At 38.1% G+C, this 144,179-nt stretch overlaps 1 protein-coding gene across 1 annotated transcript; it reads left to right on the top strand.

Moving 5' to 3' along the window:
• Positions 1–37,971: 37,971 nt before the first annotated feature.
• TRPC6 (transient receptor potential cation channel subfamily C member 6) lies at positions 37,972–142,719 on the top strand. Its single transcript, XM_032991171.2, has 12 exons — positions 37,972–38,381; positions 102,642–103,416; positions 110,979–111,164; positions 113,278–113,442; positions 118,091–118,304; positions 120,204–120,431; positions 125,109–125,373; positions 128,370–128,565; positions 129,889–130,092; positions 138,627–138,710; positions 140,578–140,653; positions 142,178–142,719. The coding sequence occupies exons 1-12, from the start codon at positions 38,239–38,241 to the stop codon at positions 142,327–142,329; spliced, it is 2,688 nt and encodes an 895-aa protein (XP_032847062.2). The 5' UTR covers positions 37,972–38,238; the 3' UTR covers positions 142,330–142,719.
• Positions 142,720–144,179: the final 1,460 nt, after the last annotated feature.

Here is a 144,179-nt window from a genome sequence, read left to right as displayed (position 1 = left end):
AGAGGTGTCTTTCCACCTCAGCCAGTCTGTGATTGTGTGGTTCTGTAATTCTGTCAAGTTTTCTAGACCAAGAGAAAGCAGTCAAAAGTGATGCAATATATGGGATGTTTTAATGCATAATATAATGAAAACAGTCCATATGTTATATCATCAAGCAAAAGAAAAAACTGGGGCCTTATTTTCTTCACATGACAAATGCATGGACTTTTATATTGTAATGCATCTGTGTTTCTTATTTACCTAGTGTTTATTATCCTTTTTTTTTAATTTATTGTTGTCAACTTGTATTTTTGTAGGTGGAATTAGCTGTCTAGTTTAGATACCAGAGCACTTAATCTGAGAACAGTGTCCTTACTTAAGCCTTTGTTACTGAAACGAGTGAAGAAGTATAATTATGGGTGTAGGAGAAAAAGAAAGAATATTTTTTCAGTGATGTGGACCTAAATATTGGAGTCAGAAATGTACCAATTTAGATTATTCAAATCATTTGTATTAAAATATTTTCTGGTTCCCAGTTTAGCAAGATCATACTTGTTCAAGAGAACCATTTCCATAAATTGAAATATTTTTGTATGATCTTAATAATTTACACACTCAAAAAGTAATACATGATTTTAAAATAAGAAAAGAAGAAATATTAAGAAGTGTACCGAAGAGTTCTCATAATTTTGGTATATTTTCATGGATGCCATCTGAGCCTGTGTCCTTTCAAGAGGACACCAGCGTAAACCTGAATCTTTACCAGCACTGTCTTTTCTTTCTCCTTCTCTTGCAATGTTTGTGATGGAGCTGAACATCCCTTAAGAAGTTTAATGACTGAGCTCCCTATACAATTGGTACAACTTTTAGGCTATGTCAGGTTAATTTTCCCACAGCAGAGAAGTAGTCAGTGGCTGTGTCCAATAAATAGAACCAAGAACCATATCTTTGCTCAAAATATGCAATTCAGATCCAAAGATGATGCATAAAATATATGTGAAAGTTAATAATGTGTTCTCATTTATGCAGGCTTGAGGTCTGAGACTAAATTATCTGGGAAAGATGTCTATCGTTATCCAGGCCTGTTAATACTCCATTAAGAGAATTATTTAATATGATAACTTTTAAAAATATTTAAATGAGATCTAACATTTGAAAGATACAGAAAGTGGCAGCCTTTCTTGTAATTAGCTTGTAGCCCAAAAGAACAGTTTATAACCCCAAAGATTATAGTAATACCCACTTCCAAGTACTGTAAATTGATGCATAACTCAAACTTAGAAGCACTATGATGAAAACAATTGAAGTTGCTAAGAGACAAAAATACCATGAAAAGTAAATCACTACTTTCATCATCTGTTTATTCAAGCAATAAAGTCATATGCATTGTTGTATCACTATCTTATATATGCATACCAAACTCTGAGATTATACCCTGAGAACTTACAATTTAAGCACATGTATTCATAATAATAATGGTCTTTCATATAAGCATTTCACAGCTTGAGAAAAGGCTAAGGTTTCAATCACAGGAATTCATGTCCTCCATAGATCTCCAGTATATCTCCAATTATGCATTGAAATGACTGACACTTTAACTCCAATGAAAAAGTTAATAGGTCTATGTGCCTTATGCCTGAGGAGTAATTGTCAGTCATGCAATATTATTTTTTCCTAACCAGGGAAAATTTTGCTTTCAGTCTGTAACACTGCTACGATATAGTACCATATTTAGAAAGCCATAATTGAAACTAAGACCTAGTGAAAAACAATTGATGAATAATAATTAAAAAAAATATGTTATTGGTTAAAATGCACAATTAAAAATTATTAAACATCTAGGAGAGGAAAACTGGCACAGTATTCTTTGTTCATTTAACTTTAATCTGAATTCTTGTGTGCTAAGCATTGACACAGAAGACCGCTGCTGCAGTAACTTTAGCAATAGGCCAGTTCAGATGATTCTAAATCAAATGAGTTACAACTGAGCATGCCTTGGTGCTCCTCTACAGCCCCTAATCATTATGGTTTCTGAGCACATCACAGTGTTTAATGCTCTGGCTCTCACACTGGTGTTCATGAGATGGGAAAATAGCAGGACTTTTAATTTTTTTTGGTGCTGGAACAATCAAACTTTCAGGCTCTTCACTGTTGCAGTGGAATCCTCCATACCTGCCTATATGCTTAATGTCCCCATAAAGTGCCTGGGAGGGAAAAGCAGTGCCAAAACAGAGAGCAGCTAAAACACTGACTGGGAAGCTGCCTACTGTCAGCCTGTGGGGAGATACTGAGAATAGGATAGTCATTATATGTAATTTCTCCCCAGGGCTTAGATGCCTTGTGCAGGGTGGCAGACAAGTGCTTCTCTCCACTTGATGGAGAGAAGGGATGGCACCTCTTATTTCTTTTTAAAGCAGAAGCAGGAACAGTTACTTCTTTTAGAACTGAGTCTTCAATATTATGCTGCTGCTCTTGTGCAGTATCTTAGCACTTGCTCTGAATGTGGCATCCTCACATTTAATTCCCTCTTGTACACAAGTGAATTCAGGCCTCTTTTGTCCCAGGGAACATCTTAGCTTTAAGTTATTCTCGGGTTATGACATTCTCTACCTCTCCATGTTTTGTGCTTGCTGAGCAGCAACAGTTCCCAACTGGAGATGGAGTAAGATTCAATCTCTGCCCCACTCAGTGGGGCGCAAGGAGTGGAGCTGCAGCTACTTCATGGCTCTGTTCCTACAAAATCAAATGACAGAAAGAACAGGCCCTATAATTCTAGAAACTGTAATTCACCTACACGGTTTCCCAGCTTTCCTTTATCGCTAATTACAGTCCTCCACAAATGCAATTATAGGTCATTATATTTTTCCAAGGCAGCAGAATTTTCCATGAGCAATAGGCTATGTGCCACTGATGGCTGCAGCTCTGAGCACCTTTGTGTGGTGTGGCTCTGAGCACAATGTCGCACACAGCCTGACATTATGAAGTGCAGAAAAATTGGATATACCTGGACTAGGAGATAATTTTAGACCTTTGACTTGGATGCCTGTATTGGGACCCCAGAGTCCCTTTGTAGTAAAGGTAGCCTTTAGAAAGTAATTGAGAACAGCCACGTTGGGAACCACCCTCGCTTCCCTGCTCCACACAGTCCACAGGCTCCCACTTTAAATGCCTCAAGTGAGGAGGGTTAATGTTGCCATTTTCATTAAGCTTAGTAGAAATTACAAAAAGGCCAAATTATCATGTGCTGATGCCCTAGCAACCTTTTGATGTAGTGCCCTTGCTGTAACAGCAGAGAATTTTGTCCTATAAGATTACTACTGCTGTTTGCCAAGAGAAAGGTTAGGAATAGATGAGAACAAATATTCTGAGATAACAAAATCTTTAGGATTTTGCATTGGATTATTCCTCAAATAGTGCAAAGTTACATGGAAGGCCTGAAGCTAATGTTTCAAATCTCCATTTTGCTGGTGGAAATTAACCCCTTCGTAACCCAGGATCCATAATATCTCTTGATGTGTGTGCCTCAGCCACAGGACTCGGCATTTTGAAACACAATGCATGTTTATGAAAAGGCGGGTAGATGCTGGTGCCATTTATAGTCCCAGGGCTTCTGCTCCCAATATCTGGAGCTGTAGTGCTTCAACTACGTTGAAACTTGCAATGGCTGTAAACAAAGGAGCACACAAAAAAATTTTTAATTCTGCAGTTTCGTGTTAATGCAACTGAATTAAAAAATGCATAGCTCTTTACTGAGGCTTTAGAGTGGTTTTTTGGAAACTTTGTGTTTGATAATACTGCAGGGAAACTTGAGCTAATGCTAAGTGGGTTAGTGGGATAATGGAAGATACATGTCCATCCTGGCAGGGTACACCAGCTCATGAGAAGCTCAGAGACTCCTTTTGAGACCAGAACTCGTTCAAGTTATTTCAGTTGATAGGTAGGTGATTATCCTATGGAAATCCCAAATGGCATTTGGGATCCTCATTCACACTGCTGTCCTAAAAAATCTTACCCTTATGGGATACTTATGCTATGCAGTTTCTGTTAAAGGTGCCATGACATTATGTTTTATCATCAAGATTTCTCGTTGTTCTTGTGGAAAATTTTTGAAACAGAGCTGTGGAAATGCACAGGATTGTTCAGAACACTTTACCTGATATGCCATAACTCTTCTTTAGTTTATAGTAACGATTTTAGTAAATATTCTTGTTTTGAGGATAGTAAGGCTACAGCAAGTATGCAACCAGCATAGAAAAAGCATGCATAGGTAAGAAATCAAGAGTAACACTGCCCATCTATTGTTGAAATGGGTAAAATGTATGTAATATTTTTCTTCACACAGAAATAAAAAATATAATATTAAATTAATGAGTGAACAAGAAGGAAGGAGTAGCATTGTAATATAGTCACAATTACTTCAGAAAAACATTTTCATGGCTTGCAGAGTTACATTTGGCCTTACAATATTGCACTTAGTGTTTCTAGTGTCTTGTAAGTATGTAGCTACTAGGTACATATTACTATATTGTATGATATATACATATATAACAGAATATATTTCAAAATACAGTATTATTTAGATGATTTAATGCTGAAAGAACTAACTAGAACTGGTGATCACTGAGCTAATATAAGTGTGAGAAAATCTGTGTTTTCCTTTCTCTTAAGGAAACATTGGAGCTATGTTATACATATGACCTTACAACCAAGAACTCAGATTGGATTTGGGATATCACCAAAACGCAGAAATATCATGAACTTTTCAGAGTTATCTGAAATATGTTTTGGCCTTTCTCTAATTTAAGGATTTTTTGGAATGTTCCAAAATCAAGAAAATTTAAATGGAAAAAAAATTTAAATAATTGTCCACTGTGTTGTTGTTTGTGGTTTTGTTGTTGTTTTTAAATCAAGCTGAGAGAAAATAGACAAAATAAAGCAGATAAAAACTGTTGACCTGATGTAGTCTTGGTGTTAGTCCTAGTGCAAATAGAAGACTGGACTAGATGACCTTCAGACATTCCTTCCAACCAACATTTCTGTGAGTAAATGAAAATACATTTAACAAAACTACACTACGTAATTTCCACTTAAATACGCTTAGAGCAAGAATGCTTGCCTCAGTGGTGAGCATGCCTGGGACTTCATTGGCCTGGATTCAGATTTGTGCTCTGTTACAGACTTCCTATGAGAAGCTTTCTGGGATTTGGAATGTCCTTTAGTTCATTTCAGAGCATGTCTCTACAGACATGTAAAGACATTACTAGATGTGATCCCTCCTTAGTCCAGAAGCCTGTAACAGCATTGCCCCTGTATTGAGCTCAAGATAAAGCAGAATCATACCCCTCCTTTGTTATAACACTTCTGTAATAGCACAAAAGAAGCATATCAGCATATCAGGTGTGATCTGCATAAAACTTTAATATTGTAAAATAGTCATGACATGAAATTGGTGTGTTGTGGATTGACAAAACAGGAGTTCGGAAAAGCCTGCAAAAGTGAGCTCTGCAAAAGAGATCCCTATTTGCGGATTGCCACAGCAACACATACCAGCTTGTAGCAATCAAGACTGAAGTGTTTCTAGTCATACTTAAGAAATCTCAGCTTTGATAAACGTATTCAGGTTTTCAGGGTAATTCTCTTGTAAAATAGAAGAGGAAAAAAAATTACCATGGCCAATACTAATTTACATATGCTAAATATATTTAAATTAGAAAATGTTTATAATCTTACAAAGTACTTGTGAGATACAGTGTCTAGCAATTTAAGTCAGAAAAGGTTGAGCAATGGAAAGATTGGCACATAACTATTTTACAACAGATTGCCAAGAATGTCATCAATTCTTCTTCACTTGGGATCTTTAAATTGAGATTAAATGTATTTGAAGACATGCTTAATTTGACCATGAACTGGTAAGGTGGGTGCAAAACTTGTTGAGTGAAACAGTGTCCTAAACAACCTAGAAGGTCAAATTAAATTTCCATCATATATGGCTTTAAAATCTATGAAATGGCACAACTGACACTAATAAGAAAGAAGTGATTCAAAAGCACTGGAGCGAGTGAAACGTGAGCAACTCTAGGACTTAATTTTAATGTTTTCAGTAGAAAATAAGGAAGGTTATGTTACTGACATGCAAATCTTTGTAGGCAATTTTTGCAGATATACAAAGATACAAAGATGTGATGTATCACGTGTTACAGCTCAATTCCTACTTACTTAAATGAGTGTCTTAATATCTGATCTGTAAAGAAGAGAAATGTTCCCATTCTCGCAGAAAGCAAAATTTGCCATTTCTCATTTCAGGCAGTTTAAATATTGTTGACAAGAGGAATTAAGCAAAAAAAAAAAAAAGAAAAAGTTAGAAACTATAATCCTGATTGAAAAATACTGTTTAAAATCTACTGAGTGATTTTGAAAGATGTGGCAATATAGTAATATTTTTTGTTTGTTCTCTGTGTTTCAATGGGGTTAGTAATGATCAGTCTCATGGGACAGACACATATTATCTGTATATATAATGCTTACTGCCTTGATGTGGTTCAGAACTTCACCATTCATTCCAGCAATGTTAAACAGTAACATTCAGTCAGTACAGTCAATATTGAAGAAAAGTAGTTTTTGTGACCCATTACTGGATTATGAAACTCTTTTAAGTAAACAGGCCTGCCATGATCAGGAATGTATTAATTGTTGTTCATTTGTTCGGAGACTAACACAGAGGACAATTTACAGAAAGTCTCACTGATGTTTCTTTTAAAAATCTTCTTAATGATTCTAAGTTTTCTTGTCATGAACGTACTTTTGTTGCTAATTTTTCTCAGTATTAGATATTAATAACACTCAAAATTCCATCCATCCATCCATCTCTCTCTCTCTCTCTGTCTGTCTACATCTATATCTATAGATACATATAGAAAGATAGATAGATAGATGTACTTTATTTCCAAAGCACTGCAATGACAGAAACACATACATTACCTTAAGATAATTGCACACACCATGAGATCAGATAATTGTGTAGCTAACTGCATTTGCAGCTACTGTGACTTTTCGAGTGACTCCACGAGCACTCCAAGTGAAGTCACTTCAGTCCTATAATTGCACACGAATCAAAGCACAGAATTTGTAAGAAGGTGCACACACACAGAGACATTGTAAAATGGGAAATGTGTTCCCTGGCACTGAGCAGAGTGCTGAGTAAGGGCTGGCCTCCATGTAGGTAAGTGCTGCTCGGAACCACTGTTGGAAGGGAATGGAAATAGGGATTGAGACAAGTGTGTGTGGCTTTAACCCTCTGCAAAAATGTATAGAGTTTATTAAGAGGTTAGTTAAAGATGGTAGATACTTTGTTCAAGTGTACCTTAAGAATTATTTAGATCATGATCTCTGTTAAAATGTAGAGGCCAGTGCCTTGCAGTGAACAGGTGCACCCTCAATAACAAGAGCCAGTCCTACGGGTTGTTATTAAACACTGTGTGAACAGAGAAGTCACTTGGCTGAGCCAGGGGCTGACTGCAAAATATGCATATTGTGGGGACACATATATCAAGAACTTATAATTGGTTTTAATTCTGTATCAGAATGGAATTAATCTATTCTATCACTTTTTAATGAAAAATCCAAGGAAAGCCTAACATAGCTAAAAATCCTTAGTATTTCTTTGCAGTACAGGAGAATTAGGATCTGGCAGATGTTTTAGACTGGTGGTTTGAACCTAGGTTTTGTTTCTGTAGTGGAAAAACATTGGATCATTGACTCTTAGAAACATGTAACATCAGTATGCCTTTGCCATTCTTTCTCAATTCTATTTTTTCTCTTTCTTTCATTCTCTTATTTTGACCATAAATTTCATCCAAGTTGTAATAAACATTTTCTAAACAGAAAATTATGTGTTTCTGTGGAACATTTTGGTTTAATTAAAGAAGAAGTTTTCTTCAGTTCTAGTAGACATTACAAGAATACATTCACCCCCGATCTTCTGGAAAAAAAAAAAAAAAAAAGAAAAATCTAGTTTTAGACAAATAGAGCAGAAGAATTAATCTCTTTCTGCTCTTAACTCACCTAATGATGGTTATCTTCAGGATACTCTGCTTCTGCTTTTGTTAATGTCACTGATTGCACTGGGAATTGTCAAACAAATAATTTTGCTTTGTTGAGGTAATGCTGAAATAATTTTATTTTATTTTTAAATTGGTACAAAATATATGTTTAGGAGCTCTTCACTACATCAAGAAGTAACATTTCGGCTAAAGTTTTTCATTGCTGTCCAGTTTTTCATGGTGGAAAATGTAAAAATTTTGATCATGCATTCCAATTTGAAATTTACTTTTAAATGTAATTTTATCTTGAACTTTTTTCATACACTTGTCCCACCAGGGGCAAGTTAGATCAATTTAATCCTGCTGTGAGAGGCACAACATCTGAGAAGAATTTACCCACAAATATATATAAGCAGTTTTAGTAGAGTCCTTCCTCTAGAGACTTCAAGGCTTTAGCTTACTCCCCAAGATCATTTTAGGTTCCTAAAAAGAGGAATAGACAAGTTGAGGAATTTTTATAATCCTCTAAAAGCCTTTAAATACTGAAACTACTTTTGAAAATTCCATGGCATTGTTGTTTTACATCGTTAGATATATACATGCTTTTGAAAGCCTTTCCATTACCAGTTAATAGTATGACTGCTTTTTTTTAAGCTCACATTACCCCACATGTATTTATAATAATGATACATATAATTTAGGAATTCTGTATTTGTAAATTATGTTATTAATCATAGTTCATACATGTTCAGCTCAGAAGAATGGCTGAGCATATATGGTAGGGGTTTTTTGAAATGATTCTGTTTGAGGCTTCAAATATATTTTGTTTCCTAGAAGACGTACTTATGAATATTACCATGATGAAAACAGATGTCCTTTTTCATTTTAACAGCTCAAATCCCTTGAGCATCAGAACTGCTCTTTTAGGCGTTTGGCTGACAGCAGAATCATTACTTACGGTGGTTAATTCTTTCTCTTTTAAAAGATACCAAGTAGATGAAAATTGCTATTTTTTGAAGGTTTTAAGAGGTACTCTTTTACTGATGAGGATAAATTTATATAGTAAAACCAAAAAAATCACCTTATCTTTCAGGACCCCTTAAATATTGGCTTAAACTGGATGTGTAGAGTAATTATTTGGCATGTTTCATTTTTTAAACTGAGTAAAGATCAGACTGAATATTTTGTTAGAATATATTTTCTGTTAAGCACCAATATTTTGACATATCCATCTCTGACAATGGATTTCTTTGGAATCAGAATTTTAAAACTGAAATAATAGCATAAAAGTTTGTAGAATTATTATAGGTATGGAAAATCAGATCTGTGTGATCATTTCATATTTCAGTTTTTCAGCAAAATTTAAAACAAAGTGTAATATTTGATTCATTTAATATAAATTGCCTTACTACAAAAAAAAAAAAAAAAAAAAAAACAGCCACCAAAACCATCTATGTTCCTGTTTCATCCAGTTGCTCATAATAATCAGTCAGGAAATTAAAAATGTAGGATCAATTTTAACTCATTTACAAAGGTATTCTTAAAAATATCTTCCTTCTCCAATGAAAGTGGTCATAGAATCAAAGTTATTATGAAACTATCACATTTGTGTGTTTTTTGTCAATATTATTCCACTGTCTGAGAACAGTTAAGCATTCGCTGGAACATAAATAGGCATTGAGATCCAAGTATCTCACTTCTGTAAGGTCTGAACTAGTGGGGTAAAGTATCATTCGTCTTTTATTCCCCCTATACTCACTGAACATTTTATAAAAAATCTGAATCATTCCAGCAGAGAAATTGAAATTAATACCCAGCTGGCTGCCGATGAGATGTACATAAGTGACAGAAGACATAAACTTTCTTAAACACAGAAGAGGAATTGAACCTAGGTGTTCCACATTCTGAATGTGTGCTAAAACCTTTATTTGTTGGATAATAAAAGGGCAGCATCACACAGAGGTGAGTCTGACACCTTAATTTATATGCTGACATGTGACCTAGGTGTTTAGGTTCGTATCAGTGGGATGTTTAGCCAACAGGGAGCCAATGAAGCCTGCAGAGTAATTAATTTTTTTTTTTACAGAGGAATTCAGCACTACATCCTTCATATTAATAGGAGAGTGGCCGACAGAACACAGGTCTAACAAGAGAGCTGTATCCTTCCGGAGTGACAGCTGAAGGCCAGGCATGACATAATGAACTATTTCAAATGGCCCTAGGTAGTGCTGAGTGGACAACCTTGAGAAAGATGTCAGAGCTCCCCAAGTCTCTTGCGAGCACAATGATCATATTGCAGCTGATTGCAATGGGAGCAATCCTCAGATATGTAGCTCAAAATTAGACACCTACATATACACACTTAATTTTAGATGTTTTAAATTAGGACTAGATCCCACTATCTTTGTGTGGGAGCTCTGTCAATTTGGACACTAATTGTATATGAATCAAAACTATTTGAGGGATAAGAGACACAAATTTATGGTGATAATAGGAACTGAAATCTGATGAACAGTAAATTCAGCTACAACATTTTGTCAGGCTTGTGAAAAGTGAATGAAAGCCTGACAATAAACTGTTATAAAAAGCAAAAATTAAAAAAGTTATTAGGAAGTGCTTTAGAAGGAGTGAGAATTATCTAAGTTAAGAATAATTTTTAATCTGAAAGATGTAGTCAATAACACTTCAATAAAATTCAGAGATGATGCTAAACCACAAGGTGTTGCTAACAGTAGTTAGGACAGGAAACCAAATACAGAGGAGGCACTTCATAAAGGGATGTAGCAGAATATCAGGAAACATGCCAAAGACACTGGACTACAGAAGTAAGTGAAAGCCATCTCTCCTGGATCGAGGTGAACATTAAGAATTAACAATAGGAGCATTCTGCCATGCAGGGATTGAGTGAACAAAGGAGTCTTCTTTGTTCTGAAATGTCACTTGTGCTCCACAGTAAGAACTGAATATTTTAGGAAAATTACAGAGATTTGCTTTCATTCTAAGATTTATGAACAAGTTCTGAAAAATAGAGTCATAACTGGTTTTTTACTCAGCTTGACTGAAGAGTAAAGAAGTGGAAAGGTCTTCCCTGTTCTGCTAAAGTAATTTGTGATGTAGAGTGTGTTTTCTTCTATTGCACATGACAAGATGCAAGACTCAGTTCATTCACCCAACAGAAATCTATCCATGAGTTAGCTTTCTGCCAGGCTGTTGAACTGAATCGGACACAGAGGGATCTGCACAAGTTGCCAGACCCAGAAATAGGCAAGTAGAAGGTCAAGGGGATGGAGGAGTGTGGAGCTAAGATGAAGGACAGAAACTCTTCTGTTCAGAGGCAGTAAGTAGTTTGGTTAGCTCATCCCTTTTCATGAAACAACATCTAGAGCTAGGTGACACAAATGTTTCATGCCCAGAACTGCATTTGTAACTTTGGTTGTCTATATCTAAACAAGAAAGTTCAGATGTGGCAAAACTGCTGTAAATAATCAACAGTGTTCAGTTACCTGACAGCTGCTGTGAAACAGACTTCCTGGCTCAGCTCTGAAGAAGGGCAGAAATGATAATCATTTTAGCTCAATTTTGCTAAAAATCAAGAAAGCATTACTTCTGAAAGCATTCAAAATACAAATTTTGAATAGTCACATATAGGTGTGTGCTATCACTTTTAAGGTACCCCATAATGATCAAATTAGATTCCACAGAGACTTTTTAAGAAGTAATTTTTGTGCAGAGATCATGAAGCGTTTTTCATCTGAGAGTATTGGAAAAAAATTTATACATGTATGTACATGACTCTTCACACCTAAGGATGAATCACTGAACTTCAAGACAGACACAGATTTGTAATAGGTGCTCAGTTTCACTAAACTATAACAACATTAATATTATAAATATTATTATTAATATTAATATTAATATTAATATTACTACTTTTAAAGCTTCATTAGGCATTTGCTGATTTATGTAGTGTTGGGGAGTTTCAGTAAGGCTGTCTTGGAAATGTGCTCAGCAGAAATCCAAGAAAATTCATCACAAAAGTGGCTGGTAATGACATGTGATGCAGATATGAAATGAAATAGCTTTGGCCTCATCCATCCAGGTGGATTTACATAAAACAGAACAAAGGTAGGAATTGCTGAATTGCTGGCCCTGAAGTAGACTGGGGTGGAGGGATGGGACTTGTCCTGTCCCTTGGTTCAGGTTAAAGGCTCCACAAACATAAAAAATTGGTGTAGTGGAGATTGGACAAGTGGTGCCCAGTGAGGGAACTGTAGACAGGCAAGGCAGGAGAACTGATAATGCTTCTAAAGAGTTTTTATTGCCAGCTAGCAGAGTTTCAGAATATGCTTTGGTATTGGGGGCTGTGTAGTTATACAGAGCTGCATTTTCCCTAGGGAAGTTAATCCCCAGTTTTCAACTGTCATTGCAGACTTGAGCACTTTCATGTCAATTTGCCTCTTCTCTTAAAGGCAAACTCTGCTTCTGCAAATGGAGAACAAAATAATAACTGTACTGTGATGTACCTGATAAAGTTCTGATGGATAAACATTGTCCTGTTTCGGGCCTGAAGAAGTTCATTTCTGCGTGCAACTATTTCCTTAGCTCTTTACCAAAATGCTTTAATGAAATATTTCTCTGTCAGAACTGCCAGAGGCATGAGGTGGGCATTCAGAGCCCTCTCTGAGTGGGGTGAGATGTGGCATACTGTCTGTAGAACATGGTGACATCTTCACATAAACTGAACAAGAATCAGGCATTCCCAGAAGAATTAAATGTTTTGAGTTAATCTGAAATGAACTTTTCTGGAGTTTTATAAAAGTGCTAAAATATTCCCATTTCATATCAACTTTGTTTCAGATGTTGTTTTTCTTTTCTCTTCATTTGGGCACTGAACTAAAGAGCCATTATTCATACAGCTGTACATTTTAAGTCACTTGTATATTTTACAGTGGACATACCATCATTGAGGATAAAGGCTTTTGTCTCTAAACTTTTCTAAACATTATATCATACTGTGTTTATAAAATCCAAGCCAAGGAAAATAATCCAGAATTTGAGTATTATGATATTTCCAGGATAGATGACTATTACTATCTCTGGGTTAGTAGGTGGAATGCCTGAAGTCCCCAGAGAATACGAGACTCACTCTGGGTCACACAAACAACCCAGATGGGATTCTGTGTGATTTCTCTGGCTTTTGGCATAGCACATAGTCATCTATGTTTCCTCCTCTGTAGGAAGTGCAATTACTGAAGTTTATGCAAATAAAACTTCAAGTGCACTTTATCAGATTACTTTTCTTTCCTGAGGTGTGACTCTGGGAAATCAACCTAAACAAGCAACAAATACTAGTTGATTTACATGGAGTTATTACTAATGTCCTCCATATTTTTTTATATTATACATTTTCTTTATTTTATGGCACTCTGCAACTTCATCATTTGGATGAGAGTACATGTATTTGGCTCAAAAAATGCACAAAGCAACAGCATTTCCACTTACTCTATGAAAAGAGTGTATGGTTTCCAAGCAAACAGAGGCTGGTGATGCATAGAAGCAGCCCCCTACATTTCTTTATTCTTGGTAGTTTTACTTTTCACTATAGTATTTCCATGATCAACAATTTGATTTATATCTCTCAGTTGCTGTTCTTTTCCTTTACAGGCAAAAATATTGTTTAAAGGCTCTGTTCACTTTATGTATATTATGGCCTTCACATTTCTATCTGTGGGATACATTTTAAGTTGTCAGATGAAAAAGTACTTCATGAAGTACTAGAAAAAACAAATTCAAACATAATGAAGCTTCTGTCAGCTTGTGAAACATTTCATTTTGGGAATGTTTGTATAAAAAGGAAATATTGTGTTTGAATTTTCCAAAATACCACATGATCAACTGAAATGTAAGTGTAGCCTGCTACTCTTTCAAGGCACCACTACAACCAGAAGGAGGAAGGATGGGTGTGCCAGAGCAGTTCTCGATTAATCATGGGTAAATCACGGCACTTTGCTCTTTCTCCATTCTTGTTTATAGACTGTAGATAGTCTGGACCTCATAAATACCTGACATGCTTAGAAATACTTCCTTGTAAAGCTTTCTTAAAAGTGAATATAGAATAAAGCTCAGATGGTCAGATGATTTTTTCACATTAATTTTTCATGTAAAGAGTATTGTTTTTTAAAAAAGTCAAGGCTTCATTTTTTTTTTATTCTTGTCATAGTAATACCTGCAATGTTGTACAAAATTTTACTGTAACTTTACCAGAAATCTTTACTGCCCCAAAATGCTGAACTGTACACAAGCTAAAATAAGGTTTGTATGGATTTCATGTTTTGTATCTCAATAGTTATATAATGACCTGTGAGTCTCACCTAATTTTGAAAGATGGTTTGCTTGTGTAAAATAATATAAAAAATAGAAACAAATGACAAAGATGAAATTTCTGATTTTTTTTTTCAATAAAAGATTTTAACAACACCAAAAATGCTCATCCACATCATAGAACTATAAACATTTCAGGCCAGTAGCAGATCTGCAAAACAGTACATAGCATGCAATAGTTTCAATAAATCTGCTGAAAATTATTCTAAGGCACTGAATGCTTCATCAAGTTGGCAAAATGAGCAAAAATAAGGAATAGTTATTTAAATCAGACTATTGTAAAATATTGTCATCAGAAAGCTGAGTTGTTGCATAAAATCAACAGAAACAAGTGTGTTCTTATCACTCAGTGCTTGAGTTGATGCTGTTGTGTTGGTGCATCATCCATGAGTCCGTATGCTAAAAAAAACAGGGCTGAGCTTTCACATCAGCCAAGTAAGGGAGTTCTCTGTTCCTGCTGCTGTAAAGACCATGTGCAGCTCTGACCAGTGCAGACAGAGACAGGGGGAAGATGACAAGGGAGCATTAAGGTATATCCTATTAGAGGACAAATAAGTCTGTCTGGAAGTGGGATTCCCTTCGTAAGTAGTTTTACACTGGATAGTGGATATCCAGCCAGGGAACAATTGCTATTATCTGTCTTGAGTTGAAAATCACTTCATCCAGCCTCAACTATCTGGCCTGTGCAAGTTATCTTGTGTCAGCAGAATCAATATAGGAGAGGAAAGGAACTATGAAAAAGCCATAGAAACAGAGATCATAATCCTTGTGTGCCTGACTGCAGCTCTTAGGCCACCCAAAGGAGAAAACAGAAATACTTTAATGAAGTTTTATTTACTATTTAAAGGTTCTTAGCAAAATCAACTTCTAAAGTTCCTTTAATTAAACATAAATATACGGTGTCCTATTAAGCACTGAGGAATTGGCAGTGGTTAGCTAAGTCTGCACATGTCCATGGGCTTGTGTGCAGAGACACTCATATAAACACATGGACAAAGCTCAGAGGTTCCTCCTCAGTCTTTTCACACCCAGAACTGAGAAATCTCTGAAATGTGTATCTTGCGCTTGAAGACCTGTTTTCAATGCTGCTAATGTACAGGGCATCTAGTGCACTGCCTTCAAATTGTCTTCCATGTGACAGAAAAGGGACATTGCTGTTCCGTATAGAAGAAATTTCTCAACACGCTGATTGCTTAAAAAAAGGCACTGTGCTAGAAGTACTTGAGTAGTGGCAATGTTTTTGTATACATTGAATAGGAAATGAGAATCTTTCTCAAGAAAATTAATTTAATGAGCAAAAGCATTACTGACTTGAGGAACTTTAATGAGATCAGACCTCTGCTTTCAAGTTTGAAATTACTTTTAATTATTGCATTTTGAAAGACTACAATAGGATAAAAAATGGTGGTGTTCAAAATAAGGTGGTCAACTCCCATGAAAGGGGATTGGCTATACCTTTTATTGAACAATCCATTGCATTAAGAATTTGGAGAGATCTTTATATCTGAGTCCACCTGCACATTTTTTTCTGCAAAGTGCTCATAGCCTGATCTGTTCAAGCAGATACTCCAGCATACTTCAGAAAGAAGCAGGGTGGGGGAGAAGGATGTGAGCAGACCCCACAGGATTACTTTCTATAACTCAGTAATACGCAACATTTATAACCCGCTGCTTTCTCGGCTTATTGACTAAAAGTTAATTGTCACCAATGTTTACTTTTCTTTCAGCAGATCAATGCAGTGCTTCTTGATAAAATGCATTAATTCTTTATTGCTATTATGACTTTGTTATTCTGATCTATGAATTATTAAATTTCATATGTCTTGCTATTATTTAATCTTAATACTTGGTTTTATGTTTCAGGTTCTGTTCATATATAGTCATACCTTTAGACTACACAGAGAAGATAGGTTGACATTTTGATTGTTTGTTATATGTCAGTTATTTTTTTCCTATCTTTTATCCTCAGGAATGGGTTGGATTTGTCTGTAGCAGTGTGAGATTCTGATAACGTGATGGTGTGTGTGGGGTTCACCCTGGCCAGCAGCTAAGGTCCACCCAGACACTCACTCACTTCCTACCCTTAGCCTGACAGAGGAGAGAATAGGAAGAGCAAAAGCAAAAAACCTCATGGCTTGAGATAAAGACAGTTTAATAAGCGATAGAAAGAGGAAAAAGGGAAACAAACAAACCCCATGTAATGTAAAGGCTGACCCAGTCAGTCTCAAAGCAATAGCTGTCTGCCACAAAGCCCCCTCCCCTCAGTTTTTATTGCTGAGCAGGTTATGTAGCATGGAATATCCCTTTGGTCAGCTGGGCTCAGCTGTGCCCCTTCCCAGCTTCTTGCCCACCACCAGCCTACTTGTTGCTGGGGCAGAGTGGGAGAAATAGAAAGTCTTGACACTCTGCAAGTACTTCTCAGCAATAGCCAAAACACTGGTGTGCTATCCAAAATACAGCACCATATGGATTGCTGTGAAGAAAATTAACTCCATCTCAGTCAGATTCAGTACACAGTGTTAGTATTATCTGATGATGGTCTGAATTTTTGAAACAAAATATCTATAACATACTCTGTAATGTACTTTAACCCTCTGCCCCATATGACTGCAACAAAAAAGTAGTACCTTCACATTTACATCTCCAAATAAAAACAATTTTGTATACAGAACATTGAAGTTAACTGATGTTTGTTCTTCTTTCAGCAGCTACACATTAGATAATTTATTTATTTTTCTCGTGGTTTGAGCTCAGAGGGCACCTGAGCACCACGCAGCCACTCACACATCCCTTCACTCCCAGTGATGAGAAGGGATAAATAAGCCAGGCTTGGGATTCAAGATAGGACTGGGAGGGGAAAAACACCCATTATGGTCACAGGCAAAAGGAAGACTCGTTAGGGGAAGAAAAAAAGAACATACATTTATTACAGACACTAACAACACTTAACAGAGTAGGACAGTGAGAAGCATTGCCACATCTTAAGAACACCTTCCCCCCACCCCTCCCTTCTTCCCAGACTCAGTTCTACTCCCAATATCTCTACCTCCTCCCCCAGCAGTGCAGGGGCAGGGAATGGGGGGTGCAGTCAGTGCTGCCACTTCTTCCATCTTTGGTGGAGGGAGCTTCTGGAACTTCTTCCCCCTGCTCCATCGTGGTCCCCCACTCGCAGGAGACAGTCCTCCACAAACCTTCTCCAACTGGATTCTCTCCCACGGCTGCAGCCTTCCCCAAGCTGCTCTAGCGTGGGACACCTGCATGCTGCAATCCTCCCAATGCCAATCTACAACAGCAGGGGCTGCTTCTTCCCACAGGATCCCAGCCTCCTTCAGGCGCAGCTACCTTCAGTATCCATCCGAGGCCCCTCACAGGCCATATATCTGTGTCTACTCCACTGTAGACCTTCACGGCTGGCACTGGGGACTGTCCTACCATCTCACCACAGGATACAAGGGGGGGTCTCTGCTCCAGCATGCCTCCCCCTCATTTTTCCCTCCACTCTGACCTTGGTGTTCACGAAGCTGCTGCCACTCCTCCTCACAAGTCCGACTCCTCCTCACCATGTCACTTCTTAAATATGTTGTTGCAGAGGTGCAGCTGATTGGCTCGGCCTTGGTGCAGAGGTGGGGCCGACTTGGAGCTGGGGGAGCTTCAAGAAGCTTCTCAGAGGGGGCCACCTCTGTAGTCCCCTCTCCTGCTACCAAAAAACCCCACCACTCACTCAAACCCAGGACAATTTTAAAAATGGATGTTGTGAATCAGAATTCTTTAGTTGGCATGAAAATCAAGTCCACACTGAAATTGCCTGCTATCTTGCTCAGGACAGTCTGAGGAGAAATTTAGATATCTAGATTTAAGATTTGAATCATTATTCAAGTCAACCTCTATACAGGCATCTTAAACAGGACAGCCATAAAGTTTAGTGACGTGTTCTGAACAGCAAATCTTCCAGGCATGCTCAGCAGCATCCTAAACAGGCAGACCTCTGAAGCCTATTAGCATTAAGAGACTCACCTAGGACTTTTTTAAAATTTTTATAAAACATATCAGCCCCCCTCAGACTGCTAACTGCTCCTCATTGTGCAGCATTTGAACATAATTTGGCTTCAGAAATGCCAGTTGCATCCTGGGCTGCATCAAAAGAAGCATGACCAGCAGGTCAAGGCGGGTGAATCTCTTCCTCTACTCCACTCTTGTGAGACACCACCTGCAGTGCTGTGTCCAGCTCTGGGGCCGCCAGCATGAGAAGGACCATGAAGATGATCACAGTGCTGGAGCACCTGCCTTATGAGGACAGGCTGAGAGAGTTGGGGTTGTTCAGCCTGTGAAGAAGAGAAGGTTCCAGGGAGACCTTATAGTGGCCTTCCAGTACTTAAAGAGGGCTTATAAGAAAAATGGAGACAGACTTTTTAGTAAGGCCTGTAGAGATAGCACAGGTGGTAATGGTTTTAAACTGAAAGAGGGTAGATTTAGATTAGATATAAGGAAGAAATTCTTTCTTGTGAGGGTGGTGAGGCCCTGGCACAGGTTGCCCAGAGAAGCTGTGGCTGCCCCCTCCCTGGAAGGGTTCAAGGCCAGGCTGGACGGGGCTTTGAGCAGCCTGGTCTAGTGGAAGATGTCCCTGCTCATGGCAGGGGGTTGGGAGTAGATGATGTTTAAGGTCCCTTCCAACACAAACCATTACATGATTCTATGATTTTTGTTAATATATTAGACTCAGATGGGGTGGACAGTTGTTAACAGCAACACTTCAAGATCACAAAGAGAAATCTGGAAGAGTTTGTGTGCAAGAGCCTTTAGAAAGATAAGATTTAAAAATTCTAATTACACTGTATTATTGTGAATTAGTATGAAATTTGATAAACCATTCTTCTTACAATCTCATACAGCCCAATTGGAAAATTTACCTTTTCTCTGTATCAGGTGCTTGGTTGGTGCAAATCACATACAGAATCCGATGAGCAGTGTTTCTGTTTTTAAAAAGCTATTTCCTGAATACACTGATGACTATTTGGAAGAAAGTTTTGAAAGAGTAATGGTCTAAATCTGATGTTTTTCTGCTATTTATTCCTTTGTAGTACCCCAGAAGAGAAACAAATGGAACATATAGTTCTGTTTAGATGAATTCCCTAAGGGTTTTCCCTGCACCTCTGGGGTCTGTGATGATGCTCTGGAATCCTACCAGGCCCTGCATGCACAGTGACTAAGCATCTCTTTATTAGCCCCTCATCCAAACTGATGGCAGTTTGAATGCTAGATTTTTCCTGGAAAACTTTCAGAGGAATCAGAAAAATTGATTCACAAAGAAGTAGCTTAACTCTTCTGTTGTTTGTTTTTGTTTTTTTTTGTTTTGTTTTGTTTTGCTTTGTTTTGTTTTTTTTCTGTGATTCTGATGAGGAAGCAGAAATGATGAATTGTCTCCAGGCTCTCTGCATATGAGTGACTTTAAGACACCCAGAGCCCTGGATTTGTAGTGTATTTGTATGTCTTCACAGGACTATGGAAAGGTCAAAATGATGCAAAAAGCAAAATTCAGGAGACCTATTCTGGTTAGCAAATAAGTGCTTATTATTTTAATTAGCATAACTGAAAACATGGTAGCAAGTACCCATATCCTCTGTTTGCAGACTTTCTATGGGCATTTATCACTACACTGGTAAAGGAAGCATCTCTCAAATCAGTTTCAACCTTCCACCGTGGAAACTTCAGAGAGAGCAGGGAGGTGGATTCACATGAAAAATAGCTCAGAAATAATATAGTCTCTTAGGTAAACTCCAGATAGCATCCACAGTCTGAAATGTGTAAAAGCCATCAATTGTACTGCCAAAGGGTTGCTAAATAGGCATGAAGCATAAGCTAGTTAAAGAAATGAAATCCAGACCTGCATAGAATACTTTTAGAAAACTTGTCATTTCCACCATGGTCAGTCAAAGTGTTACCCTTGCTCTTAAAGCAGTTATCTTGTCAGAGTCCAATTAAAAGTGTATTTTTATTCCATACGTATTTAACCTTACTCTCATTTGACCCACTAACTGGTCTTTGGCAATGCAAAGGCAGGATGTAAAAGGCATTTGCATTCCCTTTCAAAGAGTTTTATATTACTGAAGTGGTGGGAAGGGCTCTTTGTAGGAGAATCTGTCCTGGCATGTCTGTTAATATTTTGTTATGAAATTATAATGAAAGAGTTTATAACTGAGATGAGTTTTAGGAAGCCCAGAAGGAATGTGCTTACATACAATTGAGAAGTGCTGCCTTTGAGATGCGTTTAAGGCAAAGTCTCATATTTTACAGAAGAGATTGTAATACTGCGTGGACAGTAGTGGTAAGTCCTGAAATGGAAGGAACAGGGAAAGAGTTAGTATTCATAATAGAAACAGAGAAAATGTATTTGGGTGAATTGCAAAGACAGCTAGGAGTCTTGATGCAGACAGCGCCGTTCATTCTGCTCCTCATTTGCTATTGAAATTTAGCAAATCAAAATTCTTCTGTGATTTATTTATCCATAATTAATTCCTGTCTCCTAAAGTTGCTTCAAGGATTCATTAATTAATTGGTGTTCATGTAGTAATTAAAGTCCTTAGATGAAGTAACTAGCAAGTGCTGTCATGAAAGGAAAGATACGTATTAGATCCTGTAGAAACCCAGGGGGCAAATTCAGCAATAGTGCATTTCATCAGATATCAAAAGAAGGAGTATAGTACTGTGGGCAATTTTATTATTTTGGTTGTGTGAGATTGGGACTGGAAAGTACAAAACCACAGATATAGAATCAAGCGGGTAATTGTATGTGATGAAATATAAACGTAATAGCACACTAGATTTGAAAATTTTTTATAGAAGACATCTCTGAAATGTTAGTTCCTCCAAATTAATTATTTAACACAGGATAATTTTCATAATTTTATCCTTTTTATTGCATTTTGAACAAATTCTAATTTCCAGTCAAAAAGCTAATTTAGTTTCAATGGGTAAGCCTCTCCTTTTTCACCAAAAAATTCTCTGCCAGTTGCACAACCGATTTTTAACACTGTTTTTTCTAGTCTTTTCTTTGGAGTTAGCCAGGAAATGGTCTGGGGTATAGTAAGCATAGGTGTGGTACTGAGCAGCCAATTCAAACCTACTGCAAATTGAATAGATCTATCCAGAAACACAATATGTTTCCAAATGAAGATCAAGAATGTTGACAGGTATGTAAGAAACAGGACTGTGTGCTGAATCACCTAGAGAGGATTTTGATCAACAGATGAGCCTGATCACTTAAAAGATAAAAACTCTAACCTGGCTTTCTGTGGTATGAAATACTTTTTGCAAGACAGTACTGCTTGCTGGTTGCAAGACAAATAAGACAGCAGACAGGGTTTGAGATCTGGACATCCATCCAGATGCCAAAGAGTAATTTTCAGTGATGGGAACACAGAGGCAACAAATTGTATAAATTTTTTAAATGGTTTTCACCAGGTCTTACGGCGTTTAAAAGAATCAATAGCTGTGTTAGAAATATTTGATGTGAAGAGATTTAGCTAGTACCTTTCCTTAGGGATATCTTTAAGCTACTACAAAGCCATCAGGTACCCGTCCTTGCCACTGGAGCCCAGAGCAGATGGGCTGTGAGTGGGGACTGGACACAGAATCATCCCAGAAACACAAAGAAGGCGTGTCAGCTTGAAATGCAAGTTTAGCCTGGACACTCACAATAAGTGGCACGAGCATTGGTGACACTGGCCAGTGTTAGAGAGGCTGCTGCCCCCTCAGTGCCCCTAGAAAGTAGTTCTGGATCATATTATGTTCTGTTTTAATTGGGATGAAAGTCAACAGTGTAGGAAAAAATATTTACTAGTGTTGCTAACAGCAGAATCTGGAACATATGAATTGTGGACTACCCAGTTCTCAGAGTTATAAAACATTCCAAACACAGTATTACACTATGTTTTGTTCTTCCATTTCCTACTTGCACCCTATGCAATGTAGTAATATATCTGTGTTTGGAAATTTATACTTTCCTCTGTCCTTTAGCAGCCACTACCTGTTCTCAGCAGGATGGCATTGTATGTTGCTTAACATACAATTTTAAACATAACTGTATAATTGTATTTACTACTGATAAATGGTACAGATCTTCTAAATCTATTATGACCAATTGTCAAAGACTAATTTAAAGATTTTTCAGTTCCACAACTGGAGATACAGATCTGATTTAAATCCTAAAACCTGTCAGAAGAGCATCTCAGCTCTTCTCGGTTGCAAGATATGGTTTTGAAGAAGCATTCTCACTTTGAACACAACACTTTATAACTGAGTGCAATTTAGTGCTACTTTTAACCTGGAGTATTGATGAAAGGGCTTAGAAAGGCCCTTTCATTGCTGCATCCGTGGGTAAGAACGGAGGACACACACACAGGGGACTTCCCAGAACAGTTGTCTCCAAACTGGTAGTCTACTGCATTTATTTTCCCCTTATAACTGGAACTAATACATTCTCTTCTTGAAGTCAAAATTAATTTTAACATTAAAACCTGAAAACTATTTTTAAAATGAATCCCAAGTGAATGTGAAGTGGATTGTTATTTTCAAGTCTGCCTTTGCCACCCAGAGGACTAGAAGCTTTTTTCAGTGAGAACCCTCATGCAAGTAACATGATCTCAAGAGGTGATGAGCGAAGAAGGCGGATTCTTTAAGACTCAAGTTTCTAAATAGCAATTTGCAATAAGCAACACTTTACTCAGAGACAAATAACAGCAGTCTTGTGGTTCAGAAAGCAGTGCCATGAGAGTTTTATCCAAGAATTTATTAATTATATCAGTTAAACTACAACAATTTATTGTCTCCAGCGAAAACAAACTTCTGAAGCAAACTGTTTTCTGAAAAACCCTCTCTAGAATGCTATTGTGGTCTTGGCAACCCTAGCACTTCTTAGAAATCTGTGTTTCAGAAAAAACTGAAAGGGACAGAACCTGAGGATTCATTTTTTGCAGAGATTTCCTATTGCCAGCCTGATAGCTTGTATGTTTGTTTCCAATGGAAAAACAGAAGACTGAAAAGTATCACAGCTGCAGTGACTTATAAACATTTATCCACTATGTGTACCTTAGCGCAGAAAATGGATAAGACCATTATTAAATATGGGGTTTGGAGAGCAATTCCAAAGACCTTCAGTCCTGCCAAGATCATGTATTCAGCTCTAAGCAGGCATATGGTGCCACTACAGTGAACAAGGTTGCCTACCTATACCTAAAAAAGACTGCAAGATTTCAGCTATTACTAGGTGGAAAATGCCACAATATAGCAACCCATTAGGTCCTCTGGATGTTGACTGGATTTATAACTGATGATTCTAAAAGCATCCATCAAACATTCATGGTATTACAGAATATAATATTGAAAACACAAATAGCTTAATTCATACAATGATAATTTTCAAAGTAATTTTCAACAATTCCTCATAAGCAAGGCCAAAACAATGACATGGAATTTCCCTGGGCTGTCTCGTGGTTGTGGGAGGGTTTTTAGTATTATTCTGAACTATTAATAAAACAAAGATGATGATCTAGCTCATCTAGACAGTTAAGATTTGCTTAAAGATTTTGTGTCAATCCTGCTAATATTCAACATAAACTCTTGGTTCTGTTGCAGGCCACTGATAGCACAATTTCTGTGGATGTCAGTGGGATCAGAATTATATACCAATAATTAGTGTTCAGGTGGACTATTTATGGAGAGTGACACCATTAATTAGTTTCTTTATCAGTAATTCTAACAGTTTAAACTAACTGTCACTGTCTGAAAAAGAGAAAAATGTTACAGTGCTTAATTGATGCAAAAAAAAAAATAATCAAGTTTATTTGGCTCCTTGAAGTATTTCAGTCTGAGAGTGTTTAAAGTACTTAATTCTGATTTCAAATTTTCAAATATAATTACTAAAAGGAAAATAAAGTAATTGCAAAAAATAATCAAGGGGATACATTTTGAAGTGATCAAGAATGGCTGTTTTTTAGTTGGGGATTTAATTGCCTTCCAAGACAAAAAACCCCACCCTGTCAAATAATAACTAAACATTTTGGAGACATTGGATTTGCTGAACACTGAGAGAGAAGAGTTTTGTATGAAAAATTTCATCAGCTTTAGTCAGGGTATAATTAGTATGCAGGTCAGCTTATGTATCTTCGTTAAGATTCAGTATTTCTTTATTTTTAATTCTTCAATATAATTTCTTTCTGACTGTGAATTCCTTGCTAGGGGCACAAATTGCTTTGACTGAATAAATGTGTCCATTTTCGTATGAGTTTTTTGTTGTATTTAATCAATATTATGAAGTAAAACTAAGGGTGTTGCCTATTTGACACAATATAGATAGTTTTGTGGGTGCTATTTTTTTCAGGTAAGTTTTTGGTTTGTCCTTGTTATACACTTTTTTGTCAGCTAAGAAACACCTACCAAAATGATCCTGTGTAGACCAGCAGAATATTCTGTTAGTCATCTTTTCAAAGACACCATATAGAGTTAAAAATACAGTGGTTCATCTATTTATATCAATGAGCAGGATTTTTCTAATCCAAACGAGGACATTAATCCATGGTGCAGTTTGGAGGACCCAGACAGGATTAAAAATATATCATACAAGTGTGGATGGCATGGAATTTAACAGAGCCTGTGCAGGACAGTTACAGTTTTTATTGCAAATGTACTCCTATTGGATCTCAGCAAAATCTAATTCAGTAAAAAAATCATCTCAGAAATGAGGTGAACTGTGTGAAACAAACTGCTCCACATAATTGATGTGTGTATAGCTGTGTGCAGTAGATCACTGCTGTAGTTTGCATACATTTAATGTACTTTTTGCAGTCTGTTTTCTTAAGCACTAAGGAATCAGCAGACTGGCGAGAAGCTGGGAACTGTGAAGCCCGGGACAAGATGTTTTGCAACTGCAACTTGTCTTGCAACTTCGGCTTGGTGAAGAAAACACAGAGACCTGACTAAACAATCAAAAATTTATTAAGCTTTACGTGGAAATACTGAGTGAATAACTTTAGCCTGTTTCTCAGTAGGCCTGGCTTATTCAAAACTATTTTTTTAAACTTTTTTTCCAAAAGAAAATTTCTCTGGGAGAATTTCTTCAATGTATTGAACATCTGTACTCTTTTAAACATTGATCATGCCCATAAGACTTAACTTTCAACCCTGTCTTGTTTTTTGCATACATAATTATCCATTCCTCATTAATCCTACTTGTCAGGAATGAACTGAATACACCAGATTCCTTTTGTGGTGTTGGTGCATATTGATACTTTGCAGAATCTCATTACATGTGGTACATCTGGTCTTAGGGGATAAAAGGAGATCTCTGCATATTTACTGAAAAGGAAATGAGCATAACAATTCAATGCATTCATTTTCACATTTTATTTCATTGCTAGCATTATTTACAAACACACCAACCATGCAGAAAGTATCCAACCAGATTTTAGTACTGTCATTTTATTAATTATCACCACCAAATGTAACAGATCAGTATTTTGGAAAGATTATTTACTGAATCTCAATTGGCATAAAAAATTGGTAAAAAAACCACTTCTAAAGATGTAGATTTTATCAAATTCTTAATGAATATTTTTAATCAGAAGGGGAAAATAGTATTCCTTAGAGCTGTTGTGTTTGTGTCTCTGCCCTAACTTCATCCCACTCCTTTAGTGGCCTATTTTTATGTTAAAAAGAGTCTACTAAATCATAGATTTATTTATTTATTTATTTATGTTCCCTTCCTTTTGAGGGTTAAGTGAGCATAGCATGAAATACAGATAATATCTCTTCATTGCCATTTGCAAAAGTGGAGTCTGGAAACAAATATTCCTGTTTAACATATTTCCCAGTTTTGTGTATCATGACTTCATGGGATGTGCATGCATCTATTACTACAACATGGTCTAAGTTTTATGTGACGACTATTGTGTAGGGGTCTAAAAGGTAATTGGTGAATGCTGAACTGTGGAGAAGGATTTATTTTGCTTAACTTTTACACATTTGCAGTGTAAAAACATATACTTTTGGGGTAATTATCTAGGCTTCCCTGAAGATCGGTGGGGGAAAATTTCTGCCTAAAATGGTTAACCTAAATGGTTAAGACAACTACCTATAGAAGAAGCCTGAATAGCAATATATCTATGTTGTAAACATATAAGGTAAGTGAAAATGACTTCCCACTCGTATGATACTCTTAAAAGCCCAAGGATGATACATCTCTGCCTCCAAATATACCTTCTGTCTTCTATACCCAGCCAGTATCACTTCATCGATGCTGCAGATAGTTTGGTAAAAGATTAGGCAGATGAACACTGCAATGCATTTTGTAAAGACCATCAGAAGGAAAGTGTTCATTAGAAAAACTGCGGATGTGCTATGAGCTGTTTCATATTTTAAATTTTTGAGATTGAAATTGATTTTACTTACACGATGCAGTGTTTAATGAATATATTTATTGTAGCTTTCCATGGACTGCAACGATTTTGTATGTGCCTTAAATTTCTTAGTTTTATGTTATGGCGTTATCTAGATCCTTTCATACTATCAGAATGTTCACAGAATAATAGCAAATTTCTCAAAGCAAACTTACTGATTACAAAACAGTAGTGATCCATCTGAAAAGATGTGTCTTGTATCCTGAAATGGAAATGAAAAGTCTATGTTAAAGCACAGTCTGTTTTATGGGCTTTGTCTTGGCTTCTTGGAAATGGAAGAAAATCCTCAAACCATTAGATTTTACTACTGTTTATAACATCACAGTTATGTTAAAACTAGAAGTAGCAAGCTTAAATCTATCCATCAATTATAGTAATGTTACCAGTGTAGGATATATAACACATTTCAAGAGTGGAAGTAGCTTCATTGTATCTAACAAAGGAGTATGAGTCATTCTAATTTTTTTAACTAAGTGGTTTGGCCTGGATCAAAGAAATTTCACAAGCTGCCTAAGTAGTGACCATGATTCCTGAAATGCTAAGATGTAGAAATAGAAGGCAAACATTATGCATCATGGTGTATTCAAACCAGAGGCATGTGACACCTGTGAATTACTAAAATAGTGTAAACAACAACAGTATAAAGTATTTTGTGACACTGTCATGGCAGATCCAGACACAACAAATAGGCATCTTCCATAAGTATGTCAGCGATGTAACCTCTGAAGGGGATAATCATAGAATCATAGAATGATTTGGTTTGGATGAGACATTAAAGACTATCCAGTTCCAACCCCCCTGCCATGGGCAGGGACACCTTCCCCCAGCCCAGGGTGCTCAAAGCCCCATCCAACCTGGCCTTGAACACTCACAGGGAGGGTGCAGCCACAGCTTCTCTGGGCAACATGTTCCAGTGTCTCACCACCCTCACAAGAAACAATTTCTTCCTTGCATCTGATCACAATCTACTCTCTTTTGGTTTAAAGCCATCACCCCTTGTTCTATAATTTAATGTTTCAAGAATTATCATGTTTGAAAAGACCAAGTAATCTGTCAAACCTAGTGTTCTGCGTCTGGTAATAACAGATTCCTAAAGACAGTGCAAAATGAGGCAAACATAAAATGATATCTCCTTTTCTCCTTTTTTTTTTTAATTCCTAAAGGTCCAGTGAGTTGTGTCTCAGAAGAATTTCTGGAGTCAGAGTTAATATCCTTTTGCTTAGTGAAAAACAGTATTAATGCATTTAAATAAAAACTCAGCTGTCAGGATAGCAATGTTCTCTGATTATAAAGACTGCGCTTTCGCCATCTGAAAGCTCTGCAGTGCCCATTCACTAGCACTTACACTGTCTCAGGGATGCCCAAAACAGCGAGGCTGGTACTCATGGAATAAGGCATATGAGTTTCTCTCCCAGAGGTGCACTGATTGCTAGATCTGTCATCCCAGGAGCAGAGAAATATTCGAAATAGTCATGATAATTCCAAGCAAACAAAATCTAGAGAAACACTGAATGTTTTCTACCCTGAAGTCATGCTTTTTTTTCCAAAACAATATTGTAACAGTCCAACACTTCTGTAGAGACCAGCAGCATCTAATATGTTTTAACATCTCATATTCCAGAGTTTGTATTTATCTGGGTTTTAGAAAGCAAGCCTAGCACTTTAAGAATAAATGAAGTGAGTAAGACCCTGTCTTCTTTGGCTAATTACTACAGCAACCAACCAATTTCCCAAAAGAGATCATGAACAGAAATGTTACAACATAAAACTGAAGGGAAGGAATGACATGAAAATCTTCTGTGCTCCATATCACAGTTGCTAGTTCACATACTGATGTCACATGCAGTTTAAGTTTCATAAACTACAGGTAAAAGGTAGTTAAACACCTGATTGTTCCATTCTGTGGCAGGACACAGAGTGACTGCTCAGTGAGGTCTGAAGTAATGATGGATAGAACTGATTGTCAAAGCACGTACTTGAAGTTCAACAAGGCCAAGTGCAAGGTCCTGCCTGCACATGGGCTGGGGCAATCCCAAACACAAATCCAGGCTGGGCTTGGAATGGATTGAGAGCAGCCCTGTGGAGAAGGACTTGGGGGTATTGATTGATTAGAAGCTAAACATGACCCAGCAATGTGCGCTCACAGAAAGCTGAGCATGTCCTGGGCTGCATCAAGAGAAGTGTGGCCAGCAGGTCGAGGGAGGGGATTCTGCCCCTCTACTCTTCTCTTGTGAGACCCCACCTGCAGTGCAGTGGGGCCCTCAGCACAAGAAGGACATGGAACTGCTCAAGCAGGTCCCGAGAAGGGCCATGAAGATGATCAGGGGGCTGGGGCACCTCTCTTATAAGGACAGGATGAGGCAGTTTGGGTTGTTCAGCCTAGAGAGGAGAAGGCTCCAGGGAGACCTTATAGTGTCCTTCCAGTACTTAAAGGGGGCCTCCAGGAAAGATGGGGAGTGTAGTGATAGCATGAGGAATAGTGGCTTTAAACCGAAAGACGATTCATTTAGATTAGATGCAAAGAAGAAATTCTTCACTGCGAGTGGTGAGACACTGGCACAGGTTGCCCAGCGAAGCTGTGGCTGCTCCCTCCCTGGAAGGGTTCAAGGCCAGGTTGGACGGGGCTTGGAGCAACCTGGTCTGGTGGAAGGTGTCCCTGCCCATGGCAGGGGGCTGGGACTAGATGATCTTTAAGGACCATTCCAACCCAAACCATTATATGATTCTGTGATTCCTGGCAGATACCACCACAGCTCAAACTGTTGGATGGAGGATGTATATAAGCAGAATATATTTTTACAAGACTTGATGTTACTCAGAATACTGGGTAGAGATTGTCAAATTGTTTGTGACAAACTCGCTGTGTAGCTGACTGAATTGTCTTACCTTTTCTCTATCAATCAGCCCTGTTTTCTTCCTCAAGATATATATATAGGGTTATAAGACGTATACTGTATTTTATAATTTAGTTGATAGAATTCAACAATTAGCTTATGTAAACAAACTTCTTTCCAGAAATCTGTTTTTGTGGATTTTTCTCTAAAGTTATGATAAGAAATTATTATACAAGCTTTATGATATTGTTTCTTCTTTATGAATGCATGGTGGAACTTTCAAAAGAAAAAAAAAGGGAAATAGTAACAGCAAATAAAGGATAGTAACTGTCTTTTCTTGAACAATCTCAGCCACATGTAATCACTTATGTGTGATTACAGACATTAATTTTCTCTTAAAACAGTTATTCAAACAATCCCTTACTAATCTAGAAATATGTGAATGTCAAATAATGAAAGCCATGAATGTAGAGGAACCAGAGAGTCACTCAGATGGGAATACTGATGGTGCGCCACGTAATGGAGGAATGCCCATGGTCCTCAGGTGGAGCTGCTTTAGATGGCACATTCCTTCATGGAACACAACATTCTTTTCCTAATTCACTTTTCCATGATTTCCAAACAAAACGTATCAGGCCAATCACCTGCAGAAAGAACACAGACAAGATAGGGTGAGACATCTACACTGCAAATACATAAAAATGTAGGCCTGCCTACAGGAGCCAGCAGAAAAAGTCTCTCTGGTAGTTGGCAGATGTATAGCATCAACAAACAAATAAAAGGACGTGTCTGACTTCAAAGATACTCTCAGCTGGACGCCAGTTGATACTGCATCACGTTTTCTTTGTATCTTTGTATCACTGATGCTTCTAGAATTATAAGAAAACAAAATCAGCATTTTATGTTTTAGAAGGTGGAATCCCCTCAAAAAATTAATGCCGAGAAGCATTAAAGCCATCTACTCTACTAATGAAGTCACTGAATAAGATGGTGCAGCATCTACTTGTAGCAAAAGAAATAGAAATGCAAAATGGGATATAACTCCAGACTGGATTATTTTACTTTTTTAGAGCATTGCTAACAAGAAGCTTAGGGTAGAAACTTGTTTACTATAAAGGAACAGGATGCACATATGTAAATCAGAGAAAACATAAATAAGACTTGATGTGTGGTTAACTTAGAAAATATATCTTTGATAGATACAATGTACTGAGTTATTATTTTGAGTATAGCAGGATGAAATCAGTGGGATGTCAACAGTTATAAATTCCATCTTGAAGGCAGCATTGCAACACTAATATCCATCATGTCATAATCTCTAAATGATAAAATCGACATAGCAGTGAGACACGTTCAGGAGGTACTCACTATGGTTATTCTGCTTTTAAATACAACAAATCTGTTCTACTGGTCTCCTGTCAACAGATTTTTTCAAATTTGTGTTTTTATCTATTTCTTAAAGGAGGCAGAAAATTGCTAGTGTTATACTGGGCAGATAACTGATAACTGTTATACGAGTATCATCAATAAGCATGAGGAAACCTCCTCCCAAAATCATAAAATAATATCCCTATGATAATCAGTTTGAGAACTAGAGTAACTACTAGTGTAACTACTGCAGTTATTTTTTAATATGACATAAAGATGAACTTGAATGCTAAACTGACAGGGCTAACTCAAGATTTCTAGTACTCACCAGAAAAAATGATCTTTCTTTTCTCATTATTAGTAGCTTCGTACCTTCGACTTATAAAGATAATTTAAATTAGAATGAAAAAGAAACAGAAAATGTTGTGATGGTTATGAACAACATTATTCTCATGGCTCTATGTGATCATGCCAACCTAAACAACTCATTTGTACAATGCACTTCTTTGCCAGTAAAGGTTAAATGTCAGCAATAGTTGTTTGAATTTTTAAGAACCTCTTTTTGCTCAAGCTCTAATTTATTTCTCACTATTTATAATACTTGTTTATCCTTTTTACATTGGTAGGTCTAAATATCAGATCTCCAAGATGAGTACCACATATTGATTCTGTTAAGTATTTATGTGAAAGGCTTCAATATATCGCTTCTTTGATAAAATTAGTTGACAAGGTGTTTTGAAGTCCTTGGGCAAGACACAGAAGTTACTACATTATCTCAAGTGAACATAGAATCCACACAGAAAAGCTATTATGTTAATCATTAAAGGGCATAAGGTGATTGAAAATATTTTATTTCTTTATGTAATAACAGAAGGTAGACATAAGAAAAACAAATTTTGATCTCACTTACACTGACTGAATAATGCTATAATTCTGTTGATTTCTGCCAGATTACTCTTGCTTTTCACAACATACATGATCTCTAGTCCAACATCCCTTTACACATACATTCTTTTTAAAAAGTTCAAACTTTTCCACTTCCCTGGAAACTAGCAAGATATTTTCCACTTAATTCTATCTAGTTCTGACTTCAAATATCCTCCTACTCACATATAATACAGAGGAGTATCTTATTATCTGTAATGGGAATAGGGGCTTGATGACTACTGATGTTCTTTATCTTGGAGCAGCATGCCTCAGACTACTGGGTTGGAACCATAGTATTTATCCAAAACCCACAAAATTATGTGTAATGAAACTGCAATGGATTTAATGGAAATATTTCAGTTTCACTGACTTCCACAGTGTAGATACAGTACAGGTAGGTGTTAGAGCGTTTCAGATTTAAAACTAATTGACAATAATTAATTATACCATGTAAATCAAGGCAAATGTAGCATGACAGACCTTGTGTTAGCGCATAGAGAAGAATTGCATGTTTCTGACAGCAAAAAATAGGGTAATAGCTGAGTGGGATCCTGTAAGTCGTTTCTATGTACACACATTTAAATGATGGTGGCAGTAAGATCCCTGGCAGTCCAGCAATAATGATTCTCCTAGAAATCTATCTTCCCCCAAACTAGAGTCCTGAGTACAAATGCCCAGGTAGGAAGACATCCTTAAATTAATTCATTCTCATCACAGACCCTACCTCTCTCCCCTCTTTCTTACAGTGCAAAAGTCCTTCAGTATTTTCTGCTCCTGAACACCCCAGAGTCTTATCCAAGATATTTTGGACAGTTTTTGAAAACATTTCTACTGTTTCTGTGATCCATTCCTAGTGCTCTCATCTGGGTGCCAATATCCACCAGCCATCTGAGCCTACCTCCTCATTGAGCTCTCCTTTGCAGAAAAAAGGCCCAGTTGTAATTTTTGACAGCAATTAAGATTTGCACTTGCATCATTCTATGGGAAGAAAAGGAGTACAGATATGAGAGCCGAACGTGAAGCAGTAGGCTGGATCATGGCCAGAAGAGACCTTACTAGGGAAGATTTTTAGACATAGAGAAGGTTTCATTGTGGTACAACATGATTCTGTCCTCATTCACATTTAGACAAAGGCAGAGACTAGTGATTAGAAATAGTAGTTGACAACGGTTATTTCATTTTTAATGGAGAGAACTAACAAAATTACAAAGTAGCAATGGTTTGCTTTGCTGGCTTTATAAAAGCAAGTCTTGAGTCCTGTACTATGCAGTAGGAAGGAATTTCATCACGCAGGTTATACATCTTTCACACCTCCAAGAAACCAGTGTTCCTTTGCCGTATAACATATTTCTTTTCTTTCCAAGCGATGCTCACACCCACAGCAGTGACACTGCTTACCCATGGCTCAATTACACTGACTTGGCCCTTTCCTAGTTTATACAAGGCTATCTTTGACAGTATTCCCAGTGTAGAACAGAGAGCTAGGACACTATGACTGTGGCACGTGCCGGAGTACCTACGTCAGTGCAATCTAACCATCTCACATAACAAAACATGGTTAAACATGAACAACTAAACATCATTCTATGAATCCTTGACCGTTTCCAGGCTACTAGTGCAGGTTGATGTTGCTGCTTCCTTTTGTTCCTAAACAGGTTTAGATTAGTCTGCAAGTGAGCAATACAATTGCACCTATATTTTGCTGTATAGAGATAACTTTTATCTAAGTTATCCAGTGAGGCTGAATCATGGTACTGTGTTATTCTGCATGGATTCTTTTGCAGATTTCATTGCCATGGTACCCAAGTGACTTCTAGTAGTGCATTAAGCAATGTCCCTGTCACTCGTCATGCCAGTTCACTCTGTCTCTCATCCCTTCCCCTGTATAGGGAATAGGAGCTTTCAGTTTCTGTTCTTCATCTTTCTGAGTGAAACATCTCAGTCACTCTACCTGATTGAGTGAAAGATGATGGAATATTTTGTAACTTGCTGTCTGTAATAAAACAAATTAAGCCAGCTCTAAACTAACACTTCCATTTCACACTAAATACATTGGTTCTTTTTATCTGAGAAGACAGATGTATTTTCGATTATGTAATAAAAAAGGTGCACATAGAGGAAATATTAAGCAAGGAAATATTGCCATTTTTGTATCATCTGTCAGGGTTATAGATTTTTTATTTCAAAAGAATGAAAGGTTAATATATGTACAAGTCACATAAAGACTCAGAAAAAATAGCTCTTTTGTCTAGTTCTGTATTCACTCTGATTTAAAATATGTATCTGGATGGGGAAGACTGCAGTGAAGATCTGATAACTTTTTCTAGAACACGTACAGGAATTTCATTGTAATTCAATTTGCAATTTAAATCACAGAATCATAGTATATCCTGAGTTGGAAGGGACCCATAAGGATCATCAAGTCCAACTCCCTGCTCCTTGCAGGACTACCTAAATGTCTAATGTCTAATGAAACACTGCATAAATACCAATAATGGGTAATTAATTAAAAAATAGCGTATGTTGTTTATCTTTGCAACAGAAACACTAAGTCATTAGCAAAGCCAGAATAACATACAAATTTAGTTGTGGTGTTGGAAAGACATGCAAGAAGCGTAATGAATGAAGTCATACTCTCTGATAGGAATCTCTTCTTGTCTCTCACAGAAGGAAAAGACCACTCTTTGCTTCTGCATCCCAGCATCTTGCTACCCAACATAATTCTCTGTAACCTCACCATCATTCAGATAGGTACAGAATGGATCATCATCCCTAGACTATTACTCAAAGAAGGAAATAGATGCAAGTTCACAAGTTCACCCCTATATCCTGAACTGTTCAGACAGAAATGCATCCAAAGGACTGTAAATGCAACAGGACACACCACCTTTAGCCAGGGTTTCTTATGAATCTTGGAACATCCACTGACTTGAAGATGTGTGCATCTAGCAGAAGTATGGCCCACTCCTGCAGTGCTGCAGGTTTTCACTCTGTAACCAGTCAATGGAGACTAGGCAGTTGCTATAGTACATTGGAAGAAACTTCTTTATTTTTTAAAAAATCAGTTTGTAAAGATTCAGAATTTCAGTTCAGCATCTTTTTCTCCTTCAAGGGTGATGAACATTCTTTGTTACTATGACTTGGTTTGCCCAAGGTTTCTGAAAAATCACACAGAGGTTTAACTTAGCAAGTCCTATCAGTCCTTGATGGAGTGAAACAAAACTGCACCATACTGAGGTCGTTTCCTAGATGTAATTCGTACTTGACAAGCAGGTAGGGACAGAAAAGCATAGGTATTTTATTTATCACCAGACTGAATTCAAAAAGACAATAAAAGTTTTTTTTTTTTCACTGTTCCCACAATAACGGGTACTTTCCATGTTTTAGAGAAAATATACAGTCCAGTGCCTATCCAGTTATCTCTCTGTAAAGATTTATTTTTATAGTTCATTTTGATTGCAGTTCTATAAAACACAAAGGACCAAAACAACCAACCTGTATCACAGAGGTAATGACCATGACCATCATGTGCTGTTAATCTGAAATAATAAAAAAGCTCGTACTGAGATGACCAAGAACTGGAAGAATTCACAATGCTCCTATGTTTCTCGGGAATCAGATACTAAGAAGCAGCTGTCTGTGGTTAACTTTCAGTAAGCAGTGACTAAAAATACTGATGTAGGCTTCCCTGACGAAGTTGATTGATATTCTCATGGTATATCAGTTCTACAGCATGCACAAATAAGAACGCCATGTTGTTTTCTTTCACTTTTCATTAGTGCCACTGTTGTGATATGATCTGAAAGAAACCACGAGAGTCATCACTGCAACTTATGAGTGTGGCTTCAGAATGTGTGGAAGATTTGGGGTAGGTGAGAAAGTAAGAGTGCCTGGGGCGCTGAAATAAGAATGAAGACCAAAGAAGGCTCGGGATCTAGGGAGGGAGGCACCTGAGAAAATGAAAAATGTCACCTGGAAGTTGAGAGAGATGCACAAGTATCATGGGGAAGCTGGGAAATAATCTTAGGGGCATTCAGACAGTAAGTAGAAGATAGAAGGAAGCAGCAGAAGAAAAGAGAGGAAGTGGCTGAGCAGGCTCTGAAATCAAAGGATCTGAGAACCCATGAGCAAAGTAGGATGGTATTAGTTTTAAAAAAGAAGTAAATTTACCAGAGGGTTAGCAAGAGAGAACAGAAGAAAATAAAAAAAAAAGGCCCTATAAGAGAGGATTTGAGACACAAGTATAGTATCAAATAGGGCAGCTGAAATAAAATGTAGAAACAAAAAATATCTGCAAATGTGTTGGGAATATACAGAAAAGCCTAACTGGAGAAGCACTATATATTCATGACAGTGTAGGGCAAGTGAAATGGAATGGTTATGCACAAGAGCAGTGGAACACATTAAAATTACGCCCATCACAAATTACTCTGCTACTTGCAAACAATTTTCTTACAATAAAAATGTGAGGTATTATCAACAGCATATTTCTCAAATGCAAAGCCTACACAGAACTGTATAATATCTGTTTTCACAGCAATATGAAACAAGAATTAGCATCAGAACTAGAAAAACACATAGTAACATTGCTACTAAACCTCCTATTTAAAATAAAATATTATTTAACAGAAAAAAATGTTTTGCAAAGAAAGGAAGATTTCTAAACCCCATTAGAGTCTAATTTTAAGAGCCATAACTATGAGGACAAAAGAAATTTCAGGAACTTTTAGCAACCATGGAATTACCTTTGACTGCAGGTATTTCTGAACCTCATCTAAAGACCACGTAAATACTGTCATGACTTCAGTGAGCTGTGGATCTCTTTATATACCTCCTCCTCTTGCAGTTTGGTAGGTGAAACAAGTCTCAGTGGCTCAGGCAGTTATTCAAATCATGGTCTGGCAAAGGCTGGTGGAGAGCACGGGCAGCGTCAGCCTGCCTGCATGCCTTCCACATGATTGTGCTGGGGTTTGCCCAGTTAGTTTCTCTGTTTATCACCAAATTAGGGGAAGGTGTGCATGCCTGAAGAGTAAAGGGCTGTGTGCTATTCAAATACAAACTCTGGCAATAGTTTAATTCTGCAAACATGGCTGGGCACGAGGGAGAGACTTTATTTGGATGCACTCATTTTTAACTGCACATTTGCAACATTTAGTTACAAATATTCCCTTATGAAATAGTAAGTCTATTACGTGTAATGTGAAAGAGGCCTCTAGGTCATATGTTTCTTCAGTGCCTTACATTTTTTTCCTAGAAAAGTTTGTAATTATTTTAGTATATTTAAACTATTACAATCTACATAAGTAGAGTATCATCAATCAAAGCACTACCAGTGAAACAGAATTGAGAAATACAAGTGTTTTTTTCAAGGGTTATTACTGCAAAACTATTGGTTTTTTTTTTTTTTTTTTTTTTTTTTTTTTGCTAAGAAAGGTGTTATTTTGCCCCTGCTCTTATCTGAAATTATTAGAGGTGATGAAAACAAGCTCTGCTGCGAAACAGGTAAGCAGCGTTTGTAGAAGGGCACAAGCAGAGCACGCGCTGTTATTTCGAAGCTAAAACAACGCGCGCGGACCCGCCGCCGCTTCCTCCCAGCGGGGCCCCGCCGGCCGCACACTCGCCGTCCTGCCAGGTTCCTAAGGGAGAGTTTTGCGTGATCTCTTTTGCGGCCGCCGTGGGCTGTGTTTCACGCCAGGTGGGTTGCGGGTGAGCACCGTCCCTGCCGAGGCTGTCTTTTGAACATAACCCCCCCCTTGGGGCGCACACCGCCGCCCGGGAGGCTGCGCCGTGCGACCGCAGGTGAGGCGGCGGGGGCGGGGGGGGTGCCCGGGGCGGCCGCGGCCCGGCAGCTCGGCTGCGGCGGGAGCCGGGCGGGAGCGGGCGGGAGGCGGAGAGGGGCGGCGAGGGCGGCGCGGAGGGGGCACCGCAGCCCCTCAGGGAGGGCGAGCGGAGCCCGCCGCCCTCCCAGCTCCCGCCCCCTCCCGCCGGCCGGGGACAGCCGCGCCAGCTGACGCGCCGTAAAGTTTACTGCCCCCGTTCCGAGCTGCGCCTCGCCTCCGGCGCGGCGGGCGGCGGCGGCTCCGGTCGGAAGAGTAACCCCGCGGCCGGGCGCGGAGGCAGGCGGCCCTCCGCAGGGGGCAGGGGGACGCGGCGCTGTGAGGCGGCAGAGCTGCAGTGCCGCGCGCCGCCCGGCTCCGCGCTGCTTCCGCGGCGCCCTGAGGGAGCGGCCGCGCGCCCGGGCGCCTCAGCCGCGGGGCAAACATGAGCCAGGCGCAGCCCTACGCCCCGCGGAAGAGCAGCTCCCCGGCGGCCGGCGCCCGGCGGAACGACAGCCAGGACTACCTGCTGCTGGACGCGGAGCCGTGCGAGGAGAGCGCCCTGCCGCCCTACGCCTTCTACCCCGTGTGAGTCCCACCGGCCGGGCGCGGCGGTGCTGCCCTCCCGCCCTGCGCGGGCGCGGAGCGGGCCGGGGCGCCGGGCTCGACGCTTGCTCCCGCGGGAGGGAGAGAGGCGGCGGCGGGACAGGCGCCGGCGGGCGGCGGGGCCGGCGGAGCGGGGCTGCGCGGGGCTGCGCGGGGCTGCGCGGGGCTGGAGGCGCCGCTGAGCGCCCGCTGCGCTCCGGCTGGGGCAGAGCCCGCGGCGGCGGCCGCCCGTGAGCAGCCGCCGTGGGGACGTGGCCGCCTTTCCTCGCTGCCCCCGGCAGAAGAGCGGGGTAATGGTGTTTGCGAAGGACGGAGGAGGAGCAGTAGCACCCCCGTACCCCGCTGGCGGAGGTCTCCTTCCTAAGCGTGATGCCTGCCCCGCGGCAGGGGAGGCGAAGGATAGCTTCACTTTGCTGAGGAGAGCGGTGCGAGAGACGCCGGTTGTACTTAAAACTTAACTGTCTAATGCGTTTGATATAGTTACAGAAATTTTAACTCCAACAGTCAGTTACTCCCACAGAGAGGATGCAGATTACCATTATGTTCATAAAACCACAATCCTTTCATTGCTGTGTTTTGTCAAAATCGTGTAGCCTTGTGTGATTTCATTCTCTAAGTTTTGCCGGATACTTATCATTTAAAGTAAAGTGCAAGAGCATATGCAATAAAAACTAAATGAAATCTAAATTATAAAGGTTCCAGGAACCTCAGTTTTTAACATCCAGGTCAATTGACATTCAGTGTTGACAGCGTCCCTCTGGTTATGTGTTGTCAGCATGACTTCTATAATTACCACTTGTTAATGTTTCTGAGGAGAAGCTGTCCCACAGAGGGGGAAAATGGGTATTAAGAATTGCAAGATGCGTCATAAAATCTCAGGTGATTACCAGAAAATGTGTACTTTCTTTTGTACAAATTGTATTTTATTACTTAACCGGTAAATTCCAGTTAACAACCTCTCATAGTTTTTGCTGTTTTATCCATGAGGGACTTACCAGCCACTTCCCAAATACCTGGATGTAGGAAAGGAATAATAGTAAGGAAGCTAGCAACACTCACAGTGTTTATTTATAAACTCCATTAAGAACAAGGAGAGTTTTCAGCATTCACAGAATTGCTATTCCTAAGTGTCTCTGTAGAGTAATAATTCCGTATGCTCATGTAGCTATAAGAGCATACATTACTGTGCATTTGATTTAAACCTCATTTCAAAATATGTCAATGCATCTGTCTAATGAACACTTTCCGAAGAAAAACCTCATGATGGTTAGTTTAGAGATTTGTTCCAACTAGTAGACTTCAACTGTGAACTAATGTGGAAATTCTGAAGTTCTTTGCTGTGTACTCATTCAGAATGGTTGTGCAGCTATGAGAAGATACGTCTTGCATAAGTGATTCGAAGCATCTCTTAAAATCTGCAAGGTCTGTGGAGTGCTGATATTTTCACTTCAGCAGTATAGTTCTGTGCTAGCAGCTCTTGGTCTAACACACAAGTGTGGAGGTCGTCTCTCATCATCTCACAGCGGTGATAAGAAAAACCTATGTCCTAGTCAAGTTGTTTTGTAGAACTAGGGTAGCACTAAATGCAGGAATTTATCTCCAGTTATGTCAAGGCCTTAGATGTCTGATTCTGTGGACTCTGGAGTCCTTCCCTGGTTGAAGGTGTTTCCATCAGTCTTTGAGGCAATGGACAGAAGCTACCTGATATGCATGGCAGGTATAAATTTGAGAATGTACACCTTCTCAAATTTACATAATTACTATTAAAATGGGTGCTTTAGTGGTCAGCGCTTGTTTTTTAGATGCACATTAGATGTGGGGAAGCTGTCATTTGGGGCTTCTCTGGATGTGGAAGGGAGCCATTTCACAGGCATCTGTAGACACTGCCTACATGCAACAGCTGCAAGGATTTCCTTGGCTGGCAGGGAAGAATGCAGTCAGTGAGTATAGGCTCCTTCAGGGTATGGTGATTACTAAGCACAGGTTTTGATTTTTTTCTGCTTAAATTCCACCTGTCTTAGGTACATTTTGCAGATCTGTTTTTTCAGCCAGAAGTCATTAGTTTTACTAGTAGCCTTCAAATGGCCAAGAACATAATCAGATGGCCCATGTTTAGGATATACTGTGTTTAATCTGTGTCATCTACATGCAGTAAAAATTATTTTCTCTGTTTTATTTGAAAATCCTCAAATGACCAGTATTTCCTGATGCTGTTATGGTAGAGAATATTAAGTGAGTCTTCCCTTGTGCCTACAGAGTCATAAGGTCTCTGGAGATCCAGAGGATACTGCTGATGAAGGACATGTATTACTCTGACAGATAAATTATGTAAAATCAGTATTTCATGTGCTGTGAAACTGCTTGGACTGAGAGTGTGTACCTTATCTGTCTGTCCTTCTTTGTCAGTCTATATTCCTTAGCTACTTCTCCAGAAATGTGGCAGCTCAGAGAGCTGGTCATGCTGTGAGGTGCCATATTTTTCTGTGAATCCTTGTATGAATCTTTGGTGCTCATTGTCTTATGAGTCTAAACCATGGGGTCTGTCCATTAAGATAGAGATACATGTCCCTTGAGATTGAACAGTATGTCTGCGTTTGAATGGAAACACAAGAAAATACCCCTCCAGTTTATATCAGTTGATGTATTAAAATGTTTTAACTTAGGCTATGTACATTTCCCTTAGAGTATTTCTTGGTATGTTCAATTGCTAAGGGTATTTTTTTCAAACTAACTGGAAAATGATAGGCATCATTTGCACATGCAAAATGCCCCAGGAACATTTTGTGTGATGGTGATTAATGCAGAACAGTAATGCAGAGTACAGCTGATGTCCAAAAAAACCTGAAGTGTACCTCCTTTTAAACATTACTCAGAGGGTAACATACTTAGTGGTATAATATGGCATGTGGCTGTCACTTGAAAAGTAGTCTGATACAAAGGAATTGTTTTTCTCAAGTGGTGATTTAGTACTAATGCTGATGTTATTGTACATTCTTTGTAGAACATGTTTTTCACATGTTGTTTTGTGACTGCGTTATGTGGTATAGTGGCTGGATTTGAAAATAACCATTTTAAGAGAACTGTTTCTTGTATTTGTAGCTAAAATCCCAATCCATCAAACTACTACTTTAGTTTGGTGGTGTTACTCCTGAACCTTGATATACAGTCCCTTTATAACAGCAAATAATTGTCAGTTTAATAAAAGACAGTGAGTTTGCCTGCCTTTCCCCCCCCCCCGATGATTTCTCAGATGATTCATTAATTGAAAAACAGTGTGGTCATATTAAAAATCAGAATAATTGTCACCCATCAACCCAGCTGTCTTGATGTGTTAATGAATTTAGCAGTGCTGGTTGGGTTATTCTGTTATGTTTAGGTTGAGGCAGTATTGTGTGCTTAAATATTAAATTACCTGTAAATTGGAGAAATGTTTGAAATACTGACCTGTCAATGTTAACTGACCTTGTGAGTAGCAAGAAACCTGACAAACCTACTCATACAGTCGAGGCTTTCTTTGAGTTTCAATACTCATGCTTAACAATGTGCATCATATCGAATGAGTATGAATTCAGAACCACTCTTTTTGAAGAACAGATTTAATTTGTCCAGAGTAGCTGCTACCTTTGTTGCAAACAGGACTTCAGCAAGGTACCTCTGTCTCAATAGCCATGCCAAATAGGGTCACACAGTCTTTTGGCAGTAAGTGGTTAGAAGACTCTTACCTTTTTCTGTGATATGGTGCAAAATTAAATTCTAATGGGATTTTGTGCTGGAAAATCTTACTTTTCCACTGAATTTAGAATATTTGTTAGGAAAAACACACTTCATGCTATTTGCAAAATTTGTAATTAAATGGTTTCTGAAAGTTGAGGCTACTTTGTAAGAGTTTAATAATTGCATATTAGAAATTATATGCAAGTAAACACTTTTTTCCTAGTAGTCCTCTTTCATCGTTATCAAGCCTTGCCCCTAATGTACCAAAAAATACATTGTAACATACATGTCAGAAGATTGCCTCCTGAAATTAAAAAATGTTGGTATGTTTCTTTTTGTTCTTCTTGAGCAAGTTTTTAATTGACAAAGAGCCTGGTTTTGTAGTTTAAAACAGGATGGAAAGTGTACTTTAAGGTCTAACCCCAAATCTGAGTGCTGACAGGCAGTGGGATTTGAAAGTGATAGTACTTGTATGTAAACTTCCCTGCTGAAAAAATGTTATTGAAGAACAGATTGTCAGCGTACTAAGCTAGTGAGAATACACTAATTCAGTCAGATGTCTGGTTATATTGCTTATTTATACTCTAAAATATTTTTCGTCATGAAAAATAAATGTTTTCTTATACATGTGAGGAAGGATAATTATGCATTAAAATGTCAGTTGTAAAGTAAATGAGGCACATAAATTATCAGATGAAAAAGGGAAAAAATGGTTCTGCATAACTGCCTTGAGGCATAGATTATTTCTCAGCTTTTGTGGTTTTCATATCAACTGTTTCTTGGCACTATCAAACACAATACATACTTTAAAATCCTTTCTCTGTTAAATAATATGTTTAGTAATTTCTTTCCCGCCTGCAATACAACAGTTTCAGCTATTGACATAACCTAATTTTTATCTCCAGCCTCAACTATCTTGCTTGAAATGACCTGTAAAATTATCTTCCAGACTCTTCATTAGACATAATCTCTTCAGGGAGTACTGTGCAATATGGCAGCTGTGTTTCGGATTGCTAGCCCCTTTGCTGAGATGCTATGTCCTCCAAAAATATGTTGCAATAATTTTGCTGATAGCAAAAAGGTAGAAGAGTTAGAATGGTGGAGGGTCATTTCCTTTTATAGCCTAGTGGATGGAGGACTTTCCTATGAATTAAGACTAATGGATCTACTTCCTGCTGGGCACAGGAAAAAAAAAAAAATCATGTCCGGATCTCTCATATTCTGGGTGACCGAATTTAATTCCCAAAGTCTTGGGTAAAAGAACATCACCATTATTACAAGCCCCAGAAAATCCAGCTTTTAGTTCCCTCTGCATTTTGTACAAGTATCTAGAAGAGAATGCTTCATTTTGAACTAAAGATACATTTAATGTTGAGTCCTTTTCTTTTTTTTTTTTCTAAATACATTTTTTTTTTTTAATCTGAATGAAGAATAACAAATGTTTTGTTTTAAATCAAAAAGAAGTATGGTTATTTTGATATTGCAGCCTGACAGGTTAATTAGTAAGAAAAAAATCAGTCACATGGTCTGATGTTTCTTACCTCATGAGAAATGAGGAAAAAAGAAACTACAGCTGTGGTTTTTTGGGTGGTAAGACATTCAATAAAGGTTTCTTTTAAAAGAGTGGCAAAGCAGACGGACAATATTTGTTTCACCTTGTAGAGCTGAGGTCTGTTGCTAGTGGGTACTGCATTAGCTTACCGGTGCAGCGCAGTCCATAAAGTGCACGACACTGGCCAGGGATAGGTGCTGGTTTGATGGTCTTCAGCATGCTCTGTTCTGGCACATCCCTGGAGCAGACTCAGTATGCTGTAGATGGAGTTTTCTACCAGATCATTTTATGCTTTGAAGGTGTTTGAAAAAACATTGGGCTTGTGCAGAAACTGTTACACAGCCTGAAAACTACTTCTCAAAGGTGAATTCAACCATGTATGTTCGTTTCTGGTGAAGACCTGTGGGATTTGTTTGGTTTAGTTGTTAAGCACTTTTGTATTCACTGCATATGCTCACTAATTTAACAGTGAACTTCCCATGGTCACTTATATTACCTAAATGGTTTCCTATGCTAGTACTTCATAATTGATTTTGCTTGACCCATTGCAGTATTTCTGTAGGTTTATTTATACCCATTCTTTAGAAAAGTGTATATTTGTTGATCACTTATGTAGTCACCAAACGAATGAAAGTCACCTCCCTGTGGGACCTAATTTTATAAAACTGGAAGTGTTCCATGTAAATAGAAGCCATTTGTTAAATTTGCATGAGGAGGGTGAAGTAGTGATTAAGAAATGTGTGGGATATATATGGCATGCTTTTCACTGTAAGTCTTAATAACAAGTGTGTTCTTTGTCAAACACCTTCCCAGCAGCATTTGCCACCACAGGAGATGAAGGTTGTAATAACTGGCTACTTGAAGAATTCCTGCCAACTATCAGTATCCCCAAATAAAGGTGACTTGGTATGGTGGGTCTGCCTCATCATGGTGTGTTTAGACTTTCCATCTCTGCAAGCATGAGCGAAAGAAAAATTTGGCAGTTAAACTATATTCATCAAATTCTTTATAACTTGTTTTCATACCTCAAACTGTGATGCAGTGAAAGGCAATGACTTAGCAAAGGGCTTCAATCTTAAAGTGCACAAAATGAGTCTTACAAACATGTGAGTGTAGACATGCGCACAGCCTGCTCAACAGGAGGCTTAAAGGATTTGCATTGATAATCGATATTTAAATGTAAGTTTTTTGATAATTAAATGTCGACAAAAGAGCTGCATGTAATTTAGTTATCACTAAGCTTCTCTGGAATGGATTAACATTTTTATCTTGCAGTAGAATGGTTATTTGTTTAGCAGTGACAATTTAAATACATAATCAGGTATACTATTTTTAGCAAAATAGATGTTATGGAATGTAATATGAAGATGATTAACTAAAGTCTGTGTTTATTTTCTATATCCGTTTCTATACAACTACACTTTTTCATACCATTAGTACAATTGGCAGCACAGCTCTATTGTCCCCTCCAACCTAATATATCTAAATAAATGTTTGTCAGTCTTAAAAAAAATGCAATCTTTGACACTAGGAATGAAATGTGAGATTGGGTACAAGAACTCCAAGTAAGTGGAGTAGAATAAGAACGACATATCAAGAATTGTCATTTTACATGTTTTCTCAAAGCTATGTGGGAAGTGTGGATAGCTTGCTTTCTGCAAGAGTTGAATGTAATTTCCTTTTGTTTAAAAAAAGAAAAGTTACTAATTTTAACAAAATGGCACTGTTGTGGATGTGGATTTGCTGGGTGAAAGCTTTGTTGTGGATGGGCCACTTTCTTTTAATGTGGAATAATAGTGATGAAATAAAAATGATAAATAGTAATAATAATAGTAATCATGAATCACCAAGAGGTAGATGTGATGCCCGCCTCTTTTCTCAAACATTCCTTCAGTAGTGCCCTTAGTCATACGGCTGTTAATGTTCTCTCTTATGCATCACTAATTAAAACCAAAACCAACGTTACCCACTTCCAGATTAAAAATACCCCAGAAAACAGAGTACAGATCACAAGGTCTGTACAATGCAGCGCTAGCAATTTTACAGAATATTCAGACTGGAAAATCTCCATGAAACTTTGCTGCTTTCTTACCAAATCTTGAATGAAATAGTTCATCTCTCACAAATAGTACCTCGTATTCTTTGAGTTAAGGTCTCATCTACTGGAGGTAGTGGAAGTTTTACTGGATAGCCCAGGTGTTTAGCAGGTTCGTATTATAAATCGACTCATTTGTACATGACCACCAGCAGCAGCCCCTCCTGACCACGTGCACAAATAACTGTTCCAACAGACTTAGGTTTGGCTCAGTTGTAGTATGCCAAGAGTTGTGCACATGACAGGTTGTAATCCTGGAGCTGCACAGATGACCTCATATATTTCTAATCAGATTCTCATTGATTGTTGCTAATAAGGGTAAACTACTATGGAGCCAGTTAAATTGTTACTTTGAAAAGAGAGGACCTTGATTTCACCATGACACGTGCAAGCATTTTACCCACCATGTGCAAGCAGCCAGTGTCTAATTTGGAGCTGGACAGTAACTAGCCTGAGACAGAGGAGGTGTTGAAAAGACTTGGCAGCCACAGCCATCCTGGTTCCTCCTGAAACATTGTTTTTATGCATCCTGATCAGCTTAATTAGCAAATAAGTATGTGCCCTGCCTACTCACAGGGTGAACCACAGTGCTGGTCTGTTGCCTCCCATCTTCTGCCAGCACTGGTATGAGTTCAAATGGCCGCTTGGTTGTGCTGATTTTCTTCCTGGCCCAGTCTGAGTTTCTCCTGTTGTGCACATTAACTGAGTTTGGGAATGATGACTGCTTAGAAGCCTTTTAGAAGGGAAGATTTTCTCATCTATGAGGAGCGATTTATGTTTTCTTTCTCTTCTATAAGATTTTTACCTGCAGTATATGTGTTGCAGCTGCTCTAGGAATGATTTTTCTCCCCTTTTTTAGAACAGGTAGCCAGGTCAGACTGCTAAACTTTGTTAGTTCTACTCTGTGTACGTGTTTTAGGCCTGCCAAGTGGTAATAATCCAATACTTGATGCTTTTTGTAAGGCTCTTGAAGTGCATTGCAAGCAGGCGTGTTGCACGCAGTCCAGCTGTCAGCCTTCCAGCTGCTGGGTGCTTGGCAGCAGAGAGAGCAGTTCTTACAACAGCAGTGTTTTAAATCATGGATTGCGTCAATTAAACACCTCTACAGCTTCTGGCACGTTACAGAAGAATGTAACAGCGGTACTACTAGTGTGAATCCAGGAAATTCTTTTAACTGAGGTGCAGCTTGTGGGAGGATGCTTTGGAAACAGGCATCATGAAGCTCGGAAGGTCTGTGCCATTGAAACTCGTGATATGAACGTCTTGATTACCATTTCTCTGCTAATCATGATGTAGAAAAGTGCCCTCCCTTCTCCATGTGCCCGTGCACATGCCGAGTCACGCGTGGCAGAAGCACGCTTATGAGTGGGAGCTTGTGATGGGGACAGCATCTGATACGTGCTCACTTATCAGTGGGCTCCTGCATTCATTCCAGACAAAGCAACTCAGCTTGAGAGAGATGTGTGTTGACTTGCAAGCCCCACCATGCAGGGAGCTTAGTGGAATGAAAGATCTAGATATTAGTTAAAATAGTCGATTGTAGGGTTTTTTTACTAAACATTTGCAGTATCTGTTTATGGTCACATTCTGTGAGCTTCTAACCATGTTTAGTGATTTATATGAGACCAGAACCATTGTATTGATTTTTTTGTTGTTTTTGCAATCCTTTCAGAAAACACAGTGAGACTGAGAATTATTCCTAACCAACTGTTTTTCATGATTGAGGACATAATCCCATTTTCCCTTCTGTTTTGCAATTCAGTAATTGATTTTCTATATTAGTTTAGTTTCAATCTGCTAATCTTTGTTTTTGCGTGTTATTTCCTTAAGCTAATTTAAAATTACTTTCAATTTTCAAGTGTTAAAATTTATTAATGAAATATCATGTGTACTAGAAATTTTTAGTTTATTATCTGTGCTTGCTAAGTTTGTTGGATTATACATGAATTGAAGATTTTATTTTTTTTTTTCTTGCCAGATTTATTATTTTATAGTTAATTCTATTAAACCTACTATGATCCAAATATATTAAGTACAGAAAGATTTTGAAATGGTAATTTAAAGGTCATAAGGCTTTATTTTGGGTACATGTGGGAGAGGAGTCTTTTAAGAAGTTAATATAAATGTATACAATACTAGTGGGGCTTATTCAAAGGGAAATCCCATGCTCTGAGAACTCTAGAGGTTCTCTAGTGGTGAAGCGAAGGACAGATCAGTCTGCTTATTGATCTGCCTGCACCACCTCCATGGCCTGGCTTTGGATTTCTCCATCCTCATTCAGGCTCTGTATAGGATCAGCATGCTCCACTGTACCAGTGAGGTGAAATTAAATTAACTCAACTCCCGTGCAGTGGGATACTTGAAAACGTTTGCAGTAGAACTTCTGAAAATTCCATTCAGACATTTAAGTCCTGCTCTAAGTTATCTTGACAAATCAGATGTGAAGAGCAGGCTGCTGGATTGCAGCAAGGACTCTTATTCTCTGTAGCTCTTCTTTTCCTCTCCTTTTGAGAACAAGTTTCCTATTAATTTCTAAAGACAGTTTTTGAAGACTGCTGCTTTCATAGTTTTCTCAAGTGAGTCTGAGAATCATACTTCTTCCCTTACAATGTACTATTTTGTTTTCATTTCTCTTTAAATGTAGAAATCTGAGCTGAAAAATTCAACGACTGTTAACAAAAATTGGATCAAAGTGTGATAACACTAATGAAGGTTAGTTAATACCACTTTGTTTTCAGGTAGTGGGGATGTGATAGAATTTTCTAAGGATACTAGTTATTTTGTATGGCTTCGCATCTGCATTCTCGTTTCAGGATCTAAAAACTAAAACCACACAACACCAACATCACTGGAAAATTTGGGCTGCAGTCCATGTTACTGTTCTGAATCCCATGGAAGTCGGTGAGGGTGGGAGTCTGTAACAGCCTGTTGCTGGCCAGGAAAGGCTCAGGAATTACAGCAATGTGGCAGATACTGTGGAGGAAGAATAGCTATATCTTGAACTGACATCTGAGCAACAAATAAAACAAACAAAAATTAAGAGTGGGAGAGGAACGTGAATTTCTGAACATACGGTCTATTCTATTTAAAACATTTTGTAGAGCACAGCTAACAAAAATTCAGCGATAGCGGTATTTCCAGAAGGTCTACAGAGTGAACCACTGCCTACAGTGCGAAGTGGTAGAAGTTACAGTTCTTCACTTTTCTTCAGAAAAGAATTTTAGAGGATTAAGTCAGAAAGCTATTTAATCATTTAGCAACGTCTAATGTGAGCACATTGGTAGGTAAATAGCAACTGATGTGTTAGAGAAATTTCAGCACTGCTTTGTATGATAAAATAATAATGATCTTACCTAACAAGTTGATATTTAAAATATACACTGGGATTTCTTACCCCACAGCCACTTCCAGCCTAAAATCAACAACAGCGTTTAATACATAACAGGAATGGAAACCTAAAAAAGAATCTAGATAGGGATTTGCAAAGACAGCAAGGCTAATGTCTCTAGCCTTACAAAGCTGTCTGAGGATCTTTAATGACCTGAGGTTTCTACATTATCGATTTTTACATCAAATCTGAAGAACAGCAGAAATTTCCCTAGTTATCATTGAGAGCATTGATAACACCTTAAAGGGCAAGAATATCCTTTGTGGATTAACCAGCTTCAGTTCATGCAGGATTTGTGACATGTGTCCATGAATCAGTGAGGAAGGTGCTGGTACAGGTGTAGCAGCACTGCTGGGTACCCGTGTGCTTTTTCTGATCTCTGGCTCTGACAAGACCGACTTACTCACAGCATGCAAATCTTGATATCTCCAGAGGGCCAGAAAAGGCATGGAGGTACACAGTGAGGAAGAGGGGAAACAGAGGGACTCACTGGGTAGGGATATGCTGCGGTTCCTATCTGGATTTCCTTTTCATTGAAATTTGAGTTGAGGCTGGGAGGGCTTGTGCTTGTCCAGGTGTCACCCCAAAGACAGCATGCATGCATACAGGAAGGTGCAGGAACTTGGGAAGACTCCTAGTGTTGCTGTATGAACAACTTGTGATTGCTTCATCTTCTTGACTTCATGAGTTGCTGATTTTACAAGTCTTGAACTTCTAGATCAGGTCCTAGGTGTTGCATATTGTGGATCAAGTGTAGTAGGGTTGACAGAAACTCACCATCCATCCATGGATTGTTTTCAAATCCTATATCCTTTAGGAAAAATGTCAGGAAGTTTACCATCTTCTGCTTTTTATATAGACATGGGATTTGAGGTTGAAACATGGAAATCCTGCTAGTACCTGCTTTCATCTCTGATGGTCTTCAGGCTTTTCCATTAGTCGAAGACTTCTTCGAGGCTGGCAACAATGGTAACAAATGTAGGAGAGACCAAGGCATTTGGCTGAAATGAAGCATCCAGCCTGACCTCGTGGTCTGGGCTCCTTCTGTAGTATGTGAAAAAGCTGGGACCGTTTAGGGTCTGTTCATCAGATCTGTTTCAGAACTGGGTGAATCACAGTGGTGACTAAAATATTGCGGAAGGGTTGTTGATGAATAGCAATTCTATATTCCATAACACGCAGATGTGCTGCTGCTAACTTCAATGGGATTTGTGTTCATATGCCTGTGGAGAATGTTATCCTCAGTCTTCAATATCCCTGAATCTATATTTTGTCCTGTGTTTCACTGTTTGTGTGGTAGTGTATATCAATGGTTGATAATTTAAATATACAAGAAAAGATGATACGGATATATATGGATGGATTTCCTGACCTTTGGCTACTGAACTATACAAAATTTAAATTGACTTAATTTTTTGAGAGATTTAGGAGGGATATATCGCGTGTTAATCATTTGCACTGCATTAGCAAAGAGAGGCAGAAAGAACGTGATATAGACCCTAACAGCTTTATCTTTTAACAAAAGGAATTTTGTTTCAAATCTTAAATTAAAACTTGAGCCAAACAGTTAGAGCATAATCCTTCATTTTCGTTAAAAGCTTCACTTACAATTTGCAAAAGTATTAAATCTAGTTATTTTAAAAATAAATTGTAATGATAGATTCTATAAGCATCACAAAAGATTTTGCAGATTTTCAGTTCCTGTTTCCTGATTTTTCAGTTGGTTGGATAAAGCAGTATTGTTAGTGGCAATGTAACTTTGGCTCAAAATAGAATTTCTTACAATTAAGGTTGTTTATTAACATTCTGTAACATCAGAGTGTGTTCGCTCCTCTCCAGTTACATGCATGGCTTGCTGACATAACTTTTAATGAATTTAATGCTTCCGCAGTCTGCATGCAGGCCAGTACAGACTGAAGTTGAGAATGTACCTCAGTTGTAAATGAGATTTTGCTCTGCAATTATTTAAAATTGTAAAACATTAATTGCATAAAATTTGCATAAAGTTTACATAGAAACCAGGAACATTTTCTGTGCAAGAATGGATGAATGTCTTAATTTTCAATATCTTGATGACCTTAGTGTTCATCCAAAATTATTTTCCTCCATTCACAAATTATTTACTTGTATACAGGTTTTTGTTTCAAGCAGATAACACCTGTTCCTGGGGTTTAAGGAAGGATCCTACCCACTACTAATCATAGGGTAGCCATTTTGTCCTCAAGGCTGAAAGACATTAAAGATAAAAAACTCACTTAGAGACATGAGAACAGTTTTGGAGAATCAGAATTGCATGAGAGATGCAGCAGCAAAAAGTCTCTTCTGAGAGGTAATTTCCGAGTATTTTTTACTTTATCTGGAATATTTTTTAAAAATATATCAATATTATATTGGGAGAGGGTTAAATATATCAACATTATTCTGAGAGAGGAGGAGTGTTGTCCCAAATATGAATTACCTTCTAGACAGCCTCTGGGTGGTGGCATGGTATATCTGTCTGCTTTTTATTTTAGAAATATGGAACAAGATTTGGAGCACTGAATGCCACCTGAAAATTCAAGTGCATTCTTCTTTGCAAACTCACAGCTGGATTCAGCAGCAGGCTGCTGCTGCTCCTTGGCTCATGAGGGGTTTGGGGATGGCTGAGTTGGGATCCTGTCTCTGGATCTGCTGGTGTGGTACTGCCCTGCTATGTTCACGATATCAATCAGTCAAGATTGTTGAAACTTTGTCAGCATAATATCCCACATGATTGTACTATCTAAGCATATTTTTCTGTGATGCTGCTTGGGCATGTTCACACTTTGCTATACTTAGTTTGTCCTGAATACCGGCAGTGGGTCAATAGTAGAACGCATTCAGTGATACTCACTGCAGTATTGGCAATAATGGGATAATACAGTTCAGCAGTATAACCTACTAGACTTTGCCCTTAACAATGATTTGAAACCTTCATTTGTGAGGTGTGGGGTTTTAAACTTGTGAACTGTTAGCATCAGTAGAGCAAGCTGTTATTTTCTCACTTCTATGGGAAACTGAAAATTAGAGATCCCACTGAAGTTCTGAAGAAGTTAGCATGATCCCATTTGGCACAACCTGGGAATCTCTTTGTAGTCTTGGCTGAAAAGTAGGATCACCTTACCTCTTGCTCTGCTTAGTAACCCCTGAGTTCAAGACTGAGACACAAGGTGGAAGAGAGCAAGAAAGCTTCTATTACTGTTATGTATACCTTAAAGTATCAGTTCTAAGAGCGTAAGAGTCAGTAAATACCAAATTATGACTGATAAATACTTCACAAAAAATAAAAGGCAAGGTGCTAAAATGATGTAACTGAAAGGAATGTTTGAAAGGAATGTAGAAAGTTAGGAATGTACAAAATAACAATTACATTTTTGCCACCTGTGTCCAATAATCAATCAACATCTTCCTAGAAATTCAAGGTCAATTCCAGAAAACAGCAAAGCCAGCTGAATCTGCTGTACATTCTCATGCCCTGGAACTGGACATTGCAGGGTAGGGGAGAGGGACTGTGAAACTATTTTCATGACACTTTTCATGTGCAGCATCTAGAGAAATGATATGTTGACTAGTTAATATCCCAGAGATTATTTCTGCATGAGAGCATGACTCTCTGTTGCTTACTCTTCTACTCTTACTGCTGGTCTAAAGAATGCATAGTATAACACTTGTAAGAGGATCACAGGGGTAAAAAAGACTTCTAAGTGAACAAAAGTGAAACTCTGCATGTTTTACCTTTTTTTTTTTTTTTTTTTTCCTTCCCCTTCTTGTTCTGAGATGTTACCTTGTAGACTTGGCAAAAGTTTCCAGTAGAGAGTATATGTGAACACTGTGTTCCCATTTTCCCAAGTCCTATGTAAAAGTGAAAGCTGAGTAAGTTAGGAAGTAAGTTTTTGTATCTGTTTTCATGGTTAAAAAACTTAAAATTTAATTTTTTTTTTCCAAATAAGTCTTGACAACACTGTTCTCAGAAATATTCACCATATACTTTTTGATCCAAAGTGTTTCAGTATGCCTGGACTAAGAATGTTTTAATTTGGCTCGATGAAGCCACCATAAATTATACATGGGTCAATTCAGTGTTAACTGCTTTTGTTTCCTGCTCCCTGCCCCTGGCTGACTGTATAGACTGTTTCAGCTCTGCTGAACTCTCCCGCAATGCATATGTGACATGACTCCCTTGGCAGGCAATAGCCTTCAGAGTGTAACAGTATGTTTGTGTTTGTCCAGTGGCGTTCTCTTGGGAGACCAGCCCAGGTGAGACAACTGTGACCAAAACTACAATTCTGTCTCCGTTTATTAGAAAAATGTAGTTCTGTGAAGCTTATGCAAAGTGGTACATTTCAGATGAGTTACAAAGCAATCATACAAATGCTTTCTTCTCCTCCACAATCTTAAGTAACACAACCTCCCCTTCTCCCCTTCATTTTAATATATTTGGTTAAAATCTGGTAAGTGAAGTTAGACAGTTAGACAAGGAAGAAAATTTCCTGTTGAAAGTTTTTGCTTTTCAAAACCTGTATTTGCCACTGGATAAATGAAAAGGCTACTTTGATTCTCATTTCTCTTGATTTAGTTTATTTCTCCAGCAGAAGAGTTTTCTTCCATCCTAAAGAACTGATGTCATATGGGTCTTAACTCTGCTAGCATACATACAATTTCACACTCAAAAATGCCTTACATTGTTATTCTGCTTTGATTCACCGAATTCTCTGGATGATAGTGTTAAGTGATGAAGGATGATGTTTCTATGTAACTAAAAGTTTTAATTAAATAATAGTTCTTCTCTAGACTATGTTGCCAAACCAGTATAATTTGATAATAAGTAGAATTAAGTAAGAACTGTTTTCAGTTGGTATTTACCATTGCACTGCAATGTCACTGCTCCAAAATCCACATTTACATGTCAGTTTGAATAAATACCTGTTAGGAAGATTACTCATTTCTTCATTTCACCATAGTGATCTATTTAGTGGTAAGGTATGTTTGTGGGGTGTAAAAGACCAAGTTGCAAGACTTGTTTCAACTCAGACAGAAGTCTCAATCCACAGTCGTTATCTTCCAGAAAATGCTCTTCAAGTCAGAACTGTTATTTTGTCTGTTCCTCAGGTTTCTTCTTGAAGATAAATGTCTTGAGGTTTTCTCATTGTATTTTGAAACTTTATTTTTTTCCACTGAAAAAATAAAATGAACCTCTTGATTTCCATTTAGATATAATAACAGTCTTTGTCAAGTGGTTGTAAAAGCCTCCCTATGTTACTCTATTATTACCTAACTGGACAGCAAAAACAACTAATGATACTGTCAAATATACTAGCTCAGGGATTTCTGAGCTACTCTCTTCTGTGGGATCAAAGACACTTCTCTTCTGTGGGATCAAAGACGACACAGTGCTTAGTGGATGCCAGGGCTTTTTACTCTCTTTTTCGTGGTGGTGGTGGGGCAGAATGTTCTTTATATTTTACAAATTTCACAGGAGAATACTCTGCAATTATGAGGTAACAGTAACTGTTAGAAGTCTCTATTTTATATCTTTTACATTGTGCCATGTATTGGAATCGTTAGTACATTTCAGGTCTGAGAAAGGCAAATGATCTTTTCCTGCTGAAATTGTGTGTGTGACTTGCCACCAATTCTGTTTTCACTAAAAGTGTCCCTGAGGTCAAGATACCAAGTACTTTATTTGTGCATAGCAGGGAACGATAAATTTCATCAATTGTTTTTTCATTCTTATAAAGTAATTACTTTTTAATAATAGTAATTATAGTTATTAGAAATAAACCAGAGCAATTACTTTTTTTTACGTTGTTTTCGCTTTTATGCAAGCACATATTGAAATGCTAAGCATTTCTGCAGTGACTCCTGTTTATCCTGAACTTATATTGTGCTATTAGTTTAATTCTGGGTAACAGCACTCAGCTGTTCTTTTGGTTGAATACCACTATGTTTTTAAGGCAGTTTTAAGGTAAATTTTATCATATTGCCTTGCTTCTTCCATTTAATTAGCAATACATCACATTTACATAATGAAAATAACTTTTTCTTAACATAGATGCAGGAAGAGTATAGATAGGTGCATTTCATTGTTTTCCCTCAAGCAGAGGAGGGAAAAAAATAAATGTCTCCTGTACTGGAGCTAGAATTATTGTGGAAATCTTTAATCCAAGAAGGAAAAACTGGTTTAGTTTTATTGTTTTTTCTGAACTTGTTAAAAAATAAAGTTGATAGTTGGCATCAGCATTTCATCCTTGGTTGATTTACAAATTAAGCTTTTCTGGGAGCTTTTCATTTTGTAGAAATACTTTGTTAGACCAACATTCATATTAGCTGTTGGACACATTTAATTCTGTTACAGAGTATAATGAATGAACAAATGGATAAACATGTAAAGGTCCTTAATCAGTTCAATGTGATTACTAGAATAATCATATTCATTGCCTTTATGGATGTGTATTAGATATATTATTGCATATCTATTTTATGGGAAACACAATTATCTCTATGTTAATTGCTGACTTTAGTAGAGTTATATCTTCTGCTTTTTTTTGTGATGCACAGACAACTTAGTGTCCATTCTTCCTCAGGTACTGAGCAGAACGTGTACATGCTGCTTCTGCAGAAGGGAATTCTCTGTCATCAAACCTTAGTCACTTGTCTAATTCCATCAGGTTCTCCTATTGTTATTTCCTTTTCAGACATTTAAAGGACCTTTAGCGCTTTTTCCTGTACTCTGAGTAGTCCTGAGGTTGTTGGTTGTCATTTTTCTAATCAGTTGTTTACATGGCTTTCATTTCATATCAGTCCCTTTTATCCACAATTGCATCCACTCATAACTTACCATATTAGTCTAGTTCTCCTTCAATCACATGAGACATTTTATTCAGTGTGGAGGATCCATGACATTAAAGTCTGTATGTTTCTCCCATCCTTATTTTATTGGCAATTTTCTTCAGTTCAGAGCCCTCCCCTTGGCAGGTCAAGATCAGTGAGAGATATCCAAAGGAGGATAACCTGGAAAGATATATTTTAAAAAAGAATAGCATCTGAATAATATTTCAGCATGAAGAACTCTGAATTTAGGGACGATACTTAGAAACTGATGCTATTTGATGATGTCTTAAGATTGTTATATTTCATATCTACAGTTCTTTGAGAAAATCAGACACAATTATCGTCAACGGTAGTGATGAACAGGTTAGATTGGTTTCATCTACATTTGATGTTAATAGCCAGATTTTCAAGAAATAGAGACTGAATAGATCTCCTGAGGGTAAATGAATTGCTCAGTTTTTGGTTACAATCTGGAAGATGACAAATATGATTAAAGCACAATTTATTCCTATGTCAGAGTGTTAGTTCAATGCTGACTGGAGGGTGTGCCAATCTGCCACGTCCCTGTTACGGGCTTTCTGATTTGTGTTGTACACTATAGGTTTTATGGATAAACTCTGCAGGTGTATTTCCATTCATTCAATTAACCTTTTTTTTTTTTTTTTCCCCACTCTTCTATCTTTACTTGTATTGCAGGTGGAAATATTGGGGTGATTTTAGTTGCCACAATGTTTCTTGTCTAGAATTCATACTTTGCAACTTGATGTGTTTTTATTGTCAACTCTGTGCTATAGAGGATAAGAATTATTCTACTGAGGATCTTAATTTTTGTGCATGTTTTTCTTAAAAGATGACAAGTAGTCTCAGTTTAGGAGAGGTAATAGGAAATGTGAATAGCTAAATTTAATGCAAGTCTGCAAAAATAAAGTGAAAGTATTGTATTTAGACTTCTTACCTTTGACAGCATTTCTTTGACCAACTAGCAGAGGAAGCAGCTGAAAAGCTGTCTTGTTAAGGCATTTTACATGACTGTTATCATCCTTCTGCTAATCTTCTTCTGTTGGAGATGATTTTTGTGTTTCTGTGACCTTTTTGCTGATACTGTACCCTATTGCCTTGAACTACAATTCTGTATAATAAACTGTGCTAAAGGTAATGGTGAAAATTATGTCTGACTCAAGCCAGAAGTAATTCATACCACTAGAAGAGCAGGGAAAAAGTGACCCTGTGAGTTTGGGCTGAATTTTGTGCCAATGCTTCACCCTGTGCTTGAATCTCCCCATGCAATTCCTGCATTGCTGTATTACAATTGGATTTAGATACGTTCAGCGGCTGGGTTAAGCTCATTAAACTGTACTGTGTGATACATGTTTGTTTTCCCTCCTTATTAAATGTGTGATATATGTATACACTCATATATGTTCCCTTTTCCCCCCTTTTTGAAAATAGATAGCATTAAATGTAATTAAAGGAAGTTACCCCTTGACATTAAATGATCAAGTCAGTGAGAGCTCAGCAGAACTCTTGGCAACACCAGCACAGGCTTCTGTTATCCTGTCAACATAGCATCATGTTCCTCCTCATCTGCTGGAGTGTTCTGTGAGTAGATGGTGGCTGGACCTTACATGGGTATGAATTGTGTGAAGGCAGTCAGTAGTTACTGCTCCGTCCCCGTCACATGGCACCCCTGAAGGACATTGAAGCTTCTGATCTAAGGAAATGTAGGGCACTGCTGCCAGGATACCCTTTGGAGGGTTACTGAAAGAGGCAGAGAGGGACAGAGAGAAGATAGGGTCATGTCTCTGTCCCACAGGTACATAAGGTGTCTGAGGTAGCCAGCCTTGTGGGGTGCAGAGCAAAGGTTATTTTGCACCTTGTACATACAGAACTGTTAAATCTGGGTTAGTTTTTGAAATGTGATGTTAGCTACTGTATGCCAATTCATATCTTCTGTATGCCAGTTGGCACTGTTTAAAGGTTGGGTAATTTGAACATGAGGTTAGAGGGAGTTCGCGTGTCCTAGCATCACACCTTTTAAATACAAGCCTACAGAAGGTCTGAAGCAGAAAGTCCTCTCTGTGCCCGAGCACCAACTTGTTATTGCAATAATATGTCTAAGTGCAGTGCTCCATCATTTGGCGAGTGATTGCAAACATAAGCAAAGCCATTGAATCAGTGTGGCATTTTCAAACGAGGACATACAGAAATATAGACACAAATATTTACTGCTTGATCTTAAATCTGTTTGGAAAGAAGACTCTTGGGTTTTTATGTTGACCAGGCTTAAAGTTGGGAAGGGAAAAGCTGGAGTCCTGGCAAGTGTTGTCACAGATGGGTCTTGTTTACAAACCTGAAATCAGTTTTACTTGCTCTGTTTCAGTGTGTACTGGCAAATATTTTCATATTTTGTTACAGTTGCCAAACACAAGATGTTATCCATACAACTCCCCAGGTTATGGCTAGGAAAAGATAGTGCTCTATAGAGCTCACCTACTGCTGGTAGATCATGACATTAATAAGGAGAGCAGTTAAATACTGTTTCAGTAATGTATAATAAACAAATGTTAAAGAGGTTGAAGCATAAATAAACACATGTTGAAGTATAAGAGATGTAGCTTGTGAAATTTTTAAAGGGGAACGTACTAAATGTGGGACTGCAGTACTGAAGATGCAATCCAGCAGAATGCCATAAAATCCAAAAGCAACAGTAATTTTATAATGCAGATGTTAAAATGGAGGGTGCCACAGTTGTCTATCTGTTTTGCCCATTTTCTGTGTTCTGCTTAATCACAGATGCCAGCCGGAGAGATTTTTGTGTCTGGGCAGGCACTGTTACAGAAGCTGCTGCCTCCTCTGAGGCTGTCTCCAAGTCTGGGGGCTCCCTTCAAACAGAGTAGTGATTACTTTCTGACTGGGAAGGCATGAAAGGGTTGTTGTTAGTTTAAAAATGAGAGGACTAAAAAGTACTTGACAGCTATTAGGTTTTTTTTGACAATTGTGATTATATGTGCTTAAATTGTAGCTCTGTAGAACTTTCTTTTGCTTTTGAATTCTTCTGTACACCAAGGGTGTAGGGAGCAGTGGAAGTAATATGAAAATGTAAATTATCTAAGCCTACCCATAAAGTTGAACACACATTTAAGACTCCTCCAAATTCAGAAAGCACTTGAGCTTGTGATTAAGTCTTAATGATTTTAATGGAACTCAAGTGTATTAAGTGAAAACCACAGAGCTTCTTTTATGAACTTAGACTGTAGCTACAGAAGAGGAAATGGGAAGAAGCTATTCTTATACTTTACTACTCTTATGCTCCTACAAAAATATTTCTTTCTAGTTTCACATGTGGTATTTTCATTGTGCAGACCTTAAAGAAAAAGATAGTTTTAAATATGTTGAAATAAATGTTTCTGTTTTCTTAGTGTGTATTTTACAACAGATTTCTGAATATGCTTCTGGTATTCTATGCTTTTAAATAATTTAAATTATGCTGATATTTATATTTCTCTTATGGTTTATTGCATTGGGAAGCAATAGATTAACTTTCTATAGTATTTATTTGAATATTAATCAGTCATTTCATTGACTTGATAATGAGTAAGAAATTTTGCAAGACATAAAAATTTAAGTTCTTTTATTTAACATTAGTGAACAGTATTCATGTGATATGTTAGAGGAGTGGGCAGGTAGAGGTATTATACATATATTTAACTAATCTGTTTCTGTATGTGGATTTTATAAAGCATGTTATAAGACTTTAAAGCACTTGTCAGTTCTGCAAATAAAAGAAGGTAAAAACGTTGAGTTAGTTTGCATAGATATTGAAAGATGATTTGGCTTAGATGAGCAGTAAGAATGTCTGCTAAGAGATTCTATCGACTGTGAGGTATTAGAATGAGAAATAATATAACACTGATTCTTTTGTTTTGCTACCTGAGACAATTTAAACATGTCAGCACTGAGTAGTGGTGTTAGCTGACAGTAGTCAATGGAGAGAATCACAATGTTTCATGGCTAACTGAATAATAAGAATTTGAAAACAAGGATGGGTGACTACAGGAAAAAAATTGGCCACTCATTTAGACAAGATTAGAGTACTTAAGCACTAAAACCCGAACCTAAATATATCTGAGGAACTGTTTAAAAACATAGAGTGTATCTTGGCTGCAGTCATGTTGTTGATATATCTACTGCAAGAACTTAAGCTATTCTTACAGATGACAGTTAATGTGGGAACACCAGTGCTGTAGTTTTATAGCTCTCCTGAAGTAGCCCTGAAAATTGTGTTTTGTGTTAGAGAAGAAAGTTTCATCTTAATTTAGCCATCTAGCATCTCTTCAGTTTGCTTATTGCAGGTGAACTGGATTTGAATAGATGTTGTTGTACTTAATCAAGACTTTCTTTTCTAGTTATAAAACATGTGATTCTGCACTTCTCCAGATACTTACTGGTTGTCTTCTTGTTGTATAGGCTGAAAGTCTACATAAATTCCTAATTACCTGGATGACTTGCATTCTTACTGATTAAACTGCCTTTTGTGTGTTGTGAACGGTGTTGTGTTAGATTTGAGACCCTTAACAATTTGCATTTTTAGCAGTTAAGTATGACTGGATGATATGTAATTTGCAAAACTACAAAAAACCTACTGTGATCCGCTTTCTTTAATGACGGTTCAGACATCTTTATGGCTATCTTTAGAGTTGCTATCAATTTACAAACACTATTCCTTGGGATAATGATAGAGGCAATGTCATAAGTGCAGTTGAGACAGATTAATATTATGGTGATAATGGGGTGTTTATGCATGTCAGCATAACTGGGGAAAGATCAGTGGGTTTGTAACAGCTTACACCATCTGGAGATCACCCATATTTATGGAATTGATTGTGGGAAGGAAGCAGCATTTGAACAAATTTTATATGGATAGACAACATTGAGAAACATTTTATTTGAAGACCAAATTATTAGGAACTTCAAAAAGCCATTTTTTAATACATGCAAAGCCCTCCAAGTAGTTAATTTGTTTTACAAATCTGAAGATTAGTCTTTCTAATTATGTACGTTCATTTTGTAATATCACTTTTAGAACAAGGAACTTATTATGTGGGCAATTATAACTACTGTGAAAATAAATACCTTTGATTATTTGTATCTGACACTGGATTATTTGCTTTTATCTTTGTGTTTTGATTGTGAATCTTTGATGACTAATTTAGTCTTTTTTAAATACTGTCAATTGTGATAGGATCCCTTTATCCCTTTATTATCTTCTTCAAATTAAGATCAGTGAAGGCTGATACCAGCAATACCTTAACTGCTTTGGGATTCTTAGATTCACCCATTGTAGCTCTCTCATGTGGTGGAATAGTGGTCCAAGACTTGTCTTGGTTCCTTGATTCCCGTTAATGTGGTTTTGGAATAATCTGACTACTCTTCAGGTACTTTCAAGCTGTTTGAATTTCCTTTTTTGCTCTATGCTTTCTGCTTCCATATTCTCTTTTTGTGGTTATATTTTTTCTTAGCAAACTGTCACTTCTGTTTCCGGTACTTTCCCGTCATGTATCTAGAAAGGCCCATAACTTGACCAAGATCAATCATCTATTAACTTTTCTGTATTTCATGATAGAAAAACTTTTATTTGTCCCCATAATATCGGCTTTATTTTTAATCATCTCCTAATTCTTGTGGACTCATTTTCCTTTCAGAGAGATTTTTACAAGATCTTATTTATTGCTTCTTGAAATATATCCTCCTGTAATCCACTGTTTTGCCATTACGCTTCCTTCTTGTACTATAACCCTTTCCCTTTCCATTTATTGACAAGGTTCTCATTTTCCTGATTCAGGCAATTTGATCTGAATTGCATAAAATAATTTCCTGTTGCTCTTCAACTGTTTTGTAAACAAAAAACTAGATAGATTGAAATGAATTTATGAAATATAATAAAGTGGAATAAAAATAAACTACATTGCAGTCAGATAGAAGCTCAGTAGAAGAATTATAAGACTTTCTCTTAAAATTAAATTTCATCTTGGTAGAGTTGATACAAACTATGTTATAATAGGAATAAGGAAAATATTACAATCATTTTTTTCCAAGGCTAACAGAAGCTTTCAGTTTCTAAAGGCAATCGTTCCTTTGCCATTTCAGTTTTTAATAGATCTGTCAAACAGGGGTGCTGTTTCATGATTGGTGAATGGTAGATGTACTAACCCTATTTTAAGAAAAGTATACAAAGTTATAGAAAAAAAATTGAAGGAAAAAGTAGTTAGACAAAATGAAATAAAATGCATTGCAGGCTAGTGCAGGGCTAATTGTATATGAATAGGAAGGACAATAGAGTCAATTTACCAGAGCTCAAAAAAGCATTTACTGTAATGTCATACAGGAAATTATTTCTTAAATTGTAGTGGAAGACAATAGGGTGTTGAGTTCTGGTTTCCAAATGTTTAACTTTTACAGGTTTTTTTGATGTAACTCCTTGATGAGTTCAAGGCAATAGTTATTGCTTTCCTCTTTGAATCATTATCTATATGAAAACTTTTTTGTATAGTGGATGTCTTCTCAGATTGAGAATAAACAATCCAGTTCCTTCAATCTTTTCTCAAGATCTGTTTTCTTGACTTCTAATAATTTATCACCATGCATTTGCCAGTGATGATTGAGTCCCTATTCAGTCATTTGCAAAATAAGTTGCTTCTCTGAAACAGTTCCTGTTTCTTATGTTTCTGTGCTTCTAAAATATACTTATTTATTAATTTTCTAGGTGGAAAGAAAGGCTACCTTTACAATGAAATGAATCAGCTTCTGGAAACATTCGTGGGTACTAGAATGCAGTTGTCTATACCATTAAATTGTTTATAGAATCACTAAATCATAGAACAATGTGGGCTGAAAGGGACCTGTGTAGGTGATTGAGACCAAATCTCTGCTCAGGGAAGGTCCAATTAGATCATGTTGCTCATGGCATTGTTCAGCTGAGTTTGAACATTCAGTTTCAGTCTCTAGCAGTGGAGAGTCCACAAATTCTCTGGCGAAACCATGCCATAGGGAAGAATTAATTCTTTAGACCAAATATGATTTTCCTGTGTTGAAACTTTTGCCTATGGCACCTTGTCCTGTCACTGTGCCCTTCTGAGATGAGAAAAGGCTCAGTTATCTTTATATCCTTCCAGTAGGTCTTTGTAGAAAGCAGTAAGATCTCCACTTTGGCTTCAAGCTGACTAAGCACATTTTCCTCAGACTCTACTTTCATTTCTTGTGCTCCAGCACCCTTGAGCACTCGCTGGACTCACCCCAATATGTCCATGTCTGTCTTTTTTTTTTTTTTTTTTTTTTTTTTGTCCTGGTGAGTCCAGAACTAGACACAGCATTCCAGATGAGCCCAACAGAGTCTTACCATTGCCCAGTAAAGCGGAAGGATCACTTCCTTTGACCTGCTGGTAGCACTCCTACTGATACAGTGTTGTACATGGTTGATTTGATGGATTTCACATGTTTGACATGGATTTGATGGATGGACCACTTGGTGGATAAGGAATTGACTTGATGGTCACACTCAGAGTTGCGGTCAACGTCTTGATGTCCAAGTGGAGAGCAGTGACGACTGACGTTCCTCAGGGGTCAGTATTGGGATTGGCGCAGTTTAACATCTCTGTTGGTGACATGGACAGCGGGGTTGAGTGCACTCGCAACAAGTTTGCCAATAACACCAAGCTGTGTGATGTGGTCGAGACGCTGGAGAGAAGGGATGCTGTCCAGAGGGACCTTGACAGGCTTGACAGGTGGGCCTGTGCGAAACTCATGAAGTTCAACAAGGCCAAGTGCAAGGTCCTGCACATGGGTTGAGGCAATCCCATGCACAAATACAGTAGAAGGATTTGGGGATATTAGTGGATGGAAAACTGACTATGAGCCAGCCGTGTCTGCTCACAGCCCAGAAAACCGACCGTGTCCTGGGCTGTATCAAGAGAAGTGTGACCATCAGGTTGAGGGAGGTGATTCTCTCCCTCTACTTCACTCTCATGAGACCCCACCTGCAGTACTGTGTCCAGCTCTGGGGTCCCCAACATAAGAAGGATGTGGACCTGTCTGAGTGGGTCCAGAGGAAGCCACAGAGATGATCGCAGGGCTGGAGAACCTCCCTTATGAGGACAGGCTGAGAGAGTTGGGGTTGTTCATCCTGGAGAAGAGAAGGCTCTGGGGAGACCTTATAGCAGCTTTCCAGTACCTAAATGGGGCCTACAGGAAAGATGGGGAGGGAATTTTTATCTGGGAATGTAGGGATAGGATGAAGGGTAATGTCTTTAAACTGAAAGAGGGTAGATTTAGATTAGAGAAAATGAAGAAATTCTTTCCTGTGAGGGTGTTGAGACCCTGGCCCAGGGTGCCCAGAGAAGTTGTGGCTGCCCCCTCCCTGGAAGTGTTCAGGGCCAGGTTGGACGGGGCTTTGAGCAACCTGGTGTAGTGGAAGGTGTCCCTGCCCATGTCAGGGATGTTGGAACCGGATGACCTTTAAGGTCCATTCCAACCCAAACCTTTCTATGATTCTGTGATTACTTTCACCAGAAGGGCACATTGCTGAGTCATATTCATCTTGAGGACCTTCAGATCCTTCCTGGAAAGCTTCTTTCTATCCAGTTGTCCTCCAGCTTGTTGCATTGGGATAATCTATCCCAGATGTATGACTTTACAATTACTCTTGCTGAAGTTTATGATGCTCCATTTGGCCCATTTCTCTAGTCTACCCTTTGAATAGCAGCCCTATCCTCCAGTGTATCAAACACTCCCACCATCTTTCTAAAGGTGCACTCTCTCATTATCCGTGTCATGCATTAAACACTATTGGCACTAGTATAATTCCTGGAAGTATGCAGTGGTAACCAGATGGAGTTGGAATTTGTAGTGCTTATCACTACCCTTTGATTCCAAACATCCTTGCAATTTTCTGCTCACGTTACCATGTCCCTTTCCACGGACTTCTCACAGGGGGCCACCACTGTAGCCCCCTCCCCCACTACCAGAAAAAAAAACCCCACCACTCACTCAAACCCAGGACATGGAGAATTTGTCTCAGCCTTCCTGAGGAACTGAGACTGGGCTGATTCACTTACCGCTCGGCATATCCTACCTCTGGGGAAACCCTGCTTTGAAAATGGATGTGACATTTGCCTTTTTCTAGTCATCAAGAATCAGGAATATTTCCCAACCGCCAAAACCTTTCACATATGGTAGAGGACAATCATGCCATGGTATTGTCAATCTCCATCAGCAACTTTGGATATGTCTGATGTGATCCATCTGACTTAATCTTCTTGTAATATAGATAGTGCTTTAGTCCCCCAGACTCTGATAGTTGGTTCAGGGATCTGCAGGGCTTGATAACAAACTTTGCCAGTAAAGACTGAGGCAAAAAACCCCACTGAGTACCTCAGACTTATTCATGCCACTGGGTTCACTGCCCTGTTGAGTAATGGACCCTCATTCCTCTTAGCCTTCCTTTTTCACCATTGTATCTGTAAAAGCGTTTCTAGTTGCTTTTCACAATTCTTTGCTAATTTTAACTATACCTGAACTTCAGTTTGCCTAACTCTGTCTCTGTGTAGTTGGGCAATATCTTTGTGTTGCACTCAGATAGCTTTCTCCTCCTTCCACTATCCCAATAAGGACTTTGTTGTTCATCCATACTGGCTTTGTACCATGCTTGTTTGACCTTAGGTACATCACAAAGGACTTTTTTCATACTTGTGAGGAGGGTGTCCTGAAGATCAACAAGTTCTCCTTGACTTATTTGTCCTCCTACAGGATGCTACCAAGCAGGTCTCTGAACAAGCTCATGTTTGCTCTTCTGAAGTTCAAGGCTCTAATTCTGCTGTTTGTCTTGCTGCCTTCTTTCAGGGTTTTGAGCTGTACAGCCTCACAGTCCCTGCAGACAAGGCTGGTGTTGACTTTTGTGTCTTTAACCAATTTTTTGTGAGTAACAGGTCGGAAGGTTCCCTAGTGTGCTTTTTGCCTAAGCCATCTACAGTGTCCCAAACAATTCCCTTCACAGTTTGGGAATTAAGAGTGTTGCTGGAACTGTTCCAGTGGTTGGTTTTCATGCAGCCACTCTGTTTTGAACAGTGAGAGAGTTTACTGGAACTGAACACAGTGGTCATAGTTTTGGGCTGCTTGATGCCAGCTGGCATTAGTGACCTGAAACACTCATTTTTACTGGTGTAGACATAGCTGATTAGTCTCACAGGCCTGCCATGCAAGCAGTTGACTAAAATCTTGAAATACATTGTACTAGCTAGTGCCAATTAAAAGAACACATTTCTTTGTTCTGTAAAAGCAGACTTTCTTTAGCTCTAAAAATGGGAAAGATACAGAACAAATGATAGAGAAATTCAAGTGTGTGTGTCTGTGTGCATTCTTTCAGGCACTCAACCAGTCCTGACCTGGGAAAGTTGTAAATATAGGGTTCATTGCTGGTAAGAGACAAGTGGTCTGTCTAATCCCCTCATACCTCTGCTGCTATACTGGTTTTCCTTGCTCCAAAAGTTTCCCATTGGACTTAAGTTTGCTCCATGCTGATTCTAGAAAAAAAGCATGAAGGAATAGCTGATACTCTTTTCCTCTGTCTAAACTGGTCCATGCGCACTTCCAAAGCCCTGCGTCTAAAATATGCCCTAGAAGCTTCCAGGATCACAGTGTCCTTTCCCCACCTCCATATTCCCCACACTGCTCCTGTCTCCATTTGGTTTTATGGGAAAGAAACTCTCATATGCAGTTTCCTCAATGCTGAGTTTTGACTTAGTCTTATTAAATAAATCTCCTATAACAGTTTAATTTAGCTGCATATTATAGCCACAATGTGACCATTGAAAAAAATAATCTCTGACAATACACTGAATGGGAATGTATTTATAGTTGTTCAATAGAAGTGTAAATGTGTTCTTGAATCCTTCTAATAAAACAAAAATGTCATGGTAACAGAAAAGAGAAATTGGCCTGAGGAACAGTTATGAATTCATTGTATGATAGTATTTCATTGAAAAGTTATTCTCAGAGTTCTAGGTAGAATTTATGAATTTTAATTTTTTTTATTTTTTTTTTTACTGTTTGCAGTGCTTCCAATGAGTGTTTTACTTCCATGAACTCCTCTATATGGTACTTCTTAAACAGTACCCCTCTATATGGTACCTTCTCTGTAAGTTTATTGAAACTACTTAGGAATTTTTTGCATTTGTAGTGCTGAGGTTTAAGTCTGTGTATTGATGTAGTTCTGCAGTGATGGGCACCTCATTCTGGATGGATTGTACTGAGCTGGAGCTCATGAACCAGGACAGATCAAAGCAGGCTCCCACAGAATGACCACCTTGGCACCAGTCAGCACTGCCCAGGAGCCATGGTAGCTGGATACTGCATGACATGTATGTACTGGCCCATGTTTGCTCCATTGCTGGAGTCAGTCATTTCTCACGTATCCCAGAGTGCTGGAACATTGCAGGAATCTTACAGACTCAATAACTTCAGTATTTTTGCCATTGTGGTAGCTCTAGGCTGGCTTTGTGCAGTGCAAGCTATGTGTCTCTGAAGCATCCCCACTGTGCATAATGTCACAGCCTTTTCATTCTCATTGTAATCCCAGAGTGCTGATGTGCTGCTAATGGGAGGTTGCCTGTATTTACTATGTAGAAATACGGGTTTGCAGAAAATTAAAATCACTTCTTGATCATGGAATAAGATTTCGTGAAGGTTTAAGTAGCAGGAAGATCATGACTGGAAGAAGTGTCATCCACAGTTCAAGATGCATATGAGTTTCATAAATGTTTCTTTCTGCTGTGCAAAAGTTTCTTATGGGAATTTTTGCTTATTAAACACAGATTCCTTTCTTACTGTTGTGTGCAGTATGGACATTCCACTTGATAAAAACAGGTAATACAGAAAATATTCTGAAAGGGGATGTCAAGACATGTCATAGCTAAAATTTGGAAATAGTAACAGAAACAAGGCTTGTCAGTCTAAAGTTTAATTGATCCTGGAGGATAGAAAAAACTGGCTAGATAAATAATGGTGAGTCTTGAAAAGCCCCTCACATTCTATCACTACTTTGTTGCCTCCAACATGAGAAGCCAACTAATAGCTTCTTTCGAACACTGTAGAAGAGATTTTCAAATACTTGATGAAATACTTTGATTCCATTTAAAAAATTTTCTTTAATTTCAAACCACAAATTTCAAAAGTAGTTTGTTTAATTTACAATTTTCATAGGCCTATGTGGTTACTATCTTAGAAAAGCTTCTACAAAAAAAGCTTCAACAGGTACATTCGTGATAAAAGGAAGACTAGGGAAAATGTGGGCCCTCTTTAAAAGGAAACAGGAGACCTGGCTACCTGGGATATGGAGAAGACTAAGGTACTCAAAGACATTTTGCCTCAGTCTTTACCAGCAAATGCTCCAGCTACACTGCCCAAGATGCAGAAGGCAAAGGCAGGGTCTGGGAGAACGAAGAACTGCCCACTGTAGGGGAAGATAATATTTGAGACCACTTAAGGAACCTGAAGTGCCCAAGTCCATGGGACCTGATAAGATGCATCTGTGGGCCCTGAGGGAGCTGGCGGATGAGGTGATTAAGCCACCATCCATCATATTTGAGAAGTCATGGCAGTCCGGTAAAATTCCCACTGACTGGAAAAGGAGAAACATAACCCCTATTTTTCAAAAGGGAAAAAAGGAAGACCTGGGGAACTACAGGCCAGTCAGTCTCACCTCTGTGCCTGGCAAGATCATGGAGTGGATCCTCATGAAAACTGTGCTAGGAGACATGGAAAGTAGGGAGGTGGTTTGTGACAACCAACATAGCTTCACTAAGGGCAAATCATGCTTGACAAATTTGGTGTCCTATGATGGATTTAGAGTGTTGGTGGATAAGGGAAGAGCAACTGACGTTATCTACCTGTACTTGTGCAAAGCATTTGGCACTCTTCTGCACAGTCCTTCTCTGAATTGTAAAGACATGGATTTGACAGATGGACAACATGGTGGATAAGAAACTGGCTGGATGGTCATACTCAAAGAGCTGTGGTCAACTGCTTGATATTCAAGTGGAGAGCAGTGACAAGTGGTGCTCCTCAGGGGTCAGTATTGGGACCACTGCTGTTAAACATCTTTGTTGGTGACATGGGCAGTGGGATTGAGTGAATCCTAAGCAAGTTTGCTGACGATACCAAGCTGTGCGGTGCGGTTGACATGCTGGATGGAAGGGATGCCATCCAGAGGGACCTGGAGAGGCAGGCCCATACAAATGTCGTGAAGTTCAACAAGGCCAAGTACAAGGTCCTGCACATGGCTCAAGGCAATCCCATGCACAAATACAGGCTGGGCAATGAGTGGATAGAGAGCAGCCCTGCAGAGAATGACACGGGGGTGTTGGTGGATGAAAAACTGAATATGAACCAGCAACGTGCACTCACAGCCCAGGAAGCCAACTGTCCTGGGCTGCATCAAAAGAATTGTGTCCAGCAGGTTGAGGGAGGTGATTCTCTCCCTCTACTCCACTCTCATGAGACCCCACCTGCTGTACTGTGTCCAGCTCTGGGGTCCCCAACATAAGAAGGATGTGGACCTGTCTGAGTGGGTCCAGAGGAAGCCACAGAGATGATCGCAGGGCTGGAGAACCTCCCTTATGAGGACAGGCTGAGAGAGTTGGGGTTGTTCATCCTGGAGAAGAGAAGGCTCTGGGGAGACCTTATAGCAGCTTTCCAGTACCTAAATGGGGCCTACAGGAAAGATGGGGAGGGAATTTTTATCTGGGAATGTAGGGATAGGATGAAGGGTAATGTCTTTAAACTGAAAGAGGGTAGATTTAGATTAGACAAAATGAAGAAATTCTTTCCTGTGAGGGTGTTGAGACCCTGGCCCAGGGTGCCCAGAGAAGCTGTGGCTGCCCCCTCCCTGGAAGTGTCCAGGGCTGGATTGGATGGGGCTTTGAGCAACCTGGTCTAGTGGAATGTGTCCCTGCCCATGTCAGGGATGTTGGAACCGGATGACCTTTAAGGTACATTCCAACCCAAACCATTCTATGATTCTGTGAGTAATATACTGATTACAGTATTTTGACCCCATCAAAACATTAAATTCCTTGAAATTTTGTTTTGATTTCACATTTAAGAACATTTTCAAAGCCTTTATTTTTCCTTAGTGCTCTATTTTTCCACTCAGCTGAGTGCTTACCTTCAGAAACAGGTGAAAGATTGCAAATTACCTACATAGGATGATTCAAAAGACCCAGAGGATCCTAACATAGACATTAGGATGAAATTGCTGTTCTGTCCTTTTTGGGTGACTTTTCCTCACTTTTTTATTTTCTAAATAATATCTTACCATGTCATTTGTTAGTTATTGTCTTAGATCATTGTTGGTTGAAGTTTCACTTTCTTTCAATTGTTCTAATTTTCCATTCTTCAAACTCTTTACTGTTTACAGAATCTACTGGCTTCATATATACGTTAGTTCAGATTCCTTCCTTCTTGTATTAGGTTTCAACTCTCTTTTAACTTTAAAAAAATATTTACATTGGAAAGAGCACATCCAGAAAAAAAAACAGATGGGTAATTTTTTTGTCATAGGTCTAAATTGGAATTTATTAAGGAGGAATTAAGGAAGACTGGGGAAAAAAGCTGCTGCTTCTTATAGAAATTACTTTTTTGCTTTTAGGAACATTATACATTTGTAATAGCTCTGAGACCTAATTTTTTTTGGTCTTCCTCTCCAATCCATCAATAACTGCACAGCATTCTTTCCTCTTTTTTTGCTTTGTTTCATCACTTGTCCTTGGAAATATATTTGGGGGGATATTGGGGGGGTAAAATCTTGTCATTCAGCTAGCCATGTTTCCTGGGATATGCAAGGTTTATTATTTGTTTTGGAAACACACGAGCTTTGTTAGGGTTATTCTTAGGCATCTGCTCTCTTCACATTTTTCTTTCAGGACCCAATGTGCCTTTTTCAACTTCTTGTGAGTACCCAAGAGTCTCACAAAACACCTGCAAATATAATCAGTAGGTACTGAGAATTGAAATGAAATTTATATTTTTGTCTCCCTTGTAAACCTGCTGATCACAAAGGCACTGTGTTTTCTTACGTATCTGGACAGCATCTCGCACAAAGGGTTTCTGCTCAGTGACTAAAGTCCTTAGGTTATGTCTGTACTAATAAATGAATAAGTGCCAGAGAATGTTCCTGGGCAGCAGAACTCAGTCAGCTGTATGGCTAAGTTGTTAGCGTGGTCCCTGGTATGTTTTTGGGCTAAGCCACCTAGCACTCCCAAATATTCCCACGCACTGCTCAGAGTTAACCCAGGCCATAGAAAATTTCCATTAGGTAGTCTGAATGCAGCCACCCTGTTTTGGTAACTAACAGAGTTTAAGATAAGGTCATGGACTGTTCCACACCAGTTCTCTTCAGTGGCCCCAGCACACTTCACTATCTAGAGCAGATAAAGTTTTAGAGCTTTTCCCAGTTCCCAGATGTGCATCCCATCAATACTCTTAACTCCATGTCAGAACAACCCAAGAACTCATAATTTTCTTCAGATTTCATTCCCACATCGTGAAGCTTCCAAAGAAAGAAAATGAGTCTGCTGGCTGGAAGCTAACCGTAGCATGATCCAGACAGATCCTCAGTCTGGACACAGACAGGACCGGGATGACAGAGGACACAGCAGGAAGCACTTGCCATTCTGTTTTTCTGTAGCCTTACATAATGCGTCCCATTCTGAGCATAAAACAATTATTTGAACTCTTGTTTCCTGTCTTAAAAGGGAGGAGTCTGTATCATCTTGGACAATTACTGGTATTGCACCCAGTTGAAGCCTGTCATTCTCTTCAGGGCTCAGCATGCCACAGGCTGCCCATTCACCTTCCCTGTGCTCTAACAACTCACTGCACCTGGCATATGAGAACAAGAAGTGTGAATAAACAAAGCAGTATGGCAAGCTGAAAGCAAGAGAAATGAATGACCTTCATCATCTCTATCTGGGATCTAATCTGTGAACATTTAGATCTTAAGTATAGCATTAAAGGGCACACTTTGACCAAAAATTTGTTATGCAAAATTTTTCTAATTTACGCAGGTTAACTTATGTTTTAGATAGTGCAGCAAAGCAGAATATGTTTGTTGTTTAAGAGTTGTAGTTTTGATTATTGCCAGGTCATACAGTGAAATCCCAGCCTCATTAAAGTGAGCTGCAAAATTCCTTTTGTCTTCGATGGAGTACGAGTTCTATCCCTGCTGTTTTGTTTGGTTGTTTTTTTTTTTTTTTTGTTATTGTTGTTGTTGGGTTTTTGTTTTGTTTTGTTTGTTTTGTTTGTTTTGTTTTGTTTTGTTTTTTTTTTAAAACGTTGATGTTCTAATACAGCATCATCTCTAAAGTAGGATGGTTGCTTATTTTAATAGTGATTCATGTCTTCCAAACAGATAATATTACTTCATCTCATCACAGGACTTTTTAGACTCTTTTTGACTATTAAAAGTCCAGACCAGTTCCCACACAAGTCAGTAACACTTGGATCAGATCCAAGGAGATGTTTGACTTTAGCTTATGCTGACATGGTACAAATGCAACTGCCTGGGGAATTTTCACAGCATAATTTGACCTTTTGCAAGAGCTTAGACTGACTATCAGAAAACTGTTTTTATGAGGGCATTGGCTCTTATGTAAACCTCTGGGATCCATGCTTTAAATCTAATTTCTGGTATGACTTCAAGCATAATTCTCTGTATCCTGCTTTATAGATAAAGGAGTACAGTTTGAAAAAACAGTATGCTTCAGGTTCTAGAAGCAGTCAGAATGATTTAAGGATGTTGGCAAAATAAGATTTGTGGATAGACGTGATACCTTTCTTGGACCGATTACTGTAGACCTGAGTCAGAACATGAAAAAGTCTTCATCTTCTCAGATAACTTTAGTGAAGTATGTGTAGGTATCTACACCTCAGCTAGGCATGCTTAGATCATTTTATAATCAGTGGAGATAAATAGTCACTTCTAATGTGCAATTCAATTTAGACGTTTACTTGGGGTGATGAGTCATGCTGTGGAAGGGCTTATTTCTGTCCATCAACAGTGTTGGAGGTTTGGGGTGCCTAGCTGAGTTGCAGATGTCTGCATTGTGTACATCTATATTTAGTCAAATCAATCCCATCTGATTGTGTCACACATAATGGATATGATTAGACATTATCTCATTTTCCAAGTCAGTTCTGGTGTCAACATGAGTATACTCCATTTAAAAATGTCAAATTGTTTTCTACTGTGCTGAATGACTAATGTTTAAAGTTTTTGAAGAAAACTACACCATACTGACACACAGTATATTTGTTACTAGTGGATTTCTTGTGCAACTTAAGTCAGAAAGGAGAGCACATGCTTGATAAGAACTACCTCCAGATCTCATTAACAGTAGAACCTACGAACAAGTCATAGTCCTGAGTCCTTTCAAGGAGTATTTAGAAATGCCCGGGGAGTTCTGCTCAGGTGTGTTGAAATCTTCTGTATGATAGCATGAGGACCAAAGGCTGATTTGGTCCTTATAGACAGAGCTGCTGACATCCAAACAGTCCTTCAAAAATTCTGCAGCCATTCAAAGGAAAGTGATTAAAGATTAGTTTGCTAAATTCTATTAAGAATATTTAACAAAATCAAAACATGGTGGTAAGGAACTTGTTCTTTGAATTATAATTTAAAAAGAAAACACTGATTTAGAAATAAAATTTGTAAAATTACAAGCTTAATCATACCAAGCTGTGCTAAACCTATGTCTTGAAATTGATTACATATTTAGATATTTCTCCCAAGTTATTGCTGAGGGTCTGGAATTCAATGTTGGGAACAATTACAGTACTTGTTCCTTAGACAGTAGTTTTTACATACTGTTTCCTGCATACACTATTAGCATGCAAATGCATATGCATCCCTTCCTAGCTCGTTTTCCTTATCTAAAGGTCAAATGGTTCAAATATAGGTCTTAAAAGAATGTGATGTAATGGAATCCATTGGTGAACAGAAATTTCCTAAGGCCTAAGATGTATGTATTTAGCAAGGAGACTATAATGCCTTCTAAAGAACAGCTTGACAAGATATTTAGAGAAGTTTAAGTGGAGAGATACTTGTGAGGTTGCCCCATGTTGTGTTCGCAGGTGATCACACATGAAAGCACCTACACAACCAGTTTTTACTCTCTGAAGTTAGACAATACTAAGGATGCTTGCAGGATAGTGAAAATAGATGTAATTAAAGGAAGTTTCAGGCCTGTAAAGAAGATTATATCTCCCCTGCTCTGACTCACCCTAGGGTATTGCAGGGCCTGGGTAAGACACCGCTGAAGGAGGTCTTGGTGAGACAGATCATCCCAGCAGAGTGGTCATGTGTAGGACAGGCAGTTTGAATTTTGCCCCTTTATGAGCTGAGCCACAAATTGAGCTGCATACTTTGGAAACTGAGATGATATAACGTTACCATGAGAGAACATTATGTGAAACACCTTGATAAGCTTGAGAGGTGGGCCCATGCAAACCTCATGAAGTTCAATAAGGTGAAGTGCAAGGTCCTGCATGTGGGTTGAGGCAATCCCAAGCACAAATCCAGCCTGGGTGTTGAGTGGATTGAGAGGACCCCTGCAGAGAAGGACTTGGGGATGTTGGTGGATGAAAAACTGTCTATGAGACAGAAATGTTCACTCACAGCCCAAAAAGCCAACTGTATCCTGGGCTGCATCAAGAGAAGTTTGTCCAGCAGGTCAAGGGAGGTGATTCTCTCCCTCTGCTCTGCTCTTGTGAGATGCCACCTGCAGTGCTGTGTCCAGCTCTGGGGCTTTGAACATAAGATGGACATGGCCCTGTTGGAGTGAGTCGAGAGGAGGGCCATGAATATGATCAGGGGGCTGGAGCACCTCCCCTATGAAGACAGGATTAGAGAGTTGGGGTTTTTCAGCTTAGAGAAGAGAAGGCTCCAGGGAGACCTTACAGTACCTAAAGGGAGCCTACAGGAAAGATAGGGAGGGACTTTATCAGGGAATGTAGCAATAGGGCAAGGGGTAATGGTTTTAAATTGAAAAAGGGTAGATTTAGATTAGACAAAAGGAAGAAATTCTTTCCTGTGAGGGTGTTGAGACACTGGAATAGGTTGCCCAGAGAAGCTGTATCTGTGCCTTCCCTGGAAGGGTTCAAGGCCAGGTAGGCTATGTCTTTGAGCAACCTGGTCTAGTGGAAGGTGTCCCTGCCCGTGGCAGAGGGACTATAACTACACGATTTTTAATGTTCCTTCCAACCCAACACATTCTATTATTCTGAAACCTACGGAGAGGTGAAGTAATTCACGATCATATGAGATCTGTAGTTTTATACATGCTTCCTCACAGACTTGCTGTAAAATGGATCTAAGTGACAGTGCATATATAGAGAACACAGTGACAGCTGTGATAGTTGATGACTGGTTTTGTTTGCCAGTTTGTTGTCTTTGAAAAAATGTTGCCATGACAGATGATTCTCATAAAGATATAGAACAAGATTCCTCTAAGTAAGTTCTTCTGAGGCTTTCTGGGTGTCTGTGGGGCAGCCAGCAAGATAAGAATTAGGAGGCTTTAGATGCTACATCAGTAAGTGATCATAAGGACAAAACCTTTCTCATAAAATAAATGAAACTTACTTAGTTATGTGTGGTATTTTCAGATAGCTTCTGTCACATCACTGAATACAGTCCACATGAAATGGATGTGAGTTTTTATTCTGATTTAGTGTCTAAAGGGGTTTCAGTGTACACAGTCATAACCAGCTATGGGCGCCTCATGCACAGAGCTGTGGCTGCCCATCACAAAAGCAATTTCAGAAGCTCAGGAAATAGAACATGAAAAGTGATGTTTCACAAAACACAGGGCATTTGTTAGTTCTTTACCAAGGACAGAATTTAGGACAACTTTAATCCTAGCAAAACAGGCAATTTGATAATGCTATTTAGCTTCTGATAGTGTTCAACAAAAAACCACCCTAGATACAGCAATGCCTACTGCCACATAGATGTAAGAGGTTGCATTTTACTCCAGATCTGCTTTATGATATTTATTATTAAGTCTTTAATAGTTTTGCTTTTTCAAAGCCTGAAAAAAAGCATACTGTTGTTCAGGGATCTGGTGATGCAATGATACTGTTTCCAGAGGCGAAAGCAGACAGCCATTGTTCGTTGCATCTCAGGGCCACTAACACCAATTCTGAGATGCTAACACAAGACTTATTTTTCCTTTTAAGGCACAAAAATGGATGTCCAGGTCAGTTCCAAGTTTCGGGTAGTGACATCTGCAAGTTTCTTTCTTGTAATTTACTTTTTTTTTTTTTTTACCCCAAAAGACTAACTCATCTGGGAGGTCAGCTTGCAGGTTTTCAGTATTTTTGTGGAAGTGATATTAGGTTTTAGAAGCCTATCCTGTGTACAAGGTAATGTGAATTTTGACAATCTAAGAAAACATGCTCAGACTGTTTCCTTATATGTCATAGATGTTGCCTATGATTTCATGTGAAAATAATAACTGAAATGCTTCACCAGCTATTTCATTGACTTTTTTGTGCTGCACACAGAGATCCTGAATGGTAGCAGTATGGCTGTGAGTAGAACCCGTATAATCCTGTTATGGCAGAGAGGGACTGAAGCTTCGACCAGGAACTGTATATTCTTTTCCTTTCTTACAGTCCATTTATCCACAAGGATCCCTACATGCAAGCTTGTGCAGCATGGCTATTGGAGAGTGGCATTTCAAAGATGTGTATCATCATCTCTATAGCTGTTTGATGGTATAGCGTGAGGATTTCCTGCTCTCTGAATATGCAGATATGACAAGTTTGAACAGAGTACTTTCACTAGCATTGAAATCCAATGAAATGTTTTGTAGGGCACAAGAATTCTTCCAAGTAAAACAAGGAACATAGAGTTTGAACAGAGCAAACAGGCATGTTTTTATTTCTTTCTTTTTTTCTTTCTTTGTGGAAAAATATTGATTTAACTATGCAAAAGGAGAAGGGGGACATGCAGCCAGGAAGGGCCCAACAGTGCACTTTCCTGGAGAGAGTACAATCCAAATTCAGTCCGTCTATGACATCCATGGATTTCAGTTCTTCAGAGGAACATCCAAGACTATATATTGCTTCAGGAAACCGAGTTTGTATTCTTGAGTAATTTCCTGACCTGAGGTCCTGGTTGTTAACTTTTCCTTGAATTTTCTCATGCTCTCCCCTATTTAAAGAACACTTTTACTCTTTGGATCAACTGACTGCCATTTTGTCATTTTTTAAGTGCCTTAAATAATCCAGGTGCCAGCATGAGAAGTATGTTTATGAGTCAAATTTCTTACATTATTTTACTTCTTGTTAATAGTGCTTCCTGATAGAGCTGTGGAATGATAACACAACCCTTTTAGGTCATTCAACCATTTTTTTATGGGCCAGTCCAGCAAGTCCTGCGTAGAAGACTCTCTCAGACTTCATTCAGGCTTTTTTTCCCTAGGAAAAAGTCTTCAGTGAAGACTGATATTGTTGATATTTTTTCAATGATGTTGTTTGATATTTGAGATTATTTACTTTGATTATTTATTTCTGATTTTAACTAATGTAAAAATGTTTTTCTCTTCCCTGCCTTATTTTAATGTTTGCTTCTCTTTTTGTTAATTGATATGAGTCAAAAACTTGAATAGTTATACCTCAGAGGCAGCAGAAGTGAAAGGAAAGATGTGGTCTCTGTCTTGGGATTGTTTCTATTCTCTAATCAATTTGTAGTAAATTTAGCATAATTTCAACAAGTTCATTATTGCTATTGTAAAGATGTCATGATTGCTCTAGCAATTACAGTAAGCAACAGTTTCAACAGAGGTTCAGTATACATTAAAAGTTATGCAAAGGAATGCTGAAGAGTTAGACCATGATAAATAGACTGTTATGATTGATGACGCAGACAAAGTGAATGTAACGTATTAAACTTATTTTTTCTCTGCTATAGCAATGAAAACATCAATTTTCTTGGAAAGGATGAGGCTGACACAGCACGTAAGCATACTTTTGCTATTACTGACCTGCCTATAGAATGGAATAAACTAGAAAGAAATACTATAAATTCATTTAAAATCTCTGACCTGTTTTTCAGAAGGTTTGTAAGACTCATGGTTAGAGATCAATGTAGAAACCGAAGATCCTAGAATTATGGAATGGTTTGGGTTGGAAGAGGGCTTAAAGATCCTCTAGTTCCAACCCCCCTGCCACGGGCAGGGACACCTTCCACTAGACCAGGTTGCTCAAAGCCCCGTCCAACATGGTCCTGAACACTTCCAGGGAGGGGGCAGCCACAACCTCTCCAGGAAACTTGTACCAGTGCCTTACCGCCCTCACAGTGAAGAAGTTCTTCCTTTTGTCTAATCTAAATCTACCCTCTTTCAGTTTAAAACCATTACCCCTCATCCTGTCACTACACTTGCTGATAAAGGGTCCTTCCCCAGCTTTTCTGTAGGCTCCTTTTAAGTACTGGAAGGCCACTATAAGGTCTCCCAGGAGCCTTCTCTGGGCTGAATAACCCCAACTCTCTCACCCTGTCCTCACAGGGGAGGTGCATCAGCACCCTCATGAATAGAGAACAGGAAGAAATAGTACAACTTATATATAAAGACCTGAGAACAAGATCCCTACATTTTCATTTGTGTGTAATTCTGAGGCACTGTGCTGTTCTCCATACAAAACAAATTAAGCAGAAGGGTAAAATTGAATGAGTTTTTATAAGGAACATTAAATAGTGTCTTTGTAATAGTGTCTAGTGTTTCTGCTGTTTCTACTTTATTTCATCTTTTCCTTTTATTCATTCTTGAAGTTATTTTTAATTTGCTCTTAGTTCTTTAACTGTTTGTGTAAATTTTCCCATAATGGATAATAGAAGTTTATTCTGTTTTGCATGATTTTTTCTCATAATGCCTGTCCTTTTTCCCCAGTAGTCTTTTCCATTATTGTCTTATGTTTTGAGAAATAGAAAACACAATATCCAAAAGCATGCAGACCTCAAAAAGAGCAAGCTGAGTTCATCCAACTTGCTTTTAACTTACTTCTATTAGTGTCAGGCAGTGCACAGCTTTTAGGAGATAGCTTCAGTAAGAAATTAATCCATTCTGAAACTTAAGGTAGCATTCACTTTTTTTGGATAGCTGAACTAGTTTTTGTACAGTGAACTTGGCCAAGATGCTTTATATCACTATTACTTATTTATAGGAAAAATGTAAAGTAGTTTTAGAAAAAAGGAAAAGCTCATTCTTTGCTTGCAAGAATTCTTTATTTAGGTCACATAAAAAGAAGGAAGTGGGAAATTTTATACAATATACATGAAATGTGGATAAGTACATGTAGTTTTGGCTGTGTTTCCAAAGATACCACTCTAGATTCAAGCTGCAATGAGATTTGTAGCAAGGTAAGGAGAGGGTAACAGTTACACCAAACACTAGCTTCTTTCAGCTAAATTCAGCAAAGCTGTAAGTGAACTGAATTACTTTTTCTGCTTCCACAAATGAGATCATTTGATACTTCTTTTCCCTTTAGTTTTCTGAGTAGAGATATTTTTCTGTTGCTTGTCTTGTATGTGGAGATATGAGGTCTCTATAGAAAGGTTTTCTTCAGGCAGTGTGCAGGTGGTATGTGAGGAGATTTTGATTTTTGACATAATAAAATAAAGTTTAAACTTCGGGATGGTTTGCTTTCTCTGCTTAGTGCTAGAAAAAGCAATTAGGGGTGAGCCTGGACTATTGAACAGCCTGACTAACGTTGAATAAGTAGCTGAGTAGGTTGATTAGATACCTTCTAAAGTTGTCCAATATGTTTACTTAATATTCTTTATCAGTGTATAATTGAAGCATTGCACAAGCTCCTAGAATAAAATGACAAGGGTTTTTTTTCCTCATTCTCTTCTAGTTGATACTCCTCTTTGTTGTTTACATATCAGACTGCCTTACATCCAGTGGTTTTTCTGCATACAGAAACCAATAAACGAATGAACCAATGAAAGTCAAAACTCAGCACTCAGCGAGGAGGTGGAGTGGCCACTCCACTGGATTCTGCTCCAGCAAAGTCTTCTGAGTGGAGTGGCCTAGACCTGTGGTGCTCTTCTCCTTATCAGAAGGTTTCTAAATATTTGGAACACTGTTTGATGACAGCTTGTGTGGCCATAATCACCTTACTTCATCCCAGTTTGTTATTTTTTTTTTTTTTTAAGTTGTGGATATTTTTTCACCAAAACTGGCTAAAGCATAAGTTCACTTTTTTATTTTTTTCCTGGAAGATCAAGACTCATATGGATTTTAAGTAGATTTATTGTTTGTACTGTGAGACAGATTTTTAGTGTATTTTAGAGAAAAATCTCCTACTAAGCAGAACAGAGCTGGAGGTAGACAGCAATGGTTTAGTTGTTCTCAAATACAATTTAAGCTTGCACAGTCTGAAGTAATTCAGAGTAGCTTTTTCTTGCAGAGGCAATATCACACTGATTCTTTTCAATCTCCATGTATCCACTTCATCTCTTTATCAATTACAGTTGCATGTTCATGAAGTATGTTCATGATGATGGTAGGTAGAATCAGGAATTTGCATCAGGAAGATCCATCTATCCAGCTGGGGACCTGTCATGTTCTGATTCCTCTGCATCACCAGTAATCTGTGAAAGCTCAGTCAAAAAAAAAAAAAAAAAAAAAAAAAAAGGAAAGAAAATGGAATGCTTTAAAAGGAATACGGAGTGGATGTATTTTCTATAAGCTTAAATAAATAGTCTTGAGAACTAAATGCTTGAGGTGGTTAGTAAATCTTATGAAGAATAATGATTGTGGTTCATTTTCCCCCTTTTTACTCTGCAGAGAAATGAATGATTGTCTGGACTTGGTATAATACCCATGTTATCACTTAAAAAATGGTCAGTAGTGCTAGAAGATGGGCTATTCTTTGTCCAGATTTAGCACTGCTTGCTATAAAATGTGTGAATGGAAATTTGTCATTCTTGGAAATAGAAAGTGGATCCAAGCTCTGTATGGCAACTCCACCTACACATGTAGCCTCCTGTGTTGTTTCCAGTTCTTGTGCTTCAATGTCCATCTTTCATTCTGTTTCTATATTGTTCAAAGAAAGGAGTGGTTCATGGAAAAGCAACTATATACGCTATATATAGCTACAGTATTTTAATCTGATAAATTGATGTTTTATCTATCAATAGCCAGGAGAGTTTGAAAACAAGAGAGCATGCCTTGTTAATTCTCTAAAGTCCTTTTTAAGTACCATAAAAATGTTGCATCAGATAAATTGTATTCCTTGGAGATAGAATATTTATGTTTTCTAAAATCACTTGACAAGATTCCTCACTGTAGGTTATGAGTTGTGGTAAAATGTTGTTGACTGAAGGATGAAATAGGATATTGGCTAATTCCCAGGAACCAAGGAACAGCCATAGATGGATCTTTTCATAATGGAAAGGAACTAAGAATGGAGCAATCCAGCAGCCAATTCCTCTCAGAAGGGGGGATTTTATTGTACTGCTGGTCTGCTCCCTGTCTCAGAGGTCAAAGACAGTTGAAAAGTGGTAATAGCACAGAGAAGAGAGACAAACGTTGTCCTGCATCCTGAAAAATTCATACCAAATGCTCTGAGAAAGTAAACATACCCTCCATATTTCAAATGGTAGATGGGCTTTTTTTGTTGAGAATATTATCTGGTTTAGATTTTTGGATTTTAAAGGTAAAACCAGTACATTTATTTCTTACGACTACAAGGCAAAAGATTTTGAGCCCTCATTATCTGGGTAGATGGTTACCTGTCTTCTGGAATTTGGTGTATCTCCAATGCAAAGTTTGTGCAACTTTTCCCCTGTGTGTATTCCCTGGGGAAGTTCAAATTAGGGTGCCTGTTCTGTATGTTCTGGTTTGGCTGATTGTTATGAATAGCTATCTTCTGTGCTCAAACCATGTAAAGTGGCTGCCCTAAATATCACTGCCCTAAATATCTTTCATTTTGCATATGAAAACAGAGAACCCAAAGGATCGGGAAGAATGGTGTATTGTTTTTAAGTTTTTGTTCTAGTATTTTAATCTTATTGTATATTATTATTTCCAAGAAGTTTATTAATATCTGCTGACAGGTTTTGAATATGAATAAAGTAGGTGACAGTATTTACTCTATTGAGGGTTGGTTTAAAAAATAAATGAAGTAGTTAAGAAAGTGCTTGAGGAGAAGCTTTTCACAATTGAGGTTAATTATCACATATGTCAGTAAGTAGAGTTCAGTCTGTGAAAAAAAAGCAACAGCAGAATGAACAAGGACTGTGGTAAAAGGTAGAAATGTACAGTTAAAATAAACCAAAGAGAAGCAATAGTAGCAAGATTGTGAAGTTTCTCTGCTTTTAAAATGTCTTTCCAAATGTGGCAGCTTTACAAGCTGAAGTGAAATTAATCTTTAAACTCGCAACTCCACTGTTATCAGAAGGCTAATGCCTCAGGACCATAATAGGACATCTCATCATATCTGAGGCATAGCTTAAATATATCTTTCCCCAGCATTGCTTGAGATTTCTTTGTCCTTTCCAATTTTTTTTGTCAACAATATTCAACCAGGACTTTTTCTTGTCTCTCTGTGCAGTCTCCCACAGATCTGCCTATACTAGCAAGCACAACAGAATACTTCATAAGATGCTGTTACTAAAGTCTGCTAAGTTAGGTTTACTCATCATTTCACTGATTTAGACACTTTTATATGTTGCACCTACCTACAGTGTTCAGCTATGGTCATCTGGAGTCACAGCGCCTGCGGTTCCACAGCCGTGATTTTGCTGGTGCTCATAAATGGATAGCTGTACTTGAGAGTCCTACCTCCTCAGTCCTCACTCGTTGCTGTGGGGATGTGAGCTGGTGGCTAGTGATGGTGTCGCTTCCCACTGCAGACAGTCTGAAACTGTAGCTCCATGAAGTATGAACTTCCCAGTTATTCCAAATCAGATATCTGAGGTTTCCTGCCTTTATTTCAAGGTCACCTGATCCCAGCAGCATTAAACCTTACAAATAGTAAAGCACTATTAAATGGAATTAAATGTACCTCATGGAAATCTCATGTAGTTGCATATTATGTGTTTTTCTCTAAAGGTCAAGATATGCTATGCACAGTATCTTTCATACAGTATTGTATGTACTATTCAGAAGAGGGTAAAGACGTTTAGAAAAAGGCTCTGAGCTATGCTGTCAGATACGTTAAAGGAATTTAATTTCAAACAAGCCTTGAAGAACACAGGGGAAAATTTTCCTCAGCTGTATTTTTTGCAGTTAATTACTCTTGTAGGTAGAAGTTCATCATCAGAATAATGAGGCTTACATCAGGGTTCTTCTCTAGCTGTGAGCCGTAGTTGTATAATGTTTTGCAAAGGCAAGAAGGGTTGGATGTAAAGGATGATAGATGACGATATAGTAAATCGGTGTTGCTGCAGAGTTTATAGGCTGTTGCTGCAGCATCAAGAGCTCATGCCATGGAACTTTGGCATTTCAACTCTGGAATTTGCTGATGAAGAATGGACTGCTACAGAGCTAATCAATTAACAGTTGATCTGTCTTTCTGATGCATTGTACTCAGATGTTAATGTCTTTTAAAGCTGTTTAATTTCAGACATTGATATTAGAAGGGAACCTAAATGAAGGTCAGCTGACTGAACACCTGAGTTCTTCAAATTCTAAAGAAGAATTGTGACTCAAGCCAGTTTCTAATCCTTACAATTATTTGCATTAATCTCTTAGTGTATTTTTCTCTTAGGCATGAAGTGATTTTATAAACATGAGTCCATTAACTGTAAATTACCACTATACTAAATCAGATTCCATGTGTCTCTGATAGAGTGTGGCTTTACTCAGAGGAGCAATGCAAATGCAATTTTGTCTCTAGTATATAGACCTACTTTCCTGTTGCCTAATTTAATAATCTTTATCCATACTCAAGTTTATGCAACAAAATGCTCATACAGAAATGCATTTTTATTAAGCTACATTGTTAAAGCATTCACACATCCATGTGTCACTTACAGTTATTAAAATTATTGACCTAAATCTGAAGCTATTATAAGTCCTTGTCAAAGTATGAGAAAAGAAACAGTCCTTTGAAGAAGTTCCTGTGCTTTTCTTGTTTATGAGGCACCAAAAGGACAGATGTTCACCTCTCAGGGTAAGCTAAACAGCCTCAAAACCCTAGAGGACATGCTACTATGATGCGTCTGTGGTGGGTTGGCCTTGGCTGGATGCCACGTGCCCACCAAGGCTGCTCTATCACTCTTCCTCAGCTGGACAGGGAAGAGAAAATATAATGAAAGGCCTGTGGGTCAAGATAAGGACAGGGACATCACTCAGCAATTACCATCATGATCAAAACAGATTAAGCTCAGTGAAAATTAATTTAATTTATTACCGATCAATTCAGCGTAGGATAATGAGAAATCAAACCTAAATCTTAAAATACCTTTTCCCTCACCCCTCCCTTTTTCCTGGGCTCAACTTCACTCCCAATTTCTCTACCTTATCCCTCCAGAGCAGCGCAGTGGGGCAGGGGATGAATGTTTTGGTCAGTTCATCACCCATTGTGTCTGTGGCTCCTTTCTCCTCAGTGAGAGGACTTCTCACACTCTTCCCCTGCTACAGTGTGGGATCCCTCCCACGGGCAATAGTTCTTCACAAACTGCTCCAGCATGATTCCTTTCCATGGGGTGCAGTCCTTCAGGAACAGACTGCTCCAGCGTGGGTCCCCCATGGGGTCACAAGTCCTGCCAGCAAACCTGCTTCAGCGTGGGATCCTCTCTTTGTGGGGCCACAAGTCCTGCCAGGAGCCTGCTCCAGCACAGGCTTCCCACAGGGTCACAGCCTCCTTCAGGCATCCTCCTGCTCTGGTGCGGGGTCCTCTATGGGCTGCAGGTGGGGATCTGCTTCACCGTGGATCTCCATGGGCTGCAGGGGCACAGCCTGCCTCACCATGGGCTGCACCTCGGGCTGCAGGGGAATCTCTGCTCCAGCGCCTGGAGCACCTCCTGTCCCTCCTTCTTAACTGACCTTGATGTCTGCAGAGTTGTTTCACTCACATATTCTCACTGCTCCCTCTGGCTGCAATTCCTGTTGCACATGGTTTTGTCCCCTTCTTAAATGCATTATCCCCGAGGAGCTCCCACTGCCGCTGATGGGCTCGATGATGGGTCCGTCTTGCAGCCGGCTGGTGTTGGCTGTGTTGGACATGGGGGCAGCTTCTGGCAGCTTCTCACAGAAGCCACCCCTGTAGCCCCCCGCTGCCAAAACCTGGCCACACAAACCCAATGCAGTGCTCTTGACTGCCATGGGGATCAGATCAGATTATAACAAAAGCAGTTGGAGTCTGCTATGGGCTATGGAAACAGCTACAGGTATGGAAGTACCTTTTCTGAATCTTTGTGCCCAGTGTAAAGGACTCAAAAGACAAACTAGTACTTCTCCTCAGTTCTACCTGTGGTTCAGGAAAATCTTTTGAGTCAGACATACAATTATATATATGATTAGGTATGTACATGTCTGTATGTATAAAAAATATATATAAATTGGTAAATTACATACCTTACAGTATCCCGTCTCCAACAGTGGGCCAAAAGCAATGCCTAAAAAAGGCTATGATCATAGTAGAGACAAGAAGCCATACTTGCCTAGCTTCCTGCAGTTTACTTCTCAGAGACTTCAGAAACTTGGTATTTAATACCAGCAGTGGACTTTTTCCAAGGGTGCGTCTTGATAGGACAAGGGATAATGGCTTTAAACTGAAAGGAGGTAGATTTAGATTAGATGTAAGGAAGGAGTTCTTTCCTGTGAGGGCGGTGAGGCACTGGCACAGGTTGCCCAGAGAAGCTGTGGCTGCCCCCTCCCTGGAAGGGTTCAGGACCATGTTGGATGGGGCTTTGAGCAACCTGGTCTAGTGGAAGGTGTCCCTGCCCGTGGCAGGGGGGTTGGAACTAGATGATCTTTAAGGTTCCTTCCAACCCAAACCATTCCATAATTTGTGTTTGCTTACTTTGTCTAGTTGCCTCTTGAACCTATTGTTAACTTTTAGCATCCATAGCATTGTGTGACAGGTTCCATATCCTAACTGCACAGTGTAAAGGAGCACCTCCTTTTGCTTGTTTTGGACCAGGTATCTGTGAATTTAATTACTGTTGTATTTTCTTCAGTTTCCTTTTCAGAGAAGAGTTATAGGCTCTGCTTGTATTTATTTTTGGAAAAAAAGAGGGAGAACAGGCAGTATAAGTCATCACCTTTTCCTCAAAGTGCTGTTTAAAAACATGCCTATGTGTGGTCAAAATCAAAGAAGACATGGCAGAAGGAAAATACACACTATAGAAGCGCAATGCTACATCGCCAAATAGTTTTAAATATGTTCTGTCACTTCATAAGCATATGCTCTCTAGAGGGAAGGTGTGTGTATATGTATGTGTGTAAACGGGGCTTTACGCTTTCTAGACTCCCGACCATTCTCTTGGATTCTCAGTAGCAAAAGTTCAATAGTTCCTTATGATGACTCAGAGGTTGGAGTAAGAGAGTTGTGCGTGAGCAGTCCTGGGGGCAGGGAATCCCATTTGTGATCTGTAGACAGTAAGCGGAAGTAAAGGATTAAATGCCAAGAAAATAACTTGATCTTTCTGGACCCATAGGTTTCAACCTGTTTTCTGTTTAGTATTCACTAAAACTATGATGTAGTTGCGTTTAATGCAGATCAGCTAAAGGACCACTATAACTGATTGAAATATGAATAATGTGCCCAGGTTCTGTTTATATGGTTATGATATGGGCAATCACAACACAGAGCTTGATAGAGAAAATCCACATGAAGTTATATTGATTCTGCTTTCCACCCATCTTCTAGATCATCTAACTAGTCACTTGATCATCATCATAGATAGATAATTTATCTGTTCATTTGATGAGTGAATACAAAATGTGGATTGAAAAGGAAACTATTTTTTACATCATAGCCTACTGTTATGACTAGAGGAGCTCACAATGTAAATACAATATGAAGCAAAGCAGGGTGGTGCAATGGACAGAGGGAGAGCACAAGGAAACAATGAAGTCATACTATGCAACTTGGTAGACAGTGGTCTTTGTGGCACAGACCAGTTTTACTGTAGATGTTTATTAAGTAGCATTAGTCTATAGATTTCCATATGCTTTGGGGTGACTTTAACAACCACTCTCACCACAAGAATCAAGTCTCCCTCTCTCCTCACTCCCTGCTGCTGGTTCCTGCCCTTACTACCTCCTACCATGGGCCAGCACAAGTGTTTGCATCTGTATAAACTGGGTTGGAGAGCTGGGTTTAGAGTAAGCATTTTTTTTTTTTCTTCGTCTTTTTTTTTTTTTTTTTTTTTTTCAGAAATGTTAATTTTCATTTAGATAAGCTCTTTGATTGGGGTCAACCTGGAGATGCCCCAGTACTTATGTCAGAATAACAAATAACATGGTGTGACAGTAGCAATGATCAGCCAAAGCAGAGCAGAGGGCTGAGAGTGATTCTGCAAGAATGGACATGAAACAACATCCTGACCTAATTTACTAAGCAGTTAGCAAAACTGCTGCACTGTATAAATTATGACAGTATAGAAATTAACCTCTTTAGTTGAATAAAAAATAATTTTAATCCTTTTGAAGCTAAAAAAATAATAATTATTTGCCCCTTCATCTCTATGGGATCAACATTTTGTGTCACCAGATTTGGAGTGCTGAAACACTGAACCTTGTCTGTAATTTATAGTTTGAAAGACAGTTTGAAAGACTTAGAATCTTCAGAGAGAGTTTCCAACAGAGGAGTACCAAGGCCAAGTTGCTTGTGCATAATAGAAGTTTGCTTTGTTTGTGTCCTGTTTTAGCATTGCTACAAGTATCCACGCTCTATTTTAGGTGCTTTTATTTATAACCAGTGGGACACAGCACTAAAGCACATACTACGCACTAGCATAACATTCCAGAGATCTATATGAGAAGGGGGTTTTGCTTTTATTTGAACTGCTTGTCACTTTGTATCTAAGGAACTCTGAGAAAATAACAAGGGCTATCTTGTTGACATCTACTTCATTACTAATGTAATAATGTTTTGTTTATAGAGGCATGTTTGTCACAGACAGCCAGCTGTGTTTGTGTTACAGCCATTATATTGATCGCATCGTTGTAACTGGACAAAGTTTTAGCTTCATTTTGAAAAACATGACCTGTTAGCTTTAGTGATTTAGTCTAAAATTCATCAAGAAGAGTCATATGATAGTAATAATGATAGAATAGTAACAGAAAGAAGTGACATTAGGAGAGTTATGGAAGTTTCAGTGGTGGGTCTAATATGAACTAGATAGACCTTTTCAGTGGGCTCATATCTGGATAAACAAATTAATCCTAAATTGCCATCTCTGATAAAGTCAGACCTTGAATTTTTAGATTGCTAACTGCAGTAGCTAATTAACACAGAAACTCCAGTGATAATTAATGGAAAGGGGAAGATTGCTTGAGGCAGACAGTCACCTAGCAATTGTTGCCTACAGTAGTCTTAATGATAGCAGCAACTACTGATAGTCATCTAGGCATGAGGTAACTTGCCAAAGGGAGTGAGCACAGCAGACTGCTTGCATAGTGCATATACTGTACAGTATTAATAGCTCTGTAAAAGTTGTGGCTTGAACTGGACAGAAAGCACTTGACCAGAAGACTGAATCTCCAAAAGGAGAAATAGTTTCCATCACTAACAGAAGAAGCCTCAGAAAGGACCATGAACTGCAGTGACCAAGTTAGACACTGCTTGGTAACTGAGTGAACAAGGCACATGACATTCAATTTTGCAAAATGTGCAAGCTCAGATAGACCTATACAAATTGCTTAAGTTTAAGGCATATAGATACCTCCAGAATTGTAGAATTGCATAGCCATTTTGAGATGCATGAGAATGTAGGAATAGATACAGAATTTAGCATATCCCTTGGAATATGCTGGAAGTGGGATAGCTCTATAAACACATGGCAATGAAGGCTGTGATGTACTTCAGGTATTCCATATGAGAAACACAAATTAGCAAAGTAGCCAGCTGTTACAATTAAGCTAAAGTCATACTTTGTATTTCATTTGCTTCTAACTTTACTTTTTTTTCCAGTCTTGTAGCTAAAATGCTAGCTTCAATTTGAATTATTAAGACTTTTTGATCTTTGTTTTACTATTGCTGAAACCAATAAATTTTGGATGATCTGTTTCCAGAAGGGTAAAGTATGTAACAAAGTTATGCAGTAGACACCAAAAGGTACTTCCTGGAAAACATGTAAGGAATATGGAGCTATACATTTTTTATTTGCAAGTTGGGTCTTGAGGAAAATGATGGTGTTATCAAATGCTAAGCTTAGTAAGGAGTTCCCTCTGGTGGGCGTACACCGGTATTCTTTGCCACCTTCTGCAAGAAACTGGAACAAAAATGCTTCCTGGCTTTAAACAACCTCAGAGTAGCACACAGATCAAATAATCTGTGAAACTAGGCAGTTGCACTTAAAGTGTTGTTTTAAAGAGTGAATGCTTTCAGCATTTTTTTACAGTTGAGGGAAAATGTTTGAGCAGGTATGTATTAGATATCAAGGAACTAATTTTGCAGACATAGCTAGATGCCATTCTGAGCAAGATCAAGTACTGGAAAACAGCAATTCAGTTTTTCAGTAATGACCCTAAAATTAGACTTCAAAGCTTATATTAAAGGCTAATTGTCAGAAGTTTTCAGCAGCCAGCATGAAATTATGCATGTGCTCAAGTACAACAGGATCTGAAGACCTACAAAACCCAGTTCCATAGTCGTCTTCTAAACCTTAAAATTACACTAGCCCCCAAATAAAAGGATGATAAAAATAAAAAACTATCTTTTGACACTCCATACTAGACAGTCTCAACCCCTATCTTAGTGTCATCTGTCCTGCCTTACCATCCTATGCTGTTTAATCTGTCTTTTTTTTTTTGCCTTGCAAGTATGGTATGTAAAAGGTTCTGAGCTGGTAAAACACTTCCTTCTCTCCTTTTTTATTCTTAGGAAAGAATTTAAATCCCATTTGCCCAATTAAAAGCTTCAAGTAATCAGAGTGATCTAACCTTTTATTTGTTGCTTCTGATAAATCTCCTTTAAGCAGATGCAGTTATAATTTTTCAAGTTGCCTTTCCTACTTGGATGATTTTTCTCCAGATATTCTTTTCCTAATTCTTTCCTTAACCTCTTCTATTTACTTGTCACTCCTGTTCCAGTGGTGGGCAGCTGCATCATCGATAATAAGCCACTGGCTTTATTGCTGGAGTGAAAGAGCAGGGTAAAAATTAGGGACAATGACAAATGAAAAGAGGAGCCTGGGAAACTGTTGTTTGCCCTATGTTGTGTGCTTTCTTTCCATCAGCTATTAAATAGCCAGTGAACTACCTTCCAGGGATAGAGAAACATCTTTTGCTATTTCCTGAAGAATATGTCAGACCATTACCCTTTCAGGTTGACATCAACAGATGTGAACTTCTCACCAATCTGTGGATGAGGAAATATTCTCTAAAATTAAGTTGTTTTTAACCTCTTCTGTACTAAAGCATTTGCACAACATAATCAGTCAGCTTGGAGAAAATGCTTCCCAGAAGTATGTAAATAAAAATCTATGACAGGCCAGGTCTCAGAAGTGCCTCCAGTGCAGTCCCAGAAGACACATCGGTTTTAACCACCATTTCAAATAACAGTCTTAAAGATGACAAGTTACATATTTGGTGTTAGGTCTGCATCTTCTGATTAAAAAAAAGGAAAAAGCAATACCACATGAGTAGAAATAATCTTACTTGTACCTTTCAAGTGCTGCAAAATGGAATACTTAAGGGATGTTCATTATAGGTTTTTCTTGCTTCTAATGCAGTCACTGTCACTGATTATTTGGCAATTGTATTGTAAATGTCCACAGCTGGTTTTGGCTTGTTATTTACAGAGCACTTCAGCTCTAGCCCATTTATAATTTAGCACCAGCTTCTAAGGGTTATGGGGGAACCGTGGATCCTCATACCAAACTGGATATTACTGAGATGTCTTTCCTATTATCATTAAGTATATCAAGGAATGATCAAAAATCATTCCAGTTAGAAAACACCAGCAAAAGAAGCCTCTTGCTACCTGTAAAAGATAAATGCTTTTCTGATGCTCTGTGGGTGGTTGCCCTGCAAACTCCCCAGTGCGTGCTATGCTGAGCTCAGACCTGGAAACAGTAATAACCAGCGCCCTGACTCGGTGTCAAGGCCTGCACAACGGGCCTTTATCAACCCTCAGCACTTAGCATATCTTCAGTTTGTACAGGCTCTATCTTTGACAATCAGATTCAAATCAGGGAGTTGTTGTGGTCTGTAGTTTGTTACTAGTTTCCTGAGAGAGTCGTAGCCTGTGATAGCTGCATGCACGTGCTTTGGATGTGGGACTATCGTAGGCTTTAATGACTGACTGATAATGGAGAACTGCAGAAACATGACTACTGAATAACATGATCTGAGGGGTTTGTCTTCTCTCATAAGACAGATGTCCCTGTTAATAATTTGCAGCATCAAATTGTAGACAGTAGGGCTTGGAGAGACACAGACATCTTTACCAATTCCTCTCCACCAAAGTCAGCTGTTCCCTAGCCATTCCTAACACCTGTTTATCTCAGCTGTTCTTTAAGATCTCTGGTGTTGGAAACCCCAAGTTTTTTTCAAATGTTTGATCCCAGATGTTCACTGTCTTTACATTTAGAATTTTAATATAATTTTCCTCTCTACAGCCTATCACTTTCTGTCCTGTAGCATGGCATTGCATAGAAGTTCAGATGATGTGTCTGTCTAAGATCACATCCTATCTCTGAGTAGACTAAGTATATATTATTGCTATATTGCTATATTGCTATATGTTGCTATATATTTTATAACTATCAATATTTTATAACTATCAATATTTTATAAAATATGCTTCGCAAATTATATAACATATATTATTATGTACTACATACATTGTTATGTTTTTTAAATAGGTATATGATAAAGAAGAGTAGAAGAATAGAACATCCAAATAATCCTCTTTCTTCTGAAATATTTTCTCACCATCAAGTTTTAGGAACTTTGGAGCTACAGGTTTCCTACCAATCCCAGACCTGAATAGAGACAAATTGTTCCCTTCCTCTTACACCATTGCTTTGAACACTATTTACCTTCCTTCAGTCTTGTCTAGATTAAATGAAACCTACTTGTAGTTTATTTCATGTCCTCCAGACCTTTGATCATCTCTGTAGTCATTCTCTAGATTAATTGCAGTTCGTCTGTATTGCTCTCAAAGTGCAGGGCCTGTGTCACCACAAGTTTACCAAAATTACTGCATACCTACCCCTTCCAAACTAACCTAGGCCATTCCCATCTTTTAATGTGTGCTTGCTTATTCTTATTTAGGTGGAAAATCTTCTACTTCTTGCTTTCAAATTGCATAGCATTTATCTCAGATCACTTCTTGTCAGGCCCAATCAAAATGTTAGCCTTGCTTTCCTCCCGTTTTCAATTCCTCTCAGACTAAGTTACTATGCAAATGTAAAACATGGAGTTTCTATTCCACCATCCATCATATTTAATGAATATATTAAATAGCACCAGATCTAAGACAGTTTTTTTTCTGAGAAAATTATCTTTATAACCTTGGATTGATAACTACAGTTTTTCAACCAACTGTGCTCACTCTTCATAATTTCATTCATCCTCTTTGCTTGTTAGACTGTCATGCATGACAGCAGCAAAAGCCTTACTAAAGACCTGTAACACATATACATGGGTCCCAGCTGGTTCACAGGGCTTTTTATTCTGTCACAGAATGAAATTAGATTGTTTCAAGATAATTTATTCTTGGTTGTTTAGTGTTGATGGTCTTACTTGGTATTACTTCTTATCTGATCTCCTAGATAATTGCTAATTATTGACAGTTTACCAACAGCATATGAGAATTACATTTGAAATCGATTGATTTAGTTTACATTGCTCACCCACAGAGGTGTTTTAGAGGTGATTGTTTCAGCTGCTTAGTTAAGTTTCAACAAGCAGTGGATACTATTGTCACACTTAGTAATTGGACAATTTTAAAAATTCTTGAACTTCAGGAGACTAAGGATTTTGTGATTAAGCCAGTGTGGCATTGTAACTCTATGTTCTCCGTTTACTTTGCTCTGAGAGTATTTACCTCTATGACTTTAATATTTTTCTTTAGGATGCTGCCAGCAGTCTCAGTGCCCTTTTTTCCTTGCCATGCTTTCAGCCTATAGATGTGCATTGCTGGCAGTACACATGAGTACATATTTATTTTCTCTTCATGAGAACTACTGGCATTCTGTCTGTTTTTTCTGTAATATATGCAAGTAAGGAACTCCAGTGTGGTGTCTTTTACTAAAGCATGGTCATGAAGACAGAAGCATCATTAGATTTTGTGAGTTTATATGTTCTAATTTCCTAAGAATTTGTATAGTCTTCTTCCAGAGGTAATAAACTTTTGAAGGCAAGCCAAACCTCAAGTTTAAATGAATTAACAGAGTACTCTTACACAGTAAGTTTAGAGTATAATAAACCCTTTTACATAAGTAAAGGAAAAAGAAGAGGAGGCTATTCTGTCACTATGCAAGCTCGTTCAGCCTCTAGCAGCTATTGCAGACTCTCCTAAAAAGCTTTTTACTTTGGTTTATAATGCTGTGGATGCTCATAGTTGTTTCCCATGCCCAAACCTTCCCAGCTCCACAGCTCTTCCTAATGAAAGTCTGTGTCCTCAAATGGAGTTGAGGGTTGGAGTTGGATCTTTCAGCGCAGTTCTTTCAGTTTATAAATCAGACACTCACTGTCTGACACCTGATTAAGGAAAGTCAGCCGAGGTAGAAGACTCATCTCTGTCTCACAGAGGAATCCATAATGCCTAAACAATTTCTTGGATGTAAATGCACCAGAGAGATAGCCAAAGACGTAAACTTTACCGCAAAATGATTACTAATCATTTTACTGCAGACACTGACACATAGGTTAACTGTATAGTTTAGGAGGGTGTACTTGAGTGGGTTTTTGTTCTGTGGCAGATTTGACTGCATGGACATAGCAGGAAATGAGATGAGGTTGATTTAGCTCAGCAAAATGAAGATTGAGAGTGGGATATGATTGCTATGTGTTCATGTGTTGCAGGTAACCATTGTCAGGTCAAAGTGCTACTCAATTTGAAATACAATTCTGGTTCCTAAATAAATCCAAGTAGATATAAATTGGCCATTATTCAATTAGAGTGAATATTAGATTAATATTTCTAGCTGCTAGAAAAATAAAATTCTAGATTAGTTTTTCAGTGGGATTAAGTGAGAGAAAATAAAATTCCAGCAAGACAGCAATTTCCGTTAAGATGGAGTCTAATATTGTAATGAGAAATGTTTGAGATGGTATCTCTACTTGTAAGAGGTTTAACTGCATCTTCCTTCTGTTGTCTACCTACCAAATTATATACATTAAAGGAGGCCTTAATCTCACATAGTCAGCTAGGTTTCTTTTTTAAACAATGGACAAATATAAATGCTCCACATGAAAATTTATGCTATCCTAAAATAAATATTAAAGGTAGATAGGAGAATTCTCTCTCCTTTATCTACAGAGTAGATCGAGATGACTAATATATACTGGAATCCTATTGTTCTTATGGTAGAAGTGAGGTAAGTGGAATACCACCCTATATAATTCACAAAATCAACCTTATTATGCTTAAAGTGAAAAATACAGTAGAGACTGTGTGACCCCTTCTGCTCTCTTGCATTTAATTTCTTATCTTGTAGAACTCCTTCCTGTAATATGATATCCAAAATGATGACAGTATTCCAGGCTTGGCCATGCTGGCTCTTAAGTAGTGAGTACAGTCATTTAGACCTCATTTGCCCCAAAGTGCATTAATAATCTGTGGAAACCAATAGTTATTCAGTAGTCTGGGAAGGTTGAGATTTCAAGTGTTTTAAGACTTATATGGCCAGAATTTGTGACAATAGGTGCTAGCATGGGAATCTTTTTGATAAAAAATGGACTGAAAAGACCTTAGTAATGGTGAAATAAATGTAAGAACACCAGAACATAACAGGACGGAACATACTTTTCTGGATCATCAAATTCCTTTCCCTGCTCTTGCAGGCAATTAAGTATCTTATACTCTTCTTAAAAAATGCTTGAATCAATATTTGCTGTGTGTATCTAATTAAGCAGAAATAATAAAGCAGGAGAGTTTGCCTTCTCTGTTACAATTAAACATATTTATAGTCTTGTGCTGCAAGAACCAGTTTTAATTACAGACTCTTAACTTTAATTAACTGTAATTGCAAATGGGCAAAGTAGGAAATTTACTTATAAGATATATTGATGTAGGGAGAATGGATCACACTAAGATTCTAGAGCTCTGCATCAGACACATGCTATAGTCCAGCAAACAATGCAAAAATCTGCTATTTCATCCTGTAATAAGTTCTACTTCAGAAGATGAGCTACTGTCTAGGGAATGTATGTACTTAATCTCCTATTTAAGCAATGATTTTCTTCCAAATACAGGCAAGGAAAGAGGAAATGGTACTGGACAAACAAGCTAATTCTAAGTATTCTTCACTAGCAATGATGACTCTCTGTTTTGATAAATCATACTGAATGTATTACTGAAATAAAAATATAATCACTTTCTATTATTTGAAAAATAAAGGAGAAAGTGTTTAATCAACTGCAGTTTTTGGCTGGTTAACTGAAGTTGTTAACTTCTCAGGAAAAAAAAAATGACCATGATCCTGCTGAAGGGTTTGTTTCCTTGTATAAAGATTAAATGCTAGCAAAATAATTTTATACTGGATTAGTTTTACAGGGTGCATAAAGATATGTAATTTAAATCAATGATGTTATTATTGTCACTTAGTTTAAACAAGATCTGAATGTCCACTGAAGGCATCTTATTTTTTTTGAAGGAATTTTTAATTTTTTTAATGGGCTGAATTTATTGTCTGTTCAAATAAGTTCACTATAAATTATTTAAATGATGTTTAGTAGCAAATGATTGCTGCACATATGAAGAAGCGGTTCAAGATAGATATGGAATTTGCCAGCATACTGCTCAGTATGATGGTTTCTGCATTTCAGATTGTTGTGCTACTGCAATTCAGTGAATAGTTTATTCAAAACTGAGAAGCCCATGAGGAGCAAAGAAAGTTAGAAAACCTGTTTCCTATGAATAAAAATACCCTGGTTGCTATGCACTTCAAAAGGTGATAGAGAGCAGCCTTGCAATGACATCTACCTGCTCCCTCTGTACCCGTGTATGGTTCAGCATTTTGTGTCCGGCTGGCTTAATTGTAGCCCAGGTCAGTCTTGATTGAATGTAGGTGACACTTCCCTCTGCTGTGGGCCTTTGAAGTGTGGGGGAAGACCTTACTGGTGAAAACTGAGGCAAAGAAAGCATTGAGTACCTCAATCTCACCTCCGTCCTTGGTCACTGGGTCTACCAGTCTGTTGAACAGTGGGTCCACATGAAATTCCTTAGTCTTCCTTTTGCTTCTAGTGTACTTTCAGGTGTAACAGTTTTTGCTGGTCTTGACATCCTTTGCTACTTTTAACTACAGCTGAACTTTAGCTTTCCTAATCCCATTTTTGCATGCATATGTATTATCTTAATGTTTCTGACAAAAGAGAGACAGAAGGATAAGAATAAGCAGTAGAGTTGTGTTATTATGAGTTGAGCAGATGTGTATTTAGGCTATTTATCTTAGGCTAACATAAACATAACATAGCTAATGTTACGTTAATGATGCTAACCATTGTATGCACGGTCCATAATCTACAAAGACATGGTGTTCCTGCTCTGAATCCTGGTCTCATGGTGTTTGTTTGCCTTTACTGATTGTAGGAGTTGGAGAGATTAACTTTATTAAACTGAACTTACTCTTTGTGAACACTTCCCATGCTATGTAGGAGATGCAGCATGACTTTTTGGGTAGTAGATAATAGCAGGAGGACCTTTCATGTACAGTTGCAGCACATATGGAAGGAATGGGAGAGAAACTGATGGCCTGAGAATTGAGGGAGTTAGACGCATGATACTGGTTGGAGAAAAACAATATTTCTTAAAACATGGTGGATTGGGTTTTTTAGGATGAATTGGGGTGAAATAAGGTAGAGGGAGTACGGATGCTCTGGGGAATTCTGAGGTCAGAGGTCCTTCAGTGACTTTTTTTGGAAGATGGTCATTACATCTTAAAGTCTGAATTGGCCATGGAGAGGGATATTGCAGTAGCCATACTGAGAGTTAGTAGAAGTATGATAAAGACACTTGTAGCAGCTGATATGTTGATAAATTTGTGTTAATTCAAATCTTTCACAGCCTTTCCTTAGCTAAATGAATGTCCTGGTACAATGATGTTTTAAGTTGTTGCTAAGAAATCAAGGACTTTTCAACTTCTCATGTTCTGTTAGAACACAGGTACACAAGAAGCTGGGAGGGAGCAGAGCCAGAGCAACACATCAAATTGGCCAATGAGATGTTCCATATCATGTGACATCATGCTCAGTATATAGACAAGGGTTGATCAGGGAGCTCAATGTCGCTTCCAGGATTGTGGTTTTGGGATTCTCACTTCTCTGGAAATGCTAGCCGGGAACAATCTGGGCATTGGTTGGTGTGTGGTGAGCAATCACATTGTGCATTACTCACTTGTATTTTCTATTTTTACTAAAATTATTATCATTATTAATTTAATTTTATTTAATTTCAATTATTAAATTGTTTTTATCTCAACCTACAAGTCTCGTTACCCTTATCCCTCCAATTTTCTCCCCCATTCCCAGGGTTGGGGGAGGGTGAGCGAGTGGCTGTGTGGTGTTTGGCTGCTGGCCGGGTTTAAACCACTACAATGTAAGAAGTAGATTAAAGATCAATGAATAATAGACAGTGGTTACGTTACCAATTGTGTGCTTCTGCTGCCAGTTGAGTCAGCTGCAAAACTTGTGCTGAGAAAATATTAGCACCTATCATGGCTTTTATTGAGCAGACTAAGGAACTATGTAAGGGACTTAATACTGCATAGTTTCAGAGCTGATTGGGATATAATAGAATTTTTTACTTCAATTTCATCAATAGGACTGGGAACTTGAACTTACATTATGTGATTAACCTGCTATAAAGGACACGTCCTGCTGCTGCATTTCAGTTAGAGTTTTCTGACTCCATAGCAAAGTCTGAAAAGAAGTACCGTTCGTTCAAATAATATAATTTGCATTTTGTTATTATGATAGTGCCTACATTTGACAATAAAAAAGTTTAAGAAAAACTGAGCAACTGATACGCTGAAAAAATCTGATTGTAAGAGTTTATTCAAGTCAGGAGCTAAATCACACAGTGGCTTCCCAGATAGAGATGGATGTTCTCACCTTTTGCTACCCAAACTTGCTTAGCCCTGTAGAATCCAAGCAGCACTATAGCTTCTAATGTGAAAGAAGTAGGAAAATGAAACACAAATTAAATGTAAGTCAAATAAGAGGTTGACTATATAGTATCAAGTATCTAAATGATGGAAGCACATTTATAACTACATGTAAAGATTACATATAATAATTACTGTAGGTTATTGATATTTTGTAATAAATAGTTTTTCCAAATTGTTAGTAGAGAAACATTTCCATTTCTTTCAGACAAAACAAAATATTTAAATACCAGCAGGACGATATTTAGTTCTATGTGTAAATTCATTTTGAAAGCAAACTTTTGTATTAGTAATAAATACAAATCCTATGAACTGTGGAAGTCTAGCTGAGAAAAAAAGCTATATGCTTTTTATACTTATCCTAGATTTCCTGTATATATGTGTTGAATCTTGTAAGCTTGCTATATTTTCCTAAACTGAATAAAACACCTCAAAAGTATTCGTTTTTAAAGTAATTACTTCAGATGTCACCTTTCTTATCTGTATTTCATTGCAAATGCTGTTTCTGACCAAATCATGCTTTACTGTTACGTTTAGGGCTATCATGTTTACTATGTTATTGCATTTATACACTCAACTATAGAATAGAAAAAGAGCAAAGCAGTATGCATCAAAGGAACAATATGATAATTCATTAACAGTGCAGGAGAATAAAAGAATAATTAGAAAAACATTTCTATATCTTACTGACAGTTGACCAACCCAGATATACATGTTTTTCTAAATATCTCCTAAGAAAGAGCAGTAATTCACAATGCAGTGATCTCCCATGGCATCACATTTGTAAAGAGTCTTAAAAGCAATACAGTCAAAGTTTTTGTATCCGTTTTTAATAAATTTGTTCTTCTACATTAGAGAAACTTTATTTTTTATCAGTTAAGCTCTAAAAAAAGTGTTTAATTAAACTTGGTAGAAGCATGCTTTTACAAGATATGTAACTACACTGTGTATTGTTTTGTTTTACTTCAGTTCTAATTAATTTCACTATAAAAATGTGGTTTTTTTCCAAGCATTTCACAATTTGGATATGCAAAGGCAATGGTGAATGAAAATCAGCTCTGATCGGTTGATCAGGATCAAATAAACATTTTTTATCAGAATTTTATGATCATTACAGTGAGCCTCTTTTCTTCAGAAAGCTATAAAATTTAAGAAACATATAGCCCGATTAAAACCCTTGGCTGTAGGATTAACTTAACTGGGGTATTTCAGTCTTATTTTTGAGAGGACTTACACTTCTGTTGTGGAAGTTAGGGAACTTGTCTCCCTATGGTCTTTGTATGGCCATCTCTTAAGAGTTATTCAGTGCATAAATCTTAAAACCCAAGAGGTTTTAAAATTTTCCCTTACCTTCTTTCTCATTTTTCCACCCTCACTTGTCTTTAACTTTCTTCTCTTTCCTGTCTACCAGTTGGTTTTCACCTTACCAATACACTCCCATATTCCATGCTTGAAGATTTTCAGAACCACGTTACAGTCCTTTAAGGTATAACTTTCAAAACTGGGCAGTCTGCCATCTGCTTTCTCTCCTGTGATCATTCCTTTCTACCATTTCATCCCTTGTCCAATTTAACACACTTGTAGGCATACCAAAAGACTAATGAATTACAGTTTTTGACACTAATATTTTCACCAGTGCCAGTAACATTTTATTTCTTTTGGTTTTCATGTTTTCTATGAAACCTCTCCGAGGACTGTGTTTTCAACATATATATATATTTTAAATTTAAAATATCTGGAAAGATGAATGGAAAAAATTAGACTAGCCATATAACTTATTTATTTATATTAGCATATGTCCATGCTCTCTCATATGCTTCGAACCCACAGTAACTGAGACAGCCTTTGTAGAGATCTTGAGGAATAGAAGAGAATGAGATCTAACTTTATTCCATATCATGAAATGATAGACATAGTCTGAACTAAGGCTGTAAACTTGCCATTATATCACAGTATTAATACTGTCTGCATATTGAGCAATGTTACAGTTGTCAATTTCGATATATTCCACATTCCATACCTGTGATTATCTTGCAAAAAAAAATTGTCATTTTAGATTTAAGACTATGGCAATTCGAAGCATTCCCAATGCTGCAGAGGACTATATCTCTGGAACTGAGAGGCCGAGAGGCAAAAAGGAAGTTTATATTAAAGTTAAATATAAACAATATAGAAGAAATAATATCTTCTAATGTTACTTTTTATGAAGATGTTTTGAGTCACAAAGGACTGATTTTTTTACTGTCATTTAAATACTTAAAATCATATTCATTAGTAAGTAATGAATAAAATTGCTCATGGTTATTATTTTGTGGAAAGTACTGAAAATAGTGAAGTGTATTTGAGCATATGTGTGTAAAGAATCATTAAGCTACCATTCAAAAAGAGAAAAGATGAAGTTGTGAATATTATGTAGTTTAACAGAGCAATTCTAGGAGAGAAAATTATTTACAAATGAATTTCTATCGAAGATTGGGATCTTATTTGACTGAGATAATAAGAGTCATGAATTAGATTTTCTTCTTGTTAAAGATAATGTAGCATATTTTGTAGCATTCCTCAGCAAACTTAGCTTTGATACAGTTCATTTTATGTTTCAATAATTAATTACTAAGTGATTAATAACTAATATGAGACATGAGGAATGGCTGAGGGTTTCAGTAGTAGAAGAATGGACATTTCAGAGCTATCATGAAGCAAGAATTGGCAGAATTTGTTGGCAAGACACTGAGTGGAGGACTGAATAGGATATCAAGGTTATGAACTGTAATAATGAAAAGGATGGTAGAGATGGAGAATAATAGATGTCATACAGTGTCGTCAATATGCTTTTACCATGTACAAATTCAATTTATGACTGAGCATTCAATTTTAGATGTCAGAAAAACATCAGCAGGGTGAAGAGGAGCAACTAGATCCAAAATGTAAGTTAGATAGTTGCTGAAGTAGTGATGGGGATAAGAGTAATAAGAGCAAGTGAAGGCAGCCTGCCTACTTTTCTGAGGCAGAAGGGAATTTAGAGTTTCCATCTTTGTGTGCCTTGCTGTCCTGTGCAATCCCTCATCCCTCATTCTGCAACTGCTGACTCCTTTCATGCCATTACTTGTCTTTGCTCTGAGCTGTGACTTAGCACCAAAATAGACCAAATAAAGAACTTAGGGTGAATGACATCCTGAGGGGATGGTGGCTTTCAGAAAAGCCACCTGAACGCACCTTAGGCTCATGTGGAGTCTCTGGGACTCCTTCTACCATCTGAGCAGATGTGGGCTATTTTCACTGCCTTGTGCTGTTGATACTGGCTGTCTCTGGACAGGGGCCGTCTTCGCATGTTACCACTGTTCTTCAGATCATCTTTGTATTTAAATATATATTTAAACAATGAACTTGAGATCTGATTTTTTTTTTTTTTTCATACCCAGCCATTCCAGTGAAGTCCTTCAGAATATCTGCTAGTTCTAGCAAAGGTGTCAGAAAGTAGTACGTTCATCCAGAGAAAATGTAGTTTTGCTCTAAAAACAATTCTCAAGCTTAGCTGAATGCTTTCTTTTGGAAATACTATGGTAACCTGAAAGCAGTATCTTAGCATGTAAAAATGTTACAATGCTTTATTTTTTTCTAGATTAAAAAAGGAAGCACTTTTTTCATGAAGCAGCCGTACATATCAGAAGGATGTGTGGGATACCAAATGACGATGGGAAGTTTTGATAGAAGAGTGCTGGAAAAACAGAGGTTTTTTGTGTAAACCTGTGAAAGAATTCTGCCTATGTAACACGTAGCACAATCCAGTTTCACTAAAAACTATGCAAAACCTGTGGAGGACAAAATAGGGAAAAAAGTGTAGTCTTAAATGTTGACTGTCTAGGTCTTTTTCTTCTTCTTGAAGTAAAATGCAGCTGGCTTCTGATTCCAGTGCTGTGTAGTGACTGGTTACAAAGTGCATCGAAGTCAGGGTTTGTGGTGTCCCTGCTGCATTAAAAATATGGAGCGTATAAATGATTAAAATATTTTTATTAATTATTATTTAAAATGGATATGCTCTTGCATAAAACAGAACTAATAATTTCTCTATTTCCACACAGCCGAGGCAACGAGAATAGACTAGCACTACGACGACAGACCATTCTCCGGGAGAAGGGGAGGAGGCAGGCCAGTCGAGGGCCTGCTTATATGTTTAATGACCGCTCAACAAGTCTTTCTCTTGAGGAGGAACGCTTTTTAGATGCAGCAGAATATGGGAATATTCCAGTGATTCGCAAAATGCTGGAAGAATGTCCCTCACTCAATGTGAACTGTGTGGACTATATGGGGCAGAATGCCTTGCAGCTGGCAGTTGCCAATGAGCACCTGGAGATCACAGAACTTCTGCTGAAGAAGGAGAACTTGTCTCGGGTTGGGGATGCCTTGCTTTTGGCTATTAGCAAAGGTTACGTTCGGATAGTGGAAGCCATCCTAAACCATCCTGCGTTTGCCGAAGGCAAGAGGCTTGCACTGAGTCCTAGCCAGTCGGAGCTTCAGCACGATGACTTCTATGCATACGATGAAGATGGCACAAGGTTTTCCCATGATGTTACACCAATCATTCTGGCCGCTCACTGCCATGAGTATGAGATTGTCCACACCCTGCTGAGAAAAGGAGCTCGGATCGATAGGCCACATGACTATTTCTGCAAGTGCAGTGAATGCAATCAGAAACAAAAGCATGACTCTTTCAGCCATTCTAGATCCAGAATCAATGCCTACAAAGGTCTGGCCAGCCCTGCTTATCTGTCTTTGTCCAGTGAGGACCCTGTAATGACTGCCTTAGAGCTCAGCAATGAGCTGGCTGTGCTTGCCAACATCGAAAAAGAGTTTAAGGTGAGTAGAGGGATGCTGATCCAGAGAGACACAGAATTACAAAGTTCAATCAAAGGTCTTTCTCCCATTCTTTGAGCAGTAAGAGATCAGTATCATCTTCATAAATCATCAGGATAATGTGGGAAAATGTGTAATTGTTTAATGAATAGAAGATTTAAACCTTAGGGAATGTCTTACTGCTCTGTGTTGACTGTGATTCATGCTGCTTATGTAGAATATGCCTGTGAACTAATTTTCCACTTATCAGGCAGGATAGTAAAGGAGGCCCTTCAAACCCATGGATGAAGCTGGCTTAGGACAGGGGAAGGAGGAGAATAAAGTGGTACAGTTTGGTCACTTATACAACACAAATTGAACAATTCTATTAAACCCTCATGGATTCTCATTATTTTCTCGTAGCTGGACTGAAAGCTTTCTCACGCCTCACAATGTTTTGCATTTATTCACAAAAAGGACTCTAAATAATGCCCTTTTCCTTTTTTAATATGCTGCTTTTCTCTGGTATTTCTACTCACCTCTTCCTCTTTTTTACTTATTTATACTTAGTTATATGTGAACTCTGTAAAGTTGAAGACTTTTTCAGTGTTTTTTTATAGAATTTTTGATGTTACACAAATGCATGATTTTGAAAAAAAAAAAAAAAAGTAATAGTTGGGACTCAGGGATTCAAGGCCCCCAAGATCCTCTAAGCGAGTGTTCTTTGTTTTTTTTTTTTTTGTTATGTAACTACAATGGTTCACAACCTACAAAAATATTTACCAGTTTACTCGTGTTAAGACACAAATGTGTCTTAAGTAGGAACGTAAGCTTTTTGCTCTCAGTAAATGCAAAATCAGGTCTTGTGCAAACACTGGCAGTGTTAATTATGACTTAGGTTAGCTAAAATCCCGTGGACTGGGTTTACCTTATGAGACCCTGTTGAAAGCAGATGCTAGTATATGATACTACTGTGACAGAGCAAGATATGTAGACTTCACTAGCAGGAGATCAAACACCCTCCAAAGCAGTATTAGAATAATTTCCAGCACTGTATTAGGAAGAGTTTGAAGTTGTCATGATCAATATTTAATGTTAAACTTCTTAGCAGTGGTACAATTCGCAAGGCTGTCAACCTGTCTCTGCTCAGCCAACCTGAGCTGAGATGCTGCAATTCTGAATCACTCCTGACTTGTGCTCATAGGTGTATCTTTGTGTCACCAGTCTGTTGTAAGAATCTGAAATATTTCTTGGAGAGGGAAAAGAAGGAAGAGGAATGCACAAGGGGATCTTAAAAACAACAGCTAAACAGCTGGAATAGGAGCAGAGGAGAGTTTTTATTTTACATCAGTAAGACAAAATGCTGGGAAGAGCACTTCAGCTTAACACAGAGGATGAATGTCTGCCCCATGAAGTCCCTGGCAGAAATTGTTAGGACCTCAATGGACTGAGATTTAATCCACTGCTTTCATGTACAGTTCAGAAAAAAGTATTAAACCACATACTCTTGTTTCTTTCTCTTTAGCAGCTGCTGAAGATGTGAACAAAAGGACTTGATTAGCTTAAAGGGGACTAAATTTAGAATAGAACAGAAAAACATTTTTCATACGCCATAAATGCAGCCTGTTAAGTTCACAGCTATGTTGAGATAATTAGCATGTCTGATTTGTAGGGACTGTGTATCTATCTCCGTTTACCACAGTGGGAACGACAGAAACTACGATTATTATGATAAATAAGATCATCATCTGGAACAGGCAGCAAGAAGTGTCCTTCAAATGTATGTTGCAGTACACAACTGGTGAGATGAACTGGAAGTGCTGTATTTGTCCCTGGTGCCACCAGGGCAGGGAATGGCGCACACAGGTGAGAAAAGGTGGGATGGTTCAGAGCAAGCTGCTGCAGCCTGCCCTGAAGTGCCATGAAGAGGTCCTTTCTTGGCATAAACTGGCTCATCCATGAGTGACTTGTATTTTTAGTTCATCTTTTGTCTCAGTTGCCTTCTCTAAAATTAGAGCTCCACTTTTAGTGTAGTGTTGTATAAAGAATTGCAACAGAGTTGTTGAGGTACCGTCTGTCAGCAGAAACAGGAGGCTGGGCAAAAACCAGAGTAGCTCCATATTGCTGGGTGTTAATCAGCCAAGCTCTGCTGGGGATGTACATACTCTAGAGTGAAGGTGAATAGGAACAATGAGGAGCAGGAGCACAAGGCAACACAGAAATTTAACTCTCCTGTAATTTAAGGTTTCACCAGGAGCAGGTGGCTGGCAACATAAGGTCTTTTGGGAACATTTTTGCATGTTCTAAAATCATATGGTGGTTCTGGATTAATATTAAAGACCATGGAGTACGTTTATACGTGCATTGACAAAAGTTAACATTTACACTATTGACAAGTGATAACATTTACAGTGTCTAGACAGGCTGGGGGTTTGATTGGGAAATACTTGGCTTAGGTTCAGTGCAGGCAATACAAAGGTTGTGTGTACAAGTTGCAGAAAATGGACACTGTCATCTTTACTGAGTCTGGGCCTGGGTTTATTTGTGCTCCTGCAAGCTCATGTCCCTGATGGGAGCAATTTATCTAACAATTGTTAGATAAATTTATTTATTTCGGGAGTTTGTTACAATTATCCAGGTAGTGTAGTCCCCGAGTAAAAATGTGGTTTTCGTAAAAATGTGTTACACGTGTTAGTGTAATCAAAATCAGTATATTCTTAGTGCTTAGATTAGCTGGACATGGCAAATCTTTAGCTCCACCTAGGGTTTGCCTGAGCCGTTTAAAGTATTATAAACCTTATATAAATTAAAATCGAACTTTCTGGTAATACACTGGTTTACAAGTGCTGATGGGGTATTGTTGCAGGGGAGCTTCCTGGTGGGTCCCTACAGCAATCAGTGCACGCATAATTCCCAGGTCTTCCTCAGAAGCAATGGAAAGGGTTAATAGTCAACTGTGACACTGGTTGTTTCATGGCTATCTTGTAAGTTACTTCTCCCTCCTGTCTTACACCATGAGGTATTGTTAGAGATAACACGGACCATGGAACTGTGATTCACACAAAATAGGAAATGCCATAATTAGTGGAAACCACTGTTCTCTGGAATAAACTCCTTTCTTTGCTTCAAAGCTCTGTAGCAGTGTCATCTAGCATTATGTGCCTGTTGCATTTGTTTTCAGATACTGTTTTTACAAGTATCCTAGAGGAACATTCTTTATTAGGAGTAAAACCAGAAAAAAGTAGAAGATGACTTCTGAAGGAAGACTAACTGGACAGATGTGTCAAGCACAGTGTAGGAGTATTTCTGTACCACACAAACAGCTAATTCAGGCTTCCTGAGTAATTCTGAAAACTTCAGGATTTTCTGAACACCATTTAATTTAGCTTTTTATGACATGACTAAGTGTGCAGCTTTACGAGGTTTGATATTATGTAGGATATTTTTATTTTGTGGAATTGTACTCATATTTTCTGTCATCTAAATTGTTTGTCCACTCTAGAACTATTATCTCTACTGTGTCTATAAGGATGTAGATGATATCTGACAAATGTTGTCCTGCAGAAATGTGACCTGGAGTTTTGAGAGTGATGGCTGTGGGCCAGTGCTGTTCAAAATGGATAAGGTTTGCATTTAGTACAAAGTTCACTACAGCTATAATGGCAACAGACTGTTTTATTGTTTAATGGGATGGAGTGGAAAGGGTATTTTTAAATTAAACAGATATGTTACTGTTTGCTGTATTAAAATTAATACACCTAATAAGGTTGTCTGAGTTTGCTTTTCTGATGAGAAGCAAAATTCAATTTATCATCTCAAAGTCTGATTTGCTGTTTGTTTTCATTTATACAATCCCTCATTACAGAAATTTGATTCTGGTCTTCATTACGGGTATTGTCAGCTCTCTTAAAGAAAAGGTAACATCAACCTTTTAGAGAAGAACAACTGAAGCACTGAAGGAGTAAGGACCACTTTTTTAAGGAGAATAACATGTTTATCTACCTGCTAAGATGCCTAAATCTAACATTTAGGTCCCACTTAGATTCACAACGGACTTTGAATCCTAAATCCTTGTATAGCTGTACCCGTGTTTCTGGTCTTGGCCTCTACAGTTCACTAAGCAGGGCCAGGACATGGTCTGGAGCACTGCTCCATCTCATCTGTGGGGTTCAGTGTCAGCCTGTGTCCTGAGAGCGTTTTCATCCTGGGCACAGTCTGCGGGACAGCAGGAGCCTGTGGCTGGTCACAGGAGGCTGTGTGGAGAAAGCCCCTTTCTTCAGGGAGAAGTGGCTATGGTAATGCTCTCCTGGTCGTGCTCTCCTGCTTACATGGTCAGAGGTAAGGCAGATCGTGGTCAGCTGAGGTTTTTAGAGTCACTGTGGGCTGCTTGCTCCCTTATCTGGGACACCAAGACAGTTTGTGGCTGCTCCTAACCCAAAGGGCAGCCTCTCAGCAGCAGCCACTCACCCCCACCCCTCCTGTCATTCCTCTACCACCAGCGTCTTCTTCCCCTGGCTCCTCATCAATAAGTTAAGCCAAATTACCACATTCCCGTGGCTCACATTAATGATAAGAGACATGTGAGACTCTGGAAGAGGGTGAACTTTCTGTGCACATGTGACAAAGAGACACTGAGATGGCAAGAAGAGTGTATTAATAATTTTTGCTGTCACCACACATTTAAGTGGACCAAGGAGACAAGGGGCAAAAGATGTCTGGTGCAGTAATCTCTGCAAGTTAACACACTTAATTTCTTAGAAACAAAATTGCCTGGCTCAAGCTACCTGCCCCTTTTTCAGACCCTGACAAACCTTCGTGTAGCAGTTTAAGACATTATCATCCCATCTGTCCTCCATAACCTTCCCTGAAAGAATAAATTCTTCAAAGGGAATATGTCTCAAGACAGCAAACTGTGAACTAGAGCAGGGATGTGTGTTGCCTTCGGCTGACTGCTGTGTTACAACTGTCCTGTGCCCACTGGGGTGGAGGCGGTGATGCTCAGTTCCCCAGAACTCCTTTGCTGTAACCTGACCAGCAAGGACACTTCAGCTCAGCTACCACCACTGATCACAGCTGTGGCAGTATTTCACAGGAGGTGAAGCTGTTTTATTGCATTTGCAAATGGGAAAATAAACTGATGGAGTTTATGGATGAGTTTACTGGGTACTATTATATACAATGATACCATGTACAAACCTAAATTCAGAAGGGATTCACTGCAAAGTGTGAATGGGGCTATCTGGCTATTTTTAAAAGTGCCCATTCAGTATTAATTTTGGTAAATAGGACGACACTCAGAAAAAAATCATAATCTTTATTAGAATAAATTATCATATATTATTTTTGTTTTGAGACTACCCAAAAGCATTTGACTCCACTATAGATTAATGGTCTCCTTGCATATTGTTTTGAAAATCCATGTCATGTCTCAGTCACCAGAGCTGGAAAATATTGATGAAGAGTGTGTGAGTGTGTATGTATCTATGTTTCCTACCAGAAAATATGCACATACCAATATGTTACAAATACATTACGATATTTTGTAATAGTTATTTATGAAGGCCAAATTATTTTGTTCCTAAATTTATTGAAAACTGTTCCTTTCTTCCTTTGATGTCCAAGGGTCAGGTATCAGTTTGGAACATTTCATGGTACCTAATTGTACAAGGGTACATAAGTTGACTCCATGTTTTTCCTTTGTCTGTGAATCTCAAATGGCTAATTTTCCTTTCATTTTGAAGAAGACATTTATTTCTCAAAATGACTGAATACTGAATCTTATCTTAGCTGCTGCTACAAAAATTAAAGTTGAACAGAAGGTGATATATTGCTCTCAAAAAATGTCTTTCCGTAGTGCCAAGAAGTCAGGATTTTGGTTAATCTCATTCTTCTGAAGAGAGGGAAAATAAATAATACAATAATAAAATATACAGCATATCATGAAATGGTTAGTTTAAGTATTTAGCTTCTGTTGTCTTTGTAGAGAAATTACATTAAAGTTTCTTTCTCTTTTATGACAGATCTGAGCTATCTTGCTTACATTACATTATTGAAAAGATAAATCACTAACAGTTTTATGTAGACATACAATAGCATCTATAACTGTTTGCCTATGAATGTTTGCAACTATATAAGTAAAGTGAAATGTAAAACTTGGATGCAATCCTTTAATATATCCAAGTAATAAACTGGTATTGTGGTGTTGGTGGGTAATAAAGCAGAAACATGCATGAAGTGCACCTTTGGCAGATAAATTAGGATATTCTGTATACTCAAAATAATGATTTCTCTTCCAGGGTGTGCATTAGATGGCAGTTAGTACGAAGGAAGTAGTTAAAAAGAAGGGACTAAACAGACTAAAAGTGAGAGAAGTGGGGAATGCTATGATGAACAGACCAAGAAGAGAGGGAAATGTGTCACTGTAATAAAAACATTCATAGAAAGTTACTTTGAACATGAAATAGAGACTACAGGAGCAGTCCTGTATGGTGTGGATTGGTTGGAATTTTTAAAATTCTTTTGTTTGGGAAAAATTCTACAGTAATTTCATCTTTTTAAGACATTAAAATTAGCAGAGGTCACAAAAATATCAGAAGTTGTTGAAACATTTATGAGTAAATCTCTTGTAAGGTCCAGCCCAGGGGTAATATATCTGTAGACATTTTTTAGCTTTAGATATACATCTGTATCTATATTCAGATAACTCTCTATCTGTCTAGCTATATTCTTTTATGACCCAAACACATCTGCAGGTAAGGAGTGGTTAAAAAACTGGAGTATCTTCTTCTGTTTTGACTTATGCCTTTTGGAAAACAGTGACTGAGAAGATTTTTTACTAGCTAAAGCAATAAGCAACTGAACCTGCAGTTCTAGAGCAACATGTTGGCTCACACAGTGAAGTCTGTCGTGAGATATTTGAGCTAGAGAGCACTGAGTTGGAGATGTGGTATTACCATGCTATCTGTAGCACTGCTGACACTGTTGCTAGAAAACAGCAATAAAATTTTGTGTTTATAAGCTAAAAGAGATGTTGGAAAATGAGAAAGATAAGATTTACAAGAATAATTCAAGGCCTAAGAAATTTCATTGTATTTATGTAATTCTCAAGAAGGTTGGGAAGTTGTTTAGATGTGTTCTCTGTATGATATTCATCTTGTCCAATTGAGATCTTTACAGTGTAACTTTCTACATCTGAGCTAGTTATGTAGACTTCTGTGACAGTCAGTGAATAGAAAATTTTACCCTATGCTATTCATCTTAACTTTAAATAGTCATTAAAATTTGTCATGCAATATTTCTGAATGTTTTTTCTTAATTTCAATTGGCTCTAAAGCAAGTCTAGAGAATTAACTCAGGTGTAAAGATTGATAAAGTAGATGTCCAAGGTAACCAAGGTGGGATGAATTCCTACTCTTTGAACGTTCAGGGGAAGTAGATGCCCAATAACAATGTTTTGTTAATCTACCAGAAAAACACATAGCAAGATGGAAACAAATTATTGATGTCACAGATGTGTAGCTGGAACGTAGAACTATTTCTGTCATGTTGGTTCTAAACAGCAAGTTATCTTTTTTCTTTTTTTCTAGAATGATTACAAGAAATTGTCTATGCAATGCAAGGATTTTGTAGTTGGACTCCTTGATTTGTGCAGAAATACAGAAGAAGTGGAAGCTATTTTGAATGGTGATGTAGAGATGAGCCATAATAACGGAGAACGTGGTCGTCCCAGCCTTAGCCGCTTAAAACTCGCCATTAAGTATGAAGTTAAAAAAGTAAGCAACTATATTGATCAAAGAGACATGTCATGATAGTGGTATTAAATTGTGCTATTATTAAATGTGTATGTTTTGGTAGCCTGTGACACTTAAATGAACAGTTGGAAACTTCTGCACAGTGTATTTTACAAACAAAAGAATCCTTGCCCCAAATACCTTGCAATAAAATGAAGCAGATATGCAGAGTGAATACTGGTCACAGTGAGTATGTGGGCAAATGACTCTAAAAAAATGTGTACCTCTATGCAAAATTTGTAGATATTTACTTGGTTTTCGGTTTAAGTTATTTTCAAATTAAAAAAAAAAAAAAAAAGGGAGAAGTTTGCACTACTGCAGCATGGAAAAGTATAAGATTTAGTAAAAAATGGAGGATAGCACAGAAGTCCTGTACACTGCATGATAACAAATACTGACAACACATTTTTGTCAAGCTGTTGTGTCTTACTCAGAAAGTTGAGAAAACTTAGTGAAATTGCACGTCTCAGAAAATTTATATTTGTTTGTATAGAGGATCAGAGACATAATCTAGGTGTAATAGCGCTGTGATTCTCACTCAAGCAGTGCTGAATACAGGAGTTATTGTCCCTTCCTTGGCTTAGTTTCATTTCTGATGTCAGTTTAATAATCTGGACTGCACCTGAAAAGTGCTCAGTGAAACCATCTGAGTTAGTAGCTGCACCAAGACCCTTGATTTACCCAGAAAACTCTTGGGTAATATAGATTGTAAAGTTCTAGGTGACATGTGTGAACCAGGGAGAAATTATTTGTGTGGTGAAGTTTGTACAACCAGAGATCAGGAAGACAAAGCTCAGGAATAGACTTTGAAAGCAGATTACCGTAAAGAAGCTCTATCTCCTAACAGAGCAGCAAGACCTTTGATGAAACTTTTTGTACATAATGAAGTGGATCAGATCACTTTAAAAATAAACAATATCTTATTTTATCAAAAAAAAAAGATATGGAGTCAGGACTCTTAAAATCCAGTATGGACTGAAGACACAGATCTAATTTATCAGGGAAGAGTTGCAGATTTTTTATAAAAATTAAGTTCACATCTCTGGAGGACACCTAAAACATTTATATGTGAGGAGTATTTGTGTGTTCATGAAGAGAAGAAAAGAAGAAACCATTTTGACTGAATAGCACTTACTAGCGTATGAACACAAACCTGCAAAACACTTTGCAAGGTACTAAAGAGACCTGAAACAAGTTTTGAAGAGAAGATACCACATTGACCTTGTCCTTCATAGTATTTGAGTATTAATCCTTCCTTGAATGTGAACTTACTTTCAACACTCTTTCTTGCCTAAATAAAGACATTTCTTGCACCTTCACCCACTCATCCTTTAAGTATAGAGAACTATTCTAAAAAAAAAAATATATATATATATATATTCAGTTAAATTTTTAGTAGTATTTCCAGGTCTAGACTTAAAAATTAATTGTGCAGAAGAATCCACTGTTTATTAATATCTACCTTTGTCACATGTTTCTTATACTCTCCAGAGATTTTGACAGAAAAGAGGGTTATAGGTGAAAAACTGCCAGTTTTGCAGTTTGTCCAAAAGATTCCATAACCAAGTTAGAAATTGTCCTTAGCTGGTTTCCTGCAAAAGGTGACAACTGTTTCCTTATGGCAGCTAAAAAAAAATGGTATTTTCTATGTTAACGTGTGAAAATATAGCATCTTCTTTGTTTCATAACTAAAGACGGTATAGCATCCTTTGCAGAACAAAAAGACTTGAAGTTTTGGAAATTCTGGAAGTAGTAACGTGAAAATTGTGAGTGTCAGAAACACATAGAGTTTGCCCAGATAAAACATATGATTAATTACCTTTAGGTGGAAATTAATATTTTGTGATGGAACACAGTGTCAATAAAATAATAGTTTTTTAAATGAAATGAAATATTGTTGCTGATAGCATCATTCCTGCATGCTAGGAGATTATGCTAATCTAAAAAGTTTTTCTTTTACCCTTGTTAATGTTCCTTTGAATATAAGCTGAGTTGTTGCTATTCCAGCATTCTTAATGCACTTCATATAGCTGTTATTTTAATAAAAAATATTCTGACATCAATACTATTTTTGTTGTCCTTTTCTTTGTTACAGTTTGTAGCACATCCAAACTGCCAGCAACAGCTTCTCTCAATCTGGTATGAGAATTTGTCAGGTTTACGGCAGCAGACCATGGCAGTGAAGTTTCTGGTGGTTCTTGCTGTTGCGGTAGGACTGCCATTCCTTTCAATGGCTTACTGGATTGCTCCTTGCAGTAAGGTCAGTCTGTGGAATCTTGTATGGGCCTTTCATTAACTCCTGTGTCATCTGTATGTAGATTCCTGTCTGATGAAGATGAAGCATGAGTATAAATTAATGACATGTTTAAAAAATACTTCAGAAATGTGTTATTTTAAAGCTGAGTTAGAGCGCAATGGCTACAGGATTGCATGTTCTGACAGTTGTAATTAAGACAGGCAAATGTATTGTGGTAAATGCAATGCAATTAAATTAAATTACAATGGTTGAGCAAGAGTTGCCTTGTAGAAATTATACTTCAGAAACAATGAGTCAAACTATTCTTTATTTAGTTGTTGCCTTAGTAGGCAGATGCAGAGGATCCTCATTTCCCATAGATTCAGAGGTAGACTGAGTTCAAGCTGTGGGTTGTATACCAATTATCTCAAAGGCAATTTTATTTTTGATGATTAAAGGTTAATGAATAAAAGTCACTGAAACATGAATGACAGAAATTAAAACAGTCATCATTAGTTTTCTAGAAGTCAAAGTGAATTATGTTCTCTTGTCAAGACAGTGCTAATACTCATTATATTTCATGAGGTTTTTAAACCAGTCATGCAGCCTCCCCTGCAGCCATTTATGATGCACTGTCTGGATTTGGATGCTACTGCTGTAACTGTTTTGAATGATATATAGTATGGAAAGCCTTTCCACTGAAGGTGGGTTACAGTCTCTGACCCCTCTGAACTTCATGTTGAATCTATATTTTAGTTGGTCACTATCCATTTTAAATAGATGCTGATGGAAAATTTCCCTTGAGAATATATTAGAGGGAACAAATTGGCTCCTGTAAGGATTATTCAACAGATCACAGTATAACATCCATGTCAAATAGCAGGTCAAATCCTATGTGCACACAGTGATTCCAGGGGAGGAGGAAGGTTGAAGGAGAGGACTGATATCTTTGTGATTTATTTTTTTTTAAATTGTTCTCTGAGGGGAGATAGGTGGGACTTTTTTGTTTTGCCGTATTTTTAATTTCTTTCAGTTTGGACAATAAAAATCAGTTATATAATTTTCACTTTTCTGTATAGCAATTAGGATTTTTATGAATACTTTTGTCTTAAAACACACCGTGAGATTCAATACTTCAGTAACTGGTTTTCAACTATAGCAGTGACTTATCTAGTTGTCATTTTCCTTTTTCAATGATTTATTGGATCTTAAAGTAGTTCTGAACCATTGTACATTCTGAAAAACCTATTTCAGAGTAGCTTTTTAAGGTTCAAGGGACATCCTTTAAGATTTCACTTCTCTCTCTATTGAATTGTCTCATTGTGTGATTTATATGTTGAATGCTTTTTGTTTCATTATATTCTTTAAAGGTAAAACCTAATACACCTTTTTCACCAGTTGCCATTTCTTACATTGTGCCTCACTCATTTTTCAATAAAAAAGTGTTCACTATTTAATTTCAGGATAGGATAGCTCCAATACAGAAAAATACCTGTATCAACAGAGTCCTTTCTGTGTATGAAATGATGGAGTTTCAGTAATCTCTTCTCCTCCTACAGAGATAAAATACCCCTTCTTTTTCCAGGTTTGGTGCTATAGGGCACAGTGACTCACAGTATTTGTGGTGAGAATAACAGCTTGCAGTGAAGTTATTCTGACACATTTCTTTATATTCTCATGCCATGGCTCTGAGAAAGGCAAAAAAGTCTTTATGACATTTGCAACATCTCAGTCGGTTACCTGTATAGCTGACCAGTTTCCTCTTTAGGAAAAAGTTAAGTTGAGCTTGGACCACAGATACTGAATTGAGAGTTTCAGATCTGGAAGAAATTTCACAGAAATATATGGACAAAGTCCTGTTGATTTGGCAGGAATTCACTAGTGTCAGATGCCAAAAGGAATTAAGATTCCCTCTCGTTTGAGTTTCAGCCAGCACTCCACATGGAGGCACTTCAAAGTTTTGTGAACTGTTTGCTTTGTATTTCTAATTGGTAATTCAGTGTAACTACTGACATAATTAACCCAGAACCTCAAGAATATTATTTGATTACATGACATTTTGAAAGAGTAAAAACTTTTTTCAGTTTTCTCCAAGAATCTCAAATGTCTGTGCTGTTCAGCTCTAATTAATAATAGAATTTAGATTTTTAGCTTTATGAATTCATAAATAATTCAGTCAGCCCCTGGCCAAGATTAGTGATCTGAATTTGAAACTGAGTCTTCTTTTGCTGTTCCCAACCACCTGGGGTTGGCATTTCTAAAGAAGTAACACGTTAAGTCCCTACATGTTTTCTAGAAGCATGTTCTGAGGGCTATATGCATTCCTCTTTTGCACTGTGATAGAGGAACAGAAATTGAACATCATGTCGAGTATATGAGGAGCTAGGAAATTGTTCTTCCTAGAAGAGTATATGCATTATCTCTTTTTTGTTATCAGGCCTTTTCTCCTTTGTGATAGATGTGCTACCTGGACTCCTATTTTATCATTTCTTTATCAATGCCATACTCCATAATGTTACAATACTGATTGTTTCTGCAGTCACAAGGAGGGAATAATGTGAACTGCTGAATCCAGTCCCCAGCAATTTCTGGTGACACTATATAAAGGCAAATACGTGTTGAAGTGTCCACAGAATAACTATTGTATATCTTGTCCTACCTCAAGCCAACCAATAAAACACTCACCAAAACTCTTTAGCAAACCAAAGACCATAGCACAGAGGATCAAAACAAAATCCAAACCCACTTAAATTACAGAAGGAGATTCAGAGTGTTTAGAAGATCACGTCCTTTGTCTCTACAATGGGAGGGAATTTATTATGTCAAAATGTACAGTGAAAGTGCATTTAGGAGGGACTCTAGCATATAGAAAAGTCTAAACTTGCAAGATTATGGCCTTATCTTTACATGTTGTTCTTTCTTTCCTTGATTCGCATTTTCTGACCGATATCTCCTCCATAAAGAGATTTGTAATTTTAAAAATATCATTTAAAGATTTTATTGGATCACTGTTATATGGCAACGACATAATAACTTCCAGCATTTGTGTAATCAATTCAACTGTAGTCATTCCTGCTTCCAGGGTGATTCTACTACATATATGTAAAAAATATTTTTTTGTCTCTTGAAGGGGTGGGAGTGATAGGAGTTCAGTCTTTTAAATTTTATCTTTTTTGAACAAGGAATATATTAACATTACCTCCTTCAGTACTTTTTCTTCTTTTCTGGCTATGTCTCTTTCTGGCATCTGTCTCCTAACCCATCTTCGTTTGTGAACACAAGAATAATGCATTTAAAAGGACACTGTCAAGGTACTTTATAATTTTCCAGCTGTGCTTTACTATGTGTTGTTTATGACTGTTCCTTCCTAGCTTGAAATAAAATCTTTCCCCATGACAATTACCTGCTCCCTCTGTAGTTCACACAATATATTTGGTTGTTGAAGTTCATCTCATGAGAATGATGGAATATTTTATTTAATAAAAGATAAATTAATTTTATTGAGTGAAAAATATAATGAATGGCATGGGTTTGCAAAGTAATGTAAAGGAGAAAGAAGATCAAATTTTGTGCCTGCCAACCTTGACAGTGTTCCTTTAACAGTATCTTCTTTTACATTTGTGTAGTTTTCTTAATGTTATCTGTATTTGAGACTTTACCGTCGCATCCTCAGCTGCATCCTCTTATTCTGTTTCTGCAAAAGCTGAGTATAAGAACAGCAAAATTCTGAATTTGATATTGAAACAAGTGTAGCAAAAATACAAATGCCAATAACTTATCCTTCTGCTTTCCCCTGCCTTTTCCAGACCACAGTTTGTTATATGTTTCAGCTGAGATCTGTGACACTTGCTTTCAATCCTTTCCAAATAATTTTTGTCAGATACAGATATTGTCTTAACCTAAAATAAAAAAGTATTTTTCTGCAGCTGCCAACTAACTGATCAAACTAAGACTTTTATTACAGGCACTCCCAAAAATAAAGTGAATAATTGCTAAAAGTTCAGCCTTGTGTGAGTTTGTATGGAACTTTTAGGTTTTTAAGTGTTTCAATACACCATTTTAAAGTTGTTCCCAGTCACAACAAAGTTGAGGACATTTCCATTAAGGGAGTCAGGAAGGAAATTAAGACATTACAGAACTATAAACATAACCTTTTGAGGCCTCATTAATTTTTTTATTTTTAAAGAAAGTGAGTTGGGAAAATTGTATAATAACTGTGCTAAATTAAGTATTATGTCAGGAAACGGAATTCTTTAGTCACAGCCCACTCCTGGTGATAATTTAATGTTTTTAGTAAGTGTCAAAATCTCATTTTCTTTGTTGCCTCATAAAGATGACTAGCATGTAAGAAATTTAACAACTATAATAAATTTTTCTCTTGATTACCTATAATAAACATAGATGCCCCAAAATAATTACAGAACTATTTCAAAACACTAAGTTAAAAATAAATATCTGGTGAAACTGATAGTTTATCCCTCTGAAAATAACAAGTAAGTAGAAACATTTAAAGGTGACTGTCAGCATGGCGTCATACCATTCACTTTTTCCAAATATTTGTTTCTGTATGTTATTGAAATATAGATTTATCTGTGTTACTGTTTTTTTTTATACATTTTTATTTTGGAAGAAGGCAATGCAATATCCTTGTGTTTCATAACCTCTGTTGCAGCTGGGGAGGATAATGCGTGGACCATTTATGAAGTTTGTAGCCCATGCAGCCTCTTTCACCATTTTTCTTGGTCTACTTGTCATGAATGCAGCTGACAGATTTGATGGCACCAAACTCCGACCTAATGAAACAACAGGCAATGTAAAACAGCTATTTAGGATGAAAACATCCTGTTTCTCATGGATGGAGATGCTCATTATTTCTTGGGTAATAGGTAAAGATTAATTTTCGCTTAAATTTTTCTTGCTGTGATTTCAGTGAAGCTGGACCCGAATTAATCCTTTGCTATTAATGTTACATGTAAAAATTGCAACAAAGGGAGTTTATTCAGCTGGCTGCATTCCCACATTGACCTCATGTTTCTTACTGGATGTCAGCAGGATTCACATGTGCCAAGTTAATCACAAACATTCAGGTTAAAGACTTACATGAAATACATATCATCTGAATGCAAATTCAGTTTTATGCATATCAAAGGAAAGTATTTAGCAGTTTTTTGAGTCAGGCTGTGTCAACTTCCAAGGGGAAAGATTTCCACATCATGGGCCAAGTTTTTTTTGTGTCAAATTGCCTCTTTCTGCTAAGATTCTCTTATTTTGCAAGTATGCTTGCAGAATCAATAGTGTATAGCTGAATGTATTATTGACAATGGAGAAGAAGAATATAGACCACTGAACATTCAGTGGTAGATTTTTCCATCCCAGCGTAAGGATGAAATGAATACAATGAATAGTACTCTGAGCTGACTCTTTCATTTTGGTGATGCAGTAATATTCAGCATCAGAACTTGATCACAGACTCTCCAAAATATTTTAGCAGTCTGATTCTTATTTAGAAGTCTAATACCATTTATTCCAATGGGGGTTAGATGCCCTAATATTTTAAGGATCTGGGTTCTGGTTGTTAGTTAAGTCAATAATATGGGAGAGTTACATTCATGATAAGTAAAATCTGTTTCCATTCAAGAGCTGGTGCATTTAAAATATTTTGCTTTTATTAGCTTTCTGTGATTGAAATTGGAGCCATTTGTACACCAACTAATTTTTATAGCTTTAAAAGGCATTGGCAATCTTTATTTATTTCATCATAAAGCTGTTTATAAATGAATATAATGTGTGTTATAGGAATAATATGGCACTTAGATTTCAAAATATTCACTTAGATTTCCAAATATTTCATAAATATATATGTTTTCATCTGATAATAAAGGAGTAAATAATAATTTAACAATTTGAAGTTCTAGTTTGCTAATTTAGGAGATTTTAATATAATATATATAATAATTAATATTTTTGTTTATTTCAGTGTCATGTGTAAGGTGGTTTATGAAAAACTGATGCAGTGCGTAAAGATGGAGCATTGAATTTAATTGCTGTAATTAACATTATAGTTGTCCTTATCTGAAAATGATGAGAAGTTCCTTCAGACATTTTGACAAGTGCAAAAAATAGTGACATTATTCCAATTCAGTTTTTTATTAACTCTCTATGGAATCCTAGAAATGTAGTTCATGATTAAATAGATTTTATCTTGAAAATGAAAATGTTTTGCTCAATATCAAGGATGCCATAAAATAATACTGTAGTCCTATGTTTTATTATTAAGGAAGAATGATTAGGAATCAAACAGATACCTTTGCCCTACTGAAGATGCATTAGGTCTGATTCTTATTTTCATATTCGTTTGTCACATATATTTGCAATTTCAGTAAAAGAGACTGTACTCAGGGTACTCTGCAAATAACAAAATGTGAGTTCTGCTGTTAATTCTACCACTACTGTATGATCATGCTAGAGCATTTCTGCTCTTTCTGTGTCTTCCCATGTCTGTAACAGATGGTAATCACATCCCATTCTTCTCTTTGAAAATTTTTGTAGTTGTACATGAAAATGCAGTATGAAAGATTGTTATTATTACTCACATGACAAAAAAGTACTAGAATCTATATAAAGTGGCAGATTCAAGGATTTTAGTTTGTGTTTGAACTCCCACTGACCAGAACTGTTTAGAGTTTGACTGCAGCCAAGAGCATATCCTATACATAATAAAATACCAAATAAAACAAACATGAAAATAAAAGAACACACTGTTTTCTCTCTTATGTCTTATACAGGCATGATATGGTCTGAATGTAAGGAAATTTGGTCTCAAGGTCCAAAGGAATACCTTTTTGAGTTATGGAATATGCTTGATTTTGGTATGTTAGCAATTTTTGCAGCATCATTCATAGCAAGGTTTATGGCATTTTGGCATGCATCCAGAGCCCAGAACTTCGTTGATGCAAATATGAAAGATCTGACAAGTCCAACACTGGAGCCCAATATAAAATACTACACCTTGGGTGAGTTGATTGCACATGATTAAGTTTTACTTCTTGGGCCAAGATGAATTGATTTTCTGTTAGTAAGTCTCCAATACTTTAGTTCCACAACATACTGATTAAAAAATTCCCACCCCTTTTTCTCATCCCTACTATTTGATCACAGTTCCCTTGGCTATGCTCATGCATGTCTTTGGGGACTGTTCTAGACATCAGGCACTGAAATGATCTAAGATAAAACAACCCCACTGTCACCCCACCCCTTGTCAAGATTTTTTTAATCCAAGTCATTTCATCTGTTCAGTTACAGAATGCTATTCTGCAAACACTTGTGTTGGCACAAGTGCAAATGTGATGTGCTGTAATGCAGGGGCAGAACTAAGCAATGAGATGCAGGAACTTTTTAAACCTGCTTTGCCAACATAACCAATATATCTTTCATATATTCTTTGCTCAGAGACTCTGTTATATTATTTTAATATTTCTCAATCCACTCTCTTTACCAGTAAAAGATAAAAATATTAATAAACTTGTTTGGCATATATGAGAAGTGACTAGAAGCTATTTTTCCCACATGAGAAGAAATTAAGCTCTGTTTACTTGTGTTTTCTCTCAATACCATCACATCTCTCTTCCCTTTATTAGATATTTTTTCTCTAGATACTGAATTACATCAGTTTCTATCTCTATTCTATGCCTCAAATAGTATTTCTGATAAGGTTGCATTTCTTCATTATCCAGGCTGTAGAAAGAGCAGAACAATTAATATACATATTCTGAAACCCATTAAATTGTAGTAATATAAATTTTACAGGAAAGCTACAAATTTCACATAAGTTATAAAAGCAGCTAGTTAAATATTAATTCAGTTTTCAGTAACACCCACTTGAAGAATTTGCAAACGGGGACTGTTGTTTACATTCGCCGTTTCTGGGTATGAGAAGCACAAGTCTTGTCACTCATTAATGCTATATAGTACTGTATCATCTACCAAGGCAGTGTCCACTGGCATTAGTCATGACTTGTGACTTTGTTATGCACTTAAGCAGGGATGAGCCATTTTTTAGTGTATGCGTGTACACTGAAGTCTGCTTGGAGAACATCTATGTATGGTAGTGCTAACATAGATAATATTAATGGTGAATATTCAATGCCATAGGTTTTATCATAGGCTAGCAAGCATAATTTGGTGGACACCAGGTTGAACATGAGCCAGCAATGGGCCCTTGCCGCAAAGAAGGCCAGTGGTATCCTAGGTTGCATTAGGCAAAGCATTGCCAGTGGGTGGAGGGAGGGAGGTTATCCTTGCCCTCTGATCAGCACTGGTGAGGCCACACCTGGAGAACTATGTCCCGTTCTGGGCTTCCCAGTACAAAAGAGGCATGGACATATTGGAGAGAAGGACCTATGAAGGACCATGAAGATGATGAAGGGACTGGAGCATCTCTCCTATGAGGAAAGCCTGAGAGAGCTGGGACTGTTAAGCCTGGAGAAGAGAAGGCTCAAGAGGGATTTCATCAGTGTATACAAATACCTGAAGGAAGGGTGCAAAGAGAATAGAGCCAGGCTCTTTTCATTAGTGCCCAGCGACAGGACCAGAGGCAATGGGCACAAACTGACACACAGGAAGTTTCCTCTGAACATCAGGAAACACTTTTTTACTGTGAGGGTGACCAAGCACTGGCACAGATTGGCCAGGGAGGTAGTGGAGTCTCCATCCTTGGAGATAATCAAATGGCATCTGGGCATGACTCTGTGCAACAGGCTCTAGGTAGCTCTGCTTGAGCAGGGGTGTTGGACCAGAAGACCTCCAGAGGTCCCTTCCTACCTCAAACATTCTGTGATAATATAGCTCATCTGGAAACCTAAAAGATCTGGCTACAAGCCCACACTGAAACATCTGCCATCTTTGATTTTAGTTATCTATGAAATCTGAGATAAAGCTAACAGGTATTTCTGCTTATGTGAAAATGTGCAATCTTTTGCCATACTGACATTTTCTCATTTGAATATAGTGTGTAGTAGGCTTTACAGTAAGGAGCTCGATAAACAAAAGAATGTGCACATACCTGCAAGAAACACACAGCAGCTAACAAGGCAATAAATATGTGCTAAGTGAGCCTTGTTATGCCTAAAACCAGTCAATCATGACTTCGTCATGACACATGAACGCTCACATTGCAGTAAGTTCCTTGAAGAATATAGTTTTCTGATATATGTAAGGACATATCAAATAATGCTTGGCATCTCTGTGTATGGATGTATTATAAAGCTGTAAAAATAACTGACTTTTTGTTAAATGGTTGTGTGTTAGTTAACAGCTCAAATCAGTATTTTTCCAAATGCCAGCGATTTCCTTCATTGCAGTATAAATTATTTCTTTCATTTTCTGACTTTACAGTAGAGTAACCGCAGATAACAACACTCTCCTGGGATGTAAGTAACCCATCCCAGGTTAACATATTCTCTTCCCCTGCAGCACAATAGTGAATTGAATTTAAGCCTCCCACATCATCAGAGAATGCCTTAATCTCCAATAAGGAAGTATTCATAGAATAATAGAATGTTTTGGGTTGGAAGGGACCTTAAAGATCATCTGGTTCCAACCCCCCTTCCATGGACAGGGACACCTTCCACTATACCAGGTTGCTCAAAGACCCTCCAAACTCTGACCAACCTGTTCCAGTGTCTCACCACCCTCACAGGAAAGAATTTCTTCCTTTTGTCTAATCTAAATCTACCCTCTTTCAGTTTAAAGCCATTATGCCTCATCCTATCACTACACTCCCTGATAAAGAGTCCCTCCCCATCTTTCCTGGAGGCCCCCTTTAATTACTGGAAGGTCACTGTAAGGGCTTTCTGGAGCTTTTGCTTCTCCAGGCTGAACAACTCCAACTCTCTCAGCCTGCCCTCATAAGAGGGGTACTCCAGCCCCCTGATCACTTTTGTGGCCCTCCTTCAGACTCACTCCAACAGGTCCATGTCTTTCTTATGTTGGGGTCTCAGAGCTGAATGCAGTTCTCCAGGTGGGGTCTCACAAGAACACAGTAGAGAGGGAGAATCACCTCCCTCAACCTGCTAGTTACACTTCTTTTGATGCAGGCCAAGACAGAATCAGCTTTCTATGCTGCAAGTGCACATTGCCAGGTAATATTGAGCTTCTCTTCAACCAACGCCCCCACGTTGTTCTTCACAGGGCTACTTTCAGAGCATCCATTGCCCAGCCTGTATCTGTGCTTGGGATTGCCTCAACCCATGTGCAGAACCTTGCACTTGGCTTTGTTCGCATGGGCCCACTCTCAAGCCTGTCAAGGTCTCTCTGGATGTCATCCAGCACCACACAGCTTGGTACCGTTGGCAAACTTGCTGAGGGTGCACTCAATACCACTGTCCATGTCACCAACAAAGACGTTAAACAGCACTGGTCCCAACACCAAACCCTGAGGAACACCACTTGTCACTGCTCTCTACTTGGACACTGAGCTATTCACCACAGCCCTCTGAGTGCCATTATCCTTATCCACTGAGGTGTCCACCTGTCAAATCCGTGTCTCTCCAATGTAGAGACAAGGATGTTATGTGAGACAGGGCCAGATGCTTTGCACAAGTCCAGATAGATGACAACAGGTGCTCTTCAATTATCCACCAACATGCTACCCCATTGTAGAAGGACACCAAATTTGTCAGGCACAATTTTCCCTTAGTGAAGCCATGTTGGCTGTCACCAATCACCTCCTTACTTTCCATATGCCCTAGCCTATTTCCCAGGAGGATGTGCTGCATGATCTTGCTGGGCATAGAGGTGAGACTGACTTGTATGTAGTTCTCTGGGTCTTCCTTTTTCCCCCTCTTAAAAGTGAATGTTATGTTTCCCCTCTTCCAGTCAGTGGGAATTTCACTGGATGGCCACAACTTCTCAAATATGGTGGATAGTGGCTTAGCCACTTCATCCACCAGTTCCCACAGGACCCGCAGATGCATCTTATCAGGTCCCATGGACTTGTGTACTTTCAGGTTCCTTAGATGCTCTCAAATCTGATCCTGTCCTCCAGTGCGTGGTTTTTCATTCTTCCAGTCCTGTCTTTGCCTACTGCGTTTTGGGCAGTGTGGCAGGAGCCCTTTCCCATGAAGACTGAGGCAAAAAAGTCACTAAGTACCTCAGCCTTCTCCATATCGCACGTGACCAAGTCTCCCTTTTCCTCCCAGAGAGGGCCCATGTTTTCCCTGATCTCCCTATTATCACCCACATACCTATAGAAGCTTTTCTTGTTGCCCTTGACGTCCCTGACCAGATTTAATTCTATTAGGGCTTTGGCCTTCTTAACCTGATCCCTGGCTGCTCAGACAGTTTCTCTGTATCCCTCCCTGGCTGTCTGTCCTTGCTTCTACCCTCTGAAGGCTTCCACACTCTGAAGGCTGAATTTTACTTACATTCTCTAATAGGCTGGGATTCGACTGCCGAAAAATTACCTCAGTGATCTTACAGCCCACCTTAATGAATGGAGATCTAATCACTACAGTCAGTGGAGCTCTGAAATGGTTTTAGCACTACCTGGATCAATTCAGTTGGCTGAACATAAGTGACTAGTGCTGTTTGAGTTGCCCAGGGTTTCTTCCCTCACCTCCAGATGCTGTTCCAAAAAGACTTCCCACAGATATTTTGAAATGCTAACAGAAGTTCTCATCTTTTGTTTCTAGCCAGAATAAACTGGGATCCGTCTGATCCTCAGATCATATCTGAAGGCCTGTATGCAATTGCAGTAGTATTAAGTTTCTCCAGGATAGCCTACATCTTACCAGCTAATGAAAGCTTTGGACCACTGCAGATATCACTTGGGAGAACTGTGAAAGACATCTTCAAGTTCATGGTGATATTTATCATGGTGTTTGTGGCTTTCATGATAGGCATGTTTAATCTCTATTCCTACTATCTGGGGGCAAAACAAAATGAAGCGTTCACAACGTAAGTACAACTGATTAAACTGTAATGATTGTGGGCTATTTTTATGAAAAGTTGGTTGCTTGCATTGTATATATTGTTTACTAAATGTTTTATAATGTTTGCATCTCTTAAAAATGTTTTCATCTTGGATTAAGTAGTAATTTTCTCTCTTGTTCTGGTGTTTAAAGGATATATTTGAAATCAGAGGATGAATTGTCAATCCCAACAATACTATGATAAATCAGGAAGGACAGGCTGGGAAGGTGAGATGTAGTTGCCCTTTACGTGAGAGAGCAGCAAGAATTCCAGCAAGAATATCTGCCTAGAGATAGATGATGAGCCAGTGAGAGTTTATAGGTCGGGATTAGAGTACAGACCAAGATGGGTGATGTAGTGAATGTCTGCTACAGAATGCCTGATCAGGAAGACGAAGTAGATGAGGCCTTCTTCAGACAACTGCAAGAATCCTCACACTTGCAGACCCTTGTCCTTACTGGGATTTTTAACCACCCTGATATCTGATGGAGGGACAATACAGCAGGGCACAAGCAATCCACAAGATTTCTAGAGGGCATCGACAATAAATTCCTGACATAGATGATCGAGGAGCGGATGCTAATAGGAGTTTTGTGACATCTGACTTTTACAAAGAAGAACTGGTTGGGTACGTGAATGCTGGGAGCAGCTTTGGCTGACTATGAGATGGTGGAGTTCAGGTTCCTGAAAAGAGAGAAGAAGGCAAATAGCAGGACCACAACACTGGACTTTGGGAGAGCAGACTTTGGACTGTCAGGGAAGAATCTCATGGGATAAGGCCTTAAAGAGAAGGGCATTCCAGGGAAGCTGATTGATTTTCAAGAATTGCCTTTTCAGTGCTTGAGATTGGTCCATCTCAATGGGCAGGAAATCAAACAAAGGTGTCAGGAGGCCTATATGGATGAACAAGAGTGACTGATATGTCAGCAGGTTGTGATACCACTCAGAAGGATCTTGACAGGCTGGAGAAATGGGCTGACAGGAACTTTGTGAAGTTCAACCCAGGGAAATGCCATGTCCTGTCCCTGGGGAGGAAGAACCCCAGGCACCAGGACAGGCTGGGACTGACCAGCTAGAAAGCAGCTTGGCAGAAAAGGACATGGAGGTCCTGATGGACACCAAGTTGACCATGAACCAGCAAAGTGCCCTTGAGGCACAGCAGCTCAACAGCCTACTGGGCCACATTAGGCTGGGGAGGCTTATAAAAAACTAGAAGTACCTCAGACCCCTTACATAGCACTATACATATGTCAGATGACCTGGCAGCACAATCTGTAATACCACTTCATGCACAAGGCTTGTTCCTGAGCTTCAGGGATTTGGGGATGTAGTCTGGGTCAGACCCTGAGCCTGCAGGACAGCATCCTGCCTGCGAGGGTGGTCGGCACCAGCACTTCAGAGCACAGCACAGCAGCTCCCTGCAGCACGGGGGAGCGAGGCTGGTTCCTCCATCAAGTGCCACTGTCATCTGTAATTGAAGCAGGCTAATCACTACAGTGTGATACACATTATAAAATATTTGTAATTTATTTCAAACAACTCTGTGTATTCTTACTAGTAAAAATAGAAAAATCTAATCCCTTTTATAAGCTGTGGCTCCCCATAGTTTGTAATGGCAATAACCATCTTCAGAGGAGAAAATATATTCCCCCCCTTTTTTTTTTTTCTTTTTGACTCTCTATTTCCTTGGTGGTTCTTTTTTTCTTCTCCCACCATAAGAATAGAAAATCTGAATTTACTCTGTCAGGAATTATTCGGTATACATTTGTCATGCCTCTCATTTCTATCTGTGATAATCACAATATAGATAAATCACTCGATAAATCTCACTCAAGGTAAATCGCTTGAGTGGAAACTCATTCTTTTCCATGATCTGCAGCCCTTGACCACTTAATTTCTGGCTGTCATGATATTCAAGCAATAGCTCTTATGAAGTATACTCAGCCAGGAATCAAACTTGGCCAAGAGAGAAAAATTTGTTACCACTTTTTTAGTATTAGTTCACACAATAGATACAGTACATAAAACTATGACTCACGGATGGAATACTGATGAAATATAAGCAGAGAAGTAAATTCACAACTAAAAATTATAAATTTATTTTAACTTTTTTTTTCTTATCAATAATGCAACAAAATCCAAAATGTGCTTTGCAATGCTACAGTATTTTTGGACATGGGGAACTGAGATCTCTTCATCAAAGCAAAAGAAAATATGTCTTCAAGCAGTTAGAGATAGATAGGAAAAGATACCTCAGAGGTTTGGACTTGTGTTCATATATATGTGTGTATATAATATATATATATATGTGTATATATATAAATATATATATATATATATTTATATAAACAGATTATGAGGAAATACATGTATTCAAATTAACTAACCTGAAAAAAAAATCAGTATCCCCATACCATGGCTTATTACCTTTACCCTGAATTTGTGGAATAGTGAAAACTCAACTGGAAGGTTATGGTCTGTGAGACTCATTTTTTTGAAAAATACTGATTTTCAGTCAGACATTCTGTCTTTTTTACAGTTTCAGTGTTAGTCGTATCAATGCTGAAATAATTCATACTGAGTGAACTAATGGTGCAATTAAAATGAAGTATTTACAGGTTAATTATTTTTGTTACGTACATTCACATTACCAGCAAGCATGTAGTGTGTAGATCAAAGTACTTAACAAGTGAATCATTGCAATATTCTTTTGAGAATGTAATAATATAATAATATAATTCCTAAAATTAATCAGATGGTTTTATTGTCAGTCCTAAATATTAGGAGTCTTATCTTATGAAACAGCCTGTACCTATGAAATTAGATAGTCTATTTGTTCTGCATAATATCACTATGGTAGAGTTCTACATTATGATAATGGAAAAATTTGTACACTGTATAAAAATGATAACTGGCAATTTATATAAGAATATACAGCTTTTCTTCAGTAACATATGCGTGTGTTCAATTTCTCCTTTTAGTGTTGAAGAAAGTTTCAAGACATTGTTCTGGGCTATATTTGGACTCTCAGAAGTTAAATCAGTTGTCATCAATTATAAACACAAATTTATTGAAAATATTGGTTATGTCCTTTATGGAGTCTATAATGTTACCATGGTCATTGTCTTACTGAACATGCTTATTGCAATGATCAACAGTTCATTCCAGGAAATTGAGGTAAAAACTCTATTTATGAAGAAATATCACCACATTTACTGTTGCAACTAATTGTCTAAATCTCCTGAAAATTTTTCTTGTTGACATCTTATTTAGGAAAAATAACACATAGGCTTTTGGAATATATTAGGAAAAAATATTAATTCCACTGTACATTTTTATTGTAAAATATGTGGAAATTACCCAGCTGCACATGCTTGCAATAGTAAGAACTAGACTGGACTAAGAAACTTCTGTTTAACTATGTTCCTGAAGAAGGTGAGCTATATTGTGTGACTTTGTGAATCTTTCACTTGCCTCATTTGTAGTTCCTATTTGAGTAGCATCCCTCATGCTGCAAGAACGTTCTCATTCCTATGCCTTGACCCTGCAGGCCAGTTATTTAAACAACTGCTGCTCTAGTCATCTGCAGTGAACAAAACTTTATTTGACAAAGTAATTACCAGGGCTACTGAAAATCAGCATGAATTTTGGCATACCGTGAAAAACAAAGGGCTAAATCATTGTTTAGAAAAACGATTGAGTCATGTCCTTGAACGTGACATCAGACCTTTCTGCAGAAAACCCTCTTGAACTTTACAAGAAGGAATAAAGTGAGTGTTTTTGTTATTGTAAATGTTAAACGTAAACTATGATAGCATACGTAATTTAATCATATATTTCATCATGTGGAAGGAATTAGGTAAGAATCACTTAATCTTTTTTAACTTCATGTTAAATTAATAGAGTAAAATTTTAGTTCAAAATTCTGCTAGTATGTCTTCTTCACAAAAAAGGTAATGGACTAATTGCTACAGAAGAGACCAATAAGAAATCAGAGATGGTAGTCCCATTTAGAGATTTACATTTATGTTATGATAATGTAGGAATTTTCCATTTTATTTACTGAGCATGACAGTGTGCCAAGCAAGTGGCTACTCAGTCAAGCCCTAGTGGGTGAATTCGAGTGTTGCCCTGAAGCTTTAACTTGGGCATTGTATTGTGTGCTTTTATGTGAGAGCTTTCCTTCTCACCAGTGTGCTTACAAAGAGCACCAAAGAGGTCTGTCTTTGTGATCCTGTATTTCAGACTATTAGCACTCACTCTGGAGTAACCAACGTTTAAATCAAATCCCCTTTGTTCTTCTGTAATTGCATTATTTTAAATGGATTAATAAGAACAGTTCCATTCATTTAAATTTGGTGTTTACAGATTATAAACAAGTTCTTTATCTGTTTAATTTCAGCCAATTACATTCAAAACACAAATAAAGTATAGCTAGAGCATCCTTCATAATCAAGGTGGTATTAACAGTGTATTAACAGCCATGTTTCTGTTTTACAGGATGATGCTGATGTAGAATGGAAATTTGCAAGGGCTAAACTTTGGTTTTCTTACTTTGAAGAAGGAAGAACTCTCCCAGTACCCTTCAACTTAGTGCCAAGCCCCAAAACTTTGTTGTATCTCCTACTAAGAATTAAAAAATTTATTTCTAAACCATTTCTGTGCCAAAAGAAAAGCTTTGAGGAAGATGCAGAGATGAACAAGGTAATTTTTTAATGTGTATACTGACTGATAATTTTAAATGATAAAACCAATTTTAACTTCATTTTTGTTGTTGAGCTGTTTTTCTCATGTATTTCTCAACACAGTTAGCCCATACTGAAGTCAGTCACTACATACAGGCTGTATTTCTTACTCTAGTTTTTAATATAAATATTTGTCTACATCTGCAATCAGTTAAGTCCAAAAATACATTTGTAAATTTACAGTTCTTCCTGCTTCTTGTCACAGAATCAGAGAATAATTCAGGCCGGGAGGGACTTCAGGAGGTCTCTGGTCCAACCTCCTGCTCACAGCAGTGTCAACTGTGAGGTCAGACCAGGTTGCTCAGGGATTTCCAGTCAGGTCTTGAAAACTCCCAAGGATGGAGACTGCACAATCTCTCTGGCCAGCATGTGCCACTCCCTGACTGTCTGGTAGGGAGAAAAAGTTTCTGCTTCTACCTGTTGTTTGTAGCAGCCTTCCAGTACTTAAAGGGGCCCTACAAGAAAGCCAGAGAAGGACTTTTCAGAAGGGCATGTAGTAATAGGACAAGGGGTAATGGCTTTAAACTGAAAGAGAGTGGATTTAGATTAGATTTAAGAAAGAAGTTCTTCACTGTTAGGGTGGTGAGGCACTGGAACAGGTTGCCCAGAGAAACTGTGGATGCCCCCTCCATGGAAAAGTTGAAGGTCAGGTTGGATGGGGCCTTGAGCAGCCTGGTAGAAGGTGTCCCTGCCCATGGTAGAGGGGTTGGAACCAGATGATTTTTAAAGTCCCTTCCAACCCAAACCACTTTATGATTCCATGTTTTCTGTGATCCTCCTGTCCTGCAGCACTATGAAGGGTCCAGTCCCATCTCCTCAATACCTCCCCATACTGGGGACTACTCTTAGGTGTGCCTGAAGCCATCTCCACTTCAGGCTGAATGAGCCCAGATTCCCCAGTGTCTCATTCCAGGGCAAGTGGTCCAGCCCCAGACATCTTGGTGACCCTCTGCTGAACTTGCTGCAGCTTTTTTAACATCTTTCTCACTGTCCTCCAGGTCCCTCAGGTCCTTTATTGCAAAGCTGCCCCTCAGCCAGCCAGTACCCAGCCCGTGTTGCTGAGTTGTTCCTTTCCATTTGTCCTTACTGAAATTCACAGGGTTCCTGTCAGCCCTGTCCTCCTGGATAGCATCCCTGCCCTCAAGCCTATCAGCTGCACCCCCCAAATCTGGCTTTGTCTGAAAACTTGACAGGAGTGTGCTCCAACACCACCTCTGACAACTGATCTTTGATAAAGATGTTTAAAAGGGCAAGTCCCAGGACAAGACCCCTATATTACCTTCCAAACACAACCATTCAGCAAGGATTTTGCCCATCTAGTGGTCCACCCATACAGACAGTAACATCCTAATGTGGGTACAAGCATATTCTAGGATACAGTGTTAAAACCCTTTCTAAAGTCAAGGTATATGACATCTCCAGCTCTCCCCTCATCTGAAAATCCAGTAATTTTATCTCAGAATGCCATCTAGATGGTCAGACAGGTTTACTTTTCATAAATCCACACTTACTTTTCCTAATCATCATCTGCTCCTTAATCATCATCTGCTCTTCCATATGCCCAGAAATGTGCTCCAAGACAACTCAATCAATTATTTTCCCAGTTACTGAAGGGATGTTTGGTGGCCTGTGGTTGCCCAAATCGTCATTTTGACCTTTTTGAAGATGGGTTTGACATATGTCTTTCTCCGGCCTTTGGGGACCTCTCCAAATTTCCATGATCTGTCAAACATGATAGCATATTTACAAGAACATCACCTACTGTCTCAACACCCATGGATGCAGCCCATTGGGTCCAATGGACTTGCCTAGGTCAAGTTCTTTCAGGTAACCCCTAACTTGACCCTCCTCCACAGCTGGTCATTCTCCTTCTCCTTGAATCCCTTCACTAAGCACAGAGGCCTGAGAGACTTGGTGCAGTCTGAGGCGAAGAAGGCAGCAAGTCCCACAGCCTTACCTGAGTCCGCTGTCACTAAATCCCCTGCCTCACTGAGCAACAGACCCACATTTTCCTTGTTCAGCCCTATACTGCTGTTGTAGCAGTAGAAGCTCATCTTACTGCCCTTGCAAATGTCAACTTAAGGTGAGCTTTGTCTTTCCTAAGACCCACCCACACACGCCTGGACAGAGTTGCTAAATTCCCTCTTTGCAGCCTGTCTCTGCTTCCACTGCGAGCACAGCCTGCTTTTATTGTAAAGCATTCTGTTATCTGTTTTATTTATACAAGTGCAGTGCAAAGCACTTGAGTCGATTCATTGCTGTATCTCGTGCTTATTTAAAGAGTTTGTAGTCTATTTTTCCTGCCTTGTCTTGGTATAAATCCACTTAATTGCTTTAGGAGAACTTGGGGCACAGCACATGGTGTTTGGTGGTATTGGAAGTGTAAAGACTAGCACTATTGTAACATGTTAGGGAAGAAGAGCTTTGCAAGATGTAGTGAGTAGAAAGGTGAGCATATGCTAACATTCTAAGAAAAGTAGAAATTAAAAGTTTGTCATGGTGGCAGAAACAAACGTGTAATGGAAATTTTAATGTGGAAGGATCTTTGTTAAAATAGGCACTAAGTAGTCTGACCTGAGGCCTGTTCAAAGTTAGGAGTTCTCAAGTCTCTAGTCAAGAGTCATTAGTCATTAGACTGGGGGCCAGTAAAGAATTTACATGCATCTGTCAGCTCTCTGCCACTGATGTGACAAACATGTTTTCCATCACAGTTATCAGTTGAAGAGGAAAAGAGAAAAGAAACTGGTTGCAATCATAGAAGGAAAAAATGGAACTATAGGGAAATTACTTTGCCTCTGACAAGCCTCTGCCTCTGGTTAAGTTCATAGTAGTCTATAAAAAAACCCTACCAGATATTACAAACACTGTCAGGAAAGTCAAGGTTGTTATTAACTTCAGATGTCTTGTGTGTGCTACTGGTAATTTTTGTAGCATTTCACAGATCTCACTTCATTTTATTTGGGAAATCTAATCCTAATGTATTTAAGACCAAACAGAAGTGATATTACATTTGCTCAAGTTTTTAATAATAAGTGCAAAACTTTTCATCAAGCTGCTTGATGCAAATCAATTTCACAACTTCCATGAGTGCTAGTCATCACTGAAAAATCATGACTTTAAGGAGATGTATATAAAGTTCAAATTAAGTGACGGTGAGAAACAACAAATCAAAGGATTTTTGTTTCTAATTCACTTAATTTGTGACTTTGAAAAGCATATAAGTAAGTTAGAAGCTTATTTTTAACGACTTTTTAAAATGAAATTTATGCTCCCATAAAACAGGTACTCTTAAAAAACCCATTCTTACCCTCTAAGGAAAGAAGCTGGATTTTTATTCCTTTCCAAAAATATATTCAAACCTAGCAATTCAGATAGCTAGAAAGGCGCAAAGTGTAATAATTACCAAGTCTAGGTAAAACAGTAACAGTTGTGTCTGCTTTTACAGCAGTCCCTCTGAAAGAGAGCTGTAAGGATGCAACCATCATTTATCAGATTTTTTCCTAACTGAATTAATTTTTAAACTTCAAATATCAATAGTTTCCACTCACTGCAGATTGTAGCACAACTAATGCTAAATGAAATGCACTTACTCCCCAGCCAAAGAAGCTATAAAACTGCAAATTAAATTTATAAAAAAGCTTTTATGGTGAAAAACATAAAGCAGCAGAGTTGCATCTATTCATTCCTCAGCTTTTCCAGCATGGTGACTGATATTGCCAGATGATTACCTTTTTACTTACCTTTTGGACCACCACATACTGTGAAGCTGACTATCTAAATCTATTAGATGCTGCCATCCTTCATGCTTATAAAAAGTAACTAAAATGTTCTTGTGTCACATCTTGACCCACTGTTGATGATTTGTTATTGTTGAGGCTGTTTTATGGCATCTTCTCAAAGGCATTCTCAGGCTTTTTGAGTTTTGACTTTGGACTCATCCTTTGCTGAGCAACTTGGTGCTGCTGTGACTGCTGAGCAGGGAGCTACTACAAATGCAATGAGCTGTGCAAAGATAAGAAAGGATTTGTCAAGATCAGACCCAAGACTTGGTGGCTGTGTTTATGCTAGTAAATTAAATGTGACAGTTTATCTGGGCACAGAGGCCAGTTCAAGAATGGCTTGCCCCTAGTCAAGTAGTTTTTCTCCCAAAGTAGAGCTGCTGCAAGCTATTGTCCCCAGACCATTCCAGTTGCCAAACGGTGCCTGGGGAGAGCAATAGTTCTCTGGTGCAAGTCCTGTTTTGGAGGACACTAGAAGTTTACTGATAGAAGCCATTGCATTGAACTACCCAGAAATATTATCACATGCTTGAGTTTACTGATTTCAGACAGAAAGACTGTGGGTCTTTCTCCAGCAGAGCCTATATCTTCTCAGTGCAAAAGCAGCAGCAGCACAAGGGTGCGTGTAAAGACAAGAATTAGGATGGGAAGGAGAGAAATTCTGCCACTAGAACCAGCTCTACCCTGATTACCTTTGGCAGAAAATGAAGCCAGCGGCCATCAGTGCTAAACAGCGAGTGATTTACAAAGCTCTGTTCAAAGTGCAGCACACCAGAAACTAATTTCTTGAAACATAGCTACATATAATAATAAAGGCTGTGAAGATGTTTTCTTTCAGGCTGTTGATTAAAACCTGCAGATGTCTTCTGTTTCAGGCTAAAACTAGTGTTTTAAACATCAAGTGAACAAGAAACTCAAACTGTAAAAGGAGAGAAATAAATGAAGAAGAGTTTTAAACAAACCTACTTTAAATTTTATTCTAACTTGAAAAATTGCCTTTTGCGCTTATGGTTCAGGAGTCACAAAACTTGTTCATCTTCCTGAGAAACAGTGGTAGATGATGTATTTAAACCTTTTTCTTAAAACATGGCCCTTCAGAATAGAAATAAACAACTAGCCATTGAAATATCTTTAAACCCTCACTCAAATGTTAACTTTTACTTTCCTAGTATAAGCTAGTGTTTGAAATTTTCAGAAGGGACCTCTGGTTATGGGAGCGCAAATTTTCTGGGAAACCTCCCTTCAGGTCCAAACATGTACAATTTACTGGCATTTCAAGGTGTCAGCTGCTTCTAAAAACTGGGATTTAAAATATTAACAAAGTGCTACAGAAAACAGCTACCGCAATTACACTACTATTCTGATTGCACTGAATTTTAAGTAATATTAGAGAAGGATGATGCTTTCTAAAAGCAATGATCCATGTATGCTGCATTTCTTCTTTCACACAACACTCCTGGAGGAGTGTTTTTGTTAAGGTTTATATCATTGTTTTATTTAAATTACATTTTTTACCCCTCAAGTTACTTACGTGATGAAGTTCAATAGCTACTAACTTAAAAATATGAATTCTAGTTCAGTCATTATTGTGACAGGCTGAGTTTAATTTAGTAGTATTTTTTGAGAGTGGAAAAAGCCGTAGGCGTGAAGCTTAAAGAGACTTTAAAAATTTTTTGTAAAAATGAAGTTATAATAAAATCTTGACACTCTCTGCCACCAAGTGGTCGTTCAGCAACATACAATAGATGTTCTCTCCTGTTACTGTTACACATAGGTAGATTTAATTAAGTTACAAACTTCTGAATTACCTGCTAACTTTCAAGGTACAGTCTGTAGCTAATTAAAAATTAAAACTTTCAAAAATGCAGAGTGCTGAAGGGTCAAAGTTAAGATAAAGATGTTACAGTGTGTCTGGTTTTACAGGTTTGCAGCATCTCACTCATTTAACTGCATATTACAATTTTGCTATTTCAACTGAAAATCAAGTTTTAGTTAAGCACTGGACTGACTTTTGGAGTGAACCAATGTAACATAAATTTAAAACTGGTAACCAACATGACAGATTACATTTAAAATACATGATAAAATGCATACTAAATATTAAAAAATACATAATAAAATGAAATGCATTTGTATATTATACATAAACTGGTAAGTAACAGAATCATGAATGTTATCACAGCTGAAGAAAGAAGTCAGAGATCCAGAAGGGCTGGGACACCAGCTGCACAGCTGGAGCTCAAGCTCATGCCCTATAGCAGCTTTAACCAGAGCGACTTTCCTCTGCCACTGAAGAGGAAGCATATTCTCCCTCTTATTCTACTACATTATTTCCAAAAATTGTGCATCAGGAAACCAGGAGCTGAAAAAACAATAAGATTGTTTTTCTCTTTTAATATAGTAGTAAAGGTGAGGCCTAAGAGAATATTACTAGTTCTAAAATCCTGAAAGACATAGTGATTACACAGTTGTGTAAACCCAATAGGCACTATTTTTTATTATAAATCATATAGATAGCTTAAGTTAAAACATTTAGATAAACCTATGTTTTCTAATATATATGCAAAACATTTAAGGTAACTTTATTCAAGCAAGAAAAAGCAACCATAACTTACCCTTTTATAAATCTTTAACTCAATTTCTATCTAAATTCAGGTTAATATGTTAGAGAGAAATATTCATTATTTATATATCTATATATCTTCTATCATTTTTGCTTAGTCAAATAAACATCTTCTGAATGGATATATAATGTTTTTAATGGTATATGTATATAGATATTGTGAATCTTCCTAAAGAACAAAAAGAAATTCCAGATTCAGTGTAAAGTTTATATTAATTGGAAGTTAATATTTTTTACCAGTAAGTGTAGTTTTTTCTTCAGGAAAAAATCTCAAAGTACAAACCTGACCTAGTGAAAGATACCTCTGCTCCTGGGAGAAGGAGTTGGACTACATGATCTTTAAAGGTTCCTTCCAACACAAACCATTCTATGATTCTATGAAATGCAAAACAAAATCTAAAACTATTTAAGTTATTCCCTGTTTGCAAATTCTTGAAGACTTATTTGCTTTACTCTTAAAGTGAATATAAAGTTATTTGGAATTCTAGAAAACTGGAAGACTTTTAAGGAGCAAGCTCTGCAGCAGCTGGGGGCATTGAGAATTTTAATTGATATTCGCATTGCTGGTTAAATGACTGAATCTGATGCCTCATTCAACCTATTTATAGCTATACAATTCCCAAGGTTTTTATTTTAATCATTGTGTTAGTACGTGTATGTTAGAATGAAGCCCCAGTGAATCTCTCTGCTGAGATGTTTTTATTATTTTCTAATTGACATCTGGTGGATATTTACCACATATTCCATATTCCTAGTTCAATTTATTATCAAAGTTCAACCATGGGAAGTTCCCATTATACCTGAAGAGGTTATAATGATTTCAGTTGCAGGAGAAATGGCTACATGAATGCTTTAGCCTTCATTAACATCAGGCATTGTGTTGTGGGCTCCCTCGACGTGTGACGTGCCTGTATAGCTGCATAAGCATCTAACCCTCCCCTGCTTTCCTCCACAACAAAGTATATCCCTGTGCATCCCACACAGCCTTCAAAGTGCCCCAGTTTACTTATCTGAAGGTGCTTGATGCATTAAGTCACAGAGATAACCAACATGGAGAACCTCAATGGAAGTATAACACAATCCCACAGGATCTGAGACACTGCCAATGATAGCCCCTTGCTTTAAAACAGTAACAATTTTATTGGACCATGTATAATTAGAGAGAACTGAATTTTTAGTGACAGTCCCACTTATTCCTCATCCAGATCAATCATGATTTATATTTCACTTTTTTTTTTTTTTTAATTTCTTGCACTTCTACTCATTGAACTGGCCCCATTATCAATCTAAAGGAATATCATTCATTTTGTGTTGGCAGTTGCTATTCACTTTTACTGCAGCCTAGTTATTCAGCAAGAGTCTGACTTCACCATTTTGTGATGCTTTAGTCCTTCTCAAAGATGGAAATTAATAATGAAGCCTGCAAATTGTATCCTCGGTGTTTCATTGGGGAGTGATGCCCTTTCCTTTCAGCACATGTAGTAAAGAAGATGCTACTCAGAAATGTCAGCTGATAATTTTGTGGTCCCCTGGCATGAACTGCAAAACCAGTTACATTCAGTCATTAGTGTAAAGTGAGGTGAGAAGCAAACTCATGTATTTTGTGGTACTGGATGTCACATTAGTTACGGGCAAGCACTATGAAAGAAAGGCAAGGGGTGATGCTGCCACCTCTCCTTCCTTGGCTTCTCCCACACCCTGCCCTGACTCTTCTTCATCCGTTGCCTACAAAGCTGTGCCGCAGCAGTGCTGTCTTCCTCCTGACATGGATCCCCCTCCCGTGCGCCTGAGGACAAGGGAGAGCCCACAGGGAGGTGGCTGCTCTGCTCTGGTCCCTTGGGTGAGTTAGGAGCAGGTGAGAGGCAGAGGACAGGGAGAAAACTTCCCAGTTCTCACTTTCCTACATCACAGTCTGAAATGGTTTGTTTCAACTCTTGTGATGAAATTCTGCACAGGTACAAGGACTTTAGCACAGCAATTTAATACTGCACAAATCGAGCTTAACAGTTCTGTCATATGATATATGCATGAGGTAATTAAGCATGTTGTTTTTCTATTTATTTTGTACTCCAAATAATGTTTCCATTTCAGCTCGGTCAAAGGAAGCAATCAAGTATAAGAAGCTCAGATGAAATCCACTTAAACAGTTTAAACAATCCTCCAAGGCAATACCAGGTAAAATACAGTTTATTTTTAAACACAGTCAAGAAGTAGTAGAACTGGCAGACAGACAGCATGAGGACAGTTTTGAATTTATGTTAAACAACATGAATCAAGAATAAATCCACAGACCTTGTATATATCTGAAATAAATGCAATGATTTAGGTATTTGCAGTACAATCTGAGGGTGTTTTTCTCTCCTCTTTTTTTCTTAAATGCCACTCTTGTAGTGCAATATTTTAAAGTGCTTGAAAAATGTTTTTAATTGTAGAGACAGGTTAAGCCCTCAACTGCACAGTGTGAATTAAGAAAATCAAAAAGAAACTCAAAATCTGAAGCTGAAGCAGCTCACCTTATTGTGCCACACTTCTATATACTAATACGTCAAGCACTGCAAATATATTTCAGCCCTTATGCTATCAGTACAATCTGTTTATTTGTTGCCTCCTAAACAACTTCAATGAGCCTTTGTGCAGTTTAGTTTAAAGAGACCCATCACAGTCCACATAAAGCTCAGCTATTCTGGTCCAGAAGCTGCTCCTTTTCTTCCTGTAATACTACAAAGCAGGTAGAAAGGAATAAGCAAGAGCTGCCTGGGAAATAGAACAAGATCATCTGAATTCAAAAGGGTATAGAAAAGAAATACACCTATTTAAACCAGACCTATTTTAACCATTTTAAGACAGAAAAAAGTTTTTCCCCTTGGGCAGGCTAATTCCGCTTCGCTCTCACATTATGCAGTATCTGCACAAGTCTATTCCAAAAACTTCCTGACCTTTTCACAGCCAATTTCATTATGATGCAGTGATAGATATGGAGATTACAAATTTATCCCATAAACATGAGGATATATGACTTTCTATTTGAAACATTCTCGGATTATTAGAATAAACTAATTGCTTGTTGACCTTAAAAGCATGACTTTAGTGATGGTCTAGAACCACTAATCTGAGATGACGCACCTAACAACCACCTCTGGTCAGATATATTACTGTGGAGACCAAAGCAGACACATAAATCTATATATTTTATATCTTGTAGTGAAAACAAAAAGGTATTGTGTTGTCATGGGTTACAAAGATATATCCTCAAAGGTAATTAGGTACCTTGTTCTCATTCAAGTAATTTGAACTAATGGGAGAATCAGGGGCAGAATTCATTTTACCTGCAAAGGTAAAATTTACATCTCAATTTACTGGCCTAGGTTGCCCTTATTATTGGCAGAAAGGGTAGTCATTCTAATGGTGTGATTTATTTGATGTCTGAAATGAACTGTGCTCTCAGATTTGCTTCCTCTATCCATAAATGAAATTAAAGGTGGCTGCCACAGGTATGTATATTTACATTAGAAAATGTCTATATTTGATTAGATGAGTCCCAGCTGAGATGCTTACATAACTCTTAGAATTTTGGGTCCCATTTTCTCTAAGACTTATATTGGGAAAAGATAACTTATCAAATGTAATATAAGAGTAGATTAAAATAAACTGATGGCAAAACAGTTTAGTAATTGGCACTGCTAATCAGGGTCATTATCTTGTGGTAACTATATAAGTTGGATGGTTCCACATGGAAATCAAAACTGCAACTGTATTAATCATTCTCATAGACTCCAGTGGTAGGTTAAGCTTTATGAATCATTACATTCGTAAGATGTGTTTAGTTTTCTAACTGTCATGTAACTATATGTGCAGAATCATAAAGTTTAAATATCTACTGTAGATGAAAACAGAGATTTCATATTCCTTTGACCTGGTAAGTCCTACACTGAAATGTCTGGATGCAACAGAAGGGAACAGAGCTCATATTTTGAAATGTCATAGCAATACTAAAAAGTCCAACTAAGAAAACTGTTTTTGTTTCTTTCTTTCTTCTCTGCAGAAAATAATGAAGCGTCTCATTAAAAGATATGTACTGAAAGCTCAGATAGATAAGGAAAGTGATGAAGTCAATGAAGGTGAGTATAAGTTGATGAATTGTATGCTTACCTCTAATCAGAGAATCAAAACAAACTAATTAAAGTGGTTCCATGTGCCACTTGAAAAATATGATTACCAAATCCTTAATCCACTTGACATGATTACAAGTGCAAGAGGTAAAACTAACATGAAATCAAAGTTAAGGAAAAGATGTGGCTTTCTGTCTCTGCTCTGCCATCAGAAACTATCACTATTCTGAGGACTTCTTGTGATTAAGTATTCCTACTTCTAGTAATGCTAATGCATTTCTCATGGTGAGGCTGCATTTAATGCAGCAGCTGGTTTGGGGCACTGCTGTATGAATTTTCCCTTGTGTGAATATGTGTTTGTATTGGCGATTCATATATGGGGATACACATGCTTCAGCCTTTTTTGGAGTGATTTATTAGCTGGAATCAGCTAGTGAATGCACTGCACAGAAATGGTCTCATCTGTTTGCACCCTTCTGATGCTGGAAAGACAGTGTATCAGGAAAAGGAGAAGGCTGCTCTCTTTTGGACAGTGAGAGGTCTTGTTGCTGGCCAGGAGGACTCAGGCACTCCTGATCTGCATGATCTGCAATAAAGGGACCTGGGGGTGTTGGTTGACAGCCAGCTGAATGTGATCCAACAGTGTGCCCAGGTGGCCACTAGCATCCTGGCTTGTATCAGAAATAGCGTGGCCAGCACAGCTAGGGAAGTGATTGTCCCCCTGTACTTGGCACTGGTGAGGCTGCAACTCGTATCCTGTGTTCAGTTTTGGGTCCCTCACTACAAGAGAGACATTGAGGGGCTGGAACGTGTCCAGAAAAGGGCAACAACACTGGTGAAGGGTCCAGAGCACAAGACTTATGAGGAGTGGCTGAGAGAACTGGGGTTGTTCAGCCTGGAAAAAAAGGAGGCTGAGGGGAGACCTTATTGCTCTCTACAACTATCTGAATGGAGGTTGCAGTGAGGTGGGTGTTGGTCTCTTTTCCCAAACAACAAGCTATTGGGCAAGAGTAAATGGCCTTCAGTTGCACCAGGGGAGGTTCAGATTGGATATTAGGAAATATTTCTTCACCAAAAGGGTTGTCAGGCATTGGAACAGGCTGCCCAGGGAAGTGGTTGAGTCACCATCCCTGGAGGTATTTAAAGGACGTGTAGATGTGGCACTTGGGGACATGGTTTAGTGGTGGGCTTGGCTGTGTCAGGTTTACAGTTGTTCTCAATGATCTTAAAGGTCTTTTCTAACCTAAATGATTTTATGATCTTTCTTGCAGCAGAACAGCAGTTTCCATCTGATGGATCATTTGAGATTTTGAACTGATGTGATGTCTCACAATTTTGCCTTCAGATTTGATTCCTGAAATGCATCTTCCTATTCCTATCCCTAAGTTACCATTCACTAACAGGCACAGAACATACACTTATTCTATTTTAACAAAGAAATCCAGAGAAAGCCCATCATAACTGTGAGACAATCATATATGCTGTTTTTTTCCTTTGTTTTTGAATAGTGTGATCTTCTAATATCTGTTACAGGTGAACTGAAGGAAATTAAACAGGACATCTCAAGTCTCCGGTATGAACTCCTTGAGGAAAAATCTCAAAATTCTGAAGATCTGGCAGAACTTATAAGGAAACTTGGGGAGAAACTGTCAATTGACTCTAAGGATGAAGAAAGCAAGAGATAACCTAAATGTTTAAGAAATGCAACAATTCACTTAAAGCCATATTTTTGTTTTTCTGAAGTCTAGCTCACATTTCTACAACCGATTCAGAAATTAAATAATTTAAATTCTGTATTGAAAAACCACAGTGGCAAATCCTCTTGGTCTACAGGAGGGAGGAGATACCACTTGAGTAAAGAAACTTATTTATTCTTTACCTGCTGAAGAAGAGTTAATTTAAGAGAACTTCTAATATTCAATTTACCTCTTTTAGAATACCATTGGAATCTTGATAAGCCCAGTCATGAAAGATTAAAAGCATAAATCTAAACTTTTCCTACATTAATTGGTTATTTTTGCAAATTTCCTTTTGTAGATATTCTTACGTATATTTTAGTGAAGCAAAAGAGGAAAATTCTAGGCTTTTACATATTTATATCAACAGCTATTTAATTTTTCAAGCATTCCCAACTAGCAAAGAAAAAGCTAACTGCCTTTCTTAAAAATGTGCAAGATATTAAAATAATTTATTTTAATGTTTCCTTGAAGAGGTAGATATCAGAATACTCAGAGCACTGTGTTATACTTTTCCCTACTTATCCCTGTCACCACTGGACTATCCTGAAAGATACCTAGTTTGCTATGGGAGTTAGCATATTAAGAAATAAATATTTTTCACCAAGTTTATTGAAAAGCAATTGCTGAAGCCTGAAGAAAACTTCTTTAATCCAAAATAATTAATCTTGAAGATCTGATCTGTTCCAGAATTCCGAAGTTCTCCAGCTTTCATGTCTTGAACTAAAACTCACAAACTTTTGGGTAGAGGTTTGAATTTAAAGCTGGTAACACATTTATTTAAAGTGGAAGACACTAAAATGTTAGGTGCAAACTCTGTTTCTGAATTCTGAGAATATCATGTATTGAGGACCATGTTTCCCCACAGATAAACTTGTTTAAATCATTGAATTTTGTTCAGATCTATCCTTACAAACAAAAATATGGTGTTCCAAAAATTCATGAAATGTCATCTTCTATGGATTTGCATTCCTTGTCCTTTTTTCCACTCGAGAAAGCTCAGCTCTTGTGCTGTATTCGCTAGGACTCCTTCAATGAAGAATCTTCACTTCATGTTATTAGCAGAAGCCTCCAACACTTCCACCCTGCCCAATGCAATACTTCTATGTCTCCTTCTGGTAAACTGGAGAAGAGGTAGCCCATGCCATGCCTGGCTGATAGTTGTGTGACTGGCCAGCTAGTATGTCCAGGCAGGACAGTCAGCTGGTTTTTCTATCCCCAGATAGGTAAAGGCTAAATTCCATCTAATTTTTCCCTCAGTAATTTGGGTTTCTCTCTTCTGACAGTCACCAATTCTGGGACTATTAGAAGCATATATTACATAGGGGATCTCTGCTCCCCTCTAAGCTTGGTTGAACTTAGTAAAAGGGACTGTGAAAAATTGTAACAGGTACATCAAGATATATAATGCACCTGTAAAAGCCTTATTTGTTTAGGAAACAAGGCTGAAAATGGCTTGCCAGTAATTGCTTTTAAATTAGCTTTGTGAAGTTATTTATTATGGAATATATTGGATGTTTATGCTTCTCCCTTTTAGGCTGGAAGTTATTTTTTAATGGGTTTAGATTTGTTTCTAGCTGAATTTAGTGGTAGTCCTTTTTTTTAAAAAAGTGTGGGTGAAATTGCTGTGTATTTTCAGGGAGAAAAGAGTGTGTTAGAACAGGTTTTGAAATCATGTGGAGACAGTTAGAGGTGAGGGGTTGTGTCCTGCCTGGAGAGCAGCGGAAGCTGCCATGGCCCCAGTAGTGTTTCTCATGGTTTGGGGGAACTGATCAGCCTTCTGCTTGGCCCATTGCTTT

Source organism: Tyto alba, unplaced genomic scaffold, assembly GCF_018691265.1.
Source record: "Tyto alba isolate M040663 unplaced genomic scaffold, T.alba_DEE_v4.0 Super-Scaffold_2, whole genome shotgun sequence".
Classification (NCBI taxonomy): domain Eukaryota; kingdom Metazoa; phylum Chordata; class Aves; order Strigiformes; family Tytonidae; genus Tyto; species Tyto alba.
Note: the sequence above shows the minus strand (reverse complement) of the source record. Positions and strands in the feature narration are given on the sequence as shown.

Excerpts from the sequence above, each read along its gene's own strand:
- TRPC6 (XM_032991171.2), top strand. The coding sequence starts at position 38,239 with ATGAGCCAGGCGCAGCCCTACGCCCCGCGGAAGAGCAGCTCCCCGGCG. Across the intron at positions 38,382-102,641 it reads CCCTACGCCTTCTACCCCGT|CCGAGGCAACGAGAATAGAC; the intron begins GTGAGTCCCACC and ends ATTTCCACACAG. Across the intron at positions 120,432-125,108 it reads TATAAAATACTACACCTTGG|CCAGAATAAACTGGGATCCG; the intron begins GTGAGTTGATTG and ends TTTTGTTTCTAG.